General features: G+C 44.3%; 7 protein-coding genes across 10 annotated transcripts in view; 3 read left to right on the plus strand and 4 right to left on the minus strand.

Annotated features, from left to right (window-relative positions):
• The window catches only part of LOC113580369 (transmembrane protease serine 6), a 14,456-nt gene extending 11,794 nt beyond the window's left edge, over window positions 1-2,662 (plus strand). Inside the window, exons 15-18 of the mRNA XM_027014876.2 lie at window positions 69-237; window positions 477-748; window positions 841-974; window positions 1,156-2,662. Coding sequence (XP_026870677.2) covers window positions 69-237; window positions 477-748; window positions 841-974; window positions 1,156-1,317 — 737 coding nt within the window. The 3' untranslated portion in view covers window positions 1,318-2,662. The remainder of the gene's footprint in view (window positions 1-68; window positions 238-476; window positions 749-840; window positions 975-1,155) is intronic.
• Window positions 2,663-7,610: 4,948 nt separating this feature from the next.
• Window positions 7,611-17,042, plus strand: c1qtnf6b (C1q and TNF related 6b). Of its 2 annotated transcripts, none has more exons than XM_027014659.2 (3): window positions 7,611-7,953; window positions 11,533-11,792; window positions 14,014-17,042. In XM_027014659.2, the coding sequence occupies exons 1-3, from the start codon at window positions 7,940-7,942 to the stop codon at window positions 14,556-14,558; spliced, it is 819 nt and encodes a 272-aa protein (XP_026870460.1). In that variant the 5' UTR covers window positions 7,611-7,939; the 3' UTR covers window positions 14,559-17,042. The 2 variants fall into 2 exon arrangements, with proteins under 2 accessions (XP_026870460.1, XP_026870468.1); XM_027014667.2 differs by having other exon boundaries at window positions 7,933-7,953; window positions 9,394-11,792.
• Window positions 17,043-21,869: 4,827 nt separating this feature from the next.
• mgat3b (beta-1,4-mannosyl-glycoprotein 4-beta-N-acetylglucosaminyltransferase b) lies at window positions 21,870-53,725 on the minus strand. 2 transcript variants are annotated; one of them, XM_027014635.2, is made up of 3 exons: window positions 53,052-53,725; window positions 28,636-29,002; window positions 21,870-28,468 (listed from the first exon to the last, which is right to left on the minus strand). In XM_027014635.2, the coding sequence occupies exons 2-3, from the start codon at window positions 28,999-29,001 to the stop codon at window positions 27,017-27,019; spliced, it is 1,818 nt and encodes a 605-aa protein (XP_026870436.2). In that variant the 5' UTR covers window position 29,002; window positions 53,052-53,725; the 3' UTR covers window positions 21,870-27,016. The 2 variants fall into 2 exon arrangements, with proteins under 2 accessions (XP_026870436.2, XP_026870447.2); XM_027014646.2 differs by lacking the exon at window positions 53,052-53,725 and adding an exon at window positions 33,662-33,749.
• A 1,211-nt stretch (window positions 53,726-54,936) lies between these two features.
• On the minus strand, window positions 54,937-70,582 carry tab1 (TGF-beta activated kinase 1/MAP3K7 binding protein 1). Its single transcript, XM_027013868.2, has 11 exons — window positions 70,512-70,582; window positions 69,302-69,432; window positions 66,810-66,960; window positions 65,937-66,023; window positions 63,000-63,138; window positions 60,265-60,381; window positions 59,971-60,082; window positions 58,400-58,544; window positions 57,843-58,056; window positions 57,374-57,527; window positions 54,937-56,350 (listed from the first exon to the last, which is right to left on the minus strand). Exons 1-11 carry the CDS (start codon window positions 70,542-70,544, stop codon window positions 56,137-56,139), a joined length of 1,497 nt encoding a protein of 498 aa, XP_026869669.1. The 5' UTR covers window positions 70,545-70,582; the 3' UTR covers window positions 54,937-56,136.
• Window positions 70,583-75,051: 4,469 nt separating this feature from the next.
• Window positions 75,052-87,513, minus strand: LOC113579968 (synaptogyrin-1). Of its 2 annotated transcripts, none has more exons than XM_027014243.2 (4): window positions 87,137-87,512; window positions 78,708-78,945; window positions 77,033-77,178; window positions 75,052-75,531 (listed from the first exon to the last, which is right to left on the minus strand). In XM_027014243.2, the coding sequence occupies exons 1-4, from the start codon at window positions 87,233-87,235 to the stop codon at window positions 75,310-75,312; spliced, it is 705 nt and encodes a 234-aa protein (XP_026870044.1). In that variant the 5' UTR covers window positions 87,236-87,512; the 3' UTR covers window positions 75,052-75,309. The 2 variants fall into 2 exon arrangements, with proteins under 2 accessions (XP_026870044.1, XP_026870049.1); XM_027014248.2 differs by lacking the exon at window positions 75,052-75,531 and adding an exon at window positions 75,541-76,669 and having other exon boundaries at window positions 87,137-87,513.
• Window positions 87,514-88,121: 608 nt separating this feature from the next.
• ift27 (intraflagellar transport 27 homolog (Chlamydomonas)) lies at window positions 88,122-92,168 on the plus strand. Its single transcript, XM_035528418.1, has 7 exons — window positions 88,122-88,296; window positions 88,540-88,619; window positions 90,245-90,304; window positions 90,612-90,671; window positions 91,110-91,227; window positions 91,737-91,846; window positions 91,967-92,168. The coding sequence occupies exons 1-7, from the start codon at window positions 88,263-88,265 to the stop codon at window positions 92,063-92,065; spliced, it is 561 nt and encodes a 186-aa protein (XP_035384311.1). The 5' UTR covers window positions 88,122-88,262; the 3' UTR covers window positions 92,066-92,168.
• A 3,509-nt stretch (window positions 92,169-95,677) lies between these two features.
• Window positions 95,678-105,000, minus strand: part of LOC113580323 (voltage-dependent calcium channel gamma-2 subunit) — a 35,954-nt gene continuing 26,631 nt past the window's right edge. Inside the window, exons 2-4 of the mRNA XM_027014803.2 lie at window positions 104,442-104,525; window positions 98,609-98,749; window positions 95,678-97,004 (exon numbers count right to left, since the gene is read on the minus strand). Coding sequence (XP_026870604.2) covers window positions 96,436-97,004; window positions 98,609-98,749; window positions 104,442-104,525 — 794 coding nt within the window. The 3' untranslated portion in view covers window positions 95,678-96,435. The remainder of the gene's footprint in view (window positions 97,005-98,608; window positions 98,750-104,441; window positions 104,526-105,000) is intronic.

A 105,000-nucleotide genomic window follows, 5' to 3' on the forward strand; every position in this document is an offset into this window, starting at 1 on the left:
GCTGGTTTTGATAATTATAAACAACAATGTTTTAGTAAACTAAAACATAAGTACACACATCTTTCCAGACTGCGGCCTGCGCCAGTTCAGCACCCGGGTGGTGGGCGGAGTCAGTGCAGTGGATGGGGAGTGGCCATGGCAGGCTAGCCTACAGGTCAGCGGCCAGCATATCTGTGGTGGAGCTCTAATCTCCGCCCAGTGGGTGGTGTCTGCAGCGCACTGTTTCTATGATGACCGGTGAGTAGAGGATATTGCTTTACTGGTAGTTTTATAGTAATTTCATAAAAGCGTTGAGGCTAGATTGAACAGATCAAGGGCCATGAACATAAAGTATGACTCTCATAAAATTCAGATGAACCTTTCATTCTCTATCTTACATTTTACTTCACTTTATCACTTTCTTCTCCCCCTTTCAATCTCACTCTCTTTATCACTCTCTTTATCACTCTCTTTATCACTCCCCCGCCTGCTCTCAGTCTGTACTCTCCCTCCTTATGGACGGTGTATCTGGGTAAACTGAGCCTGCAGGGCACCAGCCAGACGGAGGAAGCCCTGCGCATCTCCCACATCCACCTGCACCAGTACTACGATGACGAGACCCACGACTACGACCTGGCCCTGCTCAGGCTGGAGAGGAGCGTATCCGTGGGCACGCTCGCCCAGCCAGCGTGCCTGCCCCCTGCCACGCACCAGCTGGAGCCAGGCCTGCTCTGCTGGGTCACTGGATGGGGGGCGCTCCGAGAAGGGGGTGGGTAAACACATGTGCGCACTCCTGTGCGTCCGTCCGTCCGTCCGTCCGTCCGTCCGTCCATCCATCATCCATCCCTCCTTTTCTCTCAGGTGGCACAAGTGATGTCCTACAGAAGGTTGATGTGCAATTGGTTAGCGAGGATGCTTGCGTCCGTTCCTACGGATATATCACTCCCAGAATGCTGTGTGCTGGTTATCGCAGTGGGGGAAAGGATGCGTGTCAGGTAGGGTGCATGCTAATTCTTTTTTTATATATATATAAAAAAGTATGGACAAGATATATATCAGTCTATATGTCTCTTCCATGTCGAGACCCATATCTTTCTCCTCATTCCTTCATATCTCTCTCTCCTTCTTTCTTCTCATTTCACCTCTCTTAACTACTCCCCCCCCGACATACGTCAGGGGGACTCTGGAGGTCCCTTGGTGTGCCAGGAGCCATCAGGTCGTTGGTTCCTTGCTGGCGTTGTGAGCTGGGGTCGCGGCTGTGGCCGACCGGATTACTACGGTGTTTACACACGCATCACCAGGCTCTCTGGCTGGATCAGACAGCTCCTCTCCTCCTGAGGGGCAGGCCAGACCGATCCCAGATCAGCTTATGAGGACTTCATCTGACCAGCAAGGAGCTACTCTCAGTAGCTTAACCATCCCCCTTTCTATCTACACTATTGTTTGATGGGATGTGTAGTCTTAGAATTAGAGGATAAAGCAGCTCAATTGCAAACAACTAAAGAGCTAAAGTACAATCATGTATACATCCTAATCTCATTTCTGAAGAGTTTAACAGAGCTTCTATTTTCAGCATTTTTAAAAATCATCTTTTTTTTTTATTAAGTTATTAATTATTCATAGTATATATAAGCACTGGTCACTTTATTAGGAACCAGTACCTGTGCACCTGCCTCAGTCATACAGTCCCAGGTGGAGAGCTTTAGCAAGGCAACAAAAAACATCTGTCTGGCAGTGTTGGCTGGAGCACAGCTGTTGAGATAGGGCAAAGGAATAAAGACCTGAGCTAACAGGAATGCTACAGTAAGCACAGAGCGTGCAGCATGTGGAATGGTGAGCTGAAGGTCCTTCACCAGCAGAAGACCACGCTGGGTTCCACCCCTGTCAGCCCAAACCAGGAGGCACGCTGAAGCTGGACAGCTGATGATTTTCTGCTGCAACATGCAAATGGTGTGGTCAGAATTTGCCGTAAACTTCGGGACTGCGCGGAGCCAGCCCGCCCCGTGTGGGCGGGTCAGGCTGCCGGTGGTGTAATGGCATGGGGATTCTTGGCGCACGTTTCAGTCGCAGTTGAGCACCATGGGAATGCCAAGGCTGATTCAAGTTTTGTCATCATCTCAAACCGGCTCCGTGAACGTGAACGTGATCTCAGTGCACTTCGGTGGCCTTTGGCATGTGGTAGAACGGGAAATATGCAGCATGCATGTGCAGCTGACATGACATGCTGTCATGGCAACATGGACCAGTTTCAAAGGAATGTTTCTAGCAATTTGTGTAATGCATACCACAAAGAATTACGCGGGGCAGAATTAGTATGCTGTTCTTAATAAAGTGGCCAAGCAGTGTCTGTGTGTGTGTGTGTGTGTGTGTGTTATATGGACAGATAGATGTATGTAGGGAGAATAATACGGTGTCAGATCAGATTTCTGTCCTAATTTTGTGAGTCCATACTGCCTTCTCGCTCTTCCAGTGGCTAGCCTTTGTCTAATGTTTCTTAGGCTGAGGTGCATTCTGTTCAGTATTCTGCTATCCAAACGGAGGCAAAAAAGCTCACTGGCAGACTCATACCACTGGCCTGTAGATGTGTACCACATGCTGTATATGTACGTATTACAAGGGTTCTACTGTAGATAGAAAGAGCAGGACGGGGCATGTGGGCAAGAAATATATATAGTAATGGGGAAAAAAAAAAAGATCCATGAAAAACATATTTTATTGTAAAAAAATAAAAACATTTGACTAACGTAAGGTCTGGTATTTTTCAAATAAGAGCAAGAAGAGGAACCGCCTCAACCCAAGAGGAAATAGCGGAATTTCTGATTTGTTCCTTTTCAGCTGTGTTGTTTAGTATCTTGGTAGGGCATGGTTTTGTAAGTATGTGAGTGAATCTGGGTGAGAGCAGATTAATAATGCAGCAGCCTGACTGGCTGTCGCCAGTGGACAAACAGACCGAGACACAGATTCCAACTCATAAAAAAATACCCTAACTCTCACTTCTCACTTCCACAGTCCATTCTTCTGCTCAGCTAAAATGAAACACGTAAAAAGCCTTTGTTCTCTAGTCTAACAATGCTTGTTTTCTTGTTTGGGTCCTCCCGGCTACAAACATATTACATACATACTACTTATTACACATATTATTTCGGAAATCTATCTAAACCTACATGTTTGCAAAAGAAGGAATGTCACCTGGGATTTTCCTAAGTAGAGATGGCAGGGCGAAAGGAGGAAGACTTTTTTCTGAAGTGGAAATGAGCCCAGGTACTTGCTGGGAATTGCAGCTGTTCAAATATTGCACAATACTGCCATCATGTGGCAACAAATGTAACATGCGGCAAAAAATACGTACCTCTAATACTAACACATATTAATATTGTAATACTTTTATTGTATTTTTGTAATGTAACACTAAATTCCGTTGTTATCAAAAACGCTTTAGAGTCACAAGATTTCAGAGACAGAAGGGGTAGGTAAAGGCTCAAATCCTGCTACCTTCTGATATTTTGTCGATGCACAGAACCGACATAGGCTGCAACTGTGCGGACAGTGTGTAATTACTATGGATAATGGTATTACACCTCTCTACTAGTCCTGCTCTGTACTGAATAAGTGTTGCACACACACACATATACACACACAGATGTACTGTCCTATAACCATGCTTCAGTAAAAATATAAGTAGAGGAGATTCATATATTGCTGTGATCTCTGCTCTTGCACAAGCTCACTCTCACGCTCTCCCTCTCTCTCTCTCTCTCTCTCTCTCTCTCTCTCTCTCTTTTCTGTCTCTTTGCTCTGTCTTAATTTTACATTAGTGTTTTTCTCCCTGTAAAACAGAGGGTTTGATATAAACTGTTACACAGTTAGAGAACAGTTAATGAACACCCTTCAGCTCTGTACACTGTCTGACTCCTGGAAGAAAATGTTTTGGACCACTTGACCATGATGAGAACATTTACACTCCCCCAACACACACACACACATACACACATACACACACGCACACACACACACACACACACACACACACACACACACACACACACACACACACACACACACACACACACACACACACACACACACACACACACACACACACACACAGCCTCCTCCATCTTAATCCCTTGTAGATCTGTTTCCTGTCCCTCTGTGTCATGACTCAGAGTAGTGGGATGTGATGATGAGGCAGTGGGTTTTCTAGACTCTGGGAAAGTTTGTCGGATCATAGTTGTGGGTCAGAGAGTTGGGTGAGACTTCACAAGCATCTATAGATCCTCCCTGATGCTAAAGTTGATGAGAGAGAGAGAGAGAGAGAGAGAGAGAGAGAGAGAGAGAGAGAGAGAGAGAGAGAGAGAGAGAGAGAGCATGTAGGAGGATTACAAGGGAAAAGAAAACAGACAAAGGAAACACACACGGACACACACACGGACACACACACTGACACAGCACACAGCCCAGGGAATGGGAGCAAACCAGAAATGGAACAACTCTGACTGCTCTCTGTGAGGGCAAAGGAAGGTGAAGTTATTGCATAAGATTCCCCCTCCTTACGCTCTGTAAAGAGAGCCCACATGACCCACTGCCATTAACCCTCTCAGCCCTCACAAAACACACCCACACTTAAAGCCGCCAGTCAATGCAGCAGAGTGGGAAAGTTTACAGCTTATGTCAGATTACAGTTTATGTAAACATCTTAACTGCAGCTGCAAATGGAGTACTGGAGTCTGGAGCAAATTGAGTTTCACATAAATGAAAGGGTGAATTTTTGATGTTTGAAATGAAAGGGACGAAACTGCTGTATTAGTGCCTAGCTACAGAGACTTTGGGCTTCACGGCAATCAGTCCCTCTCCATAGGTCTTCTGTGTCCCTGATTCCTGCAAAGGCAGCTAAATGGGAACTCACGTACAGTGTTGTGGGACGGTGTGCGATCCCTGCACTGTGCACATGTTTATCTGCTGCTGTTTTTCCTGGTTGTACGTAACTCGCACAGCATGGCCAATCTGCACAAATTGTTATGTATGAAAAGCCTCTGTACACCTCTTCTAGAGCATTACGGAGTACAGCCATTTATGCTCACTCACTCAGTCATACACAGACATGCGCCCACAGACGCACACACACACAGATAGAGGTACCCATAAATATTCCAGAGTCTTACCCACATTTGAAACAAGTGTTTGACTATCTATGCTTCAGATTTAGCAGCTGTGAGAGGAACAGGGCCAATCTGTCAAAGGGAGGCTTCTCTCATCATATCTCATGTGTACATATTGTTGTGTAAATCTAAGTGTATGTGAAGCAAACAGAATAACCTGTGAATCTGCAACCATTTTTGGCTCGCAACTGAAAAAAAAATCTCCTGTTTGCATATAACTGCTTGGGTATGATTTTATAAAAAATGTTCACATGATAAAATATGTCCAGACTGGGTTACAACCACTCACCAGCTCAAACCAGACTGATAATACCCACTGATAAGGCTGTGCTTCAAACACAGATGAATGTTTCTCACTGGATTCCCGAGACTTTTCAATGTGGAACATCGATTACCATTGTAATTTAGTTCTGTGTAGTTCCCATAAAGCTGGAATTTTTTGGGAACTAGTGCGCATTTGGATTCGCTTGGCTGTTGGAGCTTGAGTAAAAGAATGGATTCTGTGACTGGTGGTGGTTCCAGTTTTTGTTTAAACTGGTTGGCCAGCTGCAGCAGTTGCATCTTGGGACTTTCTCATGGCTGGGTCTTCACGGGCTGCTCCGTTACCTGGATCATAATCCCACGCTCTCATATTTTCTCGTATTTTTAGTATTTTGAGACTTTTCATAAGTGATTTTCATTAGTCTTATACAAACAAACAAATCTTGAACCTTATGATTGTACATACCCCCCCCCCCCAAAAAAAAAACCCCAAAAACAAAACATTTTTAGTCCAGATTTATTGGTGTGTTTATTGAAATTGTGTGTTCTAAATTTTGAATTCCATACCCCTTAAGTTGTGCAATGGTCATTTAGTGGTTTACAGGTTCCTTGACATACTGATGCTGGGGATGTATGTGAGCCCATCTGTAGTCTATAGAGATAACAGGAGACTCAATAAATGTCCAGCTACAGCCCCCAGGATCTACTCAAAAATCAACAAATGAATTACCCAGACACAGTGCCGAACCCCCCACAGTTACAGCATCTATTCTAGATCATATTTTGGAATGCGTATAGTAACTTCAAACCCTAATCAATCGTGTTGTCAAGTATGCATGAAATAACTAAGCCATTGTGCCGTTCCTCTGACAGAGCATATACTATACAGAATCTTTGTTTATTACACCATGTGCTATTTACAATGCACACATCTGACAATGCAGACACTCTCATTAAGTGTAAGGGGGGCTGTTTATAGCGGGACATACTGCTATGCCAATTAGCTGCAAACCTACAATACAGCTGAAGGCAGAACGCTGTGTTCAGTCTCACATCACACAGTAAATCTAGAACCAATTAGTCCTGGGACTGATCACTGACCAAAAGACACAAACATGACAATGAGGCAAGCCTAGTTTTACCAGACAGCCACTTACCACATAGCATCGTTAAAGTGTGAACAGTACATGTGACTCATTCAGTATATAGAACTTGAGTGGTCATATGGAGGAAGATGCCTTGCTTCCCATAGTACCGTCTTGATAGCTAACCTGCTTGTACTTTATTTTATGTGCATTTCACTAATGGAGAGTTAGTAACATAAAAGATCATAATATTACCCTTGTGAAAATAATATAGCTCATTATAAGTTTTTCTCCAAAGTATTTGTCTGCAGTATCTGAGAATTCGTTGATATGTTAAAATGTGACTGATCTTTCATGTTTGAAATATCCCACATTACAAACCAACAAGCCATATCTTGACCTAAACTATCCCTAACAAAACCGCTAATGAATCATTCTTGGCTGTAATCCTTCTGGATAACTAAATTTATTTACCTAGTTATTGATTCATGGGAGAACATAGATCATTCCTCACTGGTAACAACACCGTCGCTGGCTACTGCGGGCATGCGCAGAATGGTTAGTCGGTGGGCGCAAAGAACGAACAAATGGAGCAGATATACGCGCCGTTCCCTGGTACTCACTGCTTGCTACATGTTAGCTAGTTTGAAATATGAATAGATAACTACATAGTAAGCTACGTATAGAGCAACCACTTACTCAAATAAACGGCATACTGGTCGAGATTTAGGTACAAACGCATACGTCCTTTCAGCTTCGAGCATTTGGCCTGCATCACTCACTGCGTAGTAGACAAGGTTAAATACATTGAAATGTGAAAGTTAACTGCAACGATCATTGCGTTCATTTCCTTAAAACACAATCGTTTCTGCTAAATGCTGTGAACTACCCCATAATGACCTGGAGGTCGGAGGGTTTATGGGCAAATGCAGCGGACGCCAGTGTTTCATCTATTATCCCTCGTTTCACTGTTACTAGGTAGCTTATCTTCTAGGCCGGTCCATTACACGGTCCGGCAAAATAAAGAACTGTCAGAATTATGAATGAACCTTAGCCTTCAACCTTCAAGTTAAGCAGTCTAAACAGGTTTTAAATGTTAAATGCTCTGTTGGCTAACAGAACCGGCTAACCTAATCAAGAACATTTAAGAACCTCGTTTTGAGAAAGCACAAGCTGTTCCTGAGAACTCGGATCCGGGCATGCAGGGTCCGAACCCGGGTTTAATTTGTGTGCTGCGCGTTAAGTTAAGACCTCCTCGGGGAAAGGCTGAAGAGAAGAGGACGACAAAGAAGGAGGAAAAGAGGATCAATGACAGCGCCGGAGAGAGGAGGAGGAGAGCGAGAAGACAGACAAAGAGAGAAAGAGGGAGGGAGAGAGAGGGAGAGGGAGACCGGGCCAGCGAAAGGCGCGCAGGTCACAGCTGATCGTTAAAAAGCCCGCAGTTGGATCGGCCGCATGAGAATTAAGCGGTAAGTGAAGTTTAAGAAAATCATTATAAATATTTGTACTTTAAAGGCTTTTCAGCACAGGCGAGATAGCAAATATATGCGAGACACGTCAACAGGCAAATGAGGAGTGAAGTAATAAAAACGCATAAAATACTTTGATTAGTATTCAGACCCCCGGAGACGTGAAATGATCTTGCCGACTCGGCGGTGCAGGGGTGCCGGCAATTCTGGGTAAGATTTCGTACAGAAGATGAAATGTGTGCATACAACCTCCAAACCTTATCCAGTCATTATTGTGGCTTCCTGTGAGGACGTGGCTCTTTTGCGGAATTGAAACATCTGGATTTTTGAAGGATTTAAGATTCAGGAAACACTGATTGTTTTTTAGAGATATTAAGAGTTTTCGAATGTATTCTGCTGAAGAATGTAATTTATTGTCTTGTTGAGGTTATGTAACATGGGTAGAGTGATGACCGAACTTTTAAAAAGTGCGATCGTGTTCAGGGAAAGGTAGTTACACTTCTAAAGTTTAGTGCGTACAAACAAACAAACAAACAAAAATAAAGCAAACAAACAAAACTCGAAAGCGTTCTTCTATAGCACTGCAGGAGGTGCAGCTTCAAGCTGTGTTTGAAAGGACTAGTTTAATATGTTTCATATGTAAGGACAATGTACATTTTAATTGATAAATACATCAAAAAATAAAAATAAAAATCCTGCGGGGGGCGGTGGTGGGTTGTGGGGTGGCATTGATTGATCATAAGAAGGATGTTGCTAATTAAACTTGGCGTCATTTAAGAAGTCACTAAATCTTTAAATGGGCAATGGAAAACAAGCAGAAGAACAGAGAAACAGAAAAGAGAGTAGAAGTTGACAGCGTATTTAATCATCTAAAGAAACCCAAAAAACTGCCAGTAGTGAAAAATAGGGGAGAAAAACTTCCCTAAGACACTGTTTAGCATTCCTCTTAACTCTGTAAAACATGGTGGATTTCCTCTCTCTCTCTCTCTCTCTCTCTCTCTCTCTCTCTCTCTCTCTCTCTCTCTCTCTCTCTCTCTCTCTCACCCATTTTTAAACCCAAAGCATTAGCATGTGAAGTAGAGTTCATGCAGCCAACGTTTGCAGGAACAGAACACAATAACTCCTGCCCAGTTGTATTGGGCTCCTTGTGAAGACACCAAGAAGACATTCCTAAATAATGAGGCCTCTGGTATAATATCTGTAACAGTATGTATTATCATGACCCAAAACAGTTCACATGTTAATGTATCAAGTGTTTTGCTATTGTGAAAAGGAATGAGTTATAATAACGAATGAAATGACTGAGTTATAATGAGCTATAATAATGAATGAAACTAGTTATGATAGTTAACATCACTCCCTCACTCACACTACATCAATCCCTCACTCACTCTGTTGAAGGATTTGCTAATTAGATTGTGGAATAATCTGATCAATCAGGAAAAGATCTACTCTGGCTCTCCTGGGCTGGTGTCTGACATCCCTGGATTAAGAGGAACTACGTCTGGCACAAGTGTCTACGTGATCAGCCTGTGAGTCTTAGGCTGGAAACAAAGGTTTGTTGAGGACAGAGTCCACTGGGCTCTGTGTGGATCTGGGCCCAGGGCCTGTGTCGTAGGAGCGCCACACATAAATCAGTCTGAACTGAGCAAAATGTTTGGGTTGGGCCTTGGTGCCTCAAGAGACCAGCAATAAATAAATAGTTTTAAAAGTATTTTAAAAGTCACAAGCAAGACATTACTGTCAGTATGTGGCTGGAAAACCAATGTTAGTTGATACTTTCAGGGTTCCTCCTTAAACTCTGGGCTGCGAACAAGATGCTGGCTTTTGCACTTAAATCATACCTACAGTGTGCATGCTGGCCTGGATTCTGTGCTAGAAGCATTAATGTTTACACTAATCTGACGACGGTGGAAGAGCTGATATCCAGTAAAAAAACAAAACAAAACAGTGTTTATTTAACTCCTGTTGAGTTTATAGGAGCCTTCTCTGGCAAGAGAGTTGGTAAGTAAGTACATTTGGAACAAAGTAGCCAGATGCAATTGTGAGCTGCACCCAGTGGAATTAATGGAATTAGATTAATGGAGGATTTGGAGGACCAAAAGGGAAGGATTACTGATGACATGTTGAAATGATAAATAACCAATGACTAGATAAATTCTATGCAGCAACTTGTACTGATATTTCTCAGGCATTTATTTAGCTGCCCCTTGATACAGGAATGCCTTAGAAATGCTTCCATATACACCACTGTCCCAGTCTTACACCATCCAAGAAAATGTCAACAAAGCTGTGACAAATCAGCGCAGGTGGTGTAAAGGGTGCTACAGTGAATTCTGCTGCATGTGCTCGTTTGACTTTGGCAGTTCCTGATATTTTCCTGGTCCAAGTGATCTCACCCAGTTCCCTGTGTGTTGAGGGTGTGGCTTATTTCTTCCTAGTCTGAAAGATTTCAGAGTCAAACCTAACGGAGAAGTGTGGCAACCAAACCTATGTTTTTCTAGCTATGTCACAAGACAATAATGCTATTAAAAAAATCATTTTGCTGTCATCTACTCTCCCAAAGTCTTAGGCCACCATAGAAAATTTCAACCAAGCTGTTAATCAGGGCAGGTAGTTTTTTGCTCAAAAAATCATGTGAGTATTTATTTCTGTTTTTACATGCAAATTAACATGTACTGATAACTTATTTTGGTACTGTGCACTTGCAGATGCTGTCTGTCATTTTACGTGATACATTTGAGATTTCATATTTGGTAATGGTAAAGCAGAAATCATCTGCCATCTTTGGGAGAGTTTGGGTTTATGAAGGGCAGAAGAGGAGGGGTACCATAGCTGCAAGGAGCAATATATCCCTCCCCAGTCTGTCTCTCTGTTTATTATAGTTTCAATCAAGGACACACTATTTCTCCATTTGTGAAAAGATATTACATTCACAATCTTTCTCTCTTTTGCTGGACTTCAGAAAATCACCAGCACTAACCAGCTACCCACAGGGGCCCCACTGGGATCCGGTCTCAAAGAAAACAGTTCATGACAGATTTCCTGCTGCAATATATACAGTCACTAAACATATACTAGTACTAGTATTTCCTTCACGCAGATCCATTTATTCCTATCTGGCATTTAAAAGGGGGCATTGTATGAAGCTCGATAAGCCACAAATGTATGGTTATACAATCCCAATGGTTTGGGCATAGGGTTGCCCAGGAGTTTGGGCTATGATCATTATCATGATTAGACTGCAGTCAGTTTATGTTACCCATCCTTAAGCCTAAAATGAATGTCCAGTCAACAGCAGACTCGGTGCTGAGTGCATTGCCCCCTTTAGTCATGTCCCATTTCACGATGATCTGTCCACACTGGAGGAGTTGTAGTTAATGCTGATATCAGATTAAGCTTGATTTATATGTATTAACCAAGCATTTGCTACAATAACCCTGAGCCTCTATCAACTACTGAGTAGCAGCTATCACCAACAAAAGAATACACTTGGTTATTTACAAACGAGCTTGTTTTTTAATTTGCCTTGTTTTTCTTTGTTCTTTTTCACCCTTTCTTTTCTTCTCTATTGCTCAGATTCTCGCTCACTATTCCAACTGCTCTACCTCTCTCTATCTCTACATCTCTCTCTCCAGGTACAGCCATGTCTGGATTCTTTCTGCCTGTGTTGTTGCTTTTCCCTTTGGTGGCCTCTGTCCCCTCCCCCTCTAGGGTGCCGCCCAGGTACTGCCGCAGGTGCTGTGATCACTTAGACCCACCCCTAAGCCCCTCCTCTCGGCCCGTGACCTATCAGACACCAGAGGTTCGCACATTTATTAACATGACCATTCTCAAAGGTAAGTCTAAGATGGGATACTCATGCCTAAGGGCTAAACACATTTTGCTAATACAGATAATACAACAACAGAAAAATACTTTTTAGAAGCCGTTATAATAAACTTATAACTCTTATGGTGGTTCTATAATTTTCAATGTTCATTCTTTGAACAGTGTATACTTGGCAGATTATATACATAAGAGCAAAGATAACTCATTTGTATGCTGATAGTTTATATCTTGTCATTTATATCCCAAAACAGTCCTCTTAAACTGTGCTGTAGGATTTACATGCATGAAAGTGTGTGTGCTTTGTGTGTAGTTGCTATAGCATCGATTTTATGTGGGTTGTCTAAGGTCTCATCTTTCAGAGAAACATATGAATGGCTTTTAGGCTGTCTAAATCCATTCAGCTAATGACTCATCTACAAAGTACTTTCCCAGTGACACATGAACTGAGAAACTGTAGAGCACTGTGTATGTGTCTAATTAATGCTCAGTTTATCATGGGCAAAGTTATTTTCTGTTTCATCTATGGTATTTAAATCAGATGGAATCAGAGGTGGTTCTATATTAGGAGCAACCCAGAGATGACCGCAGACAATTCATTAAAGCCACGCCCCTCACGCGTTTACTTTCTCCCACTATTAATCACTCTCCCTCTTATTCTCTCTTGTTCTCTCTCTGTGTCTCTCTCTTTTGTGCACATGCATTCTCAGTGTGGTGTGTTGATGTTGGCATACGTACACACGTGCTGGAACACACGTGCCCGCATCAGCACACAACACTGAGATGACACACAATGTGACACACAATGTCTCCACCCCCATGTACACGCACATTCTGGAAAACAATTAAACAATGCAACTGACTGCTGGCCCTCCACTACCCCCAACCCCCCAGGCGCCCCAGCCCCGGACTCCCCTCCCGGCCACAGCGCACGCCTCTAAGACACCCTCTACCTTCTTAGCCAGAGAATGCCGACCAGTCCAGCAGAATCCATCCTGACAGGCAATAGCAGGCTCCAAATGCATGCAGACCTGGCAGGAAACTTGCTTATGTGGCAGTAAACTACAAGCGGCAGCACGTGTTGTTTGCCTGTGTTCAGATTGCAGCTGTAGGCTTCTCAGGGACAGACACCAGTGAAGACTGCCAGCGTTTAAAGTCCTTTGGGGCTAAATGGAACAGTCAACAGTCAGATAAAGTTCAGGGGGTTTTAATAGGAAGCTTTTAAAAGGCAGGAGCTCAGTGTTTTCCATTAACAGGGATAGGCCATCATGTCACGGTGGATGTTGGTCGTGGTGTGTTAGGGATGGTTCGTCTTTGTTTACTGAGCCTGTGGTTGGATAAGAGATGAGTGGTATTCATGCTACATAACATGAATTCAGGTAGTGGTGGAGGTATGTCCACTCACTCACTCATTCATTCATTCACTCATCCAGACACTCACTCACCTTCTGATGTCCTTAAGCAGTCATTCACTCAACCTGTCATTCACTCACTCAGTCATTCACTCATCCAGACACTCACTCACCTTCTGATGTCCTTAAGCAGTCATTCACTCAACCTGTCATTCACTCACTCAGTCATTCACTCATCCAGACACTCACTCACCTTCTGATGTCCTTAAGCAGTCATTCACTCATCCAGACACTCACTCACTCAGTCATTCACTCAACCTGTCATTCACTCACTCGCTCAGTCATTCACTCAACCTGTCATTCACTCACTCGCTCAGTCATTCACTCAACCTGTCATTCACTCACTCGCTCAGTCATTCACTCAACCTGTCATTCACTCACTCGCTCAATGATGTACTCATTCATTCACTCATCCAGACACTCACTCACCTTCTGATGTCCTTAAGCAGTCATTCACTCACTCAGTCATTCACTCACTCGCTCAATGATGTACTCATTCATTCACTCATCCAGACACTCACTCACCTTCTGATGTCCTTAAGCAGTCATTCACTCAACCTGTCATTCACTCACTCAGTCATTCACTCATCCAGACACTCACTCACCTTCTGATGTCCTTAAGCAGTCATTCACTCATCCGGTCACTCACTCTCACTGACATACTCACTCATTCACTAGTCACTCACTCATTCACACACTTCATTTATGTATTCATATATTCCCTCAAGCACTAATTCACACACTCTCATACTCAGTCCTTCAGTAATATCTCCATCCAACCTCTTGCCGGTGAGCTTACTCCTCCATTCTTCCTTTACAGGAGATAAAGGAGATCGTGGGGAGAGGGGCACTCCTGGCAAGGCAGGAGCAGAAGGCCCTCCAGGCTCCAGGGGCACCATGGGCCCTAAAGGCAGCAAAGGCCAGGCAGGAGTGCCCGGAGACCCCTGCAAGAAGCACCAGTCGGCCTTCTCCGTGGGCAGACGCAAGGCCCTCCACAGCGTGGACTACTACCAGGCGCTACTCTTTGACACCGTCTTCGTCAACATGGACGAGCACTTCAACATGTTCAAGGGCAAGTTCCACTGTTATGTGCCGGGCATCTACTTCTTCAACGTCAACATCCACACGTGGAACTTCAAGGAGACGTACCTGCACGTGATGCACAACGAGCGAGAGCAGGTGATCCTGTACGCGCAGCCCAGTGACCGCTCCATCATGCAGAGCCAGAGCGTCATGCTCCGGCTAGAGCTGGCCGATGAGGTCTGGGTGCGCCTCTACAAGCGCGAGCGGGAGAACGCCGTCTACAGCGACGACGTTGATGTCTACATCACCTTCAGCGGCTACCTGGTGGCTCCCGTGGAATAGCGGCCGCGGGAAGAACTCGCCGACCGTGGTTTCTTTCAGGGTCTCTCAGGGAAGACGTGGGTGGATGGTGCTCTCTGGAGAGGACGACAACAACGTAACGCTAAATCTTTCATTAGGAACATTTCGCTGCCAATGACATGATAGCCATACTGGTGCTAAACAAGGTTGCCTTTCTTTTTTGGGTTTATTGCTGTGCCTTTTTAGCTTCCTAAATGTTTTTATCCCAATAACATTCACATTAGGTACATTACTTTTGAAGACCCTATAATGATTTTATGAGTGTAAACAATATAGAATTGGTTAGGACTGTCCATTGATACTAGTAGATCAGGTGGGCTTCTTCATTGCACACTTCCTCAGTTGCCTGGGGGCAGTTTCGCTAGAACATAAATCAGTCTTACATCAGCATTTGTCCTGGACCACCAAGCTGGCTGGGTGTCTAGAAACAGTCTGAGTGTGCATGTGTGTGTGTGTGCCAGTGATCACAGCTGGGTCTGCACCCTGACTGTCACTACCGCTCATTACACAGTAACAGGGATTAAGGCTCACATAGCAGTCAATGAGACAGCACTTGGGTAATGACTACAGACTAACCTGGCCCTTCTGGCTGTCTGTTGACATCCTTGAGAAGTCCAGTTTGGAAAAAAGGGGAAAAAAACCCCAAATTGTTTATATACACCCAGTATGAGTTTTTTGATTGGAACATGGAAAAAATGAAAAAGTCAGACTTTGGCAAAGAACCAACACAGTGAAATGTGTGTGAAAAGCACCAAGGCTCTGGTGTGTATATAGCCAACCAGTGATACTGATTGGAGTTGAAGACAGAAATGAGGCGTGAGGGCTAAGACAGGCCAAGCATCAGTCTGTGGTAGGAAACCCAGCTGGACTAGAGCTGCTGTTTTTACAGAGAGAGAGAGGGAGAGAGAGAGAGAGAGAGAGAGAGAGAGAGAGAGAGAGAGAGATAGAGAGAGAGAGAGAGAGAGAGAGAGAATTTTTTGTTAGATTGATTCTTCTTAGGTAAGAAATAAATCATGTGTGATCCTCTTCCTTAAAAGCACTTGAGTGGACACCTAACAGCATAGTATGCTATTTTTGGTGCCAGTAAGGGTCACTAATACAGCCAAGAATAGTAGATGAATGTCAAAAACCTTCCTGGGATAAATGTATATTTGCTATTAAAGATATTTTTTGCCATCTCTAATGCCATCTCTAATAGAGGAGGCTGCTCATAGCTTGAGTTAATTCAATACTAATGTTATGGCAGCATGAACACTTAACAGAGGGTTGTAAGAATGTTACCGTGAGACAGGACCACTTATGCAGGACTGAGAACTCCCTCTGTTTGGATCTTGTTAAAATCAACCCTCTAGCTGCAGTGTACAGTAGCTGTGGACTTACTGGCCCTTGTGGAAGATTCTGATGATGGCGTCTTTATGGCGTCTCTGGCTAGAGATAGTTACATCTGTGCGTTTAACCCTGGTTTCTGTGTGGCCTTGATATCTGGATTGTAGTACCACCCTGAGGTCAAATGTAATGTTTGCTTATTTGGCATCTTATCCTGCAGATGTCATACAGGAACACAGGCTGTTCTGTCTCCACAGGCTGTTCTGTCTCCACAGGCTTAGCTTAGCTAAGTCTGTTTTAGCTTGTGATCTATGGTGCAAACACCATTCCATTAAACAGCACAGTGCTACTTCCAGTCATGTAGCCAAATCTGGCATCAAGCTTTGTAAGGTGATTCGACAGCCAAAGCTTGACTCAGAACAAAGCAACTATTGGCTGAACTAAGCACGTCGCCATGCCAACTTTAATCATACCCAGTTTCAAATACAAGTGAATACTTTGCAGATGGACACACACTGGGCTCTAATACATTCACTCAAGGGTTTTTTATTCATTTCTTTGTCCCTGCCATTGAAATCTGCCACTGTCGAGCACAATCCTCTTCCATTCTGCTTACACTGCGTCCAAACCAGATGCCACTGTGGACCTCATGAGGGTCGGAATCAAAGCTGCCATCAAACATCAGCGCTAAAAGGAACTTCAAGGCTGAGTTAATATTTTCTTCCCTGTGATCAGGCCTCTCTTTATAAAAAAGCTTTTATTTTGTAGTGCATTACTTTGGTATGACCTACTGCCACCAAGTGACAGCGTCTGGATCTGATTACCAGCCTGGCAAACTAGACTTTCCTCATCATTTTCCAGGGAATACACATGTCAGCTATTAAAATTATATCATCATGTTTGCAATTACCCAAGTCCAGTGTTATTAAAACAGGGACTTAAACACTAGCCTATTTTTACAGGGTTGTCTAATATTTGGTTCTAAAATTGGTGCTGCATTATAAATAACAGGTGCTAAATTGCAGGTTTACTGTTAAAAGTGCACTTTTGTTTATGTGAATAAACATATTGCTTGTATTATGTAAATAATGTATGTTTTTTATGTTCAAAATATTATATTAAATTCAGCAGCAAAGTAAATGTGTATCAGATTGGTCAGTGCCCATGTAACAAAATAGAATAGAATAGAATAGAATAGAATAGAATAGAATAGAATAGAATAGCAAATTAAAGGTCTTATTTTGGAAAACAACTTTCTTGTCTCTGTCTGCCTAATCTGTTTTGGTAATGCAATAAAAAATACATAATCCCTGGCCAAACCACGGAGAGGATACAGGCTCACTGGCCTTTGGTGTTCACCTCAGGCAGCATTTTAACAGTGTCTTCCACACATTCCCCTCGGAGCCATCAGCCTCCCCCACAATGGTGTCTGCAGCCTGGGCCATGATTAGAGAGAAGGAGAGAGAGAAAGAGAGGGTGAGAGACAGACAGACAGACAGAGAGAGAGAGAGTGCTGAGGTTTTGGGGCCCAGCTCTGCTCTGAGCCCTTTCTAATGGGGGAGGCCAAGAATGAACCCAGCAGCCTCAGGAGAACCTTGCTTGCTTCTCCCCCATTCCTCTCCTATTTGAATGAACTCTCCCCTCCCCTCTCCTCCTCTCCTCTCCTCTCCTCCCCTCTCCCCCTCTCCTCCCCTCCTCTCTTCTCCTCTCTACTCCTCTCCTCTCCCCCTTCCGCTCCTCTCCTCTCCTCCCCTCTCCCCCTCCTCTCCTCCCCTCTCCTCCTCCCCTCCTCCTCCCCTCCTCTCTGCCTTATTTGTAATGACCATTTATAATGGAAAAGCATATCGTGTGACAGCATACTGCTATGAGAGACCATCTCAGGTTTTTAGCACAAGTACTACAATTAGCCAGAAGGGAACGATACAGTCTTCTGATGGAGCCTCTCAAGTTTCTTCAGAGCAGGTTCATCTGGAGGGAATATGCTGAAACAAGGTGAATGGTCAAGGAGAGAGAGAGAGAGAGAGCACTTAAAGTTCAGGGACTGATAAAAACAAACTCAAATGTTGCTGAGAAACAGCCAGAAAAACAAACCAATACAAAGCATAGCCAGAAAAGGGTGTATGTTTGTTGAAGTAGAACAGATACTGTTCTGGGTGCTGGGGTGGACTGGATGGCTGCAATGTTTTCCTCGAAAAATAGATAGATGTCTTTGCCAAGCTGCATAGCAGGGGCCTTGTGGTCAGTGCTCTGTGGTGAGGCTCCACCCAATCCCTCAGTCCAGGCTGACCTAAACAGGTCTCAGATCAGAGCTGGCAAACAAAAGCAGGGCTGCACCACCAAGCATGGACCACTGGTTCTACTGAAGAGAGACAGCCAAGGCAGCCTCTCCTACACAAATTCTCAACTTGATCATTACTGCCAGCTTGAAGAAGGGAAATTTGTGGAAGCGAATTCGGTTGCTAGAAAACAAATTTTGATCTTTGTACTACAAACACAAATTAAGCCAGAGAAGACGAAGTTTGACTTTTTATACACACGTGTATTTAAGTTATGGGATGTTGTAAATTAAACATAGGCATGTACACACACTGCCCTCTAGTGCATCTAACATCAGTGCCTCTGGTTTTGCCATATGGAAGAGCACTATGGCCTTCATTTAATCAGGTAACACTACAACATCTTTGGCTTAGTTTGCATAAGCTTACACAACACAGAACAGTCAGTTTAATTAATTAAAGAAACACACTCATATGTGTACTATATATATACTAGCATGTAATGTTTCTTAAGAGTTCAAAAGTACATTTCAGATTTTTGAAATTTGCAAAGTTCTTCATCAGCTGGCCTGGTAAGGAAGTAACCCAGCGGATCTGTTAATTTGGAGTCCTTTGAGGCACGGTCCTCCCTACATCACGCTCTCCTTTTTGGACTTTTGCTCGAGAACTGGCTTTTTGGATTCCTGTAGGTTTATTTCTTAGTTCTACAACCATATGGAGCACAGTTATTATACGGGCTTAGTTTTCTTTGAACTGGTGTCAGATCCCAATCTCATTCCAAACCTTCGACTGTTTCTGTGTTTATCTAGGTGTTTAGTTTTCCCCTACACTTTCAGAATGGAACTCTTTGGGTCACACTTCTGCACGCCGATGCCCCTCCACCACGTCAGAGCCCAGACACCACTATTACCAAATATGGCGGCGCTGTTTTATTTCAGTGTGATATGACTTATCAGGGTTTAAAGATTCATTGATTACTTTCTGGGAGATCAATCAAGATTATGTGAATAGGTGTGAGTCCATTTATTATGGCTGCAAATTAAGTGTACTGAAATCGATAACTGATCATTTTCTGCTGTTGAACCTTTCAAACCATTTCCCTCAAACTGGTGGCAGTGTTATCACATCATTATCTAAAGGCATTTCTGTGTTTGTTTTTGTTTTGTTTTCTTTGTACAAAATTCATATAAGATTTAGTCTTCAAGAAGTAATGGCTTTAACCAGTCTACACATTCAGCTCTTTCTCGAATTCTACCAGGCCAACCAGAAAACATCAACATCAAACAACAAATTTGTCATTGCACCAGTCCTTGGTGGAACCAATCCCTGGTAGAACTACTGCAAGCTGACACAGTTCATGTGCCTGAGGAAAGCTTGTGGTTTGAGCGGCCATCAAAACGCCAGTCACTTTGAGTTTTGGACACGACTATATCTATGTGCGAATGGAATCTTCCTTCCAAGCCCTATATAAACATAATCTGTACATAAAGCACTTTGAATGACTTCTGTGTGTGAAATATCCTGTTGAAATGTGGCTGCCTTACATGACTTTGCCTGAACTTGCCTTGACTCCTTGGGTTCAGCTCTGCAGAGTCATACTCCGGAATGTACCAGAATGTACCAGAATGCAATGTAGCACCATTCTGGAGCTGTCCCCACCAGTGGTGATGTCATATTCAAAACTGTTCTATTTTCACTAGAGCTCCCAGATTGGTGTAACATCAAACAGCACTTCAGTAACTTGGGATGCACTGAGCACTTTTGGAAAGGATCTAACAGGCCTCATTATGTGCTTGAATTTTGAGAGGACTCAGAAGATGAAGATACCTGCTGGAAGTTTATAGATGTAATTGCACAGTGGAGAGACCTAAAGAGGATGCAGATTACTCTTTGAGAATCTCCGTCCAATTCAAAAACTGTTTGCCTGGGATGGGGGGGACTGGTGCTGACTTCCGTTTAACTGTCGGAGGATTTATGTCATATAGCAAGAAAAATCCATGAATTTACTTTAGTGTAGCTCCATTACTAGGAAAGGAAATTATTTTCCAGAAAACCCACAAAGGGACTACAAAACCAATATAACTATCTGTAATTTGATTACCAATTATATTTTACAACAGCTTCTTCCATAGGGTATCATTTGTTAATGACTTAGCACAGTAACATTATTATTTGCCTGTGTCTACGTGTATGATATATATATATATATATATAGAATCTCCTATATATATATACTTATTCCTTAAGGATGTGATACAGAACCTTAATTTTCCAATCAGAAAGAAAAAACCTTCCACAGAGGATATATACCCTTCCCCAAAAATAGCGCCAGGCTTGCCGGCTGACAGACGATGCCAAATGCTATAACAGACAAATGCAGATGAAGCAGACCTCAGTAGATCTCAGCAAACCTTCAACAAATGAAGGGACGCTTTAACATGATTTAAGTCCTGGAAAGCAAAGACATGAGGGGACCGCTACATGCACACTTGGCTGCCACACGACAGGCAGAGTAGCCGGAACATTTTAAATGTAAATCTGAATAAAAGTGAACAGGACGTAAAGGGGAAGTACAGTGTGTAGGGCACCTTCCTGTCAGACAGGAATTTCTCTCCTCCTCCAGTGGCTCTCTTTAGTTGTAATCGAAAAGATTGGCATCTCCACAATATCTAGTGTTTTACTGTAAAGTGCACAATATAACTTATACAACTAGAAATAATCAGTTAATACATATTTTCAAATGTCTATAATGTCTTTAAATGGAATTCTAGTATATGGCTCTTACTGAACTGTATGATATGATCATGATATATGATTTAATATAAATCCTTGAGATGATGGATGAGCATGAAATAACCTCCCGTAGCCCTTTTTTTTTTTTTTTTTTACAATGAACAGGTTATTATTATTAATTTGCTCTAAAAATTACAGATCATATGCAAAGTATCAAAGTACACATCATAGCTTTCACTAATGTACTAGTCCCTTCATGTTTCATTTTTACAATTACTTGTGCACATTTTTTTAAAGACTTGTATGAGGAAATATATGCAAATATGCAAAGTTTTAAGACATTTTTTGGCCACCAAAAATTGTTAAGACAATTCTCAATATTTCCTAGGTTTTTAGAGTTTGGCTAAATTCTATTGGCCATATATTGGTTTCAGGTGAAATACATAAGGAAGGTTGAAATATGTAGTACCATGAACATGAGCTCAGAAAGAGAGAAATCATCTCTTAAATGAAATCAATACGACCACGACTGCACGATGATCGCTGGTGGTTATACACTTCTATTTTTTAGCTATGTGATCTTTCCACTGCAAAACCAAGAACATCTCTACTGATTGAGTCCATCTAAACTTTGATGGAAATCTGTGTAAACTGGATTATTCCCCAAAACAAGTCCTTTAAAAACCAAAGTGAAAGGGCTGGCATAATTCTAACCACATAAAATTATTTAAAATGATAACATAGCACAGTCTTATCTGAACGTTCTTTAAATCTGCATTATTATCTCTGCATGATTGCATTTGTGAAAACCACAGTAATGTTGCATTCCCCATAAACTGTAGCCATTTTCTGAAATATTGTGAAATATTATCATTAAAAGGTCCCTGAAATAAGATTAGCTGTATTCTAAAATGGTCCTAAATGTTGGATAAAAAAAAAAAACTCCAAGGAAAAGTGATTATACAATTTTAAAATTAATTTATTATAGTTTCTTTGTCATAGAATTCATATTTTTTTTCTGTTTAGGTTAACATAGAGCCATTCATATACAGAACAAAAAAAAAGCTTAAAATGTACACCCTCATTACCAACAAAGGAGAAAAAAAATCCCTTTCTTCTGGAAAAGGTTCTGCCCGCTTTCTTGCAAATTCAACAGCTTCTGCCATTCCCTCCTGCAGCGGGGCACATTTTAGTGAAGTGGTCTGAACCCTCAATGAGATGCGCCAGAATGTGGGGATAAGAGGAGAAGATAGAACGTCAAGCAGGTGAAAACACGCGCGCACACACACACACACACACACACACACACACACACACACACACACACACACACAGACAGACGCACAATGATGCAGCTGGGTTGGTGAGTCCACTCTGCCATTTTCTCCCAAGGCGAAAAGGTGCCAAAGGCATGCCAGCATTGTTCAGGCATGGGTGACCAGAGCCACTTCTGTATGTCTGGAGCACCACAAAACCAGAAGGGACCTCAGTGCTGTCAGGTCGTAAGTGGCAACCCAGTGCTAAAAATCCTTAAGGAAAGTCTGGCAACCTAACTGTACAAAGTTTTAATAAGGTTTTTTAAAAAATTGTTTTCACGCGTTTATATACCCTAAAGGGTCTGTAGGATCTCTGGCCGCACCAGTTTACCAACAGTGCAGCAAGAAAGGCTCCTGCGGGCAGATGAGTGAAATCGCATTAACTGTGTCTCATGCCCTCTGGTGGCCACAGCCAGTCACAGCACAAAATTCAGAGTCATTTGCTCTGAAGACAGTCATGGTCTGGGACCAAGCTAATCAGTGCTACCTTCCTCAGTGGTAATGGCAAAACTGGCTTCAGGTCAGCTGGTGTGCCAGTCTGGTGAAAAATGTGGCAAATACCGGCAGTATTCTGAGATATGGATAAATGATGAATGTCAAAGACGACATTGGCGTAGCTCGATTTACAAAAAAAAAAAAAAATGACTGAGTTTTATTAAAAAAACACAAAAAGCAAAAAAACCAAAACCAAAACAAAACAATAGCTGCCAGAAGCGGACTTCACTGAAGAGATATTACACTTACATATAATGAATAAAAAAACCCCAACAACTTTGATATCAAATGTGGCTTTTAGCAAGAAAGTAAAACCCTTAAATGAGGGTGATTTAGCAGACAGGAAGCACAGTGCCCGATTAGGTCTGTTCCACTGCGCTACAGGAAGAAGCTGCGCCCCCTCTCAGCTCTACTGCAACACATCTCCTGGCCCTCAGCAGGTTGTCTGAGCCTTCACCCATGTCCTTGTTAACGCAAGGTTCAGCTGAGAGAACTCAAGAGAACGCAAGTGCCTGTGTGTGTGTGTGTGTGTGTGTGTGTGTGTGCGCGCGCGCGTGCGGAGATGTATTAGACATCATCTGACTGGCACATGCTTACTCGCAAACACACACTACACATGTGCAGTGCACATCCTGCGTCATGTAATGATCATGAATGAGAATGGATGTGGACATGAACTAAAGCCAGGTGCTACAGCATGCGTGCCTGCGTACGTGTGTGTGTGTGTGTGTGCGTACACCATCTGTTGTTCAGTACATAAGCATTATTGCTGCCTTTGATCTGCTCTGTCAGAGCATATGGATTTGTCGACACACACACACACACACACACACACACACACACACACACACACACACACACACACACCCCAAACACATCCTACCCACCCAAACACACTCAAGACACACCCCTCCCCACACATATATTCTTTCCATCCTTTCTTCATTTACCATTCAAATGTCCTCTCTAAGGTTTTAAATGCCTGATCTTTTCACATAGGTTTTGACTGCAAAATGCTTTCAGAAATGTAAAAAAGCTGCTTTTTAAAGTCTGGGTATTGACAGAAATCCCTGATAAACATTGGGACAAAAATAAATTCACAGGCAAACAAAAATATAAAATAAGTGCAAGTCCAGATATGTCTCAGTAATGTCATATCAACGTGTACAATTCCATTAAGGAGGAGTTGTAGTACAGGACAGTGCTTCAACATGACAAAACTAGAGCATCAGTCAGAGGAAACAAAAGACACAGAGGGAATAAAGACCGACACAGCCCCCGCCGCAACTAAAGCCTCGCTCGGTGTGCAGGTTTCCCTTTTTTATTCTGATAATAACTTAGATAATTCATGTAAACAGCAACAAGGACATTTACAACAGCAAAAAGTTCATTAATTATAAAAAACAAAACAAAACAAAACAAATAAAGCCCAAAAAGGGAGGATGTCCTGCAGAAAAGACAGGACCGAACAGGAGAGAGAGAGTGTGAGAGAGAGGGAGAGAGGGAGAGAGAGAGTGTGAGAGAGGGAGAGAGAGAGAGGCCGACCCCAGCGTGGCTTGCTTTTAAAAACTTTCTGGAATGGAGGATGTAACCAGCAGGAACCGTTGGTCTGGGCAACCTTGCATGAAATCAACCAACAGCAGTGATGCGGGGACCTGCTCTGGCCCTGACAAGCCGACGCTCGGGGCAACGGCACTTTAATGAGTGGGGAGTAATAACTGGCCTTGCCTTTTCAGTGCCTTAATTTCCAGTGACCATTTATTTTGCTTTTTTGTTGTTGTTGTTTTCTTTTCAGGGTGGGGGGGAAAGAAATCCAAGTAATTTGCTCTCATTCGCAACACTCTGTTTAAGACAATATCTGCTACCTGGATCATTTATAAGGCCTCTGTGATTCATTCCTGGCCTTTGTGAAGTGGGCCCTTTAATTAAAGAAGCATTCTTTAAATGCATCGGCCCTTCTCCTCTCTCCCTATCAGAATTCAGGGTGCTGCCAGTCATCTGATGATGACTCATGATTACCTCCCTGACCCCAGAGAGGAAAACAAACTCAGAAGTCTGGAGGAGGGCACATTTTGAGTCACTGCTACTGCTGAGGGGGCTTGCAGAGAGGAAGGTCACTCGGGCTGCTAACTGTGGGCTGGCACGGCCCTGTGGGGAGCCGGAGCCGGTGCCCGACTGAGTCACCCTCTGGCACGTGCGCGTGTCCGTGACGCGTGCCCACCGCCAGATCTAGGATCGTGGCTGTAAACACCACACGCTCAAGCACCGTGCCGAGCCCCACCCCCCGCAGATGTGCCTTAGAGGATGCCGCTTAAATGGTTCTCAATGATCTTCGGGCTGTGCCACTCATGCCGGTGGGGGAAGTTGGAAACCGCGCCGGCACAACAGAGAGACCAGAGACTGTAAGGGGTTTGTGGGTGCCAAGTCCAGAGCAGGTCTGAGACACGCCCCCTCCCCCACAATCTCTGCCACTCATTCTGAACAGGCGAGCTTGGCAGTGAGGAGAGGGCATTGCCATGGAAACAGCAGCCCAGGGCTCCCTGCGTAAGGTCGAGCGTGGTGCCAACCAGCCCCTGTAAAGCTCCAATGGTGGGGGAGGGGGGAAGGAGAGGTCTTTTGGGCACAGGTCGCTTGCCAACAGCTCCTTCTAACATGGAGGAGAGGTTATTTTTGGCCTGCTAGCCAGGGTCGCCCCAAGGAGCTGGCAAGGAATCCAGGAGTGAGTGAGTGCGTGTGTGTAGAGAGAACGTGCTGCACAAAAGGGAAGCGTTCGGAGTGGTGCAGGGAACATGGCCTTGCCCTTGGACTGCCCCTTGTGTGGTTTTGTTTTTAATAGAAAAGAAAACCCTCAACAATTTTGCTTTGCTCGCCTTCCCTGCACCTGGTGCTCATAAGCACTTTTTCTGGAGTATGGAGCCCAGCCTGCGTCTCTCACCCATTCTCACGCAAACCCACATACCCATACCCACACCCTTACACAAACAAACACAGGACGTGCACTTTCTAAACCCTTGTTGCAGAGGACGGTGACCTCACTGGAGTGTTTGCGTTCTGCTGTTCTCTCTCTCTTCCTGCCCCCCCACTGCTCAATGTCCACCCTCCCCTGATGCCATACTGCAGATGGCACATGAGACATCACCTTTTCCTCTGGGAGGAAGTTTGTGTCTGTGTGTGTGTCTGTGACAGAGAGAGAACTAGAGCCAGAGAGAGCGAGAAAGGGAGGAAAGTGTCTTAATCCTTCTCCTCCATGGTGATTTTTGAACTGAGATGTCTCGTGCTGTTGCGTGTCATCACCACCTGTGATGCAATCAAATCTGCTCTGAAGGGAAACACCCAACTTCCTTGCTGAGTGATCTCAGTTTTTTTTAAGTCTCTGTACACTTCCTGAGAGCTCGCAGATACAACACCTCACTGGCTTTACTGCACTCCGGAACACCAAACCCCCTGCTTCTCGGTATCAGTGTTCATAAACTGCCGTGAAACAGAAGAGCTGACCCAGGATCAGATGCCCCCCCCGCCGGCGCAGTTAAGGTCAAAATACACCCATCGCATGCCACGTCTGAAGTGACGTGTGCGCAAGCATGCTCAGTGCATCCCATGATCCCCAGTGCTGCAGTAACCCAAGACCTCACTGGGTCAACCCAATCAGACCCGAAATGGAACGAGGCCAGTCTCTCTCTCTCATACAGTAATCCCCTCATCTGTCCCCTCTACCCTACTCAGCCTCTTCAAAAGATTTCTCTCCAATGCACACGGATGTTTACTGAGTTTCTGCACGAACGATGAGTCATATATACGAATCACAGAAGCCGCATGTCAGTTTTTAGACTGAAGAAAACCTAAATCTTAATGATTAGTTTTAGTTGTATGTCACAAAAATTGATGTGCAAGCAAGAAAGTGTGCATTAAGGGCCATGATGCTCAGTCTGTCACACACACGTGCGCACGCACACACACACACGGGATCAGAGAGCAGTGAAACCAGCACAAACGGAACAGGCTCATACAGTCTCTCGAGCGATTCCGCATGTTTACTGGGCACACAAGAGAGGAAAAAGACCTGCACAGGACCCTGCGTGAGGTCTGATTTGTCCATACTCTTGAATGGTCTGATTGGATGGTGGTGGGTGACCTCTGGAGTCCAATGAAAGAGCAAGGGGAAAAAAATGAATGTAGGCAGAGGTCTATTCCCTCCCTCCCCCAAAAATCTTTCCTGGGACGCCCCCCCCCCCTTTTTTTTTGTTTTCCTCGTAATCCGAGCCGTCTTCCTTTAGAAGCTGGCACCACCACCAGCTTAGCCTCCACCCAGCGTCAACTGCTTGACGTAAGGGTTCTCCAACAGATAACGGTAGCGGTTGTAGTTGTCCAGCATGTGCCTGGGCGCATACATGTGCTCCTTTGGGTTCGACGGCGGGTACTCCTGCACGGTGCCATCGAACCAGCCGCCTGTGCGGATCAGCTCACGGATGTAGTTGAGGTCCCGCTTGTCCTCGTAGTCTCCCCAGCGCGGGAAGTCCCCGTTCTGGGCTGACACGAGCTTGAGGTGGATGCCCTCGGGTGTGAAGCACCAGGAGCAGTGCCAGCCAGCAAAGTGAATTGGGCTTCCCAGAGCCCACTGGACCAGGATGTGACCCGTGTCGTTCTCATACTTGCGGAAACCCGGCATGGTGTAGTACTCGCGGCGGCGCAGGCGGATGCCGTCGTTATCGTAGACGTTACGGAGCATGCCCAGGGTGCAGCCTGACACCACCTCCAGCGAGCCCAGCTGCTTCCAATAGAAGCCGTAGAGTGACTTGCGCATGTGGATGGCGAACGGCTCCGTCCAACCATCGAAGAGCTTGAGGAAGAGGATGCCTTCGCGTGCCGGGATCTCGTCGGCGTCGTTGATGAGGAAGACGTCGTCGGAGCGGGCGCCGCGCAGCCTCGTCATGCCGTTGCGAGTCAGGAATGTGCGCAGGTAGTCGTCCGCGATCCAACCGTCCTGCCGGCCGCCGTCGGGGAAGTGGTCGAGGAACACGTAGAGGATCTTGTGCCGCACATAGTTGTACGTGCCGTTGAGGAGCAGCCGCAGGAAGCCGAGTGACCGCCGCTCACCGTACGCCGTGAAGTTGGACTCGCACACCAAGAAGAGGTCCACGGCGTCGGCCAGCTCCCGGAAGCGCACGTGGAGCAGGTCGAACTCGTGGTTGACGTTGATGGCGTTGATAACACGGCGAGGGCGATCCCGTGGGGCCAGGCGCTCCCTGGTGGGCAGGTTGGAGTGTTGCACCAAGGTGGGCACGCCGCAGTACGGCCCGTGCCAGCCGGCGCGGCACACGCACTTCACCAGCCGTTTTCCCTTCCAGGGTTTGGACCGCATCGGGCTGGAGCCCTCCACCGGCCTCCCGCCGGTGCCTGGCTCCTCACCCGCCTGCAGTATCTTCCGCTGCAGCGATGCGGATGCAGTCGGTCGGCCTTTCCCTGCACCCCCGCCGTCATCCCGGGGGTGCGCTGCCTCCGTACCCTGCCGGAAGCACAGGGCTCCGGCTTTGGTCCGGACAAAGTAGGGGCCGTAGTCCTCTTTGAGGGTGAAGGTCCGCTTGTGTAAGTCGCCAAGGAATGTGATGGGGTCATGAGTGGACGCTGGTGGCTGAGGGCGGAACTCCTGTGATACCATACTGGGAGCGTTGGGCCTCAAGAGGTCAGGTCTCTGGTGGGGGGGGCTACTAGGGTTCCATACCATCATCTTCCCGTTGCCCTTCTTCTCCTACTCCACCAGAGTCGGTGGACAGAAAAGAACAGGGTTGGTTAAACTTTTCACAGGAGAAAATAAGACCAAAACTACTGAAGCAACAACTACTGTATGTACAGGGTATATATACGCCAAAATGCATCAGCTACAGAGTTCCAAGAGATCAACTACGTGAGTCTCACCAACTGGATGAGCTCCAGATCCTTGTGATGTGGCTCGTCTGGTCTTGCCCACGGCTGAGGCGCTCGCGGTTCCCCAGCCTTATCCAGCTCTGGGACTGCCCTGAACCCGTCGCCTGCCCGGGGCCTGACATAGGAGGGCCTCAGGGCTGGCGGCGGTGCCTCCTCCGGGGCGGCGCTGGTGAGCGGGGCAGCCCGCTCCCTCCAGAAGAAGCCCGTGACTATGATGAAGGACTTGATGTTGGGATAGGGCGCCGAGAGCTCCCGCAGCAATGAGACGTAGTGCAGGGCCTTGTAGTAGTGCAGGAAAGAGATGACGCACAAGCCCACAGTGCAGAGCAAGAACACCCTGTGACGTCGCATTTTCATCCTGAAAGGCGAGAGAGAGGGGGGGAGGGAGAGAAAGAGAGGAGGAGGGGATTATTGGATACTGCGTTGACATGCACGGATGAACTGAAGCCACCACAAATGTCTCACACTGGAAGCTCATCTTAGTTCTCACTCATCATTTAAGGTGGACTCTTTTGCTGACAACCACACATTCGTCTACATTGTCCACATTGACCGAAGTCCACCTTAAGCATAATAGCCAGACAGCAGCAGAGACACCCAATCTGGCTGAAATAGCATCTGATACACAGGCTGAATGTCAAGTCGCTCTGGCCTGGAGCCCATGGCACTTTATTCTGGAGCTAAAGTTGGCGGGGTCAAATTTTTCATAGGGAGGTCAACCTCAGCCTGAGAAGAAGGATGGAGAGAGGGATGGAGAGAGAGATGATAAAAGAAGGGAAGGGACAACTCAAAGGAGAAAATTCCACAAGGACCAATGCCGGGGGGGGGGGGGGGGGGGGGGGGCTTGAAAACAAGAAAAAAAGGAAGAGAAAAATGCACACAGGAATGTGTTCCTGTGTTTTCTCTCGAAAACTACGAGAGAAAAGAAAAAAGGAGGCAAATATGAAAGAGGGAGAAGAGAAAGGAGGAAGAGGAAGTTTTGCTCTGCACTGGGCCCTCTCGCAAGTGCCCATTTCCTGTTTCTCTCTATATTTTCCATTTTTTTCTCGTCTTTTGTGCACGCCCCATCCTTTGTTCTCCGTCCGTATAGACTCGCTTGCCTTCCACCTTCCTCACGTGTGCGGCAACGGCATTGTGGGTGTTTAAGCACTTAGAGGCGAGTGAGGGGAGAGACAGAGGAAGAGAAAGTCAAGTCTGAACAAGCGTGACAGCATGAGCAAAACAACAAAAAAAAAACAAAACAAAAGCCCTTCTCGCGGTCCGTCCTGCTTCGACACGTAATGGTGCCCGCGTGGTGCGAGGGGGGAGAAAAACGAACATCTGGACAAAAAACGAATAATAAGAGAGCTCAAATAATTACTCGGATAAGAGGGTTATTATAATAATCCCACCGAGTAGAATAATGGATACAACGATGTCTTAGATTGCTGAAGAGAACTGCTGTGATGAGATCTCCTTTGGAGGAACGTTAAGTGCAAGCATTAAGTGAAGTTCGGCTGGCTGCAGTTAACCTCTGCATTGCAAAGACCATTTTGCAAAGCCACACTCAGAGTGGATTAAACTTGGCATGAGGCTCCTTCTCTTTTTCTTATCAGATTCTGCACGTGTGTTTGCTTGTGAGGCATGTGGGCAGTGGAGGGTGTCTGCAGAACTTTCTGAAGTCAGGCTGAGCAGCTTGGCAAGCACTTGCCCTACAAACTCCCCCCCTCCCCCCACAGGGACCCCCACTACAGATTCCTCCTCCGTAGGCCCCTCCCCTACAGCCTACAGCCACACAGGCATCCTCCCTAAAGGCTCCTCCCCCAGACTTATCCTATAAGCTCCTCCTTCACAGGGACTTCCCCTGTGGTACCCACAGGCCACAAACCAAGCACGTATAAGTAAGCTCCAACCAGGATCTATTTTTTTCCTTTACTCCTGTGATTATGAACTTGTGCTATGGTAAATCAGAGGCAAGCTCTATCTTGTGTATGTAATCACACTCATACTGTAAAAATGTACTGCTAAGACCCAAATGTGAAGGGTTTGCATTTGTTTATGGTATTTTTTTTTTTGCATATGCTGACCTCAGGAGGACTGGTGTTAAGCCCCCAGGACTCTGAATACTGCCAAGCATCCTGGCTTCAGGATCAAGAGCAGAAAAGCCCAAAAACACAATACAAACCTGTGGCTTCCAAACTCCACAAGAACATCCGCTCGTGCCACTGAGGAAAACATCACGACCCACCCGCTGCACACATCAGACGAGCCTCCACGTCTCCCTCCGGCAGCTTATTTATTTTCTGGAGCCACTTGTACTAATATTAACCTACCAAAAAGCAAAACCTTGGAATTGGCAAGAAGACCGTGGATCCACCATACAGGGAGTCGGCCGAATTAACAAACCAAATATTTAGACTGTGCTTTTGGCAGATCCTCTGATGATAAACAACACTCTGGCTGCATCAACTTGTGCCTGCGATGACTGGCTGAGACGTGACTGGATGGTGGTCCTCTGGGGAGGGGAAAGTGAGGAACGCGAGTCAGTGATGCAGGGTGCCAGCGTGGGTCTGGGGACACTGCTCCTAACGAAGCTCTGCGTCACACAGTAATCAGCGCGGGGGAGGAAGAGGCAGAAATCAACAAGAACAGCATTGTGGGCAACCATGGGAGAATTGGGGGAGGGGTTCCAACCAGCAGCCAAAATGGGACTTATCACAATATACCTCTTCAACAAACACAAACAAAAGTACAAAACACACACACACAGACCCACATAGTTGCCCCACTGTGGGCCACACACAGAGTTTCTTAACACGACAGCCACCCATTCAAAGCAAAATTGCAGAGCTGACACTGTTGCAGGAAGCATTCAAAACAATAGCACAACTCTGCAGGGCAAGCTTATGAAATGTCAAATTAACAACCTAAAATAACTCATTTCAAACCCAAAACATTTAACGTGTTGTGCATTTACAATCCAAAAAATAAATAAATAAATATATAAATATATATTAAAAAAATTCACATACTCCAAGCAGAGCAAACCCATTCTACAAGCAAAGGCAGTTTTCGGTAGAAAACTAGGTCACAAACCCAGCCTTTAGACAATGGCCCCGGTGGGGGTGGAATCGTCCAGAAATAGTTGGACTTTATTTAGGCTCGCAAAGACGAACAATTCTCTCTGCAGATGTGTCCACATTGACCTCTCCAATAGCATCCCCCACTCAAAGATGGAAAGATCATATGGTGTTCCAGGGCTGAACCCAGTGTTGAACCTAGGCTTCTGTGCTTCAAACCAGCTCTGCAGATACAGGCATTGGGTTCTCCACCCACCATCTCATATTCACTCTGTCATTGCATCTGGCTGTCAGCGGCATAAAGAAACTCACAAGGTCAAGTGTGATGAGACAATGCTGGGTTAATCAGGACACCGGCAAACACATGAATGTGGCAATCATGAGCATCGATCATCTGAATAATCTGGTGATTGATTTTAGCGACAAGCTTCATTGAAACTCTCCCTTTTAAAGCCTACCTGATCAACTCGCAAGGTGTAATTAAAACACAAAGCCCCTGAAGACATTTAACAAGTGTTTTATGCGGGAAATTGATGGTGCTGGTTGAGAATACTCTCTTACTCCCCAGCTGGTCCATGGACTGACATCACATTCCAGAATGAATGCCTGATTACCAATCTCCCCACTCTCCAAAACAGCAGGTACAGACTTGGCAGGGGAGCTTGCTGTGTTAGGGATCAACTATGCCCTATGCTGGTTCCAGCTGGATGCGTCTTCACGTTCCAGGGTGGCAGGAGGGTGAGCGAATTATTGTACAGCACCCCCCACCCCCATTGGCTATTTTATTAGGTACAAATTGTTAGTACTGGGCTAGAACTCCCTTTGCCTTCAGAACTGTTAACGCTTTGTGGCAGATTTAACAAGGTGCTGCAAAAATGCCTCAGAGATTTTGGTCCATATAGACATGACAGATTTATCGGCTCCACCTCCATGATATGAATTTCCCGTTCTACCACATTCCAAAAAGTTCCATCAGATTGAGATCTGCTGACTGTAAAGGCCATCTGAGTACAGTGAACTCACTGTCATGTTCAAGAAACCACTCAGATGATTTGAGCTTCGTGACATGGCGTGTAATCCTGTTGGAAGTAGCCATGAGAAGATGGGTACACTGTGGTCATCAAGGGATGGACATGGTCAGAAACAATATTCAGGTAGGCTGTGGCATTTATACAATCAATTTATATGAGGGGGACCAATGTGTATCAAGAAAGTACCCCCACAACATTATACCACCACCACAATCCTGAACCGTTGATACAATGCAAGATGGAGCCGTGCTTTCATGTTGTTTAAACCAAATTCTAAACCTACTATCCGAAATCGAGAATCATCAGACCAAGCAATGTTTTTCCAATCTTCTATTGTCCAATTTTGTAGCTTCAGTTGTTTGTTCTTAACTGACCAGAGAGACGTCCGGTGTGGTCTTCTGCTGCTGTAGCCCAGCTGCTTCAAGGTTCTAAGTGTTGTGTGTTGAGAGACGCCCTTTTGCACACCTTGGCTGTAATGACTGGTTACTTGAGTTCCTGTTGCCTTTCTATCAGCTCAAGCCAGTCTGGCATCAATGATGTAATTTAGGGCCAGAGAACTGTCGCTCACTGGATAGTTTCTCTTTTTTGAACCCTTCTCTGTAAACCCTAGAGAGAGTTGTGTGTAAAGTAGATCCCAGTAGATCAGCAGTTTCTGTAAATACTCAGGCCAGCCTGTCCAGCACCAACAACCATGCCATACTCAGTCCCTTAAATCACCTTTCATCCCCATTCAACTTCAGCAGGTCATCATGTCAACATGCCAAAACAACAATCTAGACTAAAGCTTAAAGCATATTCCAACCGCCCTACCCCCCATGCATCTATGCTGATGTGCACAAACAACTAGAGAGTTAAAGAAAGCCCTAAAGAGTTAGGGTCAGCAAACCACTGACACTGAACTTCACACAGTGTGAAATGGCGGCTTACTTTCAGCAGGGTCATTTCTCAAGAACATGACTGTGGTTTTCTTATGAACTGGGGTCAAACTGGTGGGTACTCTGCTGGTGAGTTTCTGCCTCTTCCTCTCAGAACTACACACAAACGTGTACGTGCACACCCCGACACCCGCTGCAGAACAAAAAACAGATGAAAATTATCTCTCAATCACACACACACACGCCGATGCCCACACATGGACTCTAAGCCTAGCATGCTGTCTAGACTTCCAGTTATAGCTTGTCCACAGGTGTGTCATTACTCATCAGACTGCGCTGTGAGCAGTGTAACTAAAAACGGAGGCACACTTGAGCATAGTCCTGCGCAGACCTTATCCAGCCAGGTTTCTCCTGGAGGCCCTTCCCCCACTATTACTGAGCAGAAGAGTTACAGGAATCAAAATCTTCTCCTTCATCTACATACCTGCATCACTTCAGCTAACCCTAAAGTCACCACACGCACGCACACACACAGTTTGATTAAAGTTACTCGGTCTGTTTGTGCATGCCATAAATGAGGCAGCACAGATGTTATTTGCTAAACCCTTTTAACTACATGTTTGAGGTTTTTCTGGCTTCCTGAAAACTACCCTTATAACACTATATGAATAGCAGCCACTCCCTACACTACTGACACTGTTCTTCACTCCAGTGACCCACTACTGACACTGCTCTTCACTGCACTATTGATGCACTCCCCACACTATTGACACTGCTCGTCACTCCAGTGACCCACTACTGACACTGCTCTTCACTGCACTATTGATGCACTCCCCACACTACTGATACTGCTCTTCACTCGTGACCCACTACTGACACTGCTCTTCACTGCACTATTGATGCACTCCCCACACTACTGACACTGCTCTTCACTTCACCAACACTCTACCGAGCCAATACTGACACTGCTCTTCACTTCACTAGCACACTACTGAGCCAATACTGACACTGCTCTTCACTGCACTATTGATGCACTCCCCACACTACTGATACTGCTCTTCACTCGTGACCCACTACTGACACTGCTCTTCACTGCACTATTGATGCACTCCCCACACTACTGACACTGCTCTTCACTTCACCAACACTCTACCGAGCCAATACTGACACTGCTCTTCACTTCACTAGCACACTACTGAGCCAATACTGACACTGCTCTTCACTGCAAAACTGATGCACTCCCTACAACTACTGATACTGCTCTTCACTTCACTAGCACACTACTGAGCCAATACTGACACTGCTCTTCACTCCAGTGACCCACTACTGACACTGCTCTTCACTGCACTATTGATGCACTCCCCACACTACTGACACTGCTCTTCACTTCACTAGCACACTACTGAGCCAGCCCCCTCCTGGCTCCACAGAGTAGAAGATCAAGAATGACAGAAGACAACTGCAGATGTTGCTGATGACTGAATGCAGTCACTCTTCACTGGCAATGTGGGTGCCCAAGCAACACACGACTAAAAAAAGACAAATAAAATTCATGAAATATTGAGATTTGTTAAAGTATCACATATTACATTACACTTACTAATGTAGCTATAGTGACCTGAGCAAAAACATGGGACGAGAGAAAGCAACGAGGAAAACTAGTCATAAATACAAAACACACACCCTTTCCCATTAGTAATGTTTTGCACAGAGCTCTGCAAGATCACCATGAGTCACTGCAGATGTTCAGTAAAGCCCACAGTTATCACAGACAAATGTCATCACAGGCTAGTTATCACAGGCTAATATCACTACAAACTATAGTAATGAGGCAAATATTTGCACAAACTAGGGGTCAAATAATGCTTTTCAGGGCTGATACTGATCATTTGTCATCATGGACACAGATCACTGATATTTGGTGCTGATATTCATTTACCTTAAGGTTCATGTTGCATATAAAAACAATGACTCTTAATATGTTGATTACTAGAACATTCTAAAAATAAACTGTTTTGAGCCTTAGTATAAAGGTAATTGAAATAGTAATAAAAATTTTAAAGTAATCTTTAAATAGATTAAAAAATGAATAACAATTAGATAACAACTTAAATAACTTAAAATGACAAAAATAGCTTCCCAAATCACAACATATATTTGCATAAATGTATTTCTACAGTATTAATAATGAGAAAAAAATCCGTTACAGAATTTCGTCAGTCGTCGCTACTGCTGTAGAAAGCACCGCCTTTCAGCATGGGCTTTGCTCCATTTAAATCGCATGCTGTATGTTTTTAAATCCAATACAGTTTGATTTCATAAAATGTATACATTTTCCCGCATTAATTAATCTAGAACAATTCCTGTTCTGAGTCAGTTTTCCTTCCGAGAGATCAAATACTGATGAAGGTTTGTATTAATGCTTCTGAATAAAACCATAGCCTATGTTAGTTTGGCTAGAGTGAACATGTGAAACGAAACGAAAAGAGCACCAACGACAGTGATCACCTCAGGGTGTGTGTGAGAGCGAGTAAAACCGTGACCGACCCCGTGGTGAGTGTTTGCCACCTGCGCCCTCTCCCCCTGCTTGCCGTAGTGGCGAGCGCAGGCGCTGCTGCCTTAGTCTATTTGCATGTTTCCTAAATATATAGCCTAAATTTCCAATCCTACACATTTACATGTAACATTTATATCAAACATTTGCATTTAATGTTTATATTAAACATTTATATAAAACTGGTACATGTACACCTGTTCTAGATTGAAATTGCGCCAAATGTTAAGGAATTGGCAACTAAAAAAAGAGTAGCAAGTTTTTTTTTAAGGTATAATAAAAATCGTATGTTTTAATTCTGACCGTAAAGAAGCGAGGCTTTTAAGCACGGTGTTACTCGGGTAAAGGTGTGTGTTTATCCAAAAGTTGGTGTGGCCGTTCGCAAGCCAGGGAGATGACGTAGGACTGCTTGTATCCATAGAGGCGGGGCAAATGCAGGCCACGCCCACACACACTTTCCATTCATTTGCATCATGCACTGCTCTATATTGTTTTTAAACTAAAACTGCAAATATTAATTTTTAAAAAGCTGTTGCGTAGTGGGTTGGACAACAGCAGGATTTCAAACCCTGTTCCAAGAGTTTACATGATTCCAGGACACAAAACGGATTAAAAAAACACCATAGTTAGTTTAAAGCTGCTGTGCCAGGTAGGTCGAAAAATGTATGAATTCTCAATCTGAGAATTTGTTGTAAAATGGCATCTAATTCCCAGGATACATTAGTTTAGCTAGTTAAGATATCTAGATTCTAGCTAGCTACATTAGCTTGCTCTAGGTTAGTTAGCTAGCGGCCTACCAAAAATAGCTTCCCAAGTCACAACATATATTTGCATAAATTTATTTCTGCAGTATTAATAATGCGAAAAAAAAATCCGTTACGGAATTTCGTCAGTAGTCGCTACTGCTGTAGAAAGCACCGCCTTTCAGCATGGGCTTTGCTCCATTTAAATCGCATGCTGTATGTTTTTGAATCCAATACAGTTTGATTTTATAAAATGTATACGTTTCATAATGTTGCAGAGACTAAATGGCTTATTTAGTCTCTTTCGAAACATTAGTCACTTTTAATAAAGCCTTCTGGAAAGAGCTCGGTTTAACCTTAGCGTTTAGCTAGCAGCCACCGTGGCTAACACTGAGGGACAAGTTTATAAGTATTTGATTCAGATACAGAGCAAGGAGGATATTGATAATAGTCCTAATAATATGCTGCTTAATAGAAGACTGTAAACCTGAGCATTTGGGTTAGCTAACATTAGCTATCTAGATGGCAATACTGCGTAGCTTAGCCTACCTGGTGATTCGGTCAGGTAACGGTACAAGTCAAAGTAAGTGATGGCGGGCCACTCTCTGGGGTCAGTTTTTACACTGATTTTGGGACAGAAAAGGGACATGTAGTTTTTCTATGTATCTGGCTGTTTCTTCAAGCAGAATTATATTGAAATAACCTGATGTTGATGCTTTATGTTAAAGCGGTTCCAAGACATGGAGTCCCACAATTGTTTTTGTTTCAGTGCCTTTTGTATTTCATAGAACATTTTCCCCCAGATGATACGATGTCAGAGCTGGTTTATGAGGAGCCTGTCCACTTCCTATTCCTGCTGTAGTATTAAAATACGACTGCTAAATATCAGAAGGCACCTGCCGGAGAGTCCTCACTGAATGGGAGCAAATGGTGCTAAATGCTACTCGGCGAGGATTTCCCAAAGAAACCTTTCCTGTATGTTTCCTTTTCTTCTACTGTAAATTGGTTTTGGACAGCAGGATACAAGCATTTCTACTACTCCAGCTTGCTCACCAATCAGCACTCAGTAGCGCTCACTGGCATCCTATAGCCCCAATCCCGTTTGCTGTAGTAAAAAAGGAAATACACAGGTAATTTCTCTTTGCAATTCTTTGTGTAATACATGTAAGTGTTGAGAAACTATTTAAATATTTAGTTTTTAGCTGTTTAGCTCAATTCAGCATCATTCATTTTGGACTCTCTCGCGGACACCTCTAGCGTCTGACAAACCTAGAAGACATTACATAGTGGCGACTTTCCTCTCTAGAAGTTTTCTGGTGCTGTGTTCTATCTCTATCAGAAGTGTTTGTTGGTTTGTACTCAGTGAGTCATACAGATTTGAAACAATTCAGAAACGCTGTGGGCAGGACATTGGACCAGACTACAGAAATGTGTGGGGTTTTTTTATTTTTTTTTTATCATGGTTGCATAATATGCACATACTTAACAAAAATGCTTTTATCAGCAAATAAACAATTTCAAGTGATGATTCCAATAATCAGGAAAATGCTGAATATCAGCTCTGATCCATCAGGTTGATGACCGGTTGACTCCTAAACAGCCTAGTTATCCCAGGCTAACATGATCACAAACTACGGTTATCTCAGGCTAACATGATCACAAACTACAGTTATCCCAGGCTAACACTGTAAGAGACATTGTGCTTGGGCCACTAAGAATTTCTATTCATTTCAATTTATTAATGCTTTACCATGTGACACAAATATTAATGTGTTCTCTCTCTCTCTCTGTCTCTCTCTCTCTCTCTCTTTTAGTTCCCTCTTCCTCTCTCCTTTCTCTCAAACACCTGCAAGGTGGAGTAGTGTGATGACTCATAAGAGCTAACCGTTTCCAAGACATGTAGAAACTGGTGCAGAAACTTCAGCAAACCAGCTCATCAACACTATACCACTAACCTTAGGAAACCCCACTACCACCCCTCACTCCCCACCCCACACTGTGTACCGCTGTGTCTATCCTTAATCCATCTGTTACGATGACAAGTGTCTGAGTGTCATGTGACTCATTTCGTTGGTAGTGTTTATATTTTATGGATGGAGGTCGTGGAGCTGTGTGTTTGTGTGTGACTGTGTGTCGTATTAACAGAGCTGCTGTTCAAAGGTACAGGCTCCGTCTTAATCTGCTGTGTCTGTCCCTTTCTCTCTCTGACACACACACACACACACACACACACACCCCCAGGAGAAACTTCAGACACGTTTTGCCAACCCAAGCCAACAGGCAGAATGCGAACATGTAAACATATGCACCATATGTAAATGAGGTGTGACAAGGGCAACGAGTGCAAACTAACCCAAGCTGCCACATTCACACTATTAACATGGACATACTTTGTTGGGGTTTCTCCACCTCGCACGCACCAATGTGACTGAAGGGGTTTTGCTGAGAAAACTTGCGTCTCAGATTAGCAGAGATTAGCTAGTCCTGGTTGGCGTAGCAGCCGATGTAGGTTTCCGGTGGTTGTGTCGTCTTCGCCCTTATTGTCGTTGCGAGGAATGTTTGGTTGTTTGGAGGTTGAGTGTTGAACTTGGCTTGCAGAATTGGGCTAGCATCGACCTGCGCGCAAGAAACGCTCATTTCACACTTCTGACCCAGCCCAACAAACTTGGGAATGTATAAATGTGGAAAAAAAACCTGATGATGAGCAGATAGCCATGAATGGTAGGAAAGAGAGTGATGAAGACAATAAGCATTTAAACACATAGATAAGTAAAGAACAAAACAGATACAGAATGGGAGAGAGAGAACGAGCACGAGGAGGAGAAAGAAATGGGACAGGGTTCCGGAAAGGATGGCAAACATCAACCTGGCCGGGAAAAGGGGACAAAAGAAGGAAAGGAGGATGGCACGATAACGAGGGGAAATGTGGTCAGACAGCAGACATTAATCCGGTTATATAAACCACCTACAAAGAGCAAACGGAATGACAAGGGAGAATCAGTGAACCAGAGAGAATGAGGGAGAGAGAGGCCCAGTGTTTTGTGACCGTTCATGCGATAGAACCGGTCTTTGTTTGGATCAGAAACGGGCCACAGAGGAGACCTTTGCACTGTGAAGGAATATGAACTTTCTGCTGTGTGGGGTCAGGTGCAGCGCAGGGGCGGGATACACACAGCACAGAAGGGGACGTGCATGATCGCACGGGCTGTACACCTGGGGTCGGAAAAGTGCATTTTAGCCCACGTCCTTATGCATACTGAAATAAGGAAGTTAGTGGAGTTCCATTTTTTCTCAACACATTTTTGTGATGACAGAAACCAAGTTCATATTCTGTTGATGCTTTTGAAATCAAATATTACTGAGAAAAATAAATGCGGTCTGAGCAAATAATCGTGATCAATTATGTAGTGATCGTGAGAGGTCTACACAAGTGACCTTTTCATACACACAGCAAGTTCTCCAAGAAACACACCTGAACGTATGAACATAGCTCATTCACATAGCCTGAGTGAGCTTTGTTTTGTCAGACATTTAACTCTCTCGACTATGGCACACACACACAGCTTGTACTCTCTGCACTGGTGGTGGGAGTAAATAAGTTGCTTATTTGTTTGCACGAGTTTAAACCTCTTTATAGCAACGTGCCACAACCACGCGTCCTTTGCGTTTTGAGCAACCTGGTTTAGGCTCAAGAAAGCTATGCTTAGTGTTTATGTAGTACTGTCAGCATGAGAACATCATGAGAACATACCGGGTACAGTGGAGTAATTCCATACAGCCAATACACTGCTGCTGTTTTACAAATAACCACAAATGCCATAACCAAAATAAACGTGTGAAAACAAACTGCACTATAGAGCTCATCACAACCTTATTGCACTGGATACAGACTGAATCAGGGCCACCAATATCCTTTAAAAGATGAAACAAAGCCTTCTGTGGATATCATCACAATGTTAGTGTGTTAACATTGAACCACTTTTAACATATTTGGCACAGAATATAAGGATACACTTTCAAGCCCTTCACTTCTGTATGTTCAGCAGAAGAGCCCAAAAGAAGGATCATCTTCAGCGCTAAAAAGCTATTTCCTGCTAGATAACAGCCCATTTTCTCAATCGGAGTGTTCAGAGTGTTTCAGTGTCGCTTGGGTGACGTGACTCCTGAAAGCCAGGCTTGGAGCAGGAGCAGGTCGCAGGAGGCCAGGGCACCACCCCCATCCTGGGAAACCCTGTCCACGCAGCTGTGGACGGACCGGGCAGGCATCTTGGTGCTCGCATCGTCTTGTTTGGAGCTAGTGTGTTAATCTGCCCGCTCTACTGCAGATCTCTGCCCTCAGGGGTGGGAGAAAATTATTGTTACCATTCCCTCCGCTCTTGTATATTTGGTTGAATGCAGGAGTTGTGTAGGGCAAAGCCTAACCTGTGTAGTGCCAGGACCATCAAATACTCCCTCTGTCTCTCACATTGTCTCTCTCTGTCTACCTGGGAACTATAATTCATGAATTATATTTTGCAATCAGGCCCAGCAAGTTATAGATTTACCCTGAAGTGCACAGTCAATGTCTCCACATTGGGCTGTGGGTACATAAGTTTAGACTAAACTGTTGTTTAAAAAGCTGACACTGTCAAAATGTCACGTGTAGCTGTAGTCATATGACACAAGTTTAAAGGCTCTTAAGAGACTTTTCGCAGTGTTTGGCGAAAATTTTGGTGGTTTTAGAAAGCCTCTACCCCGGCCTCGTGCAGTGCTTCTCTAGTTACTCGGTTCCTAGTGGTGATCTGCTAAAATGGCTCTGTCACCATTGCCAAATGTAATTGGCTGATTAATTTTCCCATGAATATTGCATATGGAGAGGCCATTTTGAGCAATATAGCTTCCCAAGGGATGGAGAAGAGTTACCTCATCTGTAGTGACTCTGAAACACAAGACACACAATGTTGCAACTCACCAAGAAGAGGATTCAAGGACACACACATACAGTGCCAGAAGGAAACCAAAACGTGTATGAAGCTGTGACAGATGCAAAGCCAAAATGTACTAAAAGAAAAAAATATATGCATGAACTGCTAACAGCTCTTCTGCACCACCATCACAGTGTTTACGAAGAAGCCTGTTAATACATGAAAAACATACCGCCATTTCTGAAAAAACCTATTAATTCACTAACCATCCCCCGCCATAACGTTTACGAAGAAATTGTTAGTATAATGAAAAACATAATGGCCTTTAAGAAGAAATCTGTCAAAACTCTCCCTCTCTCTCTGTCTTACGAATGTGATCCATCGGTGTGCTGAAACACCCGCCTCTCTCAGCAGGAGAGGAGGGTACCGGAGACAGGAGACTCAAGTTTGACCCAAGCAGTTAAGAATAAGCCTCTTCCTCTCCATCTCTCCTTCCTGTTTTCTTTTTCCTCCCACCATCTCCACCCATGTACCATCTCTCTTCCGCCATCTCTCCATTCTGCCACCGATGTCAGAGCTTCTTAGTCGGTGGCTCCCTCTGAAACAACTTCTCAGATGGTGTTCCGGACCCTCCACAGCTGAACCAACTTTCCCAGCCTGGCCAAAGGTCCGCACCACTGCCCAGGCTAGTGTTTTCCCTGCTCCAGGACGTCTCCCATGGGGTCCGGTGATCAGTTAACATGCAGAATCACCGCTGTGTGATGGGGGGAGGGGGGGTTGTTTGTGCGTGGAAGTGAGGTAATGCCACAATGGATAAATTTTAACCATGTCAGAGCTGTGGTCTCAGTCACCGTGTGTAATGAGAACATCAGCTTACTACTATGCCATGTTGTTCCGTTAAAGTGGTTAAAAATGAGCCGAGAGAGACAGAGGCAGATATGAAAGTTGAACTAAAACTTTTTCAGTTGAATTTCAAATACAACCACAGGGTAACATGTTCAACAATACCAATGTTTCCTGTCAGCAGTGATACACATCACAGTGTCAGCATGACTTTTTTCATTATCTTTACATAACACCCATCATCAGCATGCAGGGAGCTTCTCCATTTTACAGATGCAGTTGATGGCCCTTGATTTTTTCCATACAACAGCTCATAATCTGCTCCATCATATGTCAACCAGAGCTGATGATAAAGAATCACACTCGGTGTGTGAGTTCTCTGTTCAGCCGCCTACACTGAGCCCAAAAATTTCGACTGAATCGGAGATCTAGCTGTGACACTCTGAGAACAAGAGGGTGTTTGTGTATTTGCGCAAAGTGTGAGAACAGGGATGCAAGCACGTCAGTTTATGAGTGGATACAAGTGGAAATGTGTGTGTGTGTGTGTGTGTGTGCGTGCGTGCCTGTGTGAGTGTGTGGGTGTATGTGAAAAGAGCTGGCCATTGGTTGTGGCATTTTGTATCTGTTGGGTTACTGTGAAAGAGTAAGTTGGTGTCTGTTTGTGTGTGTGTGTGTGTTTATCACGCGTACATTTGTCATCGGCTATCTTTATTCTGAATCATGCTTAGCAGTTGGTGCCAGTGCGTGCCAACAAAGCTTGTACCATGCCAAAGAGATTTTGCCATGCCAGCTCTGGAAGTGAAGGAACAGAGCAATGCCAGCTCCAGTGCCCCAAATGCGAAAACGGGGCACAGGATGCGTACACGCACGCAACTGTGTGTGTAGGCCAACGAGGCAACTCTGAAAGAGGCCAACAACAGCACGCCTGCCCCCCGCATAGCTGACGGCCCACCTGGACCCGATCACGCGTAGCATCTGTGCCTGTCACTACGGCAACGCATGTCAGCCGCTGCCCCGTGGTCAGGCAGGTCCTGGACCCAGGAGCTGTCTACATGTGTGTGTTTGTTCTAAGTCTGCCTATCTGTCTTCTAACTGCCACTATGGACATAGTTGTACAATGAAGCCCATTCTCTTGGCTTGCTGGCGTGGCCAAGCTCGAATATCTCGTCCAATCACAGCTCCCCTCTGTCCATACAACAGGCTCCTTCTCTCCCGTAATTTAGCCTATCACACAGAGCCTCTCCATCTCGCCTACCTTTTCCATTCTACCTCAGGTCTTTCCTTGACTTTTTGCTGAAGCTTATTTGATGTGAAAAACTATGGCGGGGGGGAAAAAAAAAGGTTTATCAACAAACCAGACGTGCTGAGATAAAGCAGTAATATTCATCACCCTGGACCATGCAGGACAGCGAAGGTTTCAACATGCATATCTCTGGCTTCTTCATTCCCACTCTCCTAATGCCCTTCCTACTGTATGCTGAAAACAAAACTAGCCTAGGGGATTGGCGCAGTGTCATTTTCCCAAAACAGAAGGGTCTGCCAGCCTTACCTGGTATTCCCATTATCCTCAACAACAGCCTCTAGCACGACACAGCCACCCTGAATTGTTTTGTGAAAAATGACACTGTCCTCCTGTTTCCACAGGACAGCGTTGACCCAGGATCAGCCCCTCGCCCTTCCACACTCACCTTAATCATCAACCCTAACAGGCAAAGCCGACCTGGGAACAGGGGCCCCTCTCAGGTGTCCCCTGGCAAAGCACGGAGTCGTGGATCTGCGGCATTACGCGAGGTGCTGACGGATGTTCCGGTAGGGTGTGCGGAGAGAGTGCAGCTTCAGGCCCGAAGAAAATACAGAATGAGGTGGCAGGCCAGAGATGGAGCCGTTATTCCTCGGCACTGCAGGTGGCTTATAGAAACCCAGCTGAGATCAACTGATGATGTCTTAATAGCTCTGTGTGGTAAGAGGCCCACAGCGGGGCCACTTTCACTTTTCGTAAAGTGGAGAAGCGACGGATGTACTAATAGAGCTGGCACCAGAAGACCTACGAGTCAACAGAACCTCCGCTGACGATAAACAGAGGCGAGCAGAAACATCAACCGCGTACGTTACTGCAGCACTTAACCTTTAGGTGTGATTCTTGTATTTAAAATAAAGAAAAACACACACACACACACACACACACACACAGCAAATGAACAAACAAAATTGTAAAAAAATAAATAAATCAATTCTCACGTTATCAAACGTAGTTTTTAGGCTCTCTCATCACTACCCATGCCAGTCAGAGGAAGAAATACCAGAGGGCTCCATATAAACCTATAATACCCAGAAATCTGTAACATTACCCTTATGAAGACCATAGTTTAGCTGAAGAACCTCTTGGCAGAAGTGGCCTCTGCTTGTGCTGAATGGACTGAATTCCACATTCATGTTTGGGAGGCACGTACTAAATGTACCGAACTTGAGAGGTACGTACTGAACGCATAGACGCTCCACCTAAATGCTGCCATGAAACGCTGCTCCACCTGAATGCATAGACGCTCCACCTAAAAGCTACCACGCTGCAGTGAGACTCAGAGAGCCGTCACCGCGGGTCGAGGTGCACGGTCAGGTCCTAGCCGCATCCTGACCTATTTGGAGCTGATGAAGGACCTCAACCCAAAACAGCCTGTTTCTGCTGAGCACGGTGGTACTACAGTAATCGCTCCAACCCAATAAGAACAAGAGTCAAACTGAGAGATTCTCTGCCGTGGGGTCAACTCGAGGCCAAGCGGAGGCATCTGGGCGGCCCTGTGTTACACAGGCAGAAAGAGAGAGAGAGAGCGAGAGCACCAAGCGAGGGATGCGCAGTGGCTCAAACAAAGGAGCGAGCAGAAAAAGCCATATAAGGAGGCGGTCTGAAGAGGGACAGCATTCAGTGCTGATAGGGCTGGGCTGGTACACTACACAACTGTTTCGCACAGACTTGGTCTCCAGTGCTGCAACAGTAGCTGGTTACTTGGCAGTATTACGAATGACTGCTATGGTTGCAATATCGGGGTGCTGTTCTCCCTGTCAGGGGCTGCTGTCAGGGGTGCTGGCATGTGCTGCTCTTGTGCAAGGTTTTCACGGCTTGGAAGTCATGCCCAGCCCTCAGGAACACACAGGCCACCAATCCATGGAGAATAACAACAGTAAGGAACAAGCGTACACACACGAGTAATTTGAAACAGATTATGCACGTTATTGAAGGAGTGCAAGGAAAATAACTATCCATTACAAATAAGGTGGATGCCATATTTCCAGGGTTTATTAAAATAAAATAAAAAAAAAAAAAGACAGAATAGCTAAGTGCATATTTCAGAATTAACTGGCAAACATCTTGTTTTAAATAAAAATCCCTGTAACTGCCCCTTTGATTCAACAAATCATAGCACACACGTAAGTCTGTTTGTGTGAACTGTAAAGCGACCTTGGGTTCCTTGAAAGGCGCTATATGAATATAACTTCATTCATTCATTCATTCACATAAAATATTAGACTGGACCCAGTGCCCCTTCTTTAGGACCTAATCATCCTTTACCCTCTTTAGCACCTGCTAGGGTCACTGAACCAACTTCAAGGTCTTGATTTTCAGATAATTACATCACCTGGGGAGAGAGGGGCACCAGACTAGAGGTCTATGGGCAATCCCAATCAGTCGTTTTCTTCTAGCTAGTTGGTCACATGTCGGGTTTGCTGTCTTCTTCTGACGTGGGAAACCTATCGCACTTGACTCAGAAACCAACCTGTTCTGAATCCCAGCATTTCTGTGAAATTGATGAATTGCTTAGACTAAGAGCCCTGTGATTCACCCACTAATAGCTTGCATCAGGGGTTAAAAATGTTTATAGCAGCTTAAACAAATAGTAATTATAAGAGCTGTGCAGTATAAAAAGGGTGGCTTGCAGACTTGTAGGTTAGCATCACTTTAGTTTTATAAAATGCAATGACCCCTAGCTAATCACTTCCTGTCTGCCCCATGGTCAACAGACAATTACTGAGGTTCATTGTCAAGACCCCCATCCTAGTTGAATGCTGTTACTCAGGTCTGTTACTTATGTCTTACAAAATACTTTTAAACAGTCTTTTTCACCTAGCTTGAGTCCTTGGTGTGACTTTATAAAGAGGAATTTGGTTCTTGTAGGTGTTTGTTAGGGCTGCAATGTCTATTTAAACCGAAGTGACTGAGAAAACTAACCAAAGGTATGCTTTTTGTCTCAGCTTGTCTGGAAAAAAAATCAGCACGGAAAACCACAATAGCACAACAATCATCCAACTATGTCTTGCAGTTACAAAATGAAGTGACTCATTTTTCTCCACTTTGCCTTAACACAACATAGAAACACAAAGGGACTGTAAACGCAGTTAATTTATTCAAACGTCTAAGCTAGTCAAGGCTGTATCACAGACTCACAAACACATGCACACACAGACCATGCGAACCGAGATCCAGACAAAAGCAATTTTGGCAACAGTCTGAAATAACATATCTCTCATAAAGAGGGCCTCCTCACCAACACTCACAAATATGTGAGGGGGTGTTGAACTTGATACATCTTTTATTTGAAGACAAACACAGTCCTTTTGCTCTAACTGGTCCTGCTCAGTGGCAGTACAGTGAGGCCAGTGTGCTGGTCAGTGCAGAACTGTGTGGGGGGGGGGGGTTTAATGCGATATCCCTCTTTACAGTGCTTACTTGTTTCTCTGAAGGAACAGACTTGTGGCTTGAACTGAACAGAACAAAAGTTTTAAAAAGAGAACCCAAAACACAGTAGCAGCTCTGAAACATGCCACACCAGACTGGTGCCATGATTTGAGATGCACCTTCTCTATTTTTGCCACACTCCTGACCACATTCATTGTGTTCTCAACTGCCAAACCTGCAGGAAAACACTTGCACGAGTGCAGCTTTTGACACAGGATTCAGTTCTGACAACAATCCAATTTCTTTGTTAAATGAATAAATGAAGAAACTGTTTGTTTAGACTGCTTATGTGTATTCATGCATACAACATAACTTTCTGTTTACTTGTCAGAATATTAATTTCCATACTGCATACTTGCATCACATTGCAGAGGGCTTTGCTGGGACAAGTAGAAATAGATAAGTTTTAGGTTCTGCTGGGTAATCAGCAGATTAATTCCATATTAATTCCACCTCCTGGCTGTCGTTAACTAGCAAAGCCAAGCGGCTGAAACAAAATTCTTTGGAGTATACTAGAGCTATTGTATATGGAGGCAAAGGATATATAGTGAAGCCCCAACCAGAGGACTGTTGCATGGAGCTAGGTTCTCTAGAAGGAAAGTTTCCATTTAACTTAAAGAGATTCCAGCAAAAGTGAAATTAAGTTCCAAACCACATGATATAAGGACTGTGATCTCTGTTAGAGTTTATAAGCGCGCGCGCGCACACACACACACACACATTCGATGTGCTATGCATATATACTATACAAATAGCAACACTGAATTTAGACTTAAATAATTTTGGACTTAAATTGGTAAGCATGCAGCTGCATGTCTTTCTGTGCATGTTATGTTCTACCAATCAGGCTTGACTTAGTTGTGTGGTGAAACTGTACTGGATCCAGACACCGATGGCAAAATCATTCATCAAACCTGTGCAATATTTAGTAGTAAGCATGATTCAGAAAATTGATCCCAAATGGGTTAGTAACTCTGACTGAAGCAAACAGTGTTGCTATCTTTGGAGAACTTTGAGTATTGAGAGGAAGAACCTACAGTTTACACTATTTTGATGCAGTTTTGGCAAAATATTGAGATGGCGGGATGATTTTTGTGGTGCCAGGAAAGTGTAAAAAGTCTAGTGGGAAGTAGAAGTAGAAATCCAGTGTTCCATTGTGGGTAAAACTGCCAAATGTAGACCTTTTCACTCAGTGGCGAATAAAGTCCATTGAGTGGGTGCTACCTTTCGTGAGTGTGGGAGTCAATGAGTGTGAATTGGTCTTCATGCCCCAGGCAGCCTAGAACTTGGTGGAGAATCCCATCGACACGTCTGTGGCTCTCCCTCTCTGTGCCCCTCCTCCTGTCCTCGTCCCTGGTTACGGCAGGCCAGACCATAGCAGACAGCTGTCTGGCACAGAAGCCTTGCAGCTGCCCGCTCTCTCTTCCTCTCCCCCCACCTCTCCAGGGAGCGTAGCGTCCGCCGAAGTGTGCCGGCCGGGAGGAGGGAGCCCAACTCGAGGTCCACGCTGAATTTGCTATCCGGATCCTATACTGCTTTGAACTGCGGGATCCATGGACATGACCCGCAAGTTCGAGGCAAAAGATTCTCTGTCACACACGCGTGCGTATATACACAGGCACACACAGACACACACACACACACACACACACACACACACACACACACACACACACACACACACACACACACACACACACACACACACACACACACACACACACACACACACACACACACACACACACACACACCAGAAGGGACATGCCAGTTTGTCTTCGGCAAAATAAAAGCCAGTGACCGACTCTGTGTTCCTCTCTACTGATTTGGACAGAAAAAATATTTGGGGGGCTTTAGACAAAAGGGACTTAGAAACATGAGAGGACTGGAAGGGCAAAAAAAAATATGCAGGTATGAATAATGTTTTTAGATTGCTTTGGATCCAGTTCAGGAGAAAGACAGTTAAACTCAGACACCTGCAATGTCATTTTGTCCTCACAATATAGTTACCGCTTGGTATGCTCCTCTTCCCCGGCCTGTATTTACATGTCACCCCTCTGACAGGGCGTAAATGGAACGTCCCATCATCCATCTCTCCCCTCCCTGACACATTCACAGAGGTCAAAAACAGGTCAGTGCCATTTTCCCCAGGTTATGTGTGTCCAGTAAGGTGACACTGGCAGGACAAAAGGCAGCACGTAGAGGGGAAGTCACAGTGCTGGCAGCAGTCTTGCAAGCCAGGTCTTCTGTTGCGCCCTGACAGAGTGGCTGTGTGTGTTTGTGCGTGTCTATAAAAGTGTGTGTCTATAAAAGTGTCTGGTGCCTTAAATAGAGACAGCAGAGACGAGCTTTAGCTGCTGGAGGTGTTCCATCAACTCAGGAAAGCCTAGACAATAATAATCGCACTCCATGAAGGGGGAAAAAGTAATTAAACAACTGCAAAAAATACAGAAGAACCCAAACACACAGGTTAAGGGTGAATACTGCAGACCTCATTTCTGAATTCCAAGTACATGACGGCAAAATCCAAGATGCTAAACTACACAACAAGGGAGCAGTTTGACCAAACTGCTACTATCAATAATAACAGAGGAATGCTAGCAGCACTCAAGTAGCAACTGCAAATTGTGTTATGCTAATTAAAAACAAAGATCTTTCACTTCTTATTAAGCATGCTGACATGCCAGCTACAATTGGTTTATTGACATAAAAAAAAAAACCCCAGGCAGAACAAAGTTTTAATTAACATGTAATCAAACAGCTTCGACCTTGCTAACATATCAGACCATATGATCTTTTCAACAGCTTGGTCTTTTACCCATTGTTCAGTAAAACCAGGGATTCAAGAATTAATAAAAGACTTCTAGAATGCCTGTGTTGCCTCAGTATTGTAAGCTCTGGCGGGGGAAATCTCTTCTGAGCTCAACAAGACTCTTAGAAGTCTACACCATCTGTAGCCCAGACTCCCATCGGCCACGACATTAAGCGCTGCTGAGCAAGACAAGGAAAATCAAAATCACAGTTAATCAAAAACGGCTTCTCTGGGACCTGGTGTACCTGCGTGCTCTTATGCAACATTCCCATCAGGAGAGATCTGCTGGGGAGGGGGCTGACGTCCACTCTGTACACAAACATTCTTTAACGGAGTGGACAGCTGTATGTACACACTGATCTTGGAGCAGTTTTGTCTTTTATATGATAATTATTCCATTAACATGGACTGGAAGGCAATGTCCCAAAAGTTGTCTCATCAGATTCAGATGCGCAGGCAGACCAGAGCTCATTGAGAGAGATCGAGCGAGTGAGTGAGTGAGTGTGTCTGGTGAGGGGTAAGGTTCCAGTGCCATTCCACCACAGGGCATCAAACACCACACGAGAAATCGGCTTCGTTGCTCACATCGTGGCAGAGTTGGATGGCACCTTTCCCTCCCTCCCTCCTTTCCCCTCTTTCATTTATTTCTGGGGAAAGATGTTCCTGTATTATGCACTGTGACTCTGAGTACATACCTAAGGGTAAAGAGGAAAAGCAGAAGAGGTTGGAGAGAGAGAAAGAGGGAGAGAGAGATTCAGAGAAAAAGAAGTGGGCGAGATCTTGCCAGAGGGTGTGTCAGTGACAGATGTCACATCAGAGATGTGGGAGAACTGCTAGTCAGTCCTGTGCCAAGCACTGCACCCCAGGCCACGAGCTAGGCACCGATGGACGAAGAGCATGATCGCTTCCCAGCAGTCACTGGAAGTTAATGAGACATCTGAGGGGGCCATTTTCGTAGTTTGCAGAACCAAATTCTGCATTTGCCAGGACTGGATAGAAACTTTTCACCAGAATTTCCAAGATACCATTGTTAAAACGGTCAACCACATGATAGCTGCGGCTACAGGAAATGCACCAAATTAGAACAAGCTCCATAAAGTGCAATCCAACTGATTCAAACTGTCAGGCTGTTATTGAGTTGACACAGGTGTGTTAGAGGTAAAAAGATAGTACACTGAGTTGAACTACAACCCTGTAGCACCTGACAGCCTGGAATCCTACAGCTCCAGACAAATGTCACCTCCATGGTTTCTGAAACTTCTAACCAGGAAATGTTTTAACAATGATTTCTGTTAATCTATTTTCTCACTAGATTAATTGGTACCTCAAACTTTCTCAACCAGTTTCAACTTTGATTTCTTTGCATTCCACACGCTAGAGTAATAATAATTCAGTCAGGAGCTGATGTGTACCTCTAAAAGTCTGTTTACACCTTACATTAACATGATCTGATCACATTCAGATTTCACTTGACAGCATGAAAAAACTGGTGCGAGTTGCACTGCGATCAGATCACATTAACACTATTAGCAAAAATGTTTCATTTTCCTACCTATAGACACGAGTTTCATCAACCTTTCTTGGGAAACACTTCTGCCTGGCACGGAGATTCCGGCCCCCTCAGGGGCTTTGCCCAACCCGTCTGCTGTTCACTGTAGATACTTTCTTCCTATACTTGACAATGTATAATACCCTTGTAATAGCCCTTGAGGAACGATGTTTACAGTACTTTCAGGAAGGAAAATGCAAATGTGTAGGTTGGTGTGCTTTTTTACGCAGAGAAAGTAAGATCAGATCTCACCTTGTCACAGCAGGGATGCAAAGCAGATACAATCCATAGCCTTATTGTTAAGTGACTACCAAACCCCACATCAGCCTAGTGGATTATCTTGTGAAGTACATACAGCACAGACCTATGTACAGGTCACCCTTTACCTTGCCTTTAAGTAGTGACTAATGACTAATTGTTACCTTTAGAAAGACATTAATACACATTCCAATGGTGTTTCTAATAAACTGAAATTACAGTGACCAAAAATCATCATTTTTAAATATTGCATGGAGGTTGGTTATGTGCTTTTAGACCAACTTATGGCTGGTAACAAAACAACCGTATATCTTTCCTAGGCGTAGCACGACTAACATGGGACGGTTACTGAACACGGTTCGATCGTGAGATTGCGTTGCAAGTCAGTATCCTTGAACCCAACAGAACCGAACCTGGTCTTCGCACCGAGCAGTGCTGCCTACTTTAACAGCATCCGATCACATTCAGGCTGGCCATCAGAGCCAGACCATGCTGCTATGTTAGGCCTAGCCCTCTGCCCTAATATGTGGGGGAATTCACGCAACCTAACGGCAGAAAGAAGCCAGAGAACGATGGACCAAGACTGCGAGACTACTTTATTTCCATTTGTCCGTGTTCCCGTTACATTCACAAGCCTTTGAGAGTTGCTAAATTCAACTGAGTGCTTAAAAATAGCAACATATTTTTGACAAGGAGGGGAAACGATGCCTGCAAGCCGAAAGAGAAAGTCATAAAATGTCACATGGCCCAGTATCCACTAAAACCGACAATAACAACATGAGCCTACAGCCGTGAGAAACTTACAAGTGCCAAAACTGCGTACGATAATAATAATAATAAAATAGGCATTCCAGAAAATATACATATGCACAATCTCTATATCCCTGATGTTGCTCCTCACTAATATCATTGCTCTGTTTTGGCCAAGTCCTTCACATCGCTTCTCATAACCCAGGCAGAACTGAATTCCAACAGCTTGGGTAAAACCAGCACACCCACTCCAAGGTGCGCTGTCCCTCCCAGTGCCCTAGCTCCATTAAAACCACTTACCCATCGCCCGCTTTAGGGAAATCTAGATTTTCGTTGAGGACAAAGCGCTGATCCGGTCGTGGAGTTTATGGCAGAAGTCAGCGGCATCCCAGTTCTGCAGTGACGAAAAGCCTTTGTTCGTGCCTAACGTGCTACCGGCACAGGCTCTTGTAACGGAGCCGCGTACTTTCGGCTGCGCGGCACCGTAGGAGCGCAGAGGGGCGGTGGGCTACCTCCGGATCCCCCGCGGACCGAGAGACCCGAGCGCTGCCGTTCGTCCGTCCGTCCGTCGGTCCGTGGCGCGCGTTTCAGTCGCGGATGAGGACGATTTCGGCTCTCGAGCGTCTACCGACAGCGTCGTCCTCGGCGAGAAGGACCACGTCCATCCCGGTGGTGCTGATGCGGAGAAAAAAGGCGAATTATTTCCGTGCCCTTAACATAACGATTCGGACGCTTTTATGGCCGCCCCCCTCCTGTCTGTCTGTCTGTCTCTCTCTCTCTATCTCTCTCTCTCTCTCTCTCTCTCTCTTTTCGGCTTCTTCCAGTTATCTGCCAGCCAACCCCGTGGCTCTCCGTCCGTGACTCGTATTCTGGCTAAAATGACGCCTTTCCGCTCGAGACCCCTCTCCGTTATTTTCATTCTCCCGTTGAAAGAATATGAAGAAGGAGGAGGGGAGGCACACGAGACAACGGCTCCTCCCAGCTCGCCTGCTTATCGCACCCAAGCGGGGGAGCGCGCTGGGGAGGAGGAGGACGTGTGCGCGCAGAACGGCAACAAGCACCGAAATAACGCAACCGTGAACGACTCACGTGCGACAACCGGTGATGAGACGCACGCGCCGATGGGGAAAACGCGCGTTAAGAATGTGTAGTTAGTAGCGGTAACTAAAGGAAGGTCCGTTTCTGGCCCATCCTGTTACGCCCCAGTGTGTCCGTTCTAATTCTGATGGCTGTTTGAACACTTGGCCTACCGCAGAGTCGTAGTTATATATCGGCATTTTAAAAATGTATTTAAAGGGGGCACGATCAGAAAGGTTTTCCTGACCTGGAGTAGGCTACTCCGGCTATGTACGTGAAGGCCATGGAAGACGCTTCTGTTAGCCAGTTCATGCAACTGGCGTGTTCGTCTAAACGTACGAATAAACAGCAGAATATCCGAGATTCGTTTTTCAGAAACAGAGCTACGAGTGAAAAATATCTGTCCTATAATAGAAGTAAAACTGCTTATTCTTAAGCAGCTGAGCGCTTCGCAAAATACCCAAACTTGACCATTTGCAAAAAGGAACGGAATCATTCCAAGTCAAGCGGATACACTGTACGTTTTAAGAAACTAAAGTCTTCGATGCTCGCTATGATTTAATACTCCACCCAGGTACCACAAAGGCTGTTCGATTAACAGTGTTTTAACAAAGTCAAATGAGCAATTGTATTGTTGCAGTGAAAGAAATGTTTCTAATCCATTTTCCCTACAAATGCATATGTAAAACAAGTGCATTTAGTATAGTTCCGTTATCTTCAGTGGTCCTGTAGTATTACCCACACTAACCCCTTTAAGTTGCACAACTCACTTGAGTCAAGGCAAGCCGTTTCCTTACATCTTGAGTGAACCGTGCTGTCGTTACCTTTGACACCATTTACATGATGGATAGAGCTTGTAGGTGCGGCAAGAGCTATATATAAAACAGACACAAATCAGCCCAAATTACCTTGACAAAAGTAGGGAAATGCATAAGCCTGAACCATAAGCTACACAAATACTGACATAAGCTTTGCAACGCAGTAAACCATGAGAGAGTCATGAGGATTTTCAACAACTGACCAGCATTTACCCACTATTGACCTTTAACAACAGGGTGTTCCAATTCTGATAACTGCCTTTTTCTAGCAAAGACATGATCACAACCCATTTCACAGCTTCTGTAGTTTATTTCAGCAAGGCACTAGAAACTTGGGAATACAGAGGAAACACAAATACACAAACATAAAAAAAAGTAAAAATTTTTCACACAAACAAATAATGGTAATGCTTCAACCTCCCCCAATTAAAACTAAACGGAACTGGTGGAAGGTTTGCAGCACAGCTAGCTACCCCCACCTCTCTCCAACACTTTCTTCTGGCCCTTCAGCTGTATCTCATTCATGTGTGTGTGTGTGTGTGTGTGTGTGTGTGTGTGGGGGGGGGGGTTGGATTAATATTATATGGCTTTTGTTAAAAAAATAAAGTACTGAAAAAGAGTACAGTAATGATGCATTTTGAAATGCCCTCAAGTCATGAGAGGCAGCTACCATAAAATAACATCAATAACAATTACTAGATGACAGTCTGACACTGAGTAACGACAGTCACTTGAGATTGATTAAAGCGTGTTTTTGAATCTTAATTCCAGCAAACATGTCCCTTGAAAGAATGTTGTTGCCTCAACACAAGTGAAAAACTTCCTTATTGTATAGTTAATTGAAGCTCCTAGGAGTCACGTGAACATGCTCACTGCAGGCCACAATGAGAGATCACCAGAGGTGACACCCCCAAAGGTGTCAGGTCAAAGTGCACCACGCAGCTAGAGTGCATATCTGAACTGAAACTCGATTAGTAGCACGCTTTGTGAACTCTGATTTTAAGCTCCATTCTCCAAGGCTCTGGCTTTCTCAGCAACATGTGACTTTCTTATCAATAATGACATCTCCCAACACCAAATTATCAGCTGCAGGTTTCAGCAGTCCAGTTGGCACTGACCAGTATGTGTGTTGGTATCCAAAACTGTAAAATTAGAGAGGAGGTGTTAGGCCATTTCGGAGGTACCTTTTGCATTTAGCCGCCCGATAATGTGGTTTGTATGTGAAGAGCACTCCTTCACCAAGAGGGAAAAGATAGCTACTGTGACTCCAGGCTGTAATATCAACATCACCACACTCTATGGCCTTAATAAATGACCTTAAACAAGACAGCAAGTTTGCAGATCAGTGTGCAATGGAACAGAACACCCGATCACATTCTTAAAATCTTAGCCTCCATTCCAGTCTGTCCAGTTTCAATCGGCTAGAGTTTGCAGGACACACTCTCTTCTCCAAACCCTGACTTCCACCCCTCCTTCCTGGCCTCCTCCCCTCACTGGGGCCCTAGGCCGCCCTGGCCTTCGTTGTGTTCTGCACCCCACAGGCGGTAGAACTGGGTGAAGTCGACGTATGGTGGCACACGACCCGTCTCGTCCGGCTGTGCTGCCTGGCTGCCCCGTCGGTGGAAGAGGCTGCCGTCGCCCGAGCTGGAGCTGGAGCTCTGTGTCTGCGTGTTGGTGGACTGCAGGGTGGCTGTGGGGCTCTGCCTGGGGTGGGGGGAGAGGACATACACACATGGGGAAGGGGACTTCACCGTTTGGCTCCAAATGGCTACATCCAATGCTGGTGTGCATAGAGGGCCTACAAAGCGTGTTTGGGTATACGGAGGAGAGCGCCGGGTGTGGGGTGGAGTTGTCATGCATTATTAAACTGTTAACTGGTGATGAATGTGCTAATTACCTGCAATGTGAGGGTAATGTGACCCAAAAATGAGCGACTGATTAATGTTGGTTGAGTTTGGTGCACAAAAGTGTCAAACACATTAAATGATGAATTCATTACTTGACCAAGTTTGTTCAACTTTGTCTTTGTGCAAGTAACTCTTTGCTGTGACTCAAGATTGGATTTTAACTACTAATAAGGGGGTGTGCACAGATAAGACTACTGGTCTGACACATGAAACACTCTCACTTTACAAGCGACAATGCAGAAATATTTTTCAGGGCAGGACCTAAAAGCTGAAATAATTTTCAACTTCAGTGCAAAATAAATAAATAATTAAAAACAAAAAAACAAAAAAAACCAAACAAACAAAAAATAAACAAACTAAAATTAATTGATTAAAAAAAACAAAACAAAATACCACACCTAAAAAAAACCAAAAAATGTAAAGTGCAAATGGGTCTTTAACATAATAATAAAAAAATTTATCAAATGGTACCTATTGTTGGATGACAACGTGGATTCAGCCCACCAGTACAGTCAGACAATAGAGAATAGGAAATAAACACAAAAGCTTTCATCCTGGCTCACTGTATGCATCTCTGAATTAAATATTACCACCACCCTTAATCGGCAAATCTCCAAAGAACTGTGTCTATGGGTCTGCCATTCCTGTTGCTCATAACTTTGTAGCCTTAAATGCAGTTACAAAGGCAGAACATACAGTAAGAATAGCAAGGCTCAAGCTTTGGATACATAAAGTCAGGGAGAAAATCGGACCAATAACCTTAACACAAAACTGGATTAAACCACCAGTGAAGTGCCTGCTTAGATGGAAGAAACCATACCCAGGTGTGGGGGTTCCTCCCTCCAGGGTGGAGGCGGTGCTGGTCCCGTTGGTGAGTGTACCCTGGGAGGGCATGACCAGAGAGAGTGTCACACTGGTCTTACTGGTACTCTGACTGTTGGAGTAGGGCACAGACACTGGGTAGATACGCCCGCCTGTACGGGTGAGAGGGGAAGGTCAGAGGAGAGATAGAGGGGTATTAAATGAAGGTGGTTTTGGTATACATTGTGATTTGGTATATATGGGATAGCATGGGCTCATCTCCACTCTCTCACACCATAAAATCGGTATGACTAGTTTCATATTCCAAGATTAATCCACTTTATTAATGGAACATGGATGCATGAATACTATTGCTTTTGAGAAGTGTGCACACACAAAACACACACACCCAATAAGAAACACACAAACAATACCACGAACAGCTAGAGTGAGATGCGAGAGTGAGAGAAATGGGCGTAGAGCGTTACCCTGGGTGGGTGTGAGCGAGCCATCCGAGAGAGGGTAGTTAATAGTGCGGATGAGGAGGGTCATGTCCTCGTGGCGGGAGCAGTGCGGAGATCTCTGCCTCCCACTGGCGTAAGCGTCATGGTGGAGGCGCTTCACACGCTCCACCACTGAGTGGGCCACGGCCTCCAAGCTGCTTTGCTGGGCCAGCTCGGCTGCCACCATGGCAACTATGTCCTGAAACCAAATAGTGTAAAATGTAGTCTGAGCAGATATGTTATTTTAAGAGTGTGACCGAAACCTGAAACCTATGCAGCAGAGACTAGCATCCAAATATCATGACGTTTCTATAGTAAGTTCAAACTGCAAGAATGTCAATCTTCATACAACTCAGGCACATATTTTAAATTAATAACAAAATGTAGATGTAGGCTGTAAATATTTAATGTATTAATTAAGTCAACCATTTAATACATTAATTAAAGGCCACCGGCATCTATTTAAAATGTTTGGAGAAGAACCCTTTTTGTCAGAACACAATTTAGTCAGGTGGAAATGACTGATATAAATGAGAAAATACCTGATTGGCTTGCTCGGGGCTGTGAGCAGCCTCAAGAGCCTTGATGAGACCATCCGACATCAGCAGCAAGAAACCTGTCACTCCGTCCAATGACTGGCCACCGTGGATCTCGGGCTCTGCTACGATTGGCTTACTCTTGGCCACACTAACCATTGACACAGGACGTTGGGAGTCAAATAATACACGGCTCCGTCAAGTTTAAGCAATAAAGACAAAGACACAAAAAATGTGCTCCATGAAATGAAAATAAGCCACCTGATTAAATGCTAAATCCCTTGTTGTTTGGCAAAAGCTTTGCCTGTCAATGCTTGAGGGAAGCTAAATAAAACACATTTTCCGTATGCGAAGGACGGAGAGCTGAAGGCAAAGCCACAGAGGCCTCTGCATGGCTACGGCTGTCATTCAGCAGGAAATTGGAGTTTTGGACAGGTAATGTCATCTAGATGAGCTTAGCGTGGCGAACAGCCAGCGTATAGCAGACCACAAAAATACGCACACAGGCAGACACACGCCCGTGTCCTATGGCACTAACAAAACACCATTGCCTTTGCTCCTTATTTAAGGAAAGAAACAGAATTTTGGTTTAGGAGCACACCTGCAACAAGAGATTTTGAGTACTCCAACCTACTGTTTTACCGAGTATTCATCAGGCACAAACATGTTCAGTGATGCATTAAACTGCTGTTTTGACACGGCATAAGGAGAAAACAAGACTGCTGGTCCACACTGAGTGACTGAATAACATATCTAAACACCTGTTAAATAACATAACATAACAGACCTAAATACCTGTTAAATAAACACACACACACGAAATAAAAAAGGCTGGCTAAACAATGTGAGTAGCAATATGCTATCTTACAGAACACTAAAGTAGCTAACTGTTACTTATAACCGAATGTGTAGCTTGACTAATTAAAAACAGATATAACATTAGGCAAGAAAAGCAACTACATTAATTAGTTCAATTTGCATGCTAAACCAGACTATTACCATTAACCTTGAAACTATGATCACATGTGTAATAGGTATTACATATGGCTAAATTAATAGGAAAAAATAAATGTTACAAAAACTACTATACAATACTATTCTATATGACGTGTGCATGCGCCGTAAACATCGATAGGATGTTCAATAGCGAATCAAAGTTATATTCAATTCCCATATTTGTGCTCCAAGTGAATGTTGGTTAATCACTGTAATTCATGTAATTGGACTTTTTTTTGGTATAGTCTGCATAAATCATTGTCCTGTCTCTGCACTGGGAATAAAAAGACATATCAATTTGGTGCGTGTAAGTGTTTCGGTGTGCTCCTATATTTTATATGTCCAGAGCCCGAGTCCTCCTGGCAAAAGGATTACCTTAGAACCCTGCGCACACATATACACACATGCACGCACAAAACTGGGTATGCAGAGGTTGAGACTAATCTTATTTAAATGTCAAATCAATCCTTATTTAAATTTAAATAACATCAGCTTGAAGCCACTGTACACAAGACAGGGAAAAAAAAAAAAAAAAAAAAAAAGACTCTGGACATATGCACTTTGGTTTAATCTCAACCCACCTCAGGACATCAATGTCTGTGTAGTTGAATTTGACCTTGTAGTCGCCAATCCTCCTCAGACTGCTCTGGCCAGCGATTAGTGCTGTCTGTCTCAAACGAGTAGGGTCCAGACCTGAGGGAAGGGGAGAACAAGAGGTGGAGAGAGTGACAGACAGAGTGAGGAAAAACTGCATCAGACAACTAGAAACAAACTACAGACTACTACAGATTAGCAGTAAATATAATTCCTCTGATCATGCAAGCTGTTTTGCTCCAGATTCGCAGTGTGCGTATATGCAGTGTGTGTGCACTCACCCAACTGGGCCAGTCTGGTGAGCTCATCCTCATTATCTGTCGTATGCGCGCGCCCGATCTGGATCACCTGATTCTGCCGGTCAGTGGTGCACTTACAGAGCAGAGCACGATTGGTGCCTGAGCAGGAAACCCAACCCAACCCACCAACCACACACGCACACACACGCGCGCGCGCGCGCACACACACACACACACACACACACACACATCATTATATTTACAAGAGCAATCAATCACTGAATTCCCTAAGCTTTAAAACGTAAAAGACATAGTCCTAAAATAATGATGTGGTCTGTTAACATAAACAGCTGAAAGCCAGATAGAACATGGAAAATTATTTTACTGTAAATACCACCAAACTACAAAACCACATTTCCTCTTACACTCCAGATAATAAGTGTGGTGACAGGAATAGCTTCATCTTTCTTTTCACTGGAGTATTGACTGTAGTGGTGCTAGTACATCTGTCTGGGCAGTTAGCAGTGCTGCATAACTTACGGCGGTTTGCAGCTGTGACCCAGAGCCTGACCCTTTTCAAAAGGTGTAAAAAACCAGAGTCAAAACACCAAACTAAAGGAGGGCTCTTAACATCGTCTTAGCTGAAAGCGTTAAAGCGCTCAGCGCGTGCTGCGTCTGGAGGGGTGGGGCTGGGCTCCTCAAGGGATGCTTGAGGTCTGATGTCCCAGCAAAGACACCATCCCAGACAGTAGATGTTATGCAGGGGAACGTGATCAGAGTCAGTCCCCAAAGACCCAGACGTCTCCAGCTGGGGGGAGGGACAAATCTGGACAGAAGAAACACTTCATTGTGTGCCTTTTGTCGTACGATTATCTTTTTATGGCTTTCTTTATATTTATTTATTTGCAGCTTTGCTTTCGCTTTTCTTCATGGATTCTGACATTTCGAGTCGTAGATAAAGATTGTTCACTCTGTAAGCAACTGCATTACGTGAAGCTATGTTCATTGTTTTTCCTCTGTGCTGACGTGTATAAAAGAGACAGTAACTTGTGAGTGGTTTGCCCATTACAAATGCAAATACCTTCACACTAAAGCCATAAACAAAGGCTTAACAACCATAACAAAGGTCACATCACCCCCAGCAGTTAATTATAGAGTGCACTGTACGTGCCAGATCTGCCTCATAACATCAGACAACGTTCTGGAAAAAAATTTCAGCAGGATTTTACCTGCAGGAAAAATAACCCAGTAAGGCAGGAAAAAGATGAGCGAAAAAGGACACATGAGAGATATGCATGGATGGAGGGAGGGAGAGAAAGAGAAAGCACACTCCCTTGGTGCCACTTGCTTTCTTTACCGTGTTCTCCTTGTATCTAATTCGGATTCCCACCCCCGTTCTGTCCTCCTTAACATACTAGAATGTTCAGGAATGTTCTGTTGTGGGTTGTTTTCCCCTATCAATACCGAATGGATCACAGCGAGCAGACATCATTATCAGACTACCGTACCACAACACAGACCACATAGACCCTGAAGAGAGAAAGAGCAGAAGTTTCTGTAACTTTCTCTTAGTATAACAACAATTTATTCCTTTTATTATTTAAAATACCATTTCAAGGAATTTTAGAGGTCTATGCAGGAAATGTACCAATGAAAGTAAAAATTCTTTCCTTTCCTAAATGGCCTCTGGTCTAAATTATTGAGAGACCGAATTTTCCAACGAGGTGAAATCAGAGGTAGGTAGACTAGCATAAACATATTCAAGTTGAATAAATAACCTGACTAGAATAAACTATATTAAAGAAAACCATACTCAGGTATGTGTAAAGACAAGTATCGGACACACACACACACACACACACACACACACACACACACACACACACACACACACACACACACACACACACACACACACACACACACACACACACACACACACACACACACAAAAATCACCCCCTCAAAACATACTTGAATTACCGATGGAACTGAATTATGACTTCTTAAGGCAAACAGCATCTAACAGTGTAGGAGCTGATGTTTGTTAAAGGTTTCTCTCTCTCTCTGACAATTCTAGTCCTCATTAAACTGAAAAGGCTTGAATGGGAGCAATAAACTTACAGCAAAGCAATCTGGGAGATGTCACTAGGATAACACAAAAATATGGAACTAGTAACTAAATGTTAACGGATAAACAGAACTGAGTGCAGTCTCCTTTTTATTGAGATATTGAAATGTACAAGTCAGTTAAAATGTGACTCAATTACATGTAACTGACTAAATGTAGCGCGTTACTACCCACCACTGTTCCAGGTCCTGAGGCTTAACAGATGTCTCAGCGTTAAAGACAGATGTCTAAGTGCATTTCGTTAGCTGTGTTATACACATGGCTGTTTCTCTGACGCAGGGAGAAAATAACTGAACCTCATTACGCTACAGCTTCTCCCAGACTCCATGAGCCAGAATAATGCATCAACTCTAGGAACGCCTTAAGTTCTTTATTAACACGACCCGAGAACTTTTATTAGTGACTCACAGGTCATATGACTCCTTCACCCGCAGTTTTTCGCAAAGGACTAACATTTTGACTGCTTATGGCAACGCAGACATGTTAAGGGATAACACAGGGAAAACATAATTGTGTGTGTGTGTGTGTACGTACGTATGCACATACCCGTATTATCTGTGTATGAAGGCTGCGCATACATGTTTGGTTATACACACCAAGGGAAGCGTGGTGCACTTGTTGGGTTGTTGTGCAGGCCTGTACATACCCACATTAGCAATGTACAGCTTGTTGTTGAGAATTAACGCAACGATGGCTGTGGCACCTCCTGACACCTCCTGCTCCAGAGCCTTCAGCCTCTCAGTAATCTTCTGAAACTGAGCAGGCAACTGGTGAAATAGCACCCCCTACAGGTATACAAGAATAATGCCAGATCTAAAAAGGTATAGTCATGCTGTTAGATATTTTAGTTTATAGTCATTCATGACGTAAAATCGCAAGTGTAATTTTTTTTTTTTTACACTTGTACCTAAAATACAAATGAATACTGTGGAGACTCATAAATGTGTACATGATAAAATACTACAAACCAGACTGTGTGCACAATTATTAGGCAAGAGAGTATTTTGACCATATCATTTTTATGCATATTTTTCAGCTCCAAGCTATATAAACTCGAATGCTTATTGGATTTATCAGGTGATGTGTACTCGTGTAATGAGGGAGGGTGTGGCCTAAGGAGATCAACACCCTATATCAAGGTGTGAAGAATTATTAGGTAGCAGCATTAGGTACAGAATTAGTACAAGGTGTTCAGTACTCAGTCATGGCCAAGGTAAGGAAGGCTGAAACCCGACCACCACTGAACAAGACACAATGTGAAACAGCAAGACTGGGCCAAGAAATACCTGAAGACAGATATTTATTATGGACTGATGAGATGAGAGTGAGCCTTGATGGACCAGATGGATGGGCCTGTGGCTGGATCAGTAACGGGCACAGAGCTCCACTGCGACTCAGACTCCAGCAAGGTGGATGTGGGGTACTCTTATGGGTTGGTATTATTAAAGATGAGCTCATTGGATCTTTCTAGGTTGAAGATGGACTCAAAATCAACTCCCAAACCTACTGCCAGTTTTTAGATTTTCCTCAAGCAGTGGTCCGAGAAGAATTCTGCATCTTTCAAGAAGACCATGATTTTTATGCAGGACAATGCGCCATCACATGCATCGAAGTACTCCACTGTGTGGCTAACCAGTAAAGGCCTTAAAGATGAAAGAATAATGACATGGCCCCATTTGTCACATGACCTAAACCCTACTGAGAACTTGTGGGCCCTTCTTAAACAGGAGATTTATGGTGAAGAAAAACAGTACAGCTCTCTGAACAGTGTCTGAGAGGCCGTGGTTGCTGCTGCACAAGTTGATCATATACAGATTAAGATACTGACAGGCCCCATGCACGGAAGACTTACGGCTGCTATTGAAAAGAAGGGTGGCTATATGGGTCACAGATTTTTTTAATGTTCATTTGTAAATTTTAAGTTGTTTGTTTATTATTCTCACTTATTTTCATCTTTTAAAGTCAGATGGGAAAATTTCAGTTTTTGATTTAGTTGCATAATAATTCTGCACACTAATAGTTGCCAAATAATTATGCACACACACAGTCATTGCCAAAAGTTGATACTAGCACAAATTTTGGTTTTCACAAAGTTTGCTTCTTCAGTTTTAATGATGGCAATTTGCATTAACTCTAGATTGTGAAGACTGCTCACATGAATTGCAATGAATTGCAAAGTCATTCCTTGCCATGAAAATGAACTTAATCACAAAAAGACTGCATTTCAGCCCCGTCACAAAATGGCCTACTAACATTTCAGTGGCCTTCTCATTAGCTCAGGAGGAAGTGTTAACAAGGACAAGGCAGCTGATACCACTCTGTCATGCTGATTAGAAGAGCAGACTGGTTGCTTTAAAAGGGTGGTGGTGCTTGAAGTTTTCCTCTGTTAACCATGGTTACCTCTAAGGAAACATATGCAGTCATCATTAAATTGCATCAAAAGGGTTTCACGGGCAAGGACATTGAGGTGCAATCTTGCAAGCAGCAATCAACCATTTATCGAATCATCAAGAACTTCAAGGAGAGAGGCTCAATTGCAGTGAAGAAGGCTTCAGGGCACCAAGAAAGTCAAGGAGCTTCTCCTAAAGAGGATGCAGCTATGGGACTGGGTCATCACCAGTGCAGATTCCTCAGGACTGGCAGAAGGCAGGTGCGAGTGCATCTGCATGCACAGAGAGGTGAAGGCTTGTGGAGGATGGCTTGGTGTCAAGAAGGGCAGCAAAAAAGCCACTTCTCTCCAAGAATTGACATTCTGCAGGAAGTATAGGGATTAGACTACTCATTGCTCCTCATCCAAGGTAGTGGGTTGCCAAAGCATGCCAAAGCAAACTGCGGAAGTCTTAAAATAAAGGTCACCACTGTAAATATTAAGTCTTTGCTTAAACTGGATGCAATTGTCAAAGTACAAACAAACAAAAACAAAAACCCCACATAATTATAATTGTACTTCACTATACCATATAAACATCTGACAAAAGGATCTAAAAAAAACTTTGGGCAGTAAACTTTGTGAAACCCAAAATTTGTCAGCCTCACCTTTTGGCCACAACTGTAGATATTCTCCTAAGAAAGCCAAAACCTCCCTTTTACTTTCTTAAATATTCAGGTTTGAGGTTTAACATTTTTAATTGCCCAACAGCACTGTAGTTGTTCAATAATAAAATGAATCCTCAAAAATGCAACAGGCTTAATAATTGTGCACAGAGTGTAATTACCAGTGAAACCCCGAGCAAGTGCCTAAACAAACAAATTCCCCTTCTGTAAACTTCAGCAGAGAAACCTGCCTTGTCTGCATTTTATTTATTTTTAATTTTTTTACTTATTATGCTTTGTCATCTGAGTTGCGGGCAAGTCAAAAAGCTACTGCATTTTAGTACTGGTCGTTGCCTTCACCTGTATCTAGCAACGGATGCACAGAATGTAGCTACTAGTGACATCAGAGCCCCCGTGGGCAGTATCTGCAAAGGAATTTACTATTTGTGCATTCAAATTGTCGGTAAGGGTGTGTGCGTGGGAAGTCTTTGAAAAATATATCTAGCAGCCTGCTGTGTGTGTGTGTGTGTGCACACGCATGTGCTCTTGCCTCAGGAAGCTGTGACTGTAAGTTGGCTTTTTCTGCCAGTGCGTCATCAATGGTCTCAAAGTAACTTTTCTCCACCACATCAAAAGCCTTGAAAAAATGGCAAGAGAGAACACTGACCAGAAATACAGTAATTCAGTACATATCTGCCTGTACTGAACTGTTAACCATACAAATAACTGTTTACTGGAAACAATGTATAGTAGACATACAGAATACCTTTAAAATACTTTAATGTGTTTTTAGCTGTCTGAAAAAGCGCCTCCTTTCTATGTCTGCAACTTGACTCTTAGCTGGAACTGATACTGAACAACCAGAATCACAAACAGGATATTGTATGAACTCAATTATCAGGTCAAAGACATGATGAATTTGTAAGATAAAAAAAAAAATCCTCTCTGTCTCTCAGAACATTGAATCTTACTGTTTTAAGGTAGTCTGTCAATTTTACTGCAATTTAGGAACAAGATTACCATCTTCTGAACCAAACTCAACTGCTACCCTCCTTGGAGTGGTTAAACTAGGGAGAGTGTGCAATCTCGTTCACTCACTTGGCTAGAAACATGACAAGTGTCCTGAAAACTGCCTTAAAAACGGGTTTTATTATAAGCCAGGAAACTATTTGGTTTTGGGTTGGTAAGCCATACCATTGTTTTGAGCGTCTATAACCACAGCAGCCCCAAAAACCGTGAGTGCATTTCTGCTCAAACTAGGCCAGTTTACCAACCATTACTCCCCTGAAACATTCTGTTAGAACAGCTAACGGCTGCTAGGAGTCATCAGAGCCCTAGCAAAGAGCGCTGAACAGACTGGATTGTCCCACTGGTGTCGCCCCAGCTCTTTTCAGCGCTCAGGAATCTGCCGAATTCTGGCTACCTGTGTGAGGATGCGCCGAACATCAGCGTCGAAGTGGCTTGGGTTGAGCTGGCCCAGTAGGAGCTCTGCTGACAGACACTGGGACACAAAGTTGGCCACGTGGCTGCCGTCATAGCCATTAAATACTCCGTATAGGAAACAGCATTCCGTACTGCAAGGGACAAGAGAGCAACATGTGTCATTTAGATGAATTAATCATTCGATCGATCGATCCACGTGTCCTTACAGATACAAAGCTGCTGGCACTCTTGAGAGAAACTCCACACACACACAAAATCCTAGTGAAAGGGATGAAACTTCATCTCATTACTTCCTATATAAACCTTTAGTAAAGCGTGTCTTTTTTAGTAACCTTCAGTATTTAATTAGTATATTAATGACGAATCGACAACAATTTATCATAACTAACTAGTGTCGCCAAGAGAAGAATGGCAGTCACCCATGACTCTTGGCTCCTATCGAGTCTTCCCCCTCATCCGCTCTGAGAAGCTTAATGTTCTTCTTGCCACTGTCAACCCAGGTTGGCTCAGAAAGGGCCTGGACCTGTTTTTTGTGCTACGTTGTTACTGTGAACACTGCAATGAAAATAAACCCAGATTAACTTGATCCTTGAGCGCCGGCACCAGGGGAGTATTAAGGAAGCCGGTCCTCTGTATGCATCAGTGCATCCATGATTTGCAGTTTATCTTCGGGGGACTTATGGCACCAAGAGACGACCGGTTTCCTTCAGGAAAGGTCATGTGAGCTAGATAAGGAGCAGACTGTGCCAGGTGCAGCCCTACTCTGGCCCCTCCAGGCGACACTATGATGCCACTTGACGCCTCGCATCCGACAAGAGTGGTTCAGTCAGTGACTCAGGTGGACATCAATCACCTTTGTAGTCTGTTATCGAATCGCGGTGCTCTCAGTTCCATAGATTAGGCTTTGAACGCAGACCAAGCTTTCAGTTGACAGTTATGGCATGTGGGAGTGACTGTGGAGAAGAGAAATGAATTCTGAGAACCAAAGGGAACCTGGGGTGGCCTCGGCTGCCACGAAGCTGGAAACACCCACAGAGAGATGTGGTGAAGAAAGCAAGGAGTGGCAGTGGGAGATCTGAGAGGTTGAGAAAACTTTGGTCATAGATGACAGACGTGTTTCTGGGGATATATACATCTATAGGGAACTAAGACAGAAGGGTTCAGGTATGGTCTTTCCCCTAAACTTTAGTCATTGCTTAACTTCATTATATTACCTTTTGTCTTTATGGAAGTTATTACATTTATATAAAGGCAAAATAGTTGCATTCGGGTCTGATAAACAAGACCTAAGACTGCTTCACTGCTGCTATCAAACCTTAAAAAAGGTTCATTACATATTCCCTATTCACTCCATTTTGTGAACTGAATGCTAAATGCTTAAATTTTAAATATGTTCTAATCATCCCCCTATTTGAAAACCAGTTCCTGGCGATCCTGCTATTTTTAATTGCAAATCCACCATCATCCCAGATTCAACTGGGCAAAAGAAAAATGTCTCATGACAATAAAAGAAATATAACAGATTACATCAGCCAACACATGAAACAATTCAAAATACTTGGGAGTGCAAGAGTGCATTAACTACAGTTCCATTATTACAAAGTCCTACTGATCGAGTGCATAGACTGTATACAAATAAAAAGTAAAGTAAAGCCACCATGTGTCTTTGGTTGGCTGCGGTACTTTTTAACCCCGCCCATTCCCATGCAAGTAAACGGCTCAGACGACAAACTCTCGTTTCAAAATACACATCTAATGAATTGTTCGGCAAAAGTGTTTTGTCAACCCTATAAGGTGCCCTCAAGTTAATGTCTCATTCGATTATACTTAAAGTGGTGAAGTTAATACTGACGGTCAAACGCAGTCGACCCGAGCTCAGCTATATTAAGCTCCACATTTTTTTTTTACATTTCACTGGGTTAATAACGTTGAGTGTTGGATCTAAAAAAAAAAGTAAAGAAATGTCTTGGATCAAGTTCATTTTTGTTTGTTTGCTAGGTTAGCTAAGTGGCTAGCTGCTAGCGTTAACTTGTCTGAAAGCTACCTTGTTAGCCTAGCTATCTAACGTTAAAAGCAGCCATTTTGCTAGCTAAGTTTAAGATATTTTTTGTGATAAAGAAAACTCGGTTGATTTAAACGGAGGTACATGTTCATTGACTGTGGACTAGTTAAAATGTCGTGTTTGCTCCCCGCGTTGAAAGGGGGCGTGCACTAACAAATGTAGGCGGGGCTTGGGTGGCGATCCTGCCCCGCCTAGTCTCTACTGCGCATGCTCTGGCTCCAATTTTCAGATACTGCGCAGCCCCCGTACAGACGGCTCCCCCTGAACAGATTCTCATTTCAACGTTCTCCAAACATGGACTCATTACAAGCACACCCATCACCACAGATGAAGTGCACAAGAGCAAAGAGGAGGGAATATTACATTAATCTGTGTTTGCCATAAACCGGATGCTGGAACCAGGAACTCACCTGAAGAGGAAGTGGCAGTCTTCGTTAGGGTGACTCTGGCTGCTTTTGCCATCAGGGCCATACACGCAGTTAGGGGCCGTGCCCACCCCACACTGCTGGCACGGCGGCAGGTCGTCTGTCCAGCTCTGGTGCTAAAACCACAAGGCGGCACACAGTGGTCACGGCTTTATTTGTGGGCTGGGGCTCACTGATATGCCAGTGTAGTCCGCTAAATATGCTCTGGAGATGATAAATATGTTCTTATAAATGAGCAGTAGAGCTTTAAGGTGGAATAGCTATATGGAATTATGCCATACAAGTGTGAAGTTTAGAAGACAGATCTTGGACACTCTTCTTTACAGAATTCAAGTGACATACCAAACGTTGGAAAATGTTACATCTTGAAATGTAACAGGAGAGAAACAACAAAACGCATCCATGTTGCCCCTGACTTCACTGATCGGCATTTTCCTCCAGCCTTCATTACAACATCTACACATACAAATCAGACGTGCACACTCGACTGCTTTCAAGTAATCACTAGACAGGACAGCCTTCTATTCTGCACATCACAAAACCTTCCCAAAAGGATTCCCGCCGAGTCAGGGACTCTGAACAGACCGCTCAGACACCTCACAGCGAGCTACCCTGACTAGCCAGGTAGCTAGTTAACCAACTTACCTTGACTCCCGCTTAGGTAACGTTACTTTATCTAGCTAAGCCAGTTTTGTTATCTGGTTAACAATCTTACACAAGGATAAACCTTACATGTATGGATAAAAGTTACCCTGGCAGCTAGGCAACATTTATGGATCTCTAACAGCTAGCTTTCCCCAAATTGCTAAGCATATATAGCTCGACAGCTAACTTAGCGCTAGCTAAGCTAGCTAGATACCTTATCTTACTAAGACAGCTATCACCGCAGGCTGTAACAAAATGAATTACTTTCTTCAAGAAGATCCACCAAACTATTTGTAAAAGCCACAGCCACTGCGTTATAACGCTTAATTCAGCTAGAACACCACCTAAAGAAAGCGAAGGATACCAGCTAACTAGCTAAATAAACAGCCGGGCAAGTCGATATTCACGCCTAGCAAGCTAGATAAACAAAGGTTTTTTTAGTTTAACTTATATTCGACACCGTCACGAACACAAACACAAATGATTTTATAACAAAACGCCAGTCTACAAAGGGGAAAAAAAAAGTGTGACAGCCCGAAGATTGTCTTACACTGTGCATTAGAGGCTTCCGCTGGGCCGCCATCTTGAGCGGAAATGCTTCACGGGAGCGTGCGAGCCGCGCGCGGTGGCACGCGCAGGTCTGCACGCCAGTCTTCCAGCGCGTGCCGTCGCAACATTGCACAACTAATTCACAGGAGAGTTACTAGCGGGTCCTACACACTAAATGGGTGCTATTCATTCATTTATTTGTTTATTTATTTATTTGACACCAGAGCATATGAGAAATGGCTAAACAACTAAGAACAGGTCTTAGATACCTAGATACCTTAGTACCAAGATGAGTGAAGCTTATTTTATTTTACCACCATCTTGTGGTCAAATATGACATTAACGTTCGTTTGACTGGAAAATGCACCATAAGTGATTTTAACCAACCAAAATAGCAAACTATTTTTATGAAAGTCATCATTTATTATTTTTTACATTTTTATCTATAAAGTGCAAGTGACATGAGATGAAAAATGACATTGCTCTGTGGTGCTTAAATGAACCACCGGTTTATGCTCCATAGCGAGACCCCCACATGGTGGTGTCCATGTTTCCTATAGATTTGGTACAGAAACTCTGAAACCTCCAGGCCACTAAATGTCAGAATCATGGCTGTTTTATAATGTGATAAAGAGTAATTGAAAAAGGACTTAATCTTTTCTGCTGAAATGCATATTAATTGTAGCTAATGTTGACGTTGCAGACCTACCAAGAATAAGAGGCTTATTATCTACCATTTCTCCTTCGTCAGGTCTAATAAATATAACATTTATTGGCACAGGGTCTCCAAAACGATATCCTAGGAATTGTAAATGAATATTTTGTAAGATTACATCCTAAAGGTGAAAGGAGCTGGTGCATTCTAGGTGGTGTTGGTAGACGATCTGAACTGTGATACTTGCAATGGAATCTAAAAAGTAGAAATTGATACCAGCCATTTACATTATTATTTAAAACTAGGAAAAACACCACAAATTATTTGAGGAAATGATCTGGTTATTTATTTCTTATTGTGTGTATAGATTAAAATCCACCACATCAAAAAACAGTAGCACTTAGGTAAACTGATTTTCATTTTCTGTAAGCTATCTAGAATAACACAAATAAGGTCACACAATCCTACACATCTATATAGTTTGGTCTTTCAACTCTTTTCTTTTGTATTTTGATTGCAGTCAATGTTCAAAAATAAAATCATATTTCATTAATATAAAGAAATGCTGGAAAGATGTTCACAGATATACAAGAGGGACATATAATTACACCAAAATTGTGTATATACTTTTCACAGGATGATCTTTAAAATAATGATCTCTCATTATATTCAGATACAGATTTACATATATATACTAAGCTCTTCTAAAGTTGGGGTTTGTCCGTGTGGACTTAACTGAAATAACAATCGATCAGACTATTCACTGCAGTAAAATAGAAGAAAGTTCTGATACCAAAGCCCAGTGGACACTTTACATGTTTAGCAAAGTACTTGACTAGATATGGACCTTCAGGCAAAATCCTACTTGTGATGACATAAATTAGTCAGAGAACGTGGCTTATTCTGTGGAAAACCATCTCTGTGCTTCCCCAGATTCTGTGGAATGATTTACATACTCTGTGATTTATCTCAGGAAATGATGTGTTATTTTTACAGCTTTGTGACTATTCACATATGCCAGCATTGTTATGGTAAACAACATGAAGTGCTTGAGCTTTGCTGTAGCGCACAGTGAATCTCAAAGCAGATCTTATAGTGTTAGATTACTGAAACACTCCATGTGAATGAACACTTCAGATTCACAGAGTAAAAGTTCATCCCTGGATTTTGTTCCAGCCAACTGGATGTCCAGTTAGCTAAAGCCAACAAACAGAATTAGATATTAAACATCAATTGGGTGACACAAAAAACATGGCAGGACTTTTCCCTTTCTGAACTAGCACTTACTCACCTCTGGTTTTCAGTCAATACCCAAGTAATTTAAAGATGTAAATAGCCTTTTGCTAACTTACTCTCTATTCAATTGTTCCAAGCTAACACCAAATGCACACAGAGAATGAGAGACATAAAACACAATGCACAAACACACACCTCACTGTTATTGTTGGAGAGGGCAGATACAGGCACTGTGATCAGTCGTGTGTTGCCTGCAGTGTTTGTCCTTTTTGATGCGACCACTGTCTCAAGAATGCAATGATTTTCTGACAGCAAAATGAGATGGGTGTATGGATTCATAATACGCACTCACAGACCTATCCACAACCAGACTTACATATATGCAGATGAACACATGCACACATGTAAATATTGTATTAAAATAATATGAAATAGAAACTGAATCATTTATTATTTTTTACATTTTTATCTATAAAGTGCAAGTGACATGAGATGAAAAATGACATTGCTCTGTGGTGCTTAAATGAACCACCGGTTTATGCTCCATAGCGAGACCCCCACATGGTGGTGTCCATGTTTCCTATAGATTTGGTACAGAAACTCTGAAACCTCCAGGCCACTAAATGTCAGAATCATGGCTGTTTTATAATGTGATAAAGAGTAATTGAAAAAGGACTTAATCTTTTCTGCTGAAATGCATATTAATTGTAGCTAATGTTGACGTTGCAGACCTACCAAGAATAAGAGGCTTATTATCCACCATTTCTCCTTCGTCAGGTCTAATAAATATAACATTTATTGGCACAGGGTCTCCAAAACGATATCCTAGGAATTGTAAATGAATATTTTGTAAGATTACATCCTAAAGGTGAAAGGAGCTGGTGCATTCTAGGTGGTGTTGGTAGACGATCTGAACTGTGATACTTGCAATGGAATCTAAAAAGTAGAAATTGATACCAGCCATTTACATTATTATTTAAAACTAGGAAAAATACCACAAATTATTTGAGGAAATGATCTGGTTATTTATTTCTTATTGTGTGTATAGATTAAAATCCACCACATCAAAAAACAGTAGCACTTAGGTAAACTGATTTTCATTTTCTGTAAGCTATCTAGAATAACACAAATAAGGTCACACAATCCTACACATCTATATAGTTTGGTCTTTCAACTCTTTTCTTTTGTATTTTGATTGCAGTCAATGTTCAAAAATAAAATCATATTTCATTAATATAAAGAAATGCTGGAAAGATGTTCACAGATATACAAGAGGGACATATAATTACACCAAAATTGTGTATATACTTTTCACAGGATGATCTTTAAAATAATGATCTCTCATTATATTCAGATACAGATTTACATATATATACTAAGCTCTTCTAAAGTTGGGGTTTGTCCGTGTGGACTTAACTGATATAACAATCGATCAGACTATTCACTGCAGTAAAATAGAAGAAAGTTCTGATACCAAAGCCCAGTGGACACTTTACATGTTTAGCAAAGTACTTGACTAGATATGGACCTTCAGGCAAAATCCTACTTGTGATGACATAAATTAGTCAGAGAACGTGGCTTATTCTGTGGAAAACCATCTCTGTGCTTCCCCAGATTCTGTGGAATGATTTACATACTCTGTGATTTATCTCAGGAAATGATGTGTTATTTTTACAGCTTTGTGACTATTCACATATGCCAGCATTGTTATGGTAACCAACATGAAGTGCTTGAGCTTTGCTGTAGCGCACAGTGAATCTCAAAGCAGATCTTATAGTGTTAGATTACTGAAACACTCCATGTGAATGAACACTTCAGATTCACAGAGTAAAAGTTCATCCCTGGATTTTGTTCCAGCCAACTGGATGTCCAGTTAGCTAAAGCCAACAAACAGAATTAGATATTAAACATCAATTGGGTGACACAAAAAACATGGCAGGACTTTTCCCTTTCTGAACTAGCACTTACTCACCTCTGGTTTTCAGTCAATACCCAAGTAATTTAAAGATGTAAATAACCTTTTGCTAACTTACTCTCTATTCAATTGTTCCAAGCTAACACCAAATGCACACAGAGAATGAGAGACATAAAACACAATGCACAAACACACACCTCACTGTTATTGTTGGAGAGGGCAGATACAGGCACTGTGATCAGTCGTGTGTTGCCTGCAGTGTTTGTCCTTTTTGATGCGACCACTGTCTCAAGAATGCAATGATTTTCTGACAGCAAAATGAGATGGGTGTATGGATTCATAATACGCACTCACAGACCTATCCACAACCAGACTTACATATATGCAGATGAACACATGCACACATGTAAATATTGTATTAAAATAATATGAAATAGAAAATGAATTCTGTTTTTGACACAGTTTACGACACGGATTATACCCAGTCCAGTGTCATTTTTTTCCAATGTCAGATCCTTTTTAACAGGTTTGCTAATCCAAGACTAGGCAAAATCTAAATATGAAGCCCCTTCCGCATTGTCAGATCTTTTCTAGGACATAATGAGTGTGTGTTATACAGTCTCAGATACTGGTTTCCAGATTTTTTCAGTACTCATATACACCCAATGATTCTACATGCTAATCATTAGCACGTGACTGGACAAAATCAAAACGCCCATGCTGAAGGCAAAATGGTTCGATCACAAGCATTTATTTAGAAGCTAAATTCACCTCTGCCTAAACCTAAAGAAAGAATCAAACCTACACATTCCCATGTTGGCTGCAAGAATGTCTAAAAAAAGAACTGACAAGGCCAACGATGTAGACTGAGAGCATTTTTAAATTTGTGAAACATACTGGCTGTTGCAAAAATGTCAGGAAAGGCTGCGAGTCTCCTCCCACGACCCTGTGCTACGTTTGGGTGCTAACGCGACCTGCCCTTCTCGCCTGGCTTTAGTAGTCCTGCCGCTGGTATCCGGCTGAGCCGTCGAATACCCCGTCGCCGCCCGGCTGCTGGTAGGACCCGCCCCCTCCGGGGCTCTCCAGGTCGTCGGCACTGGTGAAGGCACGGTAGGGGGCCGCCGCGTCCTGACTGGGGTCGGTGTAGTCCTGGGAGAACAGGGCAGAGTCCGCCCCCAGCTTATATCTCTGGAAAGCCAGGTAGGCTTGCCCCGCCTGGCCACGGGAGGAAGGCGGGAAAAGCACCCAGTAGGGGTTTATAGATGGACACGGGTAATGAGGGTTAAAAGCAATAACGGCAGGTTTGTTCACAATTAAACAAAGACAAACAACACAGGACACATCACAGAAATTGGGTTGAAATAATTGAATATTGAAGACAAAATTAACAAGAACAATGGATTTAAACCGATAATCCATAAAAGAAATACAGAAGAATGTGGTTTAAACAATAGGACAGTGATGTGACCAAGAGAAAAGGATGATTGTTTGGATGTAGAGGAGGGAGAGGGAGAAAGAGAAGTTAGAACACAATTAGCACGTTAGAAAATGGAGCAGCAGATTGCCAGCAACATTTAAAATCACTTAAAATCTTAATAATAACTCAATTTTACTGTTTTTTTTTAAAACAGGGTTCATTTTAAACAAGTCTTATGACTGAAAACAGATGAATATAGGAAGCTTTAAAATACAAACCCTATGCTAATTTTTTCCCTCCTGAGTTACTGATCCTTAACCATCAAAAATACATAAATGCATCATCCATTCGAGAGGATCTTAACCAACTGGACTCAAATCCATTTTACAGACAACATCCATACTGCATACTTAATTCAGATAATGTGTCTCAGATGATAATTACAGATGAATTACAAAACAAATGAATCAACTTGAAATAAAACAGATCACAGATGTCTGTAAGCAGCAGAACACTAAAATGAAATGATGATAAAATATGATGTGATGGTAAATGATGGTTAAATATCACTGCATCACTGAATATCACGGAAGGTGTCATGGTCCATCTTACAACACCCCCCCAAAGATCCATTTCACCTACTAATTATCAGACTATACTGAATATATCCTAGCAGTGTCTGCCAGTGTAATTAAGTTAAACTTCCTCTGAATACAAAGAAGGATAAAGCCCTGTAAATATAGTTTGGCACTTACAGGGTTAAATACAGAGATTGAAAAGACTGTGTATGTGTGTCTGTATGTTTGGTTGTGTCTAAGTGGTCAAGTCTATTAGTCTGTTAGATCAGCGGTTAGGAGGGGGGGAGAACAATTTGTTATATTCCTCTTCAAAAGAGACATTCTTTAGCCTTTCCCAAGCCAACCATGCAAGGGCAGCCTAGAACGAACACACACACACACACACACACACACACACACACACACACACACACACACCAGGGGAGAACCCACATCAATGCACCTGAGGCAGAAGATCACTCTGGTATAAACATCCCCGTCGGAAGATGCTTCCTTTGAGGACAAACTATGCAAACTTTCTCAAACCCCATTATCTTATTGGCAGAGGTGCTCGTGGGGGTGGGGCTTGACAAACTTTAAACTATAGCAATGTGCAGAGTTTGCAATGATAATATAATATGAGACCTGAATTCCTTAAGGGAGTTCATTGCATAGGCTCTAGAATCGCCACTGCTTATTGGCTGAGGTGAACGTCTGTGATCCGTGTGAGTGTGGTACAGACCCAAGTGAAGATGGAGAAGAAAGAGAACGTGATGGCTGCTCGGGCCGCGTCGGCGCCCTCACGCAACGGGTTGTCTTCGGGTTTTGCCACCTGCCACTGATTGGCCAAGAAACAAAAGCCCACGAACCACACGAAAGACCAGAACACTTTGGTCAAAAAGTGAGAGCAGGAGCCAGGGAGAGAGGGAGCGAGGGAGCCAGGGAGAGAGGGAGAGAGGGAGCCAGGGAGAGAGGGAGAGAGGGAGCCAGGGAGCGAGGGAGCCAGGGAGAGAGGGTGAGAGGGAGTGAGGGTGAGAGGGAGTGAGGGAGAGAGGGAGAGAGGGAGCCAGGGAGAGAGGGAGCCAGGGAGAGAGGGAGAGAGGGAGCCAGGGAGAGAGGGAGCGAGGGAGCCAGGGAGAGAGGGAGAGAGGGAGCCAGGGAGAAAGGGAGCCAGGGAGCGAGGGAGCCAGGGAGCGAGGGAGCCAGGGAGAGGGAGAGAGAGGGAGCCAGGGAGAGAGGGAGAGAGGGAGCCAGGGAGAGAGGGAGCCAGGGAGCGAGGGAGCCAGGGAGAGAGGGTGAGAGGGAGTGAGGGAGAGAGGGAGAGAGGGAGAGAGGGAGCCAGGGAGAGAGGGAGAGAGGGAGAGAGGGAGCCAGGGAGAGGGAGAGAGAGGGAGAGAGGGAGAGAGAGAAATAGAGCACATTACATCACCCTATATTGTAACCAGCTATGAAGATCAATAATTATGAATTTTCATAATATATGGGTATCGCTAAATCTCATTACAGGGTCAAGTTATGTACTCTACTGAAAGCCAAAACATAATTGTTATCCAGAGCATAAACAGTGCATGCATGTAATGTAATAAAGATCCACAGGCAATACTCTATAACGTAAGTAAATCAGGACCTGACCTTGATCAGCATAAAAGTACTTTTTTAAAGCTTTCCCTCCCTTCTTCCCTCATAACTATGCCGGTTTGTTTACTTTTTTATACTGACTTCCTCCTGTGCTTGAGAGCGTGTTTTAGAAAGAGTGGGAGTGTGTGTGAGAGATTTGGCTTGAGATACAGCTCATAAATGTTTATTGTTCTTTAGAATTTCCTGTGTGTTCCTCTAGTACTTCAAGACTCCATCCATGTGGATCCTGATCCCTCAAGGGTGCGAGCCTCAAAACATGCAAACCAGCTGCCAGAGATGAGCAGAGGTCATGTCTGATTGGAGCAGGACTCTCTACCCCTACCATTTATATGTCTTATTAGCTACGGTCCAGCCTGATTATTGTGAGCCGTCTCTTTAACGCGCTAAACAAGGCAGTATCCCGTCATCTGGTAACACTCCACAGTTCCACTCACACTCCATGTTGCGTGTTTGATACAAGGTAGACAGTGACGTGCAATATCACTGCATGGCACAAGGGGCGTTTAGGCTACTGTTCCTAGAAACCCGGCGCGTTGTGGGACCAGAAATTAATTGCTATAGCAACCCAAGTTCTGTAGGAGATGCACTGGGTAAGACAGTTTATTCAGAATTTACAACTGCAGACTTGACAGCTACAATCAAAACTGATCCGGCTACCACCTACCGACCGATTCACAAATCTTTGCTGACTTAATGACATCCATTCAGCACCTCTGTAGCAGAGTTTCTTGCTGCGGTGAGCGTGACCGCCTTGCTGTTGCTAGGGGGCACCCTCTCACCTGACACCCCAACGTCGGCGAGGACAGCTTTCTTGCGGTCCTTCACGCTGCTGATCTGGGGGAAGTGGACGTCAAGCGCCAGGAAAGCCATGCAGCAGAGGAAGGCCAGCGTGCCCATTCCTACGGCGTAGTTACACGCATTCTGGTTGCGGTTGTAAACGCAGTACTCCACCACCTCGTCCGGCCGGTTCACGTAGCCCTCGTTAGCTATGCAGCCAAATATTACTAACGAGAAGAGCTGAGAGGGAGAGAGAGAAACAAAGAGAGAGAGAGAGAGAGATGAAGAGAGAGAGAGAGAGAGAGAGAGAGATGAAGAGAGAGACATGGAGAGAAGAAGGATGTAGAAGTAGCATTAGCATGCTTATAGTGCTAACATGTCTGCAACTTTCAGGGACGTTGACACCTGGTGCTTCTCAAACTTTTACACTTTTTGCATTTTTCAGAACTGGTTTTCTAAATTGGACATTGACTATTGTGTATGAAACCCACAAATGTACAAAAGTAAAAGACTCCACAACATCTGTGGAGTTTGAGAGCTTAAACCCATGCAGGGTTTGTGGTGTTAAACAGACAAGGAAAGAAGTTACTGATGGAGCAGAATGGACCTGACCACACATCTAGCTTCCTCTTTTTGGTTTCAACTAGTGTACTGTAGATTTTTGGAATAGGCCACTATTCTTTCTTTTTTCATTATTTTACATGGAAATATGAACAATTCCGAAAGCTTGTTATCCTTTAGACTTTGTATTCTGAAAGTTACAACATGGAGCAGTATTTGACCCCCTCCCCCAAACAGTGTTTTCCTTCAGTTGTAAACCCTTTTATTTTTTTTATAGCATTCTAACTTAAGAAATGAAACACTGAACTACCTCTCTGAGGGGGAACGTTTTGTTTCACCTGAACGAAAATGAGTCTGCGTGTGCGTGGGTGTATGTATCACGCTCTAGGCATTTGTTTGCCAGAAGTAGCAGGGATGTTGTTCTCTTAGCACAAGTATGTGTGTGTGTGTGTGTGTGTTTGTGTGTGTGTATCCTATGTATGCATCTGTGTATATTTGTGTGGTGTGTATGTGCGGGTACGTGTGTGTGTGTGTGTGTACGGGTACGTGTGACGGTGTGTGTGGTGATTAGAGGGACCAGGGGTTGTCTTTGGCAGGTGTCACAGTATGCCCAGCTCTTCCCCTACCTTAGAGCATGTGCACCTACGCCTCACTGGGGCACACAGAGAAAAAAGATCAGCGCTGTCTAACTCAGGATTTCTTAGAAGATATTCTCTCCTCCTCTCTCTCTCTCTCTCTCGCTCTCTCTCTCTCTCTCTCTCGTTATCAGGCTTGTACAGTCCCTGGGGAAAGGTATGGCTGACTGGATATCTCTGCTTAGCACATGTGTGCGCACACACTTACACACGCCCACACACACAGGCACACTCATAAAATCATTAGCCTCGCTTCAGCCACTAGGCCAGAGGATGCATGGATGCTCTCTCTCCCGCTTTTTTCTTTCTCTGTGTGATTCTTGCTGCCTCTGCCTCTCCATCCTACTCCGTCTCTTCCTCCGGTTCCTGCCCTCTCTTACTCGAATGCGTGTTCGTGTGGGTGCCAGACCTACGAGGGCTTGTTCAGGTTTATCCTCATGTCTCCCTGCCAGCTCAGCACGTTACAGTGCAGACTTATGTAACCCCTTCCATCAGGTAGTGTTGTGGAGCTACAAAAGACAAGGATGCCAATCTCATACCCAGAGACAAAAGAAGCGTTCACAGCGTAGGCACCATAAAAGAACAACAAAGAAGAAAGAAAGTACATGTTGTTTACTTTTTTTTTCATTTTTAAAAAGAACATAAAAGGTTGTGGCAATGGCAAGACCGCATCCCAGATCTCTGGCGTCTCTTACACCCTTCACACACACTTACAAATCCCTTCACAAGGTGAAGTGACTTTAAATCCGTTTGAAAGACTGAGATGCCTTTGAAACTAAGGGCGGTTACCTGGACTTATTCTGCCTGTCTGATTGGGTCTTCACAATCTTTTTATCATGCTCTCATTTGAACACACACACACACACACACACACACACACACACACACACACACACACACACACACACACACACACACACACACGCACTCACACACTGCTCTCTTCACTGTCATGTTCAAGAAACCACTCTGAGATGATTTGAGCTTTGTGACATGGCGTGTAATCCTGCTGGATAGTTTCTTTTTCAGACCCTTCTCTGTAAACCCTTGAGACAGTTGTGTGTAAAGTAGATCCCAGTAGATCAGCAGTTTCTGTAAACGCTAGAGACGGTTGTGTGTAAAGTAGATCCCAGTAGATCAGCAGTTTCTGTAAACCCTAGAGACGGTTGTGTGTAAAGTAGATCCCAGTAGATCAGCAGTTTCTGAAAACGCTAGAGACGGTTGTGTGTAAAGTAGATCCCAGTAGATCAGCAGTTTCTGTAAACCCTAGAGACGGTTGTGTGTAAAGTAGATCCCAGTAGATCAGCAGTTTCTGTAAACCCTAGAGACGGTTGTGTGTAAAGTAGATCCCAGTAGATCAGCAGTTTCTGTAAACCCTAGAGACGGTTGTGTGTAAAGTAGATCCCAGTAGATCAGCAGTTTCTGTAAACCCTAGAGACGGTTGTGTGTAAAGTAGATCCCAGTAGATCAGCAGTTTCTGTAAACGCTAGAGACGGTTGTGTGTAAAGTAGATCCCAGTAGATCAGCAGTTTCTGTAAACCCTAGAGACGGTTGTGTGTAAAGTAGATCCCAGTAGATCAGCAGTTTCTGTAAACCATAGAGACGGTTGTGTGTAAAGTAGATCCCAGTAGATCAGCAGTTTCTGTAAACCCTAGAGACGGTTGTGTGTAAAGTAGATCCCAGTAGATCAGCAGTTTCTGTAAACCCTAGAGACGGATGTGTGTAAATTAGATCCCAGTAGATCAGCAGTTTCTGTAAATACTCAGACCAGCCTGTCCAGCACCAACAACCATGCCATACTCAGTCCCTTAAATCACCTTTCATCCCCATTCTGAAGCTCAGCTGGAACCTCAGCAGGTCATCTTGACCACGTCTGCATGCATAAATGCCACCATGTGATTGGCTGATTAGATTTTGGCATTAACAAGCAGTTGAACAGGTGTGCCTAATAAAGTGGCTGGTGAGTGTGTGTCTGTAGGTGTTTTAGATGTTGAAGTATTGTATGGATCAAATTTCTCCTCCTGGAAGATGAGGGATCTGATTCGCTCAGTCAGTCTGTGTAGAGTGATGATCTGAATGGAAGGAATAACTGAATATGTAGAAAGTGACCCATGAAAATTGACTCATGCAACCTATGTAACCTCTGTGACCTGTGTGACTTTTACTGAAGGTCACATGCTAGCCGACAGGGAAATTTAAAAAAATTGTAAAAATGTATGACGTTATTACAGTTGACTTAACATTGCCTAGAAGTAGTGTTACAACGCATCACTTACTTAAACGTAGCGTAGATTGAAACTTAGTATAAATAGTATAAGTATAGCATAGTATAAATGGCACTATAGTACATTGGGTTTCCGATGTTTCTCACAAGTCTTTCATCAGCTGTGCAACGTTTCTGAAGTTTCTTATTTTTTTAAGCTATTTTGTTTCCTAGAACAGGGGCTCTTCACTTGCTGATGAAGGATCTCTGATCAAGATGTCCTGTTTCTTCAGAAAACCTGTGTACTACATTACAATTTATATCACCTCTTCCTCTACTTCTACCTCTCTCTCTCTCTCTCTCTCTCTCTCTCTCTCTATTCCCTTCTCTTTCTACTATGTAGCACCTTTGATATTTTGATGATGCTACTACATCTCTGCTCACATTGTGGCCCTGGAGGATCGTGGCATCATGTGTGTATGCTGTGCTGTGCTGCTCTCTCACTGCGTCTCACCGGCTGTGGCTCGAGTTGTCATGGCAACTCACAAGCCTCACATCAGCTAAGCTGAGACGCAGTGCATGCACGTGCGCGTGTGTATGTGTTTCCTGCAGGCAGCCGACTTGTGTCCTGGTTCTAGTTGTCTGCGCCTAATTGATACCAGACGCCGGCCAGCATTCCACTTCCAGGGCGAAATGCTCTGATACAATCAGGCATTTGGCACTGTAGCGTTCCTCTTCCACAGCTGGGAATGAGAGACGGTAAATGTGCCTGAGAACCACCGGCTCCTGACTGCTGTAGCTTAGGCAGTGAAGACTCCCCGACAATCCCGGGCTGTGATGCTTGGAGGGCTTTGCTCGTCTTTTGAGAATCTTCAAAATCACTTGGGTTGGAGCAATCATAAATCATTGTGTCATACAAAATGCCAGGAAAAAGACAAGAAATCTTGTCAGAGATATGAGTCCTAGTGAGGACTGCATGACTACATCTAAACTAGTGACAGTTCTCTGGCTCTGAGGAACAGATGATGGACTCTCTGTGTCTCTCTGTCTCTCCCTCTCTCTCTCTGTGTCTCTCTCCCTCTCTCTGTGTCTCTCCCTCGCTCTCTCTCCCTCTCTGTCTCTCCCTCTGTGTCTCTCCCTCTCTTGCTCTCTCTCTCTGTCTCTCCTCCTCTCTGTCTGTCCCTCTCTCTCTCTGTCTCTCCCTCTGTGTCTCTCCCTGTCTTGCTCTCTCTCTGTCTCTCCGTCTCTCCCTCTCTCTCTGTGTCTCTCCCTCTCTCTCCCTCTCTGTCTCTCCCTCTGTGTCTCTCCCTCGCTCTCCCTCCCTCTCTGTCTCTCCCTCTCTGTCTGTGTCCCCACCTAAGCACTGGGTGAGTATCGAACCTACTGCAGTCCCCACATTACACTACTAGTAAACAACACACACACACACACACACACACACACACACACACACACACACACACACACACACACACACACACACACACACACACACACACACACACACACACACACAAACACAAACAAAAACACACAAACACACAGGGCACACACACAATGCTGTGACAGTGTGTGCTGACAGCAACAACACCTTATGTTCAAATAAACAGCGGTAATGAATTACAGAAACTAACTGTTTATTTGTTTAGGGCTGAGGCCTTCCCAATATATTCATTATAAATCATTATAATTGTATTGCAACTCTGATATCAAAAAAGACCCTTAAAAAAGCCATCTGCTGTGAGCCACCTGAACAATCACAGACATTCCAGATAGGTATCCTGACCAATCACAGATATTCCAGATGAGTATTCTGACCAATCACAGATGTTCGACATGAGTACCCTGTATAGTGTTCTGTAGGTGTGTTTGATGAACCACTGCCTTGACATGATTCAACAAACATGAGTAATTCTCATCAAAATAGTGCAATCTATTTTATAATCATGTTATTTCAGCCTTTGGAGTTTTGATTGCATGAAGTTTTGCTAGTATTTTAAAGTTGGTCTCCCACTCACAAGTAAACTGTCTAAAAGGTCAATGTATATATATATATATATATATATATATATATATATATATATATATATATATATATGAAATACTGCTACCATTCCAGTTTATTACACTTAAAAACACATATGCAAAACAAAATAAAAAATCCTTTAATTTTCTTTTAATAAGAACATGAAATACCAGAAAACTCTTCTCTGATGAGAAGTGTGTTTGATTTATTGTTGTTGCTTCATTGTTAGTTTAGCAATAGGCACAAACACCTTCCTGTCTTAAACCGTGTCCTGCCAAAATGATGTCATATACTGCCTTAAGACTGGCTGCATCGAGTCCTGGTCAGGGTCTTAAAACGTGAGAGACAGGTCAATGCCGCACAGTGAAGTATCACTCCTGGACATTGCGTCTGTTAATTCTTGACTGGTCCAATTTCATGGCAATCTGTTACGGAGGGGAGAGTGGCAAAGAGGTTGAGAGTAACAGAGAAAATGGGAAAAGATGTGCAAGAGAGAGAGAGAGAGAGAGAAAGAGAGAGAGAGAGAGAGAGAGAGAGAGAGAGGAAAAAAGAAAAGAAACATGGAAATGCTAAAACTCAAGTGAACAGAGAATCCCCCCCCGCTAAATCCTTTTCAAAAGAAACCTCAAAATATAGACATGCCAGCCTAACATATTCTATTTACGCAGAACATGACTTCTGAATATTAGAAGACCTTAGTATTTTTTAGGCCTTTTGATTTTTTAAACTACTTGCTCCTGCAGTACATGTCAAATTTTTGTGAAAGTCTGCACAATGAAATCAACAAAACCAAAAATTAAAAAAACTTGGCTTAGGTTTTTATCTAAGGCCTTATAATCATGCAAATTCCGGGTCAAATCCCAGGATTTTCCTGGAGGCTGAGCTGTCCCAGCATCTCCAAGGAGCGCCCCGCCGTGGCCTGCTGTGAAATGAAATGCACCGATCACTATTGATTTGCCATCAAGGTATCAGGGACGCAAGCCTCGAACAATACCGAATAAGGACCCCAGCTGTGGTTCCAATTACACGTCCAGCCAGGGCTCTCTGCATTTGGGAGCTGAAGGTTTGGATACTTCTTTGGGAAACACGCCCCAGCAATAATAGCAATGATGCTACGACCACTACTTACAGGAATATAGCGGGAATATGAAATGTTCTCCGGGTTTCTCCCAGGGGTTTGCAGGGTCCAGGACAAGCCAGACCTTACAGAGACCACATGTCTGGCAGAACACCATGCACTTGACAGACAGTGCTTGTGAGTTATTGTTACATCGAGATGTACAGTAAAGTGGCTGCTTTCATGTGAGATATTGGATCAATTTGCTTGGAGATTTTGCTTAGAGTATGATAATAAACAACCCAGTTTAACCCAGAGCTCCTTTTCCATTATTTTCAATTAATAGAAAACTCACTGACAGCTTTAGTACTGAGAACCTCACTGACAGCTTTAGTACAGAGAACCTCACTGATAGCTTAACCTCACTGATAGCTTTAGTACTGAGAACCTCATCGACACTTTTAGTGCTGGGAACCTCACCAATAGCTTAACCTCACTGACAGCTTAACCTCACTGATAGCTTTAGTACTGGGAACCTCACTGATAGCTTAACCTCACTGATAGCTTTAGTACTGGGAACCTCACTGATAGCTTTAGTACTGGGAACCTCACTGATAGCTTTAGTACTGGGAACTTCACTGATAGCTTTAGTCCTGGGAACCTCACTGATAGCTTTAGTACTGGGAACCTCACTGATAGCTTTAGTCCTGGGAACCTCACTGATATCTTTAGTACTGGGAACCTCACTGATAGCTTTAGTACTGGGAACATCACTGACAGCTTTAGTACTGGGAACCTCACTGATATCTTTAGTACTGGGAACCTCACTGATATCTTTAGTACTGGGAACCTCACTGATAGCTTTAGTCCTGGGAACCTCACTGATAGCTTTAGTCCTGGGAACCTCACTGATATCTTTAGTACTGGGAACCTCACTAGTGCTCCGCAGCTTCTGGACAGTCCATTGGAGTCCAAAAACCCAGAGAAATGTTCATAATTGGAAACTTATAGTTTAGGTCATATGTGCATGCAAAATATATTCAGAACGTTCTGAATAACAGTATTGTCACACTTGAGGACTGCATCCTGCTTTTGGCATGGATGTCACTAAAGGAACAGATTTATGGAAATCCAAATCTTATATCCTTAGGTACAGCTTCACAATTTTGCATATTCTTATGATTAGACCCTTTTAGTAAGTAGCAAACAGAAACGTAAAGACATGCACAGAGGCACTAACCTAGATCTGGCCTTACTTGTTGAAGCTTCTCTCCATGAACTGTATTACTGCGGTAGGTACAGCCTCAAGCAAGTCTGTGCATGTGCATGTGTTGTTTTATTAGTTGGTTACATGCAATGTCCTTAGCTGAATGTCATCATGACCAGAGAACTTCCAGTCCTTTCAAATGCATGTACGACCATTTTCTATCGGTCTCTCACTCACAAAAGCACATAATGTCTATTGCTTTATTAAATTAATTATATAATAAAATAATTTGAAATAGGTCTTGGTTATCTCAGATTTTATCCAATCTAAAATAATCTCAGTGATTACAAAAAGAATCTCATTAATATCGCCATACGAACGTAGTTTTAATAACTGACGTTTTTTTTTCTCTTAGGGCTGGTTCAGCACTGCCATATAGTGAATTCTGCGAAACTGAACTCTGAAACATAGTATTTCTACTCGTTAAACGAGCAGACGGACGATATGATAATGGCTAGAGAACGGTGGCTTACTGTGAACTTGGCTGCTCTCACGCCCACCACCGTCACGCCAGCTGTCGTATTACATCCTACCCTGAGCATCAAAACAACGTTGCATCGGAGAGCAAAATGCGATCGCAATCGGTGCTGAACACGGGAGCATATACACGTCGTTAACGCCAACGTACGCATTTTCCAAGGCGCAGTCACATGCAGAACAAAACGACGCTGGGGGTACTTACCCAGGACACCATGCGGAGGATGGTGTGCGGCTGTTGGAAGAAGGTGAAGGGGTCGAAGGCTCCGCCAGCCTTCCCTGCGCCGTATGCCATGCCCTCCATCTTCTGATCCTTGTCTGTCTGTCTGTCTGTCTGTCTGTCTGTCTGTCTGTCTGTCTTTCTCCTCCGTCTGCGTTCGCGAGAGACGCTCCTCCGGGTACCACAGGCGCGCGCTGAAATGGCCCCGCTGGCGCCGATTGCGTGACACTTCGGGAAAGGACCGCGCTGTCCCCGCTCTCCTCTCGAGCTTTAACCTCTCGTCGGTGCCTCTCGCGTTCCTTCGTGCCACTTCTACGGCGGAGGCAGAAACGGGGTGCACGGGCGCTCGAGACAGGCTGTCGAGTCGGCAACCCGGCGATGCGCTGCGCTCGTACGCATGAGCGCGCGTTGTCAGGCGCGTTCCCGTTCAAAATTGTTGCGCGCTTTGAAATGCTGTTGACTCCGTTATTTAACTATAGTTGACTTGAAGCCTACATAGGTTTATAGAAACATGATTACATTTAAATTTTGATCCTACACTAGGTGATTAGTTAACCTAAATGCATGTCCCTACCGGGCAGAACGATTGCATATAATCCCTTATTGGCATGCCTGAAAATTCACTGAATTTAACCAGTTATTCAATTCTTAAAATTATCAACTCCAACGACAATTCCTTTAAGAAAAAAAAACAAACCAAAATGATAGCTCACAGTTACTGGGATACAGAGCAAACTATGTTGAAATATAATTAACATGTCCAATAAGTGTGATGATTGATTTCGGCACTGTGCGACATCAGACGTCTGGGCCGTTACGCCCTCTAGTGGTTAAGATGTGTCAACTGCAAGGCACAGCTGACGTACTTGGCATTGCGTCACATCCTCCACCAATTTAATTGGAGAAGCGACGTTCTTATTTCTGTAGCTGGACCAATGAGAGTGCTCTAGTTCAGTTACTAAGCAACGCATCGCGGAAGGAAGACATCTCCGTGCACAGTGAGACGTAACAAGCTAGCTGTTTTAGCTAAGCCCAGCTAGCAAACCAAAAACGCAGAACCTAACTGGGAGGATCGGATCAGAATTCTGTTCTTTTTAGTCAGGTTTGGGCCATGGTGAAGTTACGAGCCAGATGTATTCTTGTAGGTAAGAACATTTCGATCATGCAGCTAGCACTACTAGCTGGTTAGCTAACGACGCACGCAGTAAACCTAACTACATTCATCAACAGCACCAATATTGTCTCTCTCTCTCTCTCTCTCTCTCTCTCTCTCTCTCTCTCTCTCTCTCTCTCTCTCTCTCTCTCTCTCTCTCTCTCTCTGTGTGTGTGTGTGTGTGTGTGTGTGTGTGTGTGTGTGTGTGTGTGCGCGCGCGCGCGCACGCACGCAGGAGCTGCAGCAGTAGGGAAGAGTGCTCTGTCTCAGATGTTCCGCAGTGACGGCGCCCACTTTCAGAAGAACTATGATATGGTGAGAACAATTACGTGGAGCCACATTCCAACAGACCCCTTTTACTGATGTAAATAATTCCATTATTGGTCAATCACAAGGTACAACGTCTTATTTGATCATTAAGATGACTTTTTTCATAGTAGTTGCTCTTTGAGCTGTCCTGTTGATTGTGCAGTGAGGTTGGTTGGTACAGATACCATAAAGATAATCTCAGTTACCACAAGATGCACCTGACTACTGAAAATATGGGGAAACCTGTTCAAACCGTGTGGGTAAAGGTAGAATGCGTAAAAGGTAGAATGAACCAAAACCTCTAATTGGTGTCTTATTGATCACCCTGCATCACCATTAAGGAAATCTGTTGTTAAAAGTATCTGGTGACTCTGCATACAGATTATGTGCAGGAATATACATAAATTATATATCAACCCAAAGGTATTTCTAGTCAAGTATTTCCATGTTTTACACTCTTAATTCCACAGTAGTCTAAGCACTGTGAGCTGCTCTTAAAGATGGAAGTTTATCTTCATCCTCAAAGGGACTGCTTAATAAATCCTTGGTGCAGTTGTGTCCGAGGCTAAAATTAATCTCAGAGACAGGCGTGGTTTCCTCGCGTATCTTCCGTCCAGCCTGTGTTGGTGGATGCAGTGGCGTGCATGTCTGTGAGACCTGCCCTTTGTGGCTGGATAAAGTTAATTGGTTTGATTTAAATGGACATGAATCGAATGGAACACAGAGGCGAGAGACCCGGAGAGGCTGCGTGTGCCTTTGCCACTCTGCCTGTGTCAGCACGCTGAACAGCTACAGGCGACAGGAACGTCAATAATTTATACAACCACTGCAGTAATTGGGCTCAGCACATGTGTGTGTGTGGGTGTTTGTAGAGAGATCTGCAGGCATACAATACTAGTGTGCCCAACCTGACAAGTATTTCAGTCTACCTGTCATGACAGAAAATGAAGGATGGGAGTGTATATATGTGTGACGGGTGTACCGGAGATCACTAAAGAACGTCACATTTGATTGGCGGACGGTGGCGTGCGGGCCGGCTGCCAAAGGGCACGGCCAAAATGATGACATTCATGTAAAATGTCAGTGGACTTGTTAGTGAAACTGTATGCACGACCCTGCCCAAGTAACGAGCTTTCACTGGCATCCAGGGGTAGGTGAGTGTGTGGGGCGTTACATCAGCACCTAACCGCCAGCCTGCCAGCCATTACGCTCTCCCACAATCGCCCTCTCTCCCTCGCCCGTGGAATTGTTGGCTGAACAGGAGTCTGGCGTACTTGCACAGGAACTAATAAGAAACCTAATGGGCTTGTCCTGTGGAAGCAGATCAGTTGTTTTAAAGCACATATCTTCATGGATTGAGAAAGCTATTTTAAAACAGAATAAAGAAATACAACATAGATGTCCTAAGATTTTCAGAAGAATCTCAAAACTTTTAGTCTTGGCAGTCAAAAAATGAGACGTGATGTGATGCTGATGTTAGATGGTGACAGTCGCACCTGTTGGACATTAATACAGGAAATTGCTTCGAAGCACTATAACAAATTTCAAAACAAAGACGGGGCTGTTAGTCATTTTAGCTTTAGGTCACACTGACCAACTTGTGTGAGTATTGATGTGTGTTTGTACTGTAGACTGCTGGTGTGGAGCTGCTGATGAAGTCAGTGAACATTCCAGGGACCAGCGACACTGTGGTGAGCGCAGACACGCCCTTCCCTCACTCATGCACTCTCTCACACTCACTCACTGATGCGCACACATATTCATTCGCTCGTGCACACGTTCCCGTGGGTACTCAGTCATTCACTCATTCATACATGCACTCACTTACTCTTTCAATCCTTCTCATGCACAAATACCCAGACATTCACTCACTCACTTATACCAGTGTACAGTGAAGTACTCACTCGCTCAGGAATCTAATGACGTGCTGTGTGTGTGTGTGTGTGTGTGTGTGTGTGTGTGTGTGTGTGTGTGTGTGTGTGTGTGAGACTATTTCAGGAGCTGTACATTTTTGACTCCGCAGGACGAGAGACCTTTGTGGAGGCCTGCAAGAAAATGGCAAGACATTTTTCACACAGAATTCTATATAGGAGCGATATGCCATTGCCTAGTTCCAGAGTGTGATGGACCTGAAGCTGTGATGTGGTTCAGTGGACCCACTGTCGAGCGCATATTCATGTTTCCTTTGCTCCAGCATGCCTGACTGAACTCAGGAAAGGGTTGGTAATTAACTGTGGTGAATAACAGGGAAAACGCCAAATTGCATAGGGCAATGGGTCCCTAGGAAGAGTTGCACAAGAACTACTAATTTAAAATCCATCTAAAACGCTAGAGTCTAGGGAGGGAAGACTGTAGTGTAGTCATTTTCTCTGCAATAATGAATTCCCTAGACCTGTTAGTTAGTTACTTCCAGAACTCTATCGGTTTAATTGAGCGTCAGTGTGGAATTGCTGAACATGTGTGTCTGTGTGTATTTTTTGGGGGGTTGTATTATAGTGGGGACAGCCGTCGCTGGTGTGTGTGGTCTTCGACATCAGCAGCCAGGCCTCCTTCAGTAGCTGCAGTCACTGGCTAGAGAGAGTCAGAGCCCAGGCTAATGGACTGCAGCTACCGGGTGAGACACACACACACACACACACACACACACACACACAAAAACCCCACTTTCTCTCTTTTATATACTGTAATGCAGTTCTGAGTTCTGGGTAAGAATGTGATGCACTGTGTAGTGCTGTGTGTAGTGCTGAAGGTCTTTAGGATCAGCCATTGTGGGTCCTGCCTTTCATTCTGATGCATTTCAGTCCCTTTGTTTTAACTTGGTAGAATTATGACTGCTGTAACACATAAGGTAATAATACCCTGGATATGGGCTAAACTGGTGGAGAAAAATAGACAATTTCAAAATTTTGTAAAATAAATGGTGGTTGGTACTTGTTAGACCTGAAGATCTGCTTCCCTACAAAATCTAGATCAGATCTTAAATCTAAAAGATCTTATGCTGATAAACAAGACCTTCGGTGGATCACCTGAGCATCGGAGACGGCTGTGTTTGAACTGTGTGGAGCAGTAGATCTCCAGGATTGGAGTGTGTGCCACCAATCTAACCGGAGTGTGTGTGTACAGGAGTGATCGTGGGGAACAAGTCAGACCTGTCAGTGAGGAGGGAGGTGGATTCGACTGAGGCAGAGGAGTGGGCCCGGAGCCAGGGTCTGGAGTACCACGAGACGTCCGTTGTGAGTGACTCCTGGCCCAACTTGCATTACTGCCTTGTCCCTTTACACCATTACACTAAACCTGTTTGGGTTTTACAGTGTGCACATAGTAATATTTGCCTGTTTTTGTGTGTGTGGCAGAAGGAGATGGTGAACTGTGATGCTCCCTTCCTGAGTTTAGCACAAGCCTTCTACACCATGTACCAGGACCGCAGGCAGCTGGTCCAGGCCCTCAGTTAACAGTCCACAGCGATTTGCCGCTTGTTGTACTTAATTAGACCTGCTGCTATGTTACCACACATCACTATATACGAATACAAATTAAACATTTTGTACTTTTCTGTATTGTGCTGCTGTTTGGATTTTAAAAACACGCTTTCAAATTAATTCCCCCCTTCTTTGTTGCTATGCCAAGGCCCCCCACAGACACTCTTGCCAACTTCAGTGACCCCTGAGAGCGCCCCGATAAATTTCCCGATGTTCTGTTGCTATGCGGCGGGGATGGGGGTGGAGAGGGGGTGTGGTTTGTGGAGGCTGGCCGTAACCACGCCCCTCCTCTGGAACCCTGCTCTGAACGTAAGCGGCTCATTGCACTCCATCACACGGGCTGCTCCTGGACGTCTCGGGCGCTCTCCTGCCCCTGCGACGGCTCGGTGCTCAGATACTGACGGTGCTGAGGACTGACGCGTGCGCAGGACTGATGTGGGCGCTGCCTTCCCCAGGGTCATGCCGACATACGCTCGCTGAAGCGAGTTACACGAGGGAGCGAATGTCGCGAAACGCTCACAGAGTTAAAGCTGATGTCCTTGATGTGTGTGTGTGTGTGTGTGTGTGTGTGTGTGTGTGTGGGCACACAGAGCACATCTATGGCAGCAGAATCTAATTTTCACACACCGTATTAATGCTGCCCTCTCCCTAGTGGGAAGCGTCAGGATTATAAGGCCCATCAAACATTCAGACCCAAGCAATCTAAAATAGATTCCCACCATATTAACCAGACGGAGAACCACTGTGATTTTAATTTTGCAGTAATGTGGCAGGCTATTCAATGTGTATTAATTTTTCCTTTGAGTGTAAATTAAATATAACAAGACTGATAAAAGAGTTGTTATTAAATCTACGCATTCATCAACCCTCCTATCTTCATGAAAGACCTGGTTTTAACGCCCCAGACGATGAACCACTCTTGTTGATTCATTAGCAGAACAGACCTTCAAAAGGTAGTGATGGGTAAATTATCTTGTAATATTGAATTGGTGCTGTTTACAAAAGCTCTGAACTGGACTAAATTCAACCCTAATATCATAACTCAAAACAAAAATGTACTGAACTGTGAAATGAACTTTTCTAATTGGTTTTTGATTTTTCTTTCTATCAGGTTTTCTGCATGTATTTGTGCTCCTCTTCCCTTTGCGTTTTGTGTGTGTGTGTGTGTGTGTGTGTGTGTGTGTGTGTGTGTGTGTGTGTGTGTGTGTGTGTGTGTGATAGCTCCATGCTGTGCTGTAGTGGTGTATTGTAGCGGCAGCCAAGAGCCCTGCTGCGGCGGAGTAGTGTGTGTGTGTGTGTGGCATTTCTGGGCTGGGTCTGGCCCACTGTAGCCTGATACAGCCAACTTTAGCACATTCACTCACACTCACAGATGCATGAACTTACGAAGACTGACCACACACACACACACGCACACACACACAAAGACAATTAATGCTTGGTGTGAGGTGAGGACCTCCCTGTGCCTATATCACCAGGCTCTGCTCACCTGTGATCAGGCATGGACCAAACTGAGAGTCCCCACTGCAGGGGTGGAACCAACCTGTGTGTGTAAATGTGTGCGCTTGTATGAAGACATAAACGAAGACCTAACCGCCTTGTTCTCTTTTAAAGACGACGCATCGTGTGACCTGTGTGAGGCGTCCTGCACGTGGGTGCTGAAGCCGGGACGGTGACCGCTAAACGGCATGCTGGTCGCTCACTGCAACACGTCTCCTCCTCCTCCTCCTCGTTCTTGTTCTTGGAGAGCATGTACTGCAGCATTGGTGCGCTATTACAAGACCATTAGTATTCTGCACCTGCCCTCCTTCTCGCATCTCTCTCACACACACACGCACATAACAGAAAATTCAATGGTCCTAGAGCATGCAGTGCTCATATTGGCCACCAGAGGGGGCAACAGCTTTCCCGTAATCGACTAAAAAGGCCTAGAGCGTGTCAATTCCGCTGGCCTGGAGCGTGTGGTAATCCATAGTTCGTTCTGTCTTTCTGATGCCGTATGCCTCTTCGTTATCGCTGACTTCACGCCGGATGGCTTTAGTTGTTTTGTTTGTTTGCCTTAATGCCGTTGCTCTTACGTTAACCCAGACTAGAATTAGCATGCTGGGAAAAGGTAACCAGTTGCCAGACCCCTGCAGTGGCTCAGTACAGTATGACAACTAAAGGCTCAGCAGTAATAAGTGAGCATGGAGTCTTCCGGGAGCACGCACGTCGGGGGCCGATGTGTAGTGCTGACCCATGGTGCCTCCCTGCGCTGCTCTCTGGACCTGGCTCAGGACGTCACCGGCTACCGGGCAATGTCACCGAAAGGTTACTGGGGAAGTAAATGTTTCACGGTGAGGGGACTTTGTTTGCACTGCATGTTTCTTAACATATTAAACCAAAGATATCTCTGCGATAAGAGGCCTCGGGTCTCTGAGAAGCCACATGTCAGAAGCCTGGAATGTCCTCGTCTTCTAACGGGAAAACTATTCATATCCGTTGATGTTTTTGTTTGCGGCCTACCAGATACAGTGACTGAAGGTTTTCTCATTTTACACTTTGCATTTAGCCCTGTTTGATATGCTAGACCACAGGGAAGCAGGCAGAGTCTGAGTGCACCATCCCCTCTCTACCTCTCTATCTCTTTCTCTCTTCCCCTCCATCACTCTATCCTTCTTACCCTCTTTCTCTCAATATCTCTTCTAACTCTCTCCCTTTATATCTATATTCCTCTGTCTCTTTCTCTCTCTCTCTCTCTCCCTCCCTCCCCTGTTGTGTGGATCAAAGCTCCTGATATGTCTCCCTGCAGGGCAGTATGATCACCCAGGAGGGCACACGACACACACACACACACACACACACATACACACACACACAGTGTCTAAGTCCCTTAAAGCACACTTGGTAAATTTTTTACCAAATAGTTACTGACACCAGACAAGCTGTAACATCAATATTTACAGTCCTGAAATTCATCTTTCTTTCTCTGTTTCTTCTAAAGACATATCAAGAATTCTGATATTAAACAAAGCAAACTCCTAGCCAATTCACGTCCAGTGCCCGTAAACCACAGCCAATCAGGACAACTCTGTCAGACTTGCTCAGTGCGACTGATGTAGCCCACAGCCAATCAGGACGACTGTGTCAAACGTCCTCAGTGAAGCTTTACATCCTGCATGTCCACCTCAAAAGTTACACTGACAATTCAAAAAAAGTTTCATGTAAAAAAGTTCTCAAAGTAGAGTTAGGCAGAGCTCATTGACTGAAAAAAGAGTTAAATAGTATAAATACATAGTGTTGTTATGTTATTAAACCTGTATATAAGATACTGATTGTCACATTTCTAAAAAAATAACTGTCCTATGGTACCAGTGCTTATTTTTGATATATCTGAGTGAAAATGTTTCAGAGAGATTTTAATGTTATAGAGGCCTGATCTCTAAATCAGGCAGGCTGCATGAACAAGGCTTCAGAAATAGCTCTGCAAGTCCTCCATTTGTGGTGCGTGCTGTGGATGTTTACAGACACACTGCTCCTCCCTGTACGACCTCTTCAGTCCTCTGCTGAGCCACAATAAAAGCCTTTTCCCTACTTCTTTTGATTCCATGACGACTTTATTGACTTTTGATTTGTTTTGCATTTTTAAGTCTTTTTTTTTTCCTTCTCTTTGCGTCAGGGAAGTCTATCTGTGGTTTATTAACATATATATTTATATATTCATATATAATTAATACATATATTAACTTAGTTGTGGGGCGTGGGTTGGTCTTTTTTGCCCTGGGTACACCACGGCCACAACGCTTCACAGTATTAATGCGCAAAAGGATGAGATGGATACATACAGGAAGTAAAGATAGAGGTGGGCGGGGCGGGGAGGGGGGGGCGGCGACCTCTGTCGCCCTGGAGACCGAGAAGAGAGTCGAAAAAATAGAAACCTTTTAAAACTCACAATGTTCATCGACCACGGTGTCCTCTTCCTCGCTCCCTGTGCCCCTGTGCCTTTTTCTCCCCGTTGTTACTCCTCTACACTTCGTTAGAAACACGGTTTAGAACTCGTTAAATTACGTTAGATGGGAAAATCATGCATTTTCTTTACCTCTTTTTTTTTTGGACATTTTTCATTTTTCACTTTTTCACTTTTTTTCAACATGGAAACTCATCGTATAATCATCATTGTTGTAAATATCTCACAACTCAGAGAGCTCTTATGTACTGGTTCCTCAGTTCCCTTTCTTTCACTTTGTTTCTCTTTTCTTTCACTCACGCACTCGTTCATTCTCTCCCTCTCTCTCTCTCTCTCGCGCGCGCGCGGCCACGTTCAGTCAGTTCCCCCTCCCTGCCACTAGGGGTCTCCACGGAGCTCATACGGGCGTGGTGCGGCGGTTGGCGGCGTTGCCGTGCGAGTCCTTCGTGTCCTTCGGGATGCAGTTGTGCACCTGCAGGAAGTTATGGTCCCTCTCCGAGTTGTAGGTGGCCGTGGGTGTGCCGTGCGAGGTCTTCAGCGTGTCCCCGCCACGGCCCAGGGTGTACATGGAGATATCGGTAGACGGCAGCGCCCCAAAGCCTTTCAGCCCCACCGGCGAGGCGTCGCGCGACTGTGACGGATCCGTCGAGCGGCTTGAGGAGCGCGAGCGGCGCCGGTACCTGTACCGGTAGCTGGGGATGCGTGTGATGGCTGAGCCCTGCAGGTAGTCGGCGTTGCCCGTAGCGATGCCCCGGCCGGACCTCACCCCGGCCACCCGCAGCTCGCGGTGGCGGTCGATGAACATGTGCACGGCGAGGACACCCACCATCTCAGCCATGATGAAGGACAGGGCGCCGAAGTAGAAGCTCCACCCGTAGGAGTAGCTGTTCTTCTTGGAGTCGCTCTTGGAGGGGTCGCCAGCATTTGCTGATATGTACACAATCATGCCGATAATGTTGCTTAAGCCTAGAGAGAAAGAGAGAGAGAGAGTAGCAAATAATAGAGTGGTTCAGGTTACAAATGAACAGGATCAGCTAAATGGGTCATGCTAACAACCTGCTAACAAATGCTAACCATGCATTTATGTAGCACCAACCCACTAAATATCCTATAAACATTAGGCATTGGTCTACAGCGAGGAGAAAACGTCAGAAAAGGGGCCCCTCCCTGCAGTGGGTTACTGCAGACACACAGCATAGCCAGCAGATGGACAGAGGGGCCAGTAGTTTGGTTTTGGTTTTGGAGACAATGGTTACACGGCGGGAGTCTAAGAAGTGTTTCCAGAACAATTCCAGTAAAAATCGTTTGCAGGTGGTTCTTAGAGTGAATAAGTCTCTAAATCGCCTTCAGCTCTCCACCGAAGCCTTTATCTGGGCAGTAGATGGTTCAGCCTTTAATCATGGCAACAACCAGAGAATTACAGGTTTGATCCCACATGGATCCTGCAGGAGACAAGATCTTTGACCAGGCAGCTGCCCTGGTGTCTTCGAATGAGATACTGAAGCCCAAACTGCAACGCAGATGTGACTCTTGTCTCCACATCCTGCCCCGACCCAACCTTTAAGGGAGCAGAATACAACTGAACTTTGGAGTGTTTATATTTTGGGATGTGAGATGTCAATCTTCTCTGTGGTGAAGAGGACAGTCCTAAGCCTAAAGCTTCACCCTGAGGATTTTCCTGTTCAGCTAAATCCTTAGCAGAAGCCTGAAGTTTCAAGAGCCCCAGATGGACTGTTAAAAGGGAAGGCACGCCCATTTTCACCAGTCACTGCACAGACACTCCCATTTTCACCAGTCACCCCATGGATTTTCATGAGACAGCTTTGGGCGTTGTGAGTGAACTGACCTTATTAAGTCTAAATTAAGTCCAGCCCATTTATACCCATGAATAAGCCACAGAACACAGAATCGTAAAATGTTTGACTGCCTGAACGCGATTTGCCCCTTTCAATCCACCAATGCGTGGACTGAATTACAAACATTTACTTGTACAGTATGTTTACCACGTCATGTTTTGAATTGTAGTGTGAAATGGTTCCAGCAGGTAACACAACATTTCTGAAGCCGTGGCGGTGGATAGCAAGAGAAAAGTGTGTCAGGGGTCTGTTTTTTTTTCAAGGCTGAATCCCAGGAGGAGTATCTCAGACGAGGGGGTTGGGGGGAGCGCGGATCAACAGACTTGTGCTTCTGACAGTCTGTGTGTAGATCACGTGGCTAAGTGAAGTCCCGTGAGTGTGTGTTCGTTAACATTCCAAAGCCTCCTGCCCTACTGAGAGGCTGCATGTGGGAAGCACTAGGCCAGAACGGACTCGATCGGAGCATGCCGGCTTTCCAACTGTTCCAGGTGCACTCGTGGCAAATGGTGAGCGGGGCCCTCGCTGCTGGACATGTCTGGGTGTGTTCGGCATAACCAAAGAAGGGCTGTGTCTGACGTTCCAAAGCGAGACGAAACATCAGGACACAGAAGCTGAAGCGAAATGTGCAGGTCTTGGCAACACCGAGCTGGGTACAGCTTGGCTATCGGCACCATCGGACCTCGCTCACACGCACGTGCGCGCGCTCGTGCTTACCTGCGGACACGAAGAATATGCCTGAACTGAGGATGATGTTGTGACGTGACTTGTAGAACTCGCTGGCAGCGATGCACAGGCCTCCCATGAAGAGTAGAATCACACTGAGGATGGGGAATATACTGGAGGCCCTCACCGCTCCTGCACACACACACACACACACACACACACACACACACACAAAAACACACGCACAGGCTGCTTATGCACCGTCTGGCCCTCCTTACCCATGCTGCACTGCTTCTCTCTCCTCCTCCTGCTGGTTAACAAGCTCAGGTTCGCTTTCATCCCACGTCTGTGGAACATTTCACCTGCCTGCCTCACTACCGCGCATACAGATAAACACACACCCCAACACACATGCAGGCAGGTACACACGCGCGTGCCCGCACTCACACACACACACACACACACACACACACACACACGCGCGCACACACTCCTCAGCAGTTTTTGTGACTTCTAAAGTGCTGACAACAAAGTGGACACAAACTTCTGAGAGCACTCCCCTCATTCTCTCTCTCTTCTTTTTCTGAGTCTCTCCCTCTCTCTCTCCCTCTCTCTCTCCCTCTCTCTCCTCCCTAACTCCCCAGTTTCGCCAGATGCGATGGTCCTCGTTCGTGCCCTCTAAAAAAAAACTCCCTGCTATCTGATTACAGAATCTCCGCGTGTCACTTTGGGCCTGTATCTCCCTGACGTCTCTCTCCTTCGGCGAAGACGCAGTCTTTCTCTATTAGCCCCATAGTCTTCATCTCCTGGGTCTGTCCGTGCAGCGTTCCTATGCCTGAAACTGCACTCAGTAGGCCAGCCTTCTGCTTCTGTCCCTGTTTGTTTCTCTCTCACTTCAGTTCAGTACTGGCGTGACCTTTTCAGTACTTTTCAGTTTTCCCAAAGCTGCACTAAAACAACACAAATGATCCTTTGCAATTTTAAGGAAATTAAGAAGTACTATAATTTAATACTAATTAACAATAAAAAAAAACTAATTAGAATAAAAGAATTCTTGGTCAAGATGACAAAAAGTAAAGAAGTGAAAAGAAAATAAATAATAACAATAATTAGAAAAGAAATAGATAAATACATGACGGTGTTTACAAACAGTGCAGCCCAGTTTGTGTATGTCTGTGTTTGTTCTGTTGGGTGTTTACAGTGCAGCCCAGTTTGTGTACGTCTGTTCATTTTATTGGGGTGTTTACAGTGTAGCCCAGTTTGTGTATGTCTGTGTTTGTTTTGCTGGGTATTTACAAACAGTGTAGCCCAGTTTGTGCATGGCTGTGTTTGCTTTGTTGGGTGTTTACAAACAGTGTAGCCCAGGTAGTGCATGGCTGTGTTTGCTTTGTTGGGTGTTTACAGTGCAGCCCAGTTTGTGCATGTCTGTGTTTGTTTTGCTGGGTATTTACAAACAGTGTAGCCCAGTTAGTGCATAGCTGTGTTTGCTTTGTTGGGTGTTTACAGTGCAGCCCAGTTTGTGCATGGCTGTGTTTGCTTTGCTGGGTGTTTACAGTGCAGCCCAGTTAGTGCATGGCTGTATTTGCTTTGTTGGGTGTTTATAGTGCAGCCCAGTTAGTGCATGGCTGTGTTTGTCAGTATTTAGCCATCTAAAATGCATCACCTCACATTTTGTAAAGTAAGTTTGGATTTGGTTAAATCTTTTACATTTAGTCAGAAAGTTCAGCTCTGTCTCTACAGAGAGTCTCTGCTCTCTGGGCAGCCACGATGTCTTATATCATGTACATCCAGGCTGTGTTCACTGAGTTTTGTGGTTCTGTGTTTTATAGCAGTCACTATGAGCAGGTAGTTGTTTTACATCCAGGTAGCACTGCATTTGGCACTGCATTTTACGTGTTCCAGTGGGTGATGTAGTTTTGTTTTTGAAGTGTTATCGTTTGGTTCGGTTTATGTTTCAGACTGGGTCTGACGTAGAAGACTGGTAGTGGTAGCTCATTTGTTAATGGACTTAGTGTCAGGACCGGCTGTGTGAGGGGCTCTTTTTTTGTTCAGCTCTTGGTATTGTAGGGCTGTGTAGTGGTAGGAGGTGGGGGCAGGGGGGGTGAGGGTGGGGGGTTGTTAAAACATAGCCAGTATTTAACAATCCTTTCTGAATGTTGAGTAATAGTGGGAATTGGCCTACTTTTGATCTGTAAGTGCTATTTGTTGTTTTCCTGTGCACTGGTTTTACAAAATTCAGTGTGCAGAATTTCAGCTGGGTGTTTGTTCCACTGGTTCAAAGTTTTATTTGAGAGTTGTCCCCACACATTACTATACAGCAGAATTGGTTTTCTAACTGACTGAAATCATTTGAGTCAAATTTGTGTTGGTATTTGAATGCTGTGTGTGCTTTCTCTTTCAGTTCATTGACTGCTAGACTGAAGTTTCCAGTCGAATTAATATTCAGTACTAAGTAATTATAATATGTACATGCTTTGCATCCCTAAAGTGAAGTATGATGTGTGTCCCTGAGATCTGGCTGTTTTTTGGAAAAAATATAGTTTTGGTGCCTTTCAGGTTCACTGCCAGAGCCCAGGTCTGGAAGCACTGCTCCAGCAGGTCCAGGATCAGCTGTAGCCCCAGCTCTGTGGGGGATGGCAGAACCAGGTCATCTGCATATATTTGATTTCTCTCTCTCTCTCTCTCTCTCTCTCTCCAGGTGGTAAGCTTGATTAAATATTACGGTGACCTCATCTTTGGGTGGCTCCCATCCCCCCAACCCCGTCTCCTTGCTCACTAATGCAGTCCGGTTGCATTATCTGCCCCTTTCTCTTCCCCAACACACACTGTACACGGATGGAGAAACTGGTAGCTATACATACCTCACACACACAGTCACTGCAGAGATCTGAGAGGCATGCATTGATTTTAAAACACACACACACACACAGATTTTATAGTATGCTGCACCAAGGCGTTAGCGACCACTGTCATAGTTTCATAAGAAGGAACAAATGGGAAAGAGAGTGAAGAGAGAGAGAGAGAGAGAGAGAGAGAGAGAGAGAGAGAAAAAGAGGAGAGAGAACGACAGACAGAGAAAGAAAGAGTGAGAGGGTGGGAGAAACCAGAGAGGTTTCACACAAGGAAGCCAGTGATTTGGTCAGCATCTTTGCAATTGCTGCACCTTCTGCACACTTAATATCTAAATTGCACACATTTAAAATTGAAAAGCCAAAAGATGAGCTCCTATGCGATTTTAATGCGCTCAATTCCAAACGAACTTTTCTGCCTTGCAGAACCCTAACTTGAGATTAGGATGACTGGTCACCCATGGCAATGCGTCACGGAATTAATGCCGTCATGCAGAATTAATGTTCAATATTATGTCAAAATAGAGGAAAAAAAAATGCCTTAATAGATGATAGTTGATGGAAGTGCAGCTCATAAGGTAGGAAAGATAGCGGCAGGGCAGGCGTGTGGGGCTGACACGCCCATCGCATGGACCTGGAGCTAAGCTCAGCTAAGATCACACACCTGATCTTCCATATGAACCAACCACTCCGTGTGTGCGCGCACAGATCGGCCGAGTGCTCACGGTTTGCATTAGGACCGAACCATGCTTGAACCATGCACAGATCACGGCTGGAAGTGCACAGATGCCATCAAGCTAAATGGGCTCCCTAATTCCACCATTATCAGATCAAAGTTCTTTGGTTTTCACTGATAATTAATAAAGACTTTTTGGCATTTTAGAATTTCTCTCTTTTCCTTCAAACAAACACAGATGAGCGCGTACGTGCGCGCACACGCACACACACACACACATATATATATATATATATATATATATATATATATATATATATATATATATATATATATATATATATATATATATATAAATAAACATGAAGAGAGACACAGCACAGCAGAAGGTGATGCCTAAACAAATTTCCCTGAAGAAACTTATGTAATTATGCCATACAAGTGATGACCAATGAAAGTGAGAGCGAGGAAGAGAGACAGAGAGAGAAACAGGGCAGATGTAGAACAGGAGCATTACACAGCTGAGCACAGAGGGAGAGCGAGGATAGAGAAAAAAAGGTAAACAATAATACCAACATACAGTGGATATGTGTGACACACACGCACACACAGAATCAGAGTAAAGCGAACATCTAAGTCTCTGGGTGGCTATGTGTTACCATGGTGATGGAAACTCTAAGGAGTTTGGAACACATTCATTCCAGTTGTGACACGGTTATTGCACTAATACATCATTACTGGCACTACCATTTACGGCGAAAAACACTAGTTATGAGCACCAACCACCCAGGAACATCCATTTACCTAATTACATCAATGGTTTAGAAAAATAATATTTGGCTTTATGACATTTTGTCAAAAATCATAGACTCAGTGACATCATGTAGTGTGTTATCATTAGATATGACATCACTTGGAGCTTATACGTTCAGTTTATATGCAACACAATATTTAAATGTAATGTGATCCCACTGTTGGTGAGAGCTCTTCGTAAGAGCTGTGTGAGATGCTATGATGATCTGGGGGTGGGGGGGGTCTCTTCATATATGAACACTGGGTTATAGAAGCATTATGATACAGCCCAGTGCTGATAGTGTGGGACGACACAGCCTAATGATAATGTGGAGATGACTCAGGGTCAGATGAGTAGACACTTGAGCTTTGCCCGCTTTTCCCGCCTTAATGATGTCATTCTATTATGTGACATCATTAACCCAAATAATGTGACATCATTAATTCAATGACATTAGTGCACTGACATCACCATGGTAACAGTAGAACTTGATATATAAGCCTGGACAAGGCTTATTGATTTGACGGTGTCTCTGTGTGTGTGTGTGTGTGTGTGTGTGTGTGTGTGGGTGTGTGTGGGTGGGTGTGTGTGTATGTGTGTGTGCATGTTTTTCAGCCTGGAACTGAGGCATATTCATACTGTTAAACCTTACACACCCCACAGTGAAGAAGCCTTTTAGACTTTTCTCCATGTTTCATGCTTCTAACCACGTCTCCCTGCTCATCTTACCCACAGAGGTCATTCCCAATCTTACATTTCCCTGCGACCTTTCTGCATTCTCTCTCTCTCTCTCTCTCTCTCTCTCTCTCTCTCTCTCTCTCTCTCTCTCTCACACACACACACACAGTTTTACTCTGACATTATCTCTGTATCTTTATAACCATGTTCTCTTGCAATCTCTAACCTCTCTCTCATTTTCCACTGTCAAGCCCCCCCATCCCATCCCAACACGCGCGCGCGTGTGTGTGTGTGTGTGTGTGTGTGTGTAGGCTGCTGGAGGGGTGGGGGTGAAGAAGACGTTTGACCTATATAGATGCAAAGTAAAATATTTATAGAAATGACTGGCCTAATTGAGGAGAAGAAGGCCCTGCTCCTTTCCCACACCTCCACCCTCCACTCCTCCACCCTCTACACCCTCCACTTCTCCACCGTTTATCTCCACGTTCCCAAACACACATTCTTTCCCTCACACTCATCCCTCTCTAGTGTCTGTCGCTCTGGCCCCTCCCCCTCCCTCCTTCCCTCCTGTCTAGACCAATCACATTGACCAACATCCACTCGCTTAAGCTCTGCCCTCTTTATCACACTTACAAACACATACTCACACACACACACACACACACATACACACACATAGAAAACACATGCACACAAACATGATCAACACACACACAAACACACAGAAACATACAAGCACACATGTTCATAGGGACACAAACATACCACACACACACACACTCACACAAACATAGGAACACATGCACATTAAACACACACAGACACACACACACAGACACACACACACACATATACCCACACAAATGCACATACATGCATGCAACTTACGAAGGAAGTACTCTGCTGCGTCTGCCTCGTAATCTGCGTCCTCGGGAAAGTGATCGATGGGTCTACACATCCCTTTATAAGTACCTACAGAGAGAAGGAGGGAGGAGTTATTGACCAGGTCCCCCATGCTTCTCTGTTACTCAGTGTGGCAGTGAATGCGGCTCCTGTCGTCACGACGACAGGCCCCAGCCTGTCAGAAATTTGCTCCTCTTGCGCAGAAAGTTCAATGAGCAGCCGAGTGCCCACCAGAAGAGACCGGCGTGAGAGCACAGCAAAAGCAACAGGGAGAAAGAGAAAAGGAAAGCTGGATACAAGGGCATCAGACAGGGGCATCAGACAGGGGCAGGGGCATCAGACAGAGGCATCAGACAGGGGCAGGGGCATCAGACAGGGGCAGGGGCAGGCCCCTCGAGAAGCCATGGATTCCTAAGGGGTTATGGTCAGTATGGATTGACCAAGAGGACAGCAAGGGATCAGAACCTGCTGGTCAGATCTGGGGAAGAGAGGAGAAGAGAGGAGGAGAGGAGGAGAGGGGGAGAGAGGAGGAGAGAGGAGGAGA

This window comes from Electrophorus electricus, chromosome 1 (assembly GCF_013358815.1).
Source record: "Electrophorus electricus isolate fEleEle1 chromosome 1, fEleEle1.pri, whole genome shotgun sequence".
NCBI classification, from domain to species: Eukaryota; Metazoa; Chordata; class Actinopteri; order Gymnotiformes; family Gymnotidae; genus Electrophorus; species Electrophorus electricus.

Excerpts from the sequence above, each read along its gene's own strand:
- c1qtnf6b (XM_027014659.2), top strand. Across the intron at positions 11,793-14,013 it reads TAACATGACCATTCTCAAAG|GAGATAAAGGAGATCGTGGG; the intron begins GTAAGTCTAAGA and ends CTTCCTTTACAG.
- mgat3b (XM_027014635.2), bottom strand. The coding sequence starts at position 29,001 with ATGAAAATGCGACGTCACAGGGTGTTCTTGCTCTGCACTGTGGGCTTG. Across the intron at positions 28,469-28,635 it reads ATCTGGAGCTCATCCAGTTG|GAGAAGAAGGGCAACGGGAA; the intron begins GTGAGACTCACG and ends CTGGTGGAGTAG.
- tab1 (XM_027013868.2), bottom strand. The coding sequence starts at position 70,544 with ATGGCGGCCCAGCGGAAGCCTCTAATGCACAGT. Across the intron at positions 63,139-65,936 it reads TACAGTCACAGCTTCCTGAG|GGGGTGCTATTTCACCAGTT; the intron begins GCAAGAGCACAT and ends GTATACCTGTAG. Across the intron at positions 60,083-60,264 it reads CACCAGACTGGCCCAGTTGG|GTCTGGACCCTACTCGTTTG; the intron begins GTGAGTGCACAC and ends CCCTTCCCTCAG.
- LOC113579968 (XM_027014243.2), bottom strand. The coding sequence starts at position 87,235 with ATGGAGGGCATGGCATACGGCGCAGGGAAGGCTGGCGGAGCCTTCGAC. Across the intron at positions 78,946-87,136 it reads TCCTCCGCATGGTGTCCTGG|CTCTTCTCGTTAGTAATATT; the intron begins GTAAGTACCCCC and ends TCTCCCTCTCAG. Across the intron at positions 77,179-78,707 it reads CGCCGACGTTGGGGTGTCAG|TGTTCTGGTCTTTCGTGTGG; the intron begins GTGAGAGGGTGC and ends TTTTGACCAAAG.
- ift27 (XM_035528418.1), top strand. The coding sequence starts at position 88,263 with ATGGTGAAGTTACGAGCCAGATGTATTCTTGTAG. Across the intron at positions 88,620-90,244 it reads TTCAGAAGAACTATGATATG|ACTGCTGGTGTGGAGCTGCT; the intron begins GTGAGAACAATT and ends TTTGTACTGTAG. Across the intron at positions 90,672-91,109 it reads TGGAGGCCTGCAAGAAAATG|TGGGGACAGCCGTCGCTGGT; the intron begins GCAAGACATTTT and ends GTTGTATTATAG.